At 46.7% G+C, this 144,179-nt stretch overlaps 2 protein-coding genes across 2 annotated transcripts; both read right to left on the reverse strand.

The window, feature by feature from the left end:
• Positions 1–22,265: 22,265 nt before the first annotated feature.
• Positions 22,266–51,859, reverse strand: LOC138659096 (gastrula zinc finger protein XlCGF57.1-like). The gene is made up of 7 exons (XM_069745881.1): positions 51,824–51,859; positions 34,897–35,002; positions 33,262–33,438; positions 33,055–33,178; positions 32,907–32,974; positions 30,553–30,850; positions 22,266–23,774 (listed from the first exon to the last, which is right to left on the reverse strand). Exons 2-7 carry the CDS (start codon positions 34,972–34,974, stop codon positions 22,579–22,581), a joined length of 1,941 nt encoding a protein of 646 aa, XP_069601982.1. The 5' UTR covers positions 34,975–35,002; positions 51,824–51,859; the 3' UTR covers positions 22,266–22,578.
• Positions 51,860–70,640: 18,781 nt separating this feature from the next.
• Positions 70,641–88,897, reverse strand: LOC138659080 (zinc finger protein 1 homolog). Its single transcript, XM_069745880.1, has 7 exons — positions 88,865–88,897; positions 75,908–76,060; positions 75,408–75,584; positions 75,201–75,324; positions 75,053–75,120; positions 74,693–74,834; positions 70,641–73,581 (listed from the first exon to the last, which is right to left on the reverse strand). Exons 2-7 carry the CDS (start codon positions 75,986–75,988, stop codon positions 72,746–72,748), a joined length of 1,428 nt encoding a protein of 475 aa, XP_069601981.1. The 5' UTR covers positions 75,989–76,060; positions 88,865–88,897; the 3' UTR covers positions 70,641–72,745.
• Between the last annotated feature and the right edge of the window lie 55,282 nt (positions 88,898–144,179).

A 144,179-nucleotide genomic window follows, 5' to 3' on the forward strand; every position in this document is an offset into this window, starting at 1 on the left:
GTGTGTGTAATGTGTGCGGAGCGGAGCCGTGTGTGTAATGTGTGCGGAGCCGCGTGTGTAATGTGTGCTGAGCGGAGCCGTGTGTGTAATGTGAGTGGAGCCGTGTGTGTAATGTGTGCGGAGCGGAGCCGTGTGTGTAATGTGCGCTGAGCCGTGTGTGTCATGTGAGTGGAGCCGTGTGTGGAATGTGTGCGGAGCGGAGCCGTGTGTGGAATGTGTGCGGAGCAATATGTGTAATGTGTGGACAGCAGAGCCGTGTGTGTAATGTGCGTTGAACGGAGCTGTGTGTGAGTGCGCGGAGCCGCTTGTGTAATGTGCGTGAAGCGGAGCCGTGTGTGTAATGTGCGCAGATCCGTGTGTGTATTGTGCGAGGAGCCGTGTGTGTTATGTGCCCAGAGCGGAGTTCCGTCATGCCCCGGCCCCTCCATGAACGGGATACCTTTGATAAGATGTTGCAAATACTGGAGATGCACGGAGACCCTACAGACGTTGGAGAATTGCGCATCCGTCTATTTAGTCGTGTACAGAGAGAGGGGGAGACCGTGACCCAGTACATGACTGCACTGCAGGAGATCCGTAGTGTAATTGTCAAGCGTGACGGTGTAGGCGTAGGGCCCTCTGATATTCTACTGCAAGATCAATTAGTAGCAGGCTTGAGAGGCGCGATGTTAATACAGGCCTTGCGAGAGTGCTTGCGGGTAAATCCTCACATGACCTCTTTGGAAGTTGAGGCTGAGGCGCACGCACGTGAGCAGGAGCAGGGGGTGACAGTCCCAGCAGGGAGGTATCTCTGGCACTAGCAGCTGTACCAAGTTGGGTGAGAGAGCTACTGATAGGACTGCAAGACATACGAGAAGAAATATCTGACTCCAGGAGAAAAGCTTCGTTACCACCACACACCCCCGAAGGAAGAACTGGCCCAGAGCCGCGATGGGAAGCGATACCCACTCGCAGACAAACACCACCCACCTGCTACAACTGTGGAGAACCTGGACACTTGGCCCAGGGATGTATCCGGCAAGAAGTCCCACAAGTTTAGTATCTTTGTGTCCTCTCGTATGGGCCGAAATAGATTGTCGGGCCATTCGGTGTTCATTTGACACAGGCTCACAAGTAACCACGATGCCGGAGTCATATTTCTGAAGACATTTCTCTGAGACAATGCGAACTGAATGGGGTCCAGTGATCAAGTTGACAGCTGCAAACCAGTTGCCCATCTCGGTTGCAGGGATGGTCTGGATGCACATCTCCGTGTGTGGTAAAAATGTGGGTCGAAAAGGAGTCGTGTTGACCACGGGGGACCCAGGCAATGGTCCTACTGTGTCTTTAGGGATGAACGTCCTAAAAGAACTTGGAACTCTTCTAGAAATCAATGAGACGTGTTCTTGAAGTAGTGGAGCCCTCTCACCCCCCAAAGGAGGGTGTTTCAACAGTTTATCCGGGTCTCGCAGGCCCAAGAGACTTCGTGCGACGGAAAAACCTTGAGAAAAGTGGCAGCTACAGCCGCAGCCAACCTTGTCACCAGGTCAAACGGTGCTCACTCAGCCCATCCAAGCCTGTACTCCCCTGGAAGTTCTAATAGAACCAGCTTTTATGGAGCAACTACCTCCAGGGCTCCTGGTTGCGCGGACGCTAGCCACTGTCCACGACGGTAATGTACTAGTACGGTGTGTCAATCTCAGAGAAGATAATCTCACACTTACACCTAAAAGCGAAGTAACGCAGATCTTGGGCATGCCTGAAAAGCTGATACCACCGAAGGCTGTCCAGTTGACAGTGAAGCAGGGAGATCTCTGGACAATGGCCGTAAAGGTGTCTTCTGAACCAGATCCCCAACACCTACAGGAAGGGCGCCGAATTCTAGAACTGATGCGGGCTGAACTAAAGGAGCTTTTGCCACAACAGGTGGAAGCTCTGCTTGGCCGATTCCAGGATGTTTTTGCCCTCCATGATGATGATTTTGTGTGTACCACGGCAATCACTCATGAAATCCCATCTGGGATTGCTGCACCTATCTGAGAACACTACTGTCAGATCCCACCACAAATGTATCAAGAAGTGAAGGTAATGTTAACACAAATGTTACAGAGTGGAGAGATTAGAGAAAGCCAAAGCCCATGGGCAGCCCCCATTGTGCTTGAGCGGAAAAAGGACGGGACTCTGCGGTTCTGCATAGATTATCGGAAATTGAATGCCTGTACTGTGCAAGATTTGTATCCCTTACCCAGAATTGAGGAATCATTGTCTGCTCTGGGAAATGCTAAATACTTCTCGTTGTTGGATCTGGCCAGCAGATATTGGCAAGTCCCCATGTCCGAGCAAGATCGAGCAAAGACAGCCTTCATACTGCCTATGAGGTTGTTTGAATTTAACCGGATGCCATTTGGCCTGGCTAATGCTCCCAGGACCTTCTAACGACTGATGGAAAGGTGTCTGGGAGATTTAAACTGCAGAGACTGGAACAAGTATTGAGTCGTCTACAGAAACATGGCCTGAAGGTGAAGTGTCTTCTTTTTCGCACCCAAATTGCGAAAAAGATGGTGGTGCAGACAACAAAGATTCAGATTCCTGGACCACGGTGTGAATTACCTGTATGACGGACTCCTCGCCAGAGACGGACTACACCTCAACAAACCTGGGAAACACACATTTGCCAGAAGACTCCTGGTGCATAGCAAATGTGGTGCCAATATTCAAAAAAGGCTCTGAAAGTGAACCTGGAAATGATAGGCCAGTAAGTCTAACCTCTATTGTTGGTAAAATATTTGAAGGGTTTCTGAGGGATGTTATTCTGGATTATCTCCATGAGAATAACTGTTTAACTCCATATCAGCATGGGTTTATGAGGAATCGCTCCTGTCAAACCAATCTAATCTGCTTTTATGAAGAGGTAAGCTATAGGCTGGACCACGGTGAGTCATTGGACATTGAATATCTTGATTTTTCTGAAGCGTTTGAAACCGTGCCACACAAGAGGTTGGTACACAAAATGAGATTGCTGGGTCTGGGGGAAAATGTGTGTAAATGGTTAAGGCTAGTTTCACATTTGCGTTGGGCAATGCTGCGTACTTCCTCCGTTAATCCCTGCCCACTGCCACACCTTTCATTCAGCTCCACCTACGTCTGCATGCATCCTGCGTACCTATCTTTAACATTGGGTACGAAGGCCATGCGGATGCATCCACATGCGTCGTTTTGACGCTGCGCCGACCGCAACAAAATGCAAGATGTTGAGTTTGGCGCAGCGTCAAAACGACGCATGCGGACACATCTGCATGCATCTGAATGGCCTGCTTACCCAATGTTAAAGATAGGTATGCAGGATGCATGCAGACGTAGATGGAGCTGAATGGAAGAGGTGTGGCAGTGGGTGGGGCTTAACGGAGGAAGTAGGCAGCTTTGCCCAACGCAAATGTGAAACCAGCCTAAGTAATTGGCTGTGATAGAAAGCAGAGGGTGGTTATAAATGGTATAGTCTCTAACTGGGTCGCTGTGACCAGTGGGGTACCGCAGGGGTCGGTATTGGGACCTGTTCTCTTCAACATATGCATTAATGATCCGGTAGAAGGTTTACACAGTAAAATATCGATATTTGCAGATGATACAAAACTATGTAAAGCAGTTAATACAAGAGAAGATAGTATTCTGCTACAGATGGATCTGGATAAGTTGGAAACTTGGGCTGAAAGGTGGCAGATGCGGTATAACAATGATAAATGTAAGGTTATACACATGGGAAGAAGGAATCAATATCACCATTACACACTGAACGGGAAACCACTGGGTAAATCTGACAGGGAGAAGGACTTGGGGATCCTAGTTAATGATAAACTTACCTGGAGCAGCCAGTGCTAGGCAGCGGCTGCCAAGGCAAACAGGATCATGGGGTGCATTAAAAGAGGTCTGGATACACATAATGAGAGCATTATACTGCCTCTGTACAAATCCCTAGTTAGACCGCACATGGAGTACTGTGTAGAGTTTTGGGCACCTGTGCTCAGGAAGGATATAATGGAACTAGAGTGAGTACAAAGGAGGGCAGCAAAATTAATAAAGGGGATGGGGGAACTACAATACCCATAGAGATTAGCAAAATTAGGATTATTTAGTCTAGAAAAAAGACGACTGAGGGGCGATCTAATAACCATGTATAAGTATATAAGGGGACAATACAAATATCTCGCTGAGGATCTGTTTATACCAAGGAAGGTGACGGGCACAAGGGGGCATTCTTTGCGTCTGGAGGAGAGAAGGTTTTTCCACCAACATAGAAGAGGATTCTTTACTGTTAGGGCGGTGAGAATCTGGAATTGCTTGCCTGAGGAAGTGGTGATGGCGAACTCAGTCGAGGGGTTCAAGAGAGGCCTGGATGTCTTCCTGGAGCGTAACAATATTGTGTTTTATAGTTATTAGGTTCTTTACAAAGATGTAGATCTAGGGATTTATTCTGACAGAATATAGGCTGAACTGGATGGACATATACCTTTTTTTCGGCCTTGCTAACTATGTTGCTATGTAAATTGAATACTTGGAACATGTAGTGTCTGCGGAAGGGGTGAGACCATCATGGGAAAAAAAATCGCAGCAGTACAGGATTAGCCTACTCCGAAGACTGTAAAGGATGTTCGTCTTCCTTAGGAGTCACAGGATACTACCGACGATTTGTGAAAAATTTCACTCGCATTGTCAATCCCCTACTGGAATTGCTGAAAGGAGTACCGTCGGGTGCAAAGAGCAGGGCCATTTCGCGGGGAGACCATCAGGAGGAGGCGTTTCGAGCTTTGAAGATGGCGTTAACTGAGGCACCTGTACTGGCATATGCAGATTTCTCCAAACCGTTTATTCTCCACACCGATGGAAGTCTACATAGGCTAGGAGCTGTGCTGTCCCAGATACAGGGAGGAAAAGAGCAAGTGATCGCCTACACAAGCCGGTCTCTCCACAACTCTGAACGAAACCCTGATCTGATAGTGATGTCCCATCTTGGGACAATGCGTAAAAATATATATTTTTAAAATATTGAAATAAAGAAAAAATATTTTTTCCCAATAAATACATTTCTGTACATAAAAATCAAACAATATAAGTACACATATTTGGTATTGCCGGGTCCGTAATGACCCGCTCTATAAAACTGTCCCACTAATTAACCCTTTCAGTGAACACCGTAAAAATAAACGAGACAAAAAAACAACGCTTTATTATCATACCGCCACAAAAAGTGAAATAAAACGCAATAAAAAAGACTGATGTAAATAAAAAAGGTACAGCCGAAAACGTCATCTTGTCCAGCAAAAAAACAGCTGCCATACTGCATCATCAGTAGAAAAATAAAAAAAAGTTATAGATCTCAGAATAAAGCAATGTAAAAATAAATATTTTTTCTATAAAATAGTTTTTATTGTGTAAAAGCGCAAAAACATAAAGATATAAATGAGGTATCGCTGTAATCGTACTGACCCGAAGAACAAATCTGTCTTACTAATTTTACCATACGTGGAACGGCATTAAAAAAAAAAAACAATTTCTGAATTGCCAGTTTTTGTTCATTCTGTCTCCCAAAAATCGGAATAGAAAGCGATCAAAAAATGTCATGTGCCCGAAAATGGTACCAATAAAAACGTCAGCTTGTCCTGCAAAAAAAACAAGACCTCACAGACTCTGTCGGACGAAATATGAAATTATAGCTCTCAAAATATATCGATGCAAAAACGAGTATTTGCAATAAATAGGTGGCACTAGAGTTCTAGTTCTCTTCCTCTCTGAAGAGACAATTCGCATAATTAGCATATTTCCCTGAGGAGCATTGCAGCTTTATGTCTCCTCATCTCGGCATGCTTAGCATGTCGATCTCCGCAAGGAGAAACGATACTTCTTGGATATCGGACGGACGCCTCTCACACAGCCAAACCAGATCTTCACTTTGCACTAACGAGGGGCAGTACCCTGAAACACAGTGTCTGCAAATTGAGATTCTGGTTTGGCTATTATCCTAAGTCAAGTGACAAGGCTCGGTAAAGGGTCAACATTGACTTGTAGGATTGCTAGCTTCCAATAGGTGGCACTAGAGTTCTAGTTCTCTTGCTCTCTGAAGAGACAATTCGCATAATTAGCATAGATCACAGATTCAATGAATCAATCGCATTGTATCTGACAGTACGCTATGTGACCAACGATTGCGTGAATTACCGTACATGCCAAATTTCGGAGCAGATGTTACCCTGAATCATTATTGAACAATTCTATTGAAACAAACCCGAACCCTAGAACAAGAACAATCGATAGGATCCCTTTCGTCCACTCGTATCATCCTTTTGCGTATATATTACGCAATACCATACGGCGTTATTGGCATCTACTAAGCGAGGCGCACACAGATATCCCTGAGTTTCGTCAACCTTTCTTACCTTGTTTTAAAAGGACACCGAATATCAGAGATAAACTTGTCAATGCGGATATTGGCAAAGAAACTCCATCATCTCGCCAGCTTTTCTTACATAATCCCAGAAGTGGCACCTTGCCATGTCTACACGTAATGTACAGAAGGGCTATAATATTTATCACCCACATTCAGGCAAGAAATTCAAAATAAAAGATTATTATACATGCGAGACCCCCTACGTGGTCTATCTCATAAAATGTCCTTGTGGCCTAGCATACGTGAGGGAAACAACCCAGCCAGTAAATGATCGCATCTAAAAATCCACCATTCAGTGTAAGAATCTCCTCTTACCGATCCCAAATCATTTTATTTCCCATAACCATAAGATTTCCCAGCTCAAATTTCAAGTAATTGAGCAAGTATCTACCCCTAGACGAGGTGAATACGGCACTAAAATATTAAAACAGCGAGAAGCTTATTGGATCCATACGTTGGGCACCCTTCATCCTCGGGGCTTTATTAGGGACTATGATTTACTGTAAGTATAACCTCGTCAATTTGGTTTGACAGTAACTACCTCTTTGGTACTTGATTTCACACAGGTTTATTTCTGGTTTGCAGAAAAAAATGTTTCTTGTTTACGGTATGAAAAAATATGATTTATAACATATGTAATTGTGTATTACTAGATCTTCATTTATGGCTCCACTATTGTGTATGACTAATATTAATATCCTCCTTTTTCAGAGCCCTTTATACTGATCCTTCCTGAATACTTCCCCTCTCTGGATCCTTACAGAAACCCCTAACTTCCTTCTTCACCACCATCACCTCACCTACAGCCGATCGCTACCAGCATAATCGCTAAATCTATTCATTGGAATTGACATCCACCGCGGAAAACCAAATATGGCGGCTGGAACGCATAATTGAATGCTGTGGAACGCATGGACGCACACGTCCGGTTACGTCACTTCCGCTCTCTGTCACACATCACACTGATTGGCCAAGAGCACGGCACTTAGTCACCGCCCACTGGGCATTTATACGCGATTAACCGCACGCCAGGACAGCTGACACGCCCGTACGTCACCTCTATTGGTAAGTTCCCTATCTTAGGAACACCCCTTTCCACTACTACAGACCTTCCAGTTTAACAACTTTTTTACGGTTATAGGTCTCCGCTATACCAGTTGGGACCCTATCCCCCAGTCCACATATTGCTGGTACGCATTCAATATTTATTTAATACCATTATGATCACTATTTTTGCCATTAGGCTCCTAACCATATGCATTCCACATTCTATATGGCCAGCGTGTTTAGCCTATTCACCCACGTTCACCACGTATTCAGCTTTTACTTTTTCAACCCGCTACGTTATCTTTTTTTTTTTACAAAAAGATTCACTGGATAGTTCTAGTATGTCTAAACAATTTACTTATACTATTGAATTTGTTATGTGTAATGTGTACTACCTCGCTATCATACCATATGTAACAATTTTTCCTTTGACCATATGAACATTGATTGTACAGTATATACTTTCTTTTTTGATATTTCTGTTTTTTATATTTCTTTTTATGGTCCATAGAAACCATTTATGTTTTGTTTTTTACGTAGTTACTGAAGAAGGCCGCGTGTGGCCGAAACGTTTTATTTGTTGGCTACATTGAAACCGCAAAAATCAGTATAATTATGGAAACAGGAACACATGGGCTACTTGCACAGTGAACAAGTCTGTATGATCATGTTCACACACCACCAAGAAACCTGAAGACACAAAAGAGAATAGTAAAACCAAAAACACTCAGTTTGAAAAAATGTTGCAGCAATCCGCAAGTGCTAGTAAAAGATGTAAAAAACAGGGTATTTGGTTGATACGTTTTTTGCAAAAAATGTATACTAAGCTGCTCTACCAATCTTCACGGTATACCCTTATCAGAGCAGTCCTAACTAATGTATGCAATCCCTATCTGATGTATTTAAAAACCTGATCATCTGTATATAACCTGTGTGAATAGGGTTCAGAGAGGAAAAATCCATGTGTGCATACAGGGTAGAACAGCTTTTGTGCAGATAGCCCAAGAGGAGTGGTGGAACTCCCCAGTCTTGTAGACACAAGAGAACAATTATGGAAACAGGAACACATGGGCTACTTGCACAGTGAACAAGTCTGTATGATCATGTTCACACACCACCAAGAAACCTGAAGACACAAAAGAGAATAGTAAAACCAAAAACACTCAGTTTGAAAAAATGTTGCAGTAATCCGCAAGTGCTAGTAAAAGATGTAAAAAACAGGGTATTTGGTTGATACGTTTTTTGCAAAAAATGTATACTAAGCTGCTCTACCAATCTTCACGGTATACCCTTATCAGAGCAGTCCTAACTAATGTATGCAATCCCTATCTGATGTATTTAAAAACCTGATCATCTGTATATAACCTGTGTGAACAGGGTTCAGAGAGGAAAAATCCATGTGTGCATACAGGGTAGAACAGCTTTTGTGCAGATAGCCCAAGAGGAGTGGTGGAACTCCCCAGTCTTGTAGACACAAGAGAACAATTATGGAAACAGGAACACATGGGCTACTTGCACAGTGAACAAGTCTGTATGATCATGTTCACACACCACCAAGAAACCTGAAGACACAAAAGAGAATAGTAAAACCAAAAACACTCAGTTTGAAAAAATATTGCAGTAATCCGCAAGTGCTAGTAAAAGATGTAAAAAACAGGGTATTTGGTTGATACGTTTTTTGCAAAAAATGTATACTAAGCTGCTCTACCAATCTTCACGGTATACCCTTATCAGAGCAGTCCTAACTAATGTATGCAATCCCTATCTGATGTATTTAAAAACCTGATCATCTGTATATAACCTGTGTGAACAGGGTTCAGAGAGGAAAAATCCATGTGTGCATACAGGGTAGAACAGCTTTTGTGCAGATAGCCCAAGAGGAGTGGTGGAACTCCCCAGTCTTGTAGACACAAGAGAACAATTATGGAAACACATGGATTTTTCCTCTCTGAACCCTGTTCACACAGGTTATATACAGATGATCAGGTTTTTAAATACATCAGATAGGGATGTATACCCTGTTTTTTACATCTTTTACTAGCACTTGCGGATTACTGCAACATTTTTTTCAAACTGAGTGTTTTTGGTTTTACTATTCTCTTTTGTGTCTTCAAAAATCAGTATAAGTTGAGTGCCTAGTTTATTATATTCTAATGGGTTGTGGCTAGTGATGAGCGAACAAGCTCGGGTAAGGTGTTATCATACTCGGGTGATAACTGAGGGTCTTCAGCGTGCTCAAGTAATTTGTTCGAGTCCCCGCGGCTGCATGTCTCGCGGCCTGTAGGGCCTGCCTAACAAACAGGTAATCCCTGCATGTGTTGCCCCTGTTGAACAGCCCGAGCCGCGGGTTGGCAAACATATTATTCGAGCACGCCGAAGACCCTCGGTTAGCACACGAGCATGATAACACCTTATCCGAGCATGTTCACTCATTAATACTTATGGCTAATCCAAAATAGGATAAACTTTTTCTGGATCCATGCGTAGACCTCCAGATTAGATTATGTAGCTGAGGAATTGCAGTTCATGATGCTTAGAGATATTTCTCCAACTTAGCATAAAGGGTGGTTTTATCACAGCATCTTCGAAATGGAGAGGACATGAAGACAGTGTGAGAAGATTAGGATGTCATCCAGCTAGACTAGAAACTACTGGTACATTGAGAAAGATCTCATTCGTAAAGTGCTGGAACACAGTCGGTGCGTTGCATAATCCGAAAACCATAACTAGGTATACATAGTGACCATTGCGGGTATTGAACGCTGTCTTCCAATTTTTTCTCCTTTTTAATGCAGACTAATTTGTAAGTTCCAAGCAGGTCTAGTTTACTGAAGATGGTAGAACCTTTAATCTTTTCAAATAAGTCAGAAATAAGAGACCATGGACTCCAGTCTTTCAGCTTGATCTTATTCAGACCCTAACGCATGGTCTTAGAGCCGCTGAGTAAGAAACCTGCAGCGGCTGAGGACAAAGATTTTTGGATCAATACCCTATCCATTTTCTCTTCAATGTAGAAGAATAAACAAGGAACATCCGACCATGAAAGCCCAGAATGAACACAAATAATAAAAGTATATATACTTAATTAAATAAATCCAGAAAGTAACAAAGGAATATACAAAGATGCAGGAGCGCACACCCAAGGTATATAAAAATCAATGCATTAAAAGGGAGTCAAAAGAAAAAAAAAAAGGGTTTGGTACCGTGGCGATGAAAACTAAATCTCCGAGCAGTCACAAATACTCAGAGACCACCCGAGCGTGCTGGGATAACCCGAGCAACGAATACACTCGCTCATCACTAAGGCTACGTTCACATTTGCGTTCTGCCGGGCTGCGTCGGGCGCAGCCACGGCGACGCATGCGCCATGCGCCCCTATATTTAACATGGGGCGCATGGACATGCGTTTGCATGTGTTTTGCGATGCATGCGTTTTTTTTGCCGCAAGCGTTAGGGCGCAGAGGACGCGGCAAGATGCTTTTTTTTTGTTTGCGTCCAAAATTCGGCAAAAAAGGACGCATGCGTCGCAAAACTATGCGTTTTAGCGTGCGTTTTTGTTTGCGTTGTGTCGCCGACGCAACATCGCACAACGCAAATGTAAACGTAGCCTAATTGCTATCCCACATGGTTTGTAGTATGGCAAATTTGAATATATCCAATATTTACCTATTACATTACCACATTCTTCTATGTACAGAGAAAAGCAAAATGGGTAATTTTTGAACTTTTGACTTTCATACTCCATATCTCACCATCCATTACTGCTTTGATCGTGAGACTACCATCATTTTATAGACAGTCAACTTGTATATCTCGTACATAAATGTGACTTGCAGCTATATAGCATGTGATTAGTTATGCAGATTCTCGTCATGTCACTGCAATTGTTTTGCTCATGGTGGAGGAAAAATATTTTTCTTCCTGAATACTACAAAATACAACCTGTTCTCACATTCCCTAATAACTCAGTGTGTTATTAGGTCGATTCCCAAGCGAAAGGTTACTCGTTTGAATCAAGTCATGAAGAAGATTTCCCAAGAAAAGAGAAACAGCATCATCCAGCTCATGAATAGTGGTCTCTTGGCCAAGAAAATTACCAAACTGCTTCATGTGAGCACCATGACAGCTGCAAGAATACGAGATGAAGTTCGTTCACCCATTCAATAGCCAAAAGATGGACATCCAGAAAAAATATCGGAGTCGACAAGTTGACTCATCCCAAGGTCTATCAGTTCTGGAGCAACAAACACGGCAGTGGAAGTGTCTTGTATGCTTCATAATAGTGAGATCACAGATGTCCATGTAAGCACCGTGTGACACACATTACATAAGTCTAGAATGGTGGCCTGAAAAAAAGATGAAGAAGCTTCAATATCGTCATAAGAAGCATTGGTTCGAGTTTGCAAGTACGTAAAATGGACAATTAAAAATTAGAAACGGGTGATTTGGAGCTATAACACAAAAGTCAATCGACAAGGCTCTGATTGGTGCAAATGAGTCTGAAAGAAACAAGGGAAAAAGGGGCTAATGAATTGAGAAATTGAAGGAAATGTCTAGTTCAGTGGCGGAAACCTGAATATATGGGGATAATTCACAGTCAAAGGCATTAGATACTGTGAAGAAACCAGATTGTATCTTAACTTCCAAGACGACTATGTTTTGCAAATCAAGAAGAACTGATTTTTTATCTGTATATTGGCTTGTGGATTTAAGTGTTTATGTCTGGTGGGTCAAGAAGACTGCGTTGCAAACTGATATACCATTTACTATACTGTGTATGTCTGTAATAGTAGCTTGTACATAGTGTGTTTATCTTTTCTTTATTAATGTGTGCCGATATGATAATTGTGCATTGTATTCTGGAAGCAGATTGTTGACTTCGAAAGCAAACAGGAAAAGAATAGTGCAAATAGATTGAATGGTCAAGTAGTGCTACTTGATCTCATCACCATTGTTTACCTTATCTTGATGTTGGACTGAAGGACACTGGGTAATTCTAAAAATAGCTTACATACCTCAGGTATAAAAAGACTCAGAGATCTCATCATTAGGTCTGAAGTAGCACAGAGCTGCCAGCCGGATATTCTGCAAACCACCCAATGGACGAGTGACAGGACTGCAGCCAATTCATCATGGCACCATCACGAGGGACACGAATCTGTGATTCTATAGGAAACAACCTAGGGATTTTCGGCTCCGGTTGGAAGGACACAGATCTGATCCAGTGACCATCTCTGAACCATGGATATGTTTGGAGAAAGCCAGGTTTGGGACCCGCTGGTCGCCTGGTTCCATTGAGATGGTCGGATAAGCCAGGTGGTGACTCTCGTGTCAACTGGCTTTGGGCCTTATATAGAGTGTTCTCTGTCATCTCCCTATGCTTGTTGTTACTTCTTCTCTGTGTGTGTATCACAGGTGGAATAGCGACCCTGGGAGCTCTGACATCGTGTCAAATGGCTTTGGACCTTGTACAGACTCTATGGACTGTTCTCGGTCATCTCTCTACGCTTGTCGATATCTCTTATCTGTGTGTATCACAGGTGGAATAGCAACCTTGGGAGCTCTGACATAACATCTACCATTATCTCGGTGAATCAGCGGAAGGGTGGGACCCTGTAATGTGCACCATCTTGGGGGTAATTGCTGGGATTGTTCTGTTTGCTATTGTGTGTTGTGGTTCAATAAAGTATTGCCACATTGTTTTACCCTAACCCTGTGTTGTATGAGTAGCGTTATGCCCACGTTTAACGGGAGAGCAGGCATTAGGCGGGACGATCCCTGGTCCATGCGGTTTCGACTAGCGGACTTGGGCGCCCGTCGATGCCCCATTTCCCCACAGATACTTGACCAGGATCGATGGTGGCTTCAATGCTGACCTATATGTGAGTATCCTACAAGATGAGTTACTTTGTACATTCGAGTACTATGGGTATGACCAGAATCATACGTCAAAATTGGCGAAGAAATGATTCAAAGACAATGAAGTAGAGGAGCTAGTTTGTCGACAAAGTCCCCAGACCTCGTCCCAATCCAACAATTGTGGGTAGAATTTAAGAAAAGGCTGTATATATGCCCAAGTGAGGCGACCAGTATGCACCAACATGGGGAACGTTTAGAAGAGACCTGGGATCAGATTTCGGTTGACACATGTTTCAATCTGATCGAGAGCAGCCCAGAAGAATTCGGGCAGTGTTGAAAACCAAAGAAGGATTAACAAAATAATAAAAATTAAAATTTAGATCTTTAGAGGTACCTTCACACATAACGATATTGTTAACGATATCGTTGCATTTTGTGACGTAGCAACGATATCGTTAATGAAATCGTTATGTGTGACAGCGACCAACGATCAGGCCCCTGCTGGGAGATCGTTGGTCGCTGAAGAAAGTCCAGAACTTTATTTCGTCGCTGGATCTCCCGCGGACATCGCTGGATCGGCGTGTGTGACACCGATCCAGCGATGTCTTCACTGGTAACCAGGGTAAACATCGGGTAACTAAGCGCAGGGCCGCGCTTAGTAACCCGATGTTTACCCTGGTTACCATCCTAAAAGTAAAAAAAACAAACAGTACATACTTACCTACCGCTGTCTGTCCCCGGCGCTGTGCTCTGCACTCCTCCTGCACTGGCTGTGAGCGTCGGTCAGCCGGAAAGCAGAGCGGTGACGTCCAGGTGTCCTGCCGAGAGTGAAAGAGAAAGTTCTCGGCCGGACACCTGGATTTAACCCCTGTAGGAGTGGCCGTAGGACCCCTCCCCTCTAGTGCCCACTGGCCGGCTGGGGGTCTTCCAATTAATGCATCACTAAGGGGGAGTGATGCTAGGGGGGATCTGGCACAGACCACCTTTTCGTGCTGCTCTCTATGTGCTCCCCAGTCAGAGACGCGCACCTTATTCAGTACCGCGTCTGCCAGACTGTGGAGACCTGGGTGTCGTAACCAGTGCCTTCCCCCCTCCCATCAATCCCATAATCAAACACACACAGTCCTAGGTGGGTTGAACAGGTCGGTCACAGTTTATTAATTAAATAATCGGAGAAAGGGCAATTACATATCGTAACAAGCGGCTCGCGCCGAGCTCCTGTCCGTGATCGACAGGGGAATTGGCCCAACGAGCGGTTACGACCTTTGCCCTCCTCCGCTTTTTCCACCACGGAGGATCCCGTGTATTATCTACGCGGGACTCCGACCCCACCCCTCGATGTTAGGGCCTGTTCAACCCCATCCTGTAAACCAGACAGAAAAATATCGAGGCCAATGTCCGTTAGGTGAACTCCGTCCGGTCTTAGTTGTGGCGTGTTATCCCCTTGTAACGGGAGGTGACGAATCACGATACCGCCTCTTCCTCTCACATATTTTCCAATCCGAGCATTGAATTTACCCCTTGTCCGTTCTATGGCTCTTTTATCTCTTGCTCTTCGCCAGACGGCCCGTGGTGTTATATCCGACCACACCAGTATCATGTTCCTGTAAAGACAGCTGAACCAATCCATATCCGTTGTCACCCATTTGTACAATTCGGCCACCTTTTGTTTGCCAAGGTCATTGCCACCCGTGTGTACCACCATTACCACAGGGCTTTCCGCCCTCCTTGCTATGCCAACCATCTCCTTGAACACCTGTTTCCACTGGAGGCCTCTGATACCCCTCCAGTTAACTTTTATGCCCGGGAGGTAAAGATTTGTTCCTCCTGGCCGCAGTTTGGCCCTCTCCTTGGCCCAGTAAACGTAGGAATTTCCTACAACCCAAACTTCAACCCCTGTAAGAGACAACACATGTTAATTAAGCAAGTCGGGTCTTATGTATCTGGCGGACTTCCAGCGACCCATTCTCTGCACCTCGGCCTCTGACACTCCTGCCTTAGCTGCCGCTGTGGCCGCCCCTATGCGGAACGAATGTGTTCCGTACTCCTTTGGATTAGCGCCGGTTTTTCCCAAGCATAGCTTGAACATCGCCTGGAATTGGTACTTGGTCAGAGGGGACATGTCTTTATGAGTGAAGAAAAAAATCTACCAGCGTGTCTTATCCCAGCGTATCTTCTAACCATTTTTAGCGGACAAGCTGGGCCATCTGTAGAGTTAACTAGGACCCATGTGCCCCTACCGGTGGGATCGCATTTGGACTTTCGAACCCTGATGCGCAGGGCGTCGCTGCATATATGCGCAGGGCGTCGCTGCATATAACTATGCCCTCATTAATTAGGCCTCCTTCCGACGCAGCAATCAGTTCCTGCAATAGTCTCAGTGAAATGGGGCGGCGACATTCCTGGTTTGGCTGAAGCCTTTTCCCACCTTTTATGGCTTGTCTTATGCAGAAGGACTTAGTTACGTCTACCCATCCCAATAGTTGAAAGAAAAATGCTAGCCCCGATAATTTCCGTTGTGCCGAGGTACCAGACGCCCAGCCTTCCCTCATCCGTAATAAAAATTCGCTTGTAACCACGCTTCGTGCTCCGTCGCATTCGTCGACTGGCCTACCAATAAATAAAGAAGAAATTTACTTTTACTGGGGATAGAACCCATGTTTCCCACTCTTCAGTGAAAGAGCTTAACCACTCAGCCATCAGCTGAACTGGCTGAATTAGTGTGCGCCACTCCTCCCAAGCCTTACCATACACCTGCTAGGCCCGGATTAAGGGCATCAATGATTGGCCACTGTATCCCACAGGGACAGTGGACACAGGATACCCAGGGGTTGCGCGTTGGGCTGCTGGATTCTGAAAGCCTGCCAATTGGAAAACAACAATGGGTTAATGATATTATCATCTACTTCCGCCACCACGGTGGCTCTACACCAGATATTGTTTTCAAGGCATATCATCGCTAGCCGGCGCAAGAGAGCGAGTATGGGCAAGGATGAAGAAGACATGTGATTTAAACTCTTCGCTGTTTTCGTATTTTTAGTTTGGAAACGAATGTTCATGTTTCTCAACTGATCGGCCTATATCTCCATCGCTGCTACTACCGCAAACAATTCCCGTAGGGCCGGGTCTTGCCCCCACTTTGTTGTCGTCCAATTCTCTGGCCAACCAGATTGGCACCCTTGTTTTTTATAGATTGTTGCAAAACCCTCTGTTTTGTTCCACCCTAATGTCAGCCCTAATTCTTTGCTTGTGATCTCTCTAACCATGACGCACGTGTGACCGTTGTACGATTGTAGGAACGTCTGCCATACTAGCAGATCTGCTTTTAGCGAACGAGTGAGCCTAATTCTATGGCCGTGCTGAGAAGCGCCTTTTGTTGCCATAGATAGTCTGCGTGAGAATGCTCTGCCGGCCGGCATTACGCGGCAGGCGAACGTCAGTAAACCCGATAACGCCTGCATTTGCTGTAGGGTTACCTTCTTAACTTCGCGGAAGCCTTTCGACATTTGTTGGTTTTTTTTTATTCTATCCTCTGGTAAGCGGAACACCATCCTGTTGGTATCTATTTCGATGCCCAAGAAGGGCAATACATTACATGGTCCCCCCGTTTTTTTTTGTTTGTTTTTTTTGGTGACAATGGCACGCCGAATTTGAGTGAGATAGATTTGAATTTTTCTTGTAAATCGGAGCAGAGATTAAAATCACTGGGGCCGACGAACAGGAAATCGTCGAGGTAGTGAATTAGGGATTTACTGCCCGTTTCGTACTGAACTACCCAATCTAGGAAGGTGCTGAACAGCTCGAAATAGTGACACGAGATGGAACATCCCATCGGGAGGCACATGTCGAAGTAATAGTGTTGGTCCACTTTGCAGCCCAGAAGGTGGAAACATTCGGGGTGCATGGGTAGCAAACGGAATGCCGATTCAATGTCATATTTGGCTAGCAGGGTGCCTGGTCCGGCTGCCCGGACTAGTTCTACCGCTGTATCAAAAGACACATACGAGACAGAAGCTTTTTCTGGGGAAATAGCATCGTTAACCGAATCGCCCTTTGGGTGAAAATGATGGATTAAACGGTATTTACCGGGTTCCTTTTTTGGTATGATGCCTAACGGAGAAATTTTAATGTTTTTGAAGGGGAGCGACTTAAAGGGGCCTGCTATTCTACCCAATTCTACCTCCTTCCCAATTTTTGTCTAAGAATTTTGGGAATTCGCGAGCCGATTTTAGGTTATCGGATAGGGTTGGCGTTCTTGTTAGCCTAAAGGGAATAAAGAACCCGTCGGAGAAGCCTGATTGCAGTTGCTGAGCCGCTTCCTTATTGGGGTAAAGCTTTAGCCAGGGGGCCACCCATAATACAGCCCAATACTATGAAGGCCTGGAGCCAATTATTCATGGTTAATCCGATTTTTGATCTCCCCCTATCGAAAACCCTATCGTTAGCTTTATCCACCGTTTGTTGGTCCGCTAACAGCGACCATATGTCAATATAATCGTTGCTCCTGATTTTCTGTCTAGTTTCCTGATCTATAGTTAAAGCTATTTTTGATCCAGATCTTTGTTCACCACTTATCCGTTTGGATGTGATAGTTGTAGGCGTAACTCCTTTACCGCTGAAGTTAGCTCCATTTCCTTTATGTTAACCCTGTAACGTAAGATTTCCTCGTTACCCTTGGCACACTCACCGCTGTGTGACTCTGGACGAGTGTGCTCCGATCCTGGAGGAACCCCCGCAGATGTTGACGGGGTGCTGTCGCAGGACGGGGAAACTCTGGCTCCCGCTACAGCGAGGGATTGGCCGATGTGCTGTCCGATGCACTGAATATTGTGCGTTGGAGCCCGATTACTACCACGTAGTGGCGGATTAATGGCTCTGTCTTCAGCGACTGCATTGCAGTTGTCGTGGCTGGAAGCCGCGGGGGATTGTTCTTCCCTGGCTGATTCGCTACCCTTGGAACACTCACCGCTGCGTGATTCTGGACGAGTGTACACCGATCCTGGAGGAACCCCCGCAGATGTTGACGGGGTGATGTCGCAGGACGGGGAAACTCTGGCTCCCGCTGCGTGGTGGTTGTTGTGGCTGGAAGCCGTGGGGGATTGTCCTCCCCGGCTGAAAGCCCTAGAGGGTGCCCGCGATTTAGAGTACTTGCCACGTGCACGATGACTCTTATCCGGACTTAGCGACACCTCGGACCCCTCGGATGTTGCTGATGACGGCCATCCTGTGGCCCGGGATCTGCGGCGGCTCCTATGGGAGCTGCGTCTGCGACGGTGACGGGAGGGGCGTTTAGAGGAGTAGCGGGAACGGCGATGGGAGTTATCAGAGGAAGATTAGGAGGACGTGCGGCGTCTACGCCTTTGTCCGCCGTTATTATGCGGTGCAATGGGGGGCATTCTATCAGTAGACAGAGGGGGATAATTGGCCGTAGCTGGTCCTGTAACGCTAATCGGAAGGGGGGGCGTCAGTAGGTAACCATATTCCTCCCCATTGCTGGGATTTGACGGGGCGGCGGTTACCGGATAATTTTTATTTAGGTTTTGGGCAGTGAGGGGAGGTGTGGATGTGTCTGTGCTTGGTGCGTTTACTGCGATGTCGCCGTGATTCCCGCTGCGCGGCTGTTGAGCGCCTTGCTCGGTCCCATGGGACCGAACAACGCGCTCTTCAGCCGCCCTGTGACCTCTCTGGCCTGACCCCTGATACCCCCGTACAGGCATCAGGGCTGCGTCTGCCGGGGGTAGGCTGGAGGTCAGACCAGGTGACAAATCAGCACGCTGATCGGTCGATTTCGACCGATCAGCGCACTGTGGGGAAAGTGAGGGGTTAAAACCAACCCCCAAGGTTACCCCCTGCGGGCGGCATATATGTGCCCGCAGGGAAGGCAACCGAGGACTGGCCAGCGCTGTGGTCAGCGCTGATCTGCCGCGACCGGAAGTGGGTGGGCGGGGACCGGAAGTGGCTGGGCGGAGCCTCCCAGCACTCCGAGCGGTGTCCGAGGCCTCCGGAAGACGCCTGCAGCTGCGAGGCGGCGAGGCCCTCCCCGACCTGGAGCCGCTCCGGGGCGAGGGGTAAGCGGGCGGATCGCCTGCCACCCGGCGCCACCACCGGCCTCTCCGGAGCGGCCGGGGAAGGGGGCGACACCGTCCGCCGCCGGGCGCCGCCGGATGTAGCCCCGCACAGCCGGGACGGAGCCACCGGCGCCGGCTGCCCATCGCCGCCCTCTGCCCCCACCGGAGTCCGGACCAGAGCCGGCGAGGAGATGCCGGCCACCTTCCGACGGGTGCGACGCCCGGCTCTACCCCGCCACCCTCGAGAGGCCCCCAGACCATCTACAGCCGAGGGGCCCGGCACCGACAGCGGCGCAGAGAGGGGCCCCTGCCCAACGATTGGGGTCGGGCCAAACGACGGACCACAGGGTGCTGGTGCTCCCGAAGGTATTGGAGGTGAGCTGGGCCCGATGGCGGAGGGGTAAGGGAGAACAGCCGGCAGCAGAGAGCCTTCGCACATGGCTCTGTACAGCTCCGACCTCCAACCCGTCGGGAGCCGGCGTGCTGGCACGCAGCGGGGGTGACCTAGGCCTAGGGGGGGGGGGACCCGGAGACGCAGGGGGGGAGGGAGGACAAATTTTCTGGACCGGATAAGGGAACAGTGAGCAGGGGGTCAGGAGAGGGCCCAGGGAGGTGAGCCCTGCTGCCTATGAAAACGGCCTGAAGCCAGAACTCACCTTCCTGCACCGCTCTCTTCAGCAGGGCCTCAACAAGAAGGGGGTCCGACATCACAGCAGGGACAGACAAAAGCTTCCAGGTGTCCTGCCGAGAGTGAAAGAGAAAGTTCTCGGCCGGACACCTGGATTTAACCCCTGTAGGAGTGGCCGTAGGACCCCTCCCCTCTAGTGCCCACTGGCCGGCTGGGGGTCTTCCAATTAATGCATCACTAAGGGGGAGTGATGCTAGGGGGGATCTGGCACAGACCACCTTTTCGTGCTGCTCTCTATGTGCTCCCCAGTCAGAGACGCGCACCTTATTCAGTACCGCGTCTGCCAAAACAGAACGGATTGCCAGAGTGCCACCTAATTTGCGAGGTCGTAACCTGCTGGAATTTGACACTGCACATGTTGGAGCATCTAAATGAGCAGCATAAAGCGGTGGTGGACTATATGATGCCGAAGTCAAACTGCAGTGTGGTTTACGTTGAGATCTGCCATTGATGCATTTTACCTACTGAAGCGTGGAAATAACAACGCCACCCTCTTATATTTCATCTGAAAAAACAGTAACAAGAATTCAAGACAAACGAGGACCATGTTACATGCATCAGGACTTGGAGGAGGATGAGCAGCAATAGGTGGACGTGAAGGAAGACAAAACTGGCACAGCAGGGTGATAAAAAATAAATGAACAAAGCCCCCAGTTGTGCTGGTCAGCTGAAATGCTTATTGATTGACAGGCATATTGTTACCATCCTGCAGAGAAGACTATTTGATAAAATTTGTTAACACACCTATTTTTGCTCCCTAAATAAAGGGATAATTTTTGGACGTCTTATGAATATGCATTTGCTTCCTAATGTAGTAAAAAAAAGTATCTTGAAACAGGGTTAATTTTTGCACCACCCCCTATGAAAACGTCACTGCTTCCTCAGTTTACTCTGCCTGTGTACAAACAGCAGCAAGGCAGGCATCTGCTCACAAAAAAAGGGATTATTTTTGGACAGTTTCAACAATAAAAGTAACTTAACAAGTCTGATACTGCAGTGTGTTATTAAATAACATGTTTTTTACTGCTGGTTACTATTCGTTTTCAGCTAACTAGATGGGTTATGTTCACTTGGACTTTTATAAGTCTGTGTTTGCATTAAAGAGATCAAAAGGAGTTAAATACAGTACTACGAGATCTCTGAGTTTTATACAATTATTTTCAGGAGAATTAGAAGTTTTGAGGTTTGCCGTAAATTGTATTTTAGGAAAAAATTGGAAAGGCTAGCAAATTCAAATTTCAAATGATTCGATCATCTATTAATAGTGACCATTTAAATCATCAACAGAGGAACACAATTTAAAATATTAATTATTACCTTCATTAGTGGATGCTTTCCTGAAACGGAAAGTACTTGCAAGCAGCATAATACAAAGAATAGCAGGTTTACCCAGAATCCTTTGCAGTAGGCAAAGAGATGATTTGCATAGCTCCGCCTACTGCAAAGGATTCTGGGTAAACCTGCTATTCTTTGTATTATGCTGCTTGCAAGTACTTTCCGTTTCAGGAAAGCATCCACTATGTATTTCCTTTAAGTAGAGGGCTTTTCGGTCTCTTTCGTCCCGCTACATTTAGCCCAACTTGGGTCTCTCCCTAAGGTGGCTAGCATATATGTACCTTCATTAGCTAACTTTATGTTCCACTTACTTAAAACCACTCTTGCTTAGGAGCAGGTAAGATACTTCTGTAATTCTTGGTGGAAGTACGTGAACAGTTTTTTAAGTGTTAAAACCACAAAACCCAACCCATACTCATAATCCACAACCACATATTGGTGTTGAATAGCAAACAGGGCTAACACTGTGTATCAATGCTGTCTCCGACCTAGAAGACTTTTTTTTTTTTTTTTTTACAAATGGTTGAGTTTCTATATCACAAAGTCATAGATGCCAAATGTGTATTAATTTTAGATATCAAATATTGTCCCGTCACAGTATTTTTCCCTTTTGACACCTTCATTAGGAGGTGGTAATATCTCCAATACCAGATAGCACCTGTAATATGCCTACTGATTTTTCTTGACACACTGGCAACATCATATTGCAACTTAAGATTCTTAAGCAAACTTAAGAGCAATTCTCAAAAATAGAAAATGAGCTAAAAAAAATTCACATAGTTGTATATTTATATATAATATGCCAACCATATCTGGCTCTACTCTCTGGGTTCTGAAGCAATATAGTACCATCAAAAGGATAACACATAGGCAAGCTCATAAATAAATATGTAAGTTTTAACGCAAGTATAATATTTTAAATACATGGTTAATATATAAATGTGTTATCTGGAATCTATTTGCTGATTGGATAAAGATTTTATTGGTGGATATGTTTTTTGGGTATGAGTTATTTGATGTGCAATTAGAAGTAATTTTTGCTTAAAACATTTTCCACATAAAGAACATGAATATGGCTTCTCCCCGGTGTGAATTCTCAGATGTCTAACAAAAGCAAATTTGTGAACAAAGTATCTACCACATTCTGAACATGAAAATGGCTTCTACCCGCTGTGAGTTTTTAGGTGTACATCAAGCTGTGATTTCTGATTAAAATATTTCCCACATTCTAAACATGAAAATGGATTCTCCCTTGTGTGAATGTTTAGATGTGCATCAAGCTGTGATTTCCAAGTAAAACATTTTGCACATTCTGAGCATGAATATGGCTTATCCCCTGTGTGAGTATTCTGATGTTTAAAAAGACCTGATTTATCGATAAAACATTTTCCACACTGTAGACATGAAAATGGCTTTCCTATGTGAATTCTCTGATGTACAATTAGAGATGATTTTTGGTTAAAACACTTTCCACATAGAGAACAAGAAAATGGCTTCTCCCCTGTGTGGATTATTTGATGTCTAAAAAGATCTGATTTCTGGGTAAAACATTTCTTACATTCTGAACATGAATATGGCTTCTCCCCTGTGTGAGTTTTTATATGTACAGCAAGCTGTGATTGCCGAGTAAAGCATTTTGCACATTCTGGGCATGGATGTGGCTTCTCCCCTGTGTGAGTTTTTATATGTGCAGCAAGCTGGGATTTCCGAGGAAAAATTTTTGCACATTCTGGGCATGGATATGGCTTCTCCCCTGTGTGAGTTCTTAGATGTTCAACAAGAGTTGATTTACTGCTGTAACATTTCCCACATTCTAAACATAAAATAGGCTGCGCCCCTGTGTGAGTTTTCAGATGTCTAACAAAAGAGAATTTATGAATAAAGCATTTTCCACATTCTGAACATGAAAATGGCTTCTCCCCTGTGTGCGTTTTTAAATGAACAGCAAGCTGTGATTTCCGATTAAAACATTGTGCACATTCTGAACACGAAAATGGCTTCTCCCCAGTGTGAGTTCTTAGATGTTCTGCAAGTTTTGATTTACTTTTAGAACATTTCCCACATACTAAACATAAATTAGGCTTCACCTCTATGTGACTTTTCAGATGGTCAACCAGATATGAATTATCAGTAAAACCTTTCTCACATTCTGAACACGAATATGGCTTCTCCAATGTGTGAGGTCTTTGATGCTGAATGTCACTTATGTAACTTTCATTTTGCTCAACTTTGTGTGGACAATCAGAAGATAGGACTTGTTTAAAGGCATCAGTTGACAGATCTTGGATGAGAAGGGATGAAAATAAATCTGGGATAATGTCATTATCTTCATATATATGCTGTATAATACCAGACTGATCTGTAAAAGAAAAAACAAAAAAAAAAAAAATCAGCGTAGGGAAATATTTATACATATACAGTGGGGCAAAAAAGTATTTAGTCAGTCAGCAATAGTGCAAGTTCCACCACTTAAAAAGATGAGAGGCGTCTGTAATTTACATCATAGGTAGACCTCAACTATGGGAGACAAACTGAGAAAAAAAAATCCAGAAAATCACATTGTCTGTTTTTTTAACAATTTATTTGCATATTATGGTGGAAAATAAGTATTTGGTCAGAAACAAACAATCAAGATTTCTGGCTCTCACAGACCTGTAACTTCTTCTTTAAGAGTCTCCTCTTTCCTCCACTCATTACCTGTAGTAATGGCACCTGTTTAAACTTGTTATCAGTATAAAAAGACACCTGTGCACACCCTCAAACAGTCTGACTCCAAACTCCACTATGGTGAAGACCAAAGAGCTGTCAAAGGACACCAGAAACAAAATTGTAGCCCTGCACCAGGCTGGGAAGACTGAATCTGCAATAGCCAACCAGCTTGGAGTGAAGAAATCAACAGTGGGAGCAATAATTAGAAAATGGAAGACATACAAGACCACTGATAATCTCCCTCGATCTGGGGCTCCACGCAAAATCCCACCCCGTGGGGTCAGAATGATCACAAGAACGGTGAGCAAAAATCCCAGAACCACGCGGGGGGACCTAGTGAATGAACTGCAGAGAGCTGGGACCAATGTAACAAGGCCTACCATAAGTAACACACTACGCCACCATGGACTCAGATCCTGCAGTGCCAGACGTGTCCCACTGCTTAAGCCAGTACATGTCCGGGCCCGTCTGAAGTTTGCTAGAGAGCATTTGGATGATCCAGAGGAGTTTTGGGAGAATGTCCTATGGTCTGATGAAACCAAACTGGAACTGTTTGGTAGAAACACAACTTGTCGTGTTTGGAGGAAAAAGAATACTGAGTTGCATCCATCAGACACCATACCTACTGTAAAGCATGGTGGTGGAAACATCATGCTTTGGGGCTGTTTCTCTGCAAAGGGGCCAGGACGACTGATCCGGGTACATGAAAGAATGAATGGGGCCATGTATCGTGAGATTTTGAGTGCAAACCTCCTTCCATCAGCAAGGGCATTGAAGATGAAACGTGGCTGGGTCTTTCAACATGACAATGATCCAAAGCACACCGCCAGGCCAACGAAGGAGTGGCTTCGTAAGAAGCATTTCAAGGTCCTGGAGTGGCCTAGCCAGTCTCCAGATCTCAACCCTATAGAAAAGCTTTGGCGGGAGTTGAAAGTCCGTGTTGCCAAGCGAAAAGCCAAAAACATCACGGCTCTAGAGGAGATCTGCATGGAGGAATGGGCCAACATACCAACAACAGTGTGTGGCAACCTTGTGAAGACTTCCAGAAAACGTTTGACCTCTGTCATTGCCAACAAAGGATATATTACAAAGTATTGAGATGAAATTTTGTTTCTGACCAAATACTTATTTTCCACCATAATATGCAAATAAAATGTTAAAAAAACAGACTGTGATTTTCTGGATTTTTTTTTTTCTCAGTTTGTCTCCCATAGTTGAGGTCTACCTATCATGTAAATTACAGACGCCTCTCATCTTTTTAAGTGGTGGAACTTGCACTATTGCTGACTGACTAAATACTTTTTTGCCCCACTGTATATGTATGACTAGCACTGCAGGTCTCACAGGGGTCACAGCATATGTTATCCTGAGAAGGCAGTCTCCTGTCTACAATCTCACCAGGGTTGGGCGGAACCAGATACGCACTTGGGAGCTGACCTGTAAATCAACCCCCATGCACGTTCATATGAAGGGAGGTGTAGTGAAATATGTATATGTATGACTAGCAGTAATTTAACATCTACCCTGAGACTGCAGGTCCCACAGGGGTCACAGCATATGTTATCCTGAGAAGGAAGTCTCCTGTTTCCAATCTCGCCAGGGGGCCTTGTTAAGAACCAGGAAGGGGAAACGTTTCACATCTTCTGGCTCTTTTGAAGAGAGATGCCAATTACAGCCTGACACTATCTATGAGAAATGTTATACAAAGAGTTTCAGAGGAAATAATATATTCATTGGTGGAGTGGCCATGGTCCAGTCACAAACCAGCAATTATAATATTAACCTGAGAGGCTGGTCTAGAAATTTGACCTCCAGGTTGACTCTATAAATTTGGCCTACACACAAAGAAAGATGTTCACATGTGGGGGCAGCCTGGAAAGCTGCAGTGATCCATTCCATATTTCTCCCTCCCTCAGGGGCAGAGAACCAGAATGCAAAGTTCCATATTTCTGTAAGTTTTATCCCTTTATTTTATCACTGTTTTTGCATACTTGTATGTCACTTTTTATTCCCATATTTTTATACCTTTTTATTGTAAGCACTGTACCTTTTCTATTAAAGCCTAAAACTTTAACAAGTCTGAACCTTGTATGCTCTAAAGAATCCATAGCCTTAGTGTGTGATCCTTATGATTGGCAGACAGTAGTAGTAGTATTTTCGAGACTCATCGCCAGTGTGTTCAGTGAGTGGTGGCAGCGTGTATGAGCGGGGTGTGTGGACTGTGTCGGTGTGTGATTTATGCTCTCATAACCCTTGCAGGCGCAACCCCAAGTCACGTGCTGAGAAGCGGGTATGTGACAATCAGATTTTGTAATTGTTTTAACATCTGGTTTTCACTGATAAGCTTGGGCCTAGATAAACTGAGATGACTCTTCTAAAATTCTAAAGTTAAATCACAAAGAAAATTAGTTGACAATATCTATTATATACATGATCTTAAACCAGTACCACAAGAACTGTATCCATGGTTGCTTTACATAAGTGGAATTATACTTTAATGATGCCATAAAACTGAGTGCCTAAAGCTGGACATTTGGAAGCTGTTAACTGAATCTCCCATGCACAGTAGCACTCGCTTGGCCGAGCGTTCCTGTGTTCTCTATGAGAAAGTTGCCATCTGCTTATCTACAGGGGAACCATGCAATCGGTAATCTAAAAATGGACATGCGTGATTGACATATTCTCTGACCATCAGTCGGCCAGTACAACCATACACTTTAGTCTAATTTGTATGGGGGCCTTATAGAATCTATAACAATGGCGAGTTAGCAACACAAATGTACAACGAAGTACATATATCCCACCTTTAAGATCCTTCGGACTTAAAAAATTTTTTTTTTCAAAAATCTGTTTCTGACCTGAAAACACGTTATGTTTTTTTTATTTTCAAAGCTCATATCCTGCACATTCCCTTGGTGAAATGGTATTAGCAGGACAATCCATCTAGAAACCTCTAACACCAATTTCTTACTTAAATTTCTGCGATCCAGTCATCTCGTTAGGACATAAATGGTCATTATTTAAGAGGTGACACTCGTCTTTTATGTAGCCATAAGGTTTCTTATGTGATAATGACAATCTACCATATCTGTCTCCTCCGAGTCCCTGGTGAGCAGCGTTACTGACACTCAGCGGTAATATCCTATCCTCTCCTGTTATTTGGTTTACGTCTCCACGTTCTGGATTCTGTCCCACACTGACATGAGATTAATAGGAGCTAATGGTTTCTTAGTCCCTAAATTTAGCAAATACCTTAACCTCATCAGTACGGACAGCAGATAATAGGAAACAGAACTCAGCTGTCACGGGTGTGTCAGAGGCTGCAGACCGTCGCTCTGCATCCGACTGCAGAAGGTCTCAGCAGTTTGCTTTGCAGACTTCTTCCTGGGCCTTCTGACTCTAGGACCCAGTGGCTACCTCCCCCGGCTCTGCTTGACGCATCTGGATCGGGGTGCTTATAACTTCCTGCTTGCTGCTGGAAGTGGCGGTTGATATTTCTATTTCAGCTTGGGGCTATAGCAGTCGGCTATCTTCCGCTTTGGTGTTTGGAGGGCGTCCGTGTTTCTCAAGCTAAGTGTTCCCCCGTGTTTGTTTATCCCATCTGTTTTTAGTGGTAGTTGGGATTGACTAGGGCGACCCTGTCCTTCCTGGTGCAGGGCTTATTGCCGGGATCAGGCAGGGATTAGGCATCCTGCTCGGTGATAGGTGCGGAACATATATAGGGACGATAGGGCAGACAGGGTGATGTTAGATCTGTCTAGGGGTCTTCACTCCCCCCTTCCCTAGTGTTTGGTTCCCTATCCCTTATCCCTTTGTGTTGCAGTTAGCCTTTCCTACACGTTGCATGACATTATCAAATAACTTACACATTTGAAAAAGAAAAAAAATCAAGAACTGACTTTTTGGTGTGTTTTTTTTCTGTGTATTTTTTTTTCTTTTTCAAGGTACAAGGATCCCATTTCTATGCTAGTAGAGCAGCTGCAGAGCCTGGCACTGGAGGTGACTGACCTTCGTTCTGAGGTTCAGCAGCGGTGACTGCAGTCCGTGGAAGAGTTTTTCAGGGCAATAGCCCTGATCTATGATGATCATGACCGTATTTCCTTGTCTCACTTTAAGCTGTGTCGCCTTCAGCTATGTAATCATTCAGTGTGGACTTATAGCTCCTCCAAATTCTGCAGGTGGTCAACTGCCACCAAGTGGAATGACCCGGCTCTCAGAAGCCAATTCCTTCAGGGCCTCACTGAAAGGTTAAAGGACGCATTAGCAGTGTATGAATCTCCTGTGTCTCTGGAGGCTGCCATGTCCTTGGTTACTCGGGTGGATAGACACCTGCGGGACATATGGGTAAGACAACCTGCTTTTGACCCCTCTTTCCGGGACAAGATCAGATGGAAGGGAGGTCAGGGGGTGAACCTATACTTGCGGAGGTAAAGGAACCCATGCAGTTGGGAGTAGCATTTATGTTGCATATTTTCCCCAACATTTGCAAGAAAAGGGGTGTTTTTTTTTGTGGGATGAAGGGACATTTTATTGGGGCATGTCTTGTAATTCCCAAGTAAAGAGACTCGATTAACTCTTGGGAGCCTTGAGCTTGATAATCAAGGGGTGTGTTCATCTTCAACCTGCAATTCTCGTTTTGTTCTGACAGCAGAGGTGGTGCTGAAAACATTTCTGTGCTTGTAGACAGTGGAGCTGGAGTCAGTATGGTGGATGTTTTGTCTGCTGTAACTTGGCTGAACCTATTCCTATTTGCGCTTAGCACCACTTGCACAGAGAATACTGATTGTTCATAACATACGACTGAAGGTGGGTCTTCGCATTATGAAGTAATCCCTTGTTATGTCCTGAAGGGTCTCCACATTCCAGTGGTTCTGGGTTTGCCCTGGTGGGTGAAGCATAATCCAACTGTGGTTTGGCAATCCAAAGAGATTGTGAAGTGGGGAGATTACTGCTATGGTAACTGCCTAAACATTTCCCCTTCTGCTGTATCTTAAAGACATTTTTGCAGAAGGGGTAGGCATCTCAGCCTTGTACACTGACCTGGAGGGTGAGGTGTTGGAGGCTCAGGCGGATGCCCCTGCCTCCTGCCCTTCGGGAAGGTTGTTTGTGCCATCTAAATTGTGCCGCAAAGTAACTAGAGAATATCATGACTCTACTTGCTGGCCACCCAGGTAGTAAGGTAACTATGGACCTCTTTTCTCGTAGTTTTTGATGGCCTGGGTTGCATCGGGAAGTGGTTGAAAAAATGTCTACCTGCAATGTTTGCGCACTTTCTAAAGTATCGCATACCCGTCCATCTGGTCCTGTTTCGACACTACCTGTTCCTAACAGGGTCAGAGGAGACAGATATAAACATATGACTGTCAGTAAACACGTGCCAGATCCGGACCTGAATGTGAATGACTGTGTGGTTGTCTATCAGGAATTTGAGGTTGAGGGCTCCTTCCCGGAGGTTGGAACCTAGATTTTTTGGTCCCTATAGGATAACTGCCGTCATTGGTCCAGCAGCGTTTCATCTTGAGCTACCTCAGGCTCTTAAGATCTATGTTTTCCAAAGGTCTTTTGGTTGATGGAAATCTAGAGTTTCAAATTTCGAGGATTGCAGATTCTCGCCTCCATGGTCGTTCCTTATAATACTTGTTGCAATGGAGGGGTTATGTTCCATAGGAAAGGATGTGGCTTTCTGCATCAGAGGTGAACGCCCCCAGGTTGGTTGGTTTGTTCTACTCATCTTATCCTGAGAAACCTGGTCCTGAGTGTCCGGAGGCCACTTGTAGAAGGGTGGGTATTGTCTCGTGTGTGTCAGAGGCTGCAGACCGCTGCTCTGCATCTGACTGCAGAAGTTCTCAGCAGTTTGCTTTGCAGACTTCTTCATGGGCCTTCTGACTTTAGGACCCAGTGGCAACCTCCCCCGGCTCAAGTTGACACACCTGGACCGGGGTGTATATAACTCTCAGCTTGCTGCTGGAAGGCGCTGTTGATATTTCTATTTCCAGTTCCCTGTTGCGGTTTGGAGCTATAGCAGTTGGCTATCTTCCTCTCTGGTGCTTGGAAGATGTCCGTGTTTCCCTCTAAATCTACTCAAGCTAAGTGTTCCCCCTTGTTTGTGTATTCCATCTGTTTTTAGTGGAAGTGGGATTTGACGAGCGCTCATCCTTTCCTTCCTGATGCAGCACTTATTGCTAAGGTCAGGCAGGGATTAGGTATCCTGCTCAGTGATAGGTGCGGAACCTATATAAAGGCGATAGGGCAGACAGGGTGACATTAGATCTGTCTAGGGGTCTCCACTCCCCCCTTACCTAGTGTTTGGTTCCCTTTCCCTAATCCCTTCAAGTTGCACTTACCCTTTCCTACACGCTGCGTGACATCAGCCTAAGTGTCTGAGAGAAATCTGTACCTTCTCTTCTTATTCCACGGTCACCACTCACCTGGGCAATTATCTGTAGGGGTCTCCTCTTTACACCGCTGATCGCCCCTCACATTAGTGGTCTCTTCTTTACACGGCTGATCGCCCCTTATATTAGGGGTCTCCTCTTTACACTGCTGATCGCCCCTTATATTAGGGGTCTCCTCTTTACACGGCTGATCGCCCCTTATATTAGGGGTCTCCTCTTTGCACTGCTGATCGCCTCTCACATTAGGGGTTTCCTCTTCACATCGCTGATCGCCCCTCACATTTCTCTCTGGAGCATTAATATTGTTCAGATCTTTATCCAGATCCAAAAGCTGCAAAACAAATATTGTAAAAGTCCCCGATAATCTGAGAAGTCCCGGAAATAATGGTGAGAAGATCCGGACATGTGCTGCCTGTCGTTAGCTGTGATCCTGCCATCTCCACCGCTCTCATTACACAAGTATAAAATATATAATCCAGTCCATTTCCCCTGCTGTCACCACTCACCTAACAAAAATATTCAACCTCTCTCTTCCGGTATCTTTCCCTCCTCATTTAAGCATGCCATCATACATCCATTACTTAAAAAACCATCCCTCGACCAAAACTGTGCCGCTAACTATAGACCTGTCTCTAATCTTCCCTTTCATCTCTAAACTAAACTCCTCGAACGCCTGGTCCACTCCCGTCTTATCCGCTATCTCTCAGATAACTCTCTTCTCGACCCTCTTCAATCCGGTTTCCGCTCTTTACTGAAATTGCCCTCACTAAAGTCTCTAATGATCTACTAACAGCTAAATCTAATGGTCACTACTCCATGCTAATTCTCCTAGATGTCTCTGCAGCTTTCGATACTGTGGATCATCAGTTCCTCCTCACTATGCTCAGCTCCTTTGGCCTCAAGGACACAGCCCTCTCCTGGTTCTCCTCCTATCTCTCTGACGGCTCCTTCACTGTATCTTTTGCTGGTTCCTCCTCCTCTCACCTTCCCCTTACTGTTGGGGTTCCTCAAGGATCAGTCCTAGGCCCCCTCCTCTTCTCTTTGTATACTGCCCCTATTGGACAAACAATCAGTAGATCTGGGTTCCAGTACCATCTCTATACTGACGACATCCAATTATACACTTCTTCTCTTGATATCACGCCTGCCTGTTTAGAAAACACAAGTGATTGACTTACCGCTGTCTCTAACATCATGTCCTCCCTCTATCTGAAACTGAACCAGTCAAAAACTGAACTCCTTGTGTTTCCTTCCTCTACTAACCTACCTTTGCCTGACATTGCCATCTCAGTGTGTGGTTCCACCATTACTCCTCAGCAACATGCCCGCTGCCTTGGGGTCATACTTGATTCTGAGCTTTCATTCACCCCCACATCCGATCACTGGCTCGCTCTTGTCATCTGCACCTCAAAAACATTTCTAGAATTCACCCTTTTCTTACATTTGACTCTCTTATCCATTCTCGTCTGGACTATTGTAACTCTCTACTAATCGGCCTCCCTCTTACCAAACTCTCCCCTCTCCAATCTGTCTTGAATGTAGCAGCCAGGATCATATTCCTCACCAGCCATTACACTGATGCCTCTACCTTGTGACAGTCATTACACTGGTTACCCTTCCACTCCAGAATCCAGTACAAAACTACTACCCTCATCCACAAAGCACTTCATGGCTCAGCACCACCCTACATCTCCTCTCTGGTCTCAGTCTACCATCCTATCCGCACCCTCCATTCTGCTAATGATGAGAGGTTCAATAATCAGAACCCCCTGATCCAGTCTCCAAGACTTTTCACGTGCTGCGCCAACTTTTTGGAATGCACTACCCAGGTTAATTCAATTAATCCCCAATCACCACAGTTTTAAACGTGCCCTAAAAATGCATTTCTTCAGACTGGCCTACCGCATCAACGCATTACCTTACTATCTCTGTATGGCCCATTCAAAATTTTTACCATAACCAGGTTCCTTGTATCGTGTTCTCATAAGCTTTATGCATTTAATAGCCCTCTGTGTCTGTACTGTTACACATTCTGGCTGATAACTGGTTCATGCAGCTTTAAATGAACACCAAATTTGTTACACTATGGCTGGTCCGAACATGAAAGCAATTGTTACCATCCACCTTTCGTGTCTCCCTATTTCCCCATAGATTGTAAGCTTGAGAGCAGGGCCCTCATTCCTCTTGGTATCTTTTGATTTATGTGTTTATTGTTATGCTGTAATATCTATTGTCTATACAAGTCCCCTCTAAAATATAAAGTGCTGCGGAATATGTCGGCGCTATATAAATATAATTATTATTATTATATGATACTGGAGGAGAAAGCAAGACTGAACACAAGGACGTCACAGCCGTCTACACATCATAGGGAGATCTCCATCTACCTGATGGTCCTGTGGAGGAGGAGGAGGAGCGGGACATCTCTCTGGGGTTGTCCTCTTACTGGAGAGAACTGAGGAGACACAGACAGGACTGACATCATTATTACATACAGAGAATTATAGGCCGTGTGTATTTAGTCCTGTCTATTACCTGGTGATGTGCGGGGCCGGTGCTCCTCCATCATCACCTCCTGGTACCGATCCTTGTGTCCTTCTAGATACTCCCACTCCTCCATGGAGAAATAGACGGTGACGTCCTGACACCTTATAGGAACCTGACACACACAATGATACCATCATCACCCAGAATCCTCCAGTGCTGTCCTGTATAATGTCCCAGCATTCCCAGCAGTGTCACCTCTCCAGTCAGCAGCTCAATCATCTTGTTGGCGAGTTCTATGATCTTCTGGTCATTGATGTCCTCATGTATCCGGGGGTGAGGTGGAGGCTCCAGGATTGGACTCAGGGTTCCTCCCCGTCCTTCAGACACAGGGGCCTGACAGCGATCACTAGAGATCTTCACTACTGCGTAATCCTGATTGTGGAGACATTAATAATATCACTACAGACATCTCCGGAGTCCATCACCTCTCCGGTCATATCCCCTGTTATTCCCATGGATAATGAGGTCATATGATGACATCAGAGCCTCTCACCTCTCCGGTCATATCCCCTGTTATTCCCATAATGACGTCATGTGATGACATCAGAGCCTCTCACCTCTCCGGTCATATCACCTGTTATTCCCATAGATAATGAGGTCATGTGATGACATCAGAGCCTCTCACCTCTCCGGTCATATCCCCTGTTATTCCCATAGATAATGAGGTCATGTGATGACATCAGAGCCTCTCACCTCTCCGGTCATATCCCATTATTCCCATAGATAATGAGGTCATGTGATGACATCAGAACCTCTCACCTCTCTGGTCATATCCCATTATTCCCATAGATAATGAGGTCATGTGTTGACATCAGAACCTCTCACCTCTCCGGTCATATCCCCTGTTATTCCCATAGATAATGACGTCATGTGATGACATCAGAGCCTCTCACCTCTCCGGTCATATCACCTGTTATTCCCATAGATAATGAGGTCATGTGATGACATCAGAACCTCTCCGGTCATATCCCATTATTCCCATAGATAATGAGGTCATGTGATGACATCAGAACCTCTCCAGTCATATCCTGTTATTCCCATAGATAATGACGTCATGTGATGACATCAGAGCCTATCACCTCTCTGGTCATGTCCCCCGTTATTCCCATAGATAATGACGTCATGTGATGACATCAGAGCCTCTCACCTCTCTGGTCATATCCAGTTATTCCCATAGATAATTACATCAGAGCCTCTCACCTCTCTGGTCATATCTTGTTATTCCCATAGATAATGACATCAGAGCCTCTCACCTCTCCGGTCATATCCCGTTATTCCCATAGATAATGAGGTCATGTGATGACATCAGAGCTTCTCACCTCTCCGGTCATATCCCGTTATTCCCATAGATCATGAGGTCATGTGATGACATCAGAGCCTCTCACCTCTCTGGTCATATCCCCCGTTATTCCCATAGATAATGACATCATGTGATGACATCAGAGCCTCTCACCTCTCTGGTCATATCCCGTTATTCCCATAGATAATGACATCAGAGCCTCTCACCTCTCTGGTCATATCCCCGTTATTCCCATAGATAATGAGGTCATGTGATGACATTAGAGCCTCTCACCTCTCTGGTCATATCCCGTTATTCCCATAGATAATGAGGTCATGTGATGACATCAGAGCCTCTCACCTCTCTGGTCATATCCCCCGTTATTCCCATAGATAATGAGGTCATGTGATGACATCAGAGCCTCTCACCTCTCCGGTCATATCCCCTGTTATTCCCATAGATAATGACATCAGAGCCTCTCACCTCTCTGGTCATATCCCCCGGTATTCCCATAGATAATGAGGTCATGTGATGACATCAGAGCCTCTCACCTCTCCGGTTAGATGGAAGATTATCTCTAGGGTGAGATTTAATATCTTTTCTGCCATCTTGTCTCTGTTCTTAGTCATTCTTGATGGGTCGATCAGGTAACTTCTTCTATTTCGAAAAATCAAACAGAAAATTCCTTATTGTAAAGAGGATAAAATGAAGGCAACAAAGTTTTTTTTTTAATTAATAAAGTAAAGAGGGGTATTATGTGCAGATATTGCATTCTCTCTGCTTGGATTGATGATATGATTAAGGCAACTCCTCCATGATTGAGGTCAGACGATATCTCACGTTCATATGTCAGCTGCAGCCAATCAGTGGCCGCAATGGTCACATGACATCCATACTGGCATTGCCGCCACCAATGTTGTCCAAACAGTTTATGTAAACTGGGACTAAATAGGATCACAGGAACATCAGTGCGGGACAGACGGGGAATTTACCACGAGGCGGTTGCCTATGGATGTTTTAATGAAGGCGCTTTTTAACATGTTTGTGAGTATACTCAATAAATCACTTAATACTTCGATTGATTGGTAGTTTTATACTACATACTCTTTAAACCATACAGATTGCACACCACATCGAACCAAGTGGCAGGATAATGAAGACCTTGCATCCAAAGGTTGAGACAGGTGACACCATATAGAAGCGTTAAGGTTGACTATGCTAAACCTAGTTCACTTTGAGGTTTTGTGGCTTACTCGAATTATTTATACTAGCTCCATTTGGGAAATCCGACTCATGCGACACCCTAAGGCTACTTTCACACTAGCGTTAATTGCAATCCGTCACAATGCGTCGTTTTGCAGAAAAAAACGCATCCTGCAAAAGTGCTTGCAGGATGCGTTTTTTCCCCATAGACTTGTATTGACGACGCATTTGCGACGGATTGCCACACGTCGCATCCGTCGTGCGACGGATGCGTCGTGCTTTGGCGGACCGTCGGGAGCAAAAAACGCTACATGTAACGTTTTTTGCTCTTGACGGACTGCTTTTTCCGACCGCGCATGCGCGGCCGGAACTCCGCCCCCACCTCCCCGCACCTCACAATGGGGCAGCGGATGCGCTGGAGAAATGCATCCGCTGCCTCCGTTGTGCAGTGCGTTAAACGCTAACGTTGGAATCTCGGAGATTCCGACGCTATTGTGAAAGTAGCCTTATTATGTCGAATATTAAAGAGGACCTGGGTTGTGAATTCTGCTCTTGGGCTCCCTCCGGTGGTTGTAAGTGGCACTTTTGTGAGTTCTGCTCTTGGGCTCCCTCCGGTAGTTTTAAGTGGAATGGCTGCTCCTTGGATTTAGCAATCTGCAGCTGCTTCCACTGAGTGTCTTTCTGCTCGGCTATTTATGCCTGGCTCTTTCCTTCAGCCAGTGCCACTTGTCAATGGTTCCTGGTTGGATTCACATCTCTGCTTGAATTTCCCTGATATCCTGACCAGTTCAGCAAAGATAAGTCCTTGCTTTGCTCTTTTCTGTCCACATGTAGTGGACTTAATTGTTCTGTACATTCTATGTTTTTTTGTCCAGCTTGTCAGTATGGATTTATTCAGTTAAGCTGGAAGCTCTGGGAAGCAGATTTACCCTCCACACCTTTAGTCAGGTGTGGAGATTTTTGTAAACTCTGTGTGGATTTTTCTAGTTTTTTAATACTGACCGCACAGTATTCTGTCCTGTTCTATCTATCTAGCTAGACTGGCCTCCTTTGCTACATCCTGGTTTCATTCTACGTATGTCATTTCCCTCTCCACTCACAGTCATTATTTGTGGGGGGCTGTCTATCCTTTGGGGATTTTCTCTGAAGCAAGATAGCTTTCCTGTTTCTATCTTTAGGGGTAGGTAGTTCTCCGGCTGTGACGAGGTGTCTAGGGAGTGACAGGAACATCCCACAGCTACTGCTATTGTTGTGTTAAGCTTAGCTACTGCGGTCAGTATAGGTACCACCTCCTTCAGAGCTCGTCGCATGTTGCTCCTAAACCACCAGTTCTTAACAGTACAAGTGGCAAAAAATGAATTAAATGCATCTCAAAAGAAGGAAAAAAAAATTGTGAGCCATTTTTTTTTCTGCACTCTGTTTTGTCTTTTTTTCCCTCTTAATCTCTGGGTGGTTCAGGATTTTGGCGCTGGCATGGATGTTCAGGGTTTGTTTTTGCGTGGATCAACTTGCTGCAAGAGTACAGAGTATCCAAGATTATGTTGTCCAGACTCCGGCTTTAGAGCCTAAAATTCCTACTCCGAATTTGTTTTTTGGGGACAGATCCAAGTTTTTGAACTTTTAAAATAACTGCAAATTGTTTTTTGCTTTGAAACCCCGTTCCTCTGGTAATCCTATTCAGCAGGTTAAAATTGTCATCTCTCTGCTGCATGGTGACCCCCAGGACTGGGCATTCTCCATTGAATCAGGGGATCCGGCATTGCTGAATGTAGACGCATTTTTTCAAGTGCTCGGATTATTGTATGACGAACCTAATTCTGTGGATCATGCAGAAAAAACCCTGTTGGCCCTGTGTCAAGGTCAGGAAGCGGCAGAATTATACTGCCAGAAATTTAGAAAATGGCCTGTGCTCACAAAATGGAATGAGGATGCTCTGGCTGCAATTTTCAGAAAAGGTCTTTCTGAAGCCCTTAAAGATGTTATGGTGGACTTCCCTACGCCTGCTGGTTTGAGCGAATCTATGTCTCTAGCCATTCAGATTGATCGGCGTCTGCGCGAGCGCAAAGCTGTGCACCATATGGCAGTGTCCTCTGAGCAGAGTCCTGAGCCTATGCAATGTGATAGGATTTTGACTAGAGCAGGACGGCAGGAATTCAGACGTCAGAATAGGTTGTGTTTTTACTGTGGTGATTCTGCTCATGTTATTTCTGATTGCCCTATACGTACTAAGAGGGTCGCTAGGTCTGTTACCATCAGTACGGTACAGCCTAAATTTCTCTTATCTGTGACCCTGATTTGCTCATTATCGTCCTTTTCTGTCATGGCATTTGTGGATTCAGGCGCTGCCCTGAACTTAATGGACTTGGAATTCGCCAGGCGCTGTGGTTTTTCCTTGCAGCCTTTGCAGAGCCCTATTCCTTTGAGGGGCATTGATGCTACACCTTTGGCCAAGGATAAACCTCAGTACTGGACGCAGCTGACCATGTACATGGCTCCTGCACATCAGGAAGATTGCCGTTTTCTGGTGTTGCATAACCTGCATGATGTTGTTGTACTGGGTTTTCCATGGTTACAGGAACATAATCCGGTGCTGGATTGGAAAACTATGTCTGTGACTAGTTGGGATTGTCAAGGGGTACATAGTGACGTTCCTTTGATGTCAATTTCCTCTTCCCCCTCTTCTGAGGTCCCTGAATTTTTGTCGGATTTCCAGGATGTATTTGATGAGCCCAAGTCCAGTTCCCTTCCTCCACATAGGGACTGTGATTGTGCTATTAACTTGATTCCTGGCTGCAAGTTCCCTAAGGGCCGACTTTTCAATCCGTCTGTGCCATAGCATGCCGCCATGCGGAGTTATGTTAAGGAGTCTTTGGAGAAGGGGCATATTCAGCCGTCTTCGTCACCATTGGGAGCGGGTTTCTTTTTTGTTGCAAAGAAGGATGGCTCCTTGAGACCCTGTATAGATTATCGTCTTCTTAATAAGATCACGGTCAAATTCCAATACCCCTTGCCTGTGCTTTCTGATTTGTTTGCTCGGATTAAGGGGGCTAGTTGGTTTACTAAGATTGACCTTCGAGGGGCATATAATCTTGTTCGTATTAAACAGGGTGACGAAAGGAAGACTGCATTTAATACGCCCGAAGTCCATTTTGAATATCTTGTGATGCCATTTGGGCTTTCTAATGCTCCTTCTGTATTTCAGTCCTTCATGCATGATATTTTCCGCAATTACCTTGATAAATTCTTGATTGTGTATTTGGATGATATTTTTATTTTTTCCGATGATTGGGAGTCTCATGTGAAGCAGGTCAGGATGGTATTCCAGATCCTTCATGATAATTCTTTATTTGTGAAGGGGTCTAAGTGCCTATTCGGAGTTCAGAATGTCTCTTTTTTGTGTTTTATTTTTTCTCCCTCGTCTATGGAAATGGATCCTGTTAAGGTCCAAGCTATTCATGACTGGATTCAACCCACATCTGTGAAGAGCCTTCAGAAATTTTTGGGCTTTGCTAATTTCTATCGCCGTTTCATTGCCAACTTTTCCAGTGTGGTTAAGCCCCTTACTGATTTGACGAAGAAAGGCGCTGATGTGACGAATTGGTCCTCTGCGGCTGTTGAGGCCTTTCAGGAGCTTAAACGCCGATTTACTTCTGCCCCTGTGTTGCGTCAGCCGGATGTTTCTCTTCCTTTTCAGGTTGAGGTTGACGCTTCTGAGATTGGGGCAGGGGCCGTTTTGTCTCAGAGGAATTCTGATGGTTCTTTGATGAAACTGTGTGCTTTTTTTTCCAGAAAGTTTTCACCTGCGGAGCGCAATTATGACGTCGGCAATCGTGAGTTGTTGGCTATGAAGTGGGCATTTGAGGAGTGGCGACATTGGCTTGAGGGAGCCAAGCACCGCGTTGTGGTCTTGACTGATCATAAGAATCTGATTTACCTCGAGTCGGCCAAGCGGCTGAACCCTAGACAGGATCGATGGTGCCTGTTTTTCTCCCGTTTTGATTTTGTGGTCTCGTATCTTCCGGGATCTAAGAATGTTAAGGCTGATGCCCTCTCTGGGACTTTTTTGCCTGAATCTCCTGGAGTCCTTGAGCCGGTTGGCATTCTTAAGGAAGGGGTGATTCTTTCTGCTATCTCCCCTGATTTGCGGCGGGTGCTTCAGGAATTTCAGGCTGATACACCTGACCGCTGTCCAGTGGGGAAGCTGTTTGTTCCTGATAGATGGACAAGTAAGGTAATTTCTGAGGTTCATTGTTCAGTGTTGGCTGGTCATCCTGGGATTTTTGGTACCAGAGATTTGGTTGCTAGGTCCTTTTGGTGGCCTTCCTTGTCGCGGGATGTGCGTGCTTTTGTGCTGTCCTGTGGGACTTGCGCCCGGGCCAAGCCTTGCTGTTCCCGTGCTAGTGGGTTGCTTTTGCCTTTGCCGGTCCCTGAGAGGCCCTGGACGCATATTTCCATGGATTTTATTTAGGATCTTCCTGTTTCCCAGAAGATGTCTGTTATCTGGGTGGTTTGAGACCGGTTCTCTAAAATGGTCCATCTGGTACCTTTGCCTAAGTTGCCTTCCTCCTCAGATTTGGTTCCGTTGTTTTTTCAGCATGTGGTTCGTTTGCATGGCATTCCGGAGAATATTGTGTCTGACAGAGGTTCCCAGTTTGTTTCTAGGTTTTGGCGGGCCTTTTGTGCTAGGATGGGCATTGATTTGTCTTTTTCTTCGGCGTTTCATCCTCAGACAAATGGCCAAACTGAGCGAACTAATCAGACCTTGGAAACCTATTTGAGATGCTTTGTGTCTGCTGATCAGAATGATTGAGTGGCTTTCTTGCCATTGGCTGAGTTTGCCCTTAATAATAGGGCTAGTTCGGCTACTTTGGTTTCACCTTTCTTTTGTAATTTTGGTTTTATCCTCGTTTTTCTTCGGGGCAGGTTGAGCCTTCTGATTGTCCTGGTGTGGATTCTGTGGTGGACAGGTTACAGCAGATTTGGACTCATGTGGTAGACAATTTGACGTTGTGTCAGGAAAAGGCTCAACGTTTTGCTAACCGCCGTCGGTGTGTTGGTCCCCGGCTTCGTGTGGGGGATTTGGTTTGGTTGTCTTCTCGTCAAGTTCCTATGAAGCTTTCTTCCCCTAAGTTTAAGCCTCGGTTTATTGGTCCTTATAAGATTTCTGAAATTATCAATCCGGTGTCTTTTCGTTTGGCCCTTCCTGCCTCTTTTGCCATTCATAATGTTTTCCATAGATCTTTGTTACGGAGATATGTGGTGCCCGTTGTTCCCTCGGTTGATCCTCCTGCCCCGGTGTTGGTTGAGGGAGAGTTGGAATATGAGGTTGAGAAAATTTTGGATTCTCGTTTTTCGAGGCGGAGGCTTCAGTATCTTGTCAAGTGGAAGGGTTATGGCCAGGAGGATAATTCTTGGGTTGTTGCCTCCGATGTCCATGCCACCGATTTGGTTCGTGCTTTTCACTTGGCTCGTCCTGATCGGCCTGGGGGCTCTGGTGAGGGTTCGGTGACCCCTCCTCAAGGGGGGTACTGTTGTGAATTCCGCTCTTGGGCTCCCTCCGGTGGTTGTAAGTGGCACTTTTGTGAGTTCTGCTCTTGGGCTCCCTCCGGTGGTTTTAAGTGGAATGGCTGCTCCTTGGATTTAGCAGTCTGCAGCTGCTTCCACTGATTGTCTTTCTGCTCGGCTATTTATGCCTGGCTCTTTCCTTCAGCCAGTGCCACTTGTCAATGGTTCCTGGTTGGATTCACATCTCTGCTTGAATTTCCCTGATATCCTGACCAGTTCAGCAAAGATAAGTCCTTGCTTTGCTCTTTTCTGTCCACATGTAGTGGACTTAATTGTTCTGTACATTCTATGTTTTTTTTGTCCAGCTTGTCAGTATGGATTTATTCAGTTAAGCTGGAAGCTCTGGGAAGCAGATTTACCCTCCACACCTTTAGTCAGGTGTGGAGATTTTTGTAAACTCTGTGTGGATTTTTCTAGTTTTTTAATACTGACCGCACAGTATTCTGTCCTGTTCTATCTATCTAGCTAGACTGGCCTCCTTTGCTACATCCTGGTTTCATTCTACGTATGACATTTCCCTCTCCACTCAGTCATTATTTGTGGGGGGCTGTCTATCCTTTGGGGATTTTATCTGAGGCAAGATAGCTTTCCTGTTTCTATCTTTAGGGGTAGTTAGTTCTCCGGCTGTGACGAGGTGTCTAGGGAGTGACAGGAACATCCCACAGCTACTGCTAGTGTTGTGTTAAGCTTAGGAACTGCGGTCAGTACAGGTACCACCTCCTTCAGAGTTCGTCCCATGTTGCTCCTAAACCACCAGTTCATAACAGACCTGTCACTTTGCTCAACTAAAATGAATCAAATACTTTATAAAAATCACTGAACTCTCCCGTTTCTGCCGCTTTTTTCCGTTTTGTGCTGCTTCATTCCATTGCTGAGATATTCACATTTATTACTTTTGGAGAGTAATATGTGAAATCTCTGCTTGAAGACAACCAGGCATTTCTTTAGAATCTTCTCCAGGGGTGAGCATTTTAACCCCTTCCTGCCAAATGCTGCCAATCAAAGCTCAGTAGTGTCTGAGACTGCTAGAGCAGCTGCAGAGCTGTGAATGACAGTGTCTGAGAAGTAGGGATAAAAGTGCAAGTGAAGAAACACCCAGTTGATCTGCAAGCAGAGATTTCACATACTGCACTCTCAAAAAAAAAGAAAAATAAATTTGAATATCACTGCAATGGAGGAACGCAGCACAAAACGAAAAATTATTGGAGGAGCTCTTGGATTTTTGCCGGGTACTTACCTTAATTTTTGAGCAAGTGACAGATCCTCATAAATAAGTGTGTTCACATAGGTGGGAACTGACAGATTTGAAGGCCAAAAGACAAGACCTGAAGATGGGCACTTTACCATCCTTCTCTACCCCTGCCTCAATGTTTAGTAAAGGGTCTGTTACGCTCACAGAAGAGTGATGATTGGATACTGATCATCAACGCATTTCAAATGTTGTATGCATTCTTAACCATGATGAAAAATTTGATGATTTTTCATTGTTTAATCCCTTCGCCCTGAAGTCTGGTTTCTCCTTTCTGACCAGGTCAATTGTTTAAAACCTGACTAGTGTCATTTTATGAGGTAAAAACTCGGGAACGCTTCAATGGATCCCAGTGATGCGGAGATTTTTTTTCGTGACATATTGTACTTCATGATACTGGTAGATATAGGCTGATATGATTTACCTTAACTTATGAAAATATCAAATATTTGTCAAAATTTGAACATTTTCACAATTTTCGTTTTTTTATTTTATGCCCTTAAACCAAATATAGTTAGTTATATAACATACAATAGTTATTATTATTTATTTATATAGCACCATTGATTCCACGGTGCTGTACATGAGAATGGGTTACATACAAGTTACCGATATCACTTACAGTAAACAATCTAACAATGAAAGACTGATACAGAGGGGCGAGGACCCTGCCCTTGCGGGCTTACATTCTACAGGATTATGGGGGAGGAGACAGTAACATAGTAACATAGTAACATAGTTAGTAAGGCCGAAAAAAGACATTTGTCCATCCAGTTCAGCCTATATTCCATCATAATAAATCCCCAGATCTACGTCCTTCTACAGAACCTAATAATTGTATGATACAATATTGTTCTGCTCCAGGAAGACATCCAGGCCTCTCTTGAACCCCTCGACTGAGTTCGCCATCACCACCTCCTCAGGCAAGCAATTCCAGATTCTCACTGCCCTAACAGTAAAGAATCCTCTTCTATGTTGGTGGAAAAACCTTCTCTCCTCCAGACGCAAAGAATGCCCCCTTGTGCCCGTCACCTTCCTTGGTATAAACAGATCCTCAGCGAGATATTTGTATTGTCCCCTTATATACTTATACATGGTTATTAGATCGCCCCTCAGTCGTCTTTTTTCTAGACTAAATAATCCTAATTTCGCTAATCTATCTGGGTATTGTAGTTCTCCCATCCCCTTTATTAATTTTGTTGCCCTCCTTTGTACTCTCTCTAGTTCCATTATATCCTTCCTGAGCACCGGTGCCCAGTAGGTTGAGGGTTGCAGGAGCTCCAGTGTTGGTGAGGGGGTAGCGGGGTCATTGCAGGCTGTAGGTTTCCCTGAAGAGGTGGGTTTTCAGGTTCCGTCTGAAGGATCCGAATGTGGTTGATAGTCGGACGTGTTGGGGCACAGAATTCCAGAGGATGGGGGGTATTCGGGAGAAGTCTTGGAGGCGATTGGATCAGGAGCGAATAAGTGTGGAGGAGGTCTTGGGAGGACCGGAGATTATGTGAGGGAAGATATCGAAAGATTAGTTCAGAGATATATGGAGTAGACAGGTTATGGATGGCTTTGTAGGTTATTATTATTAATTTGAACTGGATACGCTGAAGGAATGGGAACCAGTGAAGATATTTGCAGAGGGGGGAAGCTGAGGAGTAGGCAGGAGAGAGATGAATTAGTCGGGCAGCAGAGTTAAGGATGGACTGGAGAGGTGCAAGGGTGTTAGCAGGGAGGCCACAGAAAAGGATGTTGCAGTAGTCAAGGCAGGAGATGATGAGGGCATGCACAAGCATTTTAGAAGATTGACGGTTGAGGAAAGGACGGGTTCTGGAGATACTTTTGAGCTGGAGGTGACAGGAGGTGGAAAGAGCTTGGATGTGCGGTTTGAAGGACAGGGCAGAGTCGAAGGTTTCTCCGAGGCAGTGGACTTCCGGTACGGGGGAAAGCATGATGTCATTGATTGCGATAGATAGGTCAGGAAAAGAAGATCTATGGGATGGAGGAAAGATGATGAGTTCAGATTTGTCCACATTGAGTTTGAGGAAGCGAGAGGAAAAGAAGGAGGATATGGCTGATAGACACTCTGGGATTCTGGACAGAAGAGCGGTGATGTCTGGGCCAGAGAGGTAGATCTGAGTGTCATCAGCATAGAGGTGGTACTGGAATCCATGGGACTTTATGAGTTGTCCCAAGCCAAGTGTATAGATTGAGAAGAGTAGGGGTCCTAGAACAGAGCCTTGGGGGACTCCAACAGAGAGAGGGTGGGATGAGGAGGTGGTGTGGGAGTGGGAGACGCTGAATGTGCGATTGGAAAGGTACGAGGAGATCGAGGATAGGGCGAGGTCTTTGATGCCAAAGGAGGAGAGGATCTGTAGTAGGAGGCAGTGGTCAACTGTGTCGAAAGCAGAGGACAGGTCTAGAAGGAGGAGTACAGAGTATTGTCCATTAGCTTTGGCGGTAAGTAGGTCATTAGTGATTTTGGTCAGGGCTTTCTCAGTTGAGTGATGGGGTCGGAAACCAGATTGTAGATTGTCAAAGAGCAAGTTAGATGAGAGGTGGGAGGAAAGTTCAGCATGGACGTGCTGCTCCAGGAGTTTGTAAGCGAATGGGAGCAGCGATATTGGGCGATAGCTGGACATAGCAGTTGGATCGAGGGTTGGCTTTTTAAGGATAGGCGTGATTGTGGCATGTTTGAAAGCAGAAGGGAAGGTGCCAGAAGTTAGTGATAGGTTGAAGAGGTGAGTTAGGGATGGGATAAGTGTGGTGGTGAGGTTGGGGAGGAGGTGGGATGGGGTCGAGCGCACAGGTGGTGAGGTGCGGTTTGGAGAGGAGACAATTAAGCCCCCCTTCAGTTATGTTAGATAGGGAGGTTATGGGGTTTGGGCATTGGTCTGGTATACAAAGGGGTTGTAGTGGTTGAACAATGAAGACTTGCCTTGTCTGGTCGATCTTATTTTTAAAGTGTGTGGCAAAATCCTCAGCAGAGATGAGGGAGGTTGGAGGGGGCAGTGGGGGGCGGAGGAGGGAGTTAAAGGTTTTGAATAACTGTTTGGGGTTGTAGGATAGGGAAGATACGATGGTTGTGAAGTAGGCCTGTTTAGCAGAGGTGAGAGCAGATTTAAAAGCAAGTGTTGCTTGTTTGAATACAGTGAAGTTATCTTGCGAGTGTGTTTTCTTCCAACGCCACTCCGCAACCCTGGACACTCGCGGGAGCTTTTTAGTGGTGTTATTGTGCCAAGGTTGTCTATTGATACGTCGCACTCTGCCATGTCAATAGCTAATGCGAGAGTGGCATTGTTCGAAGCAGTGGCAGTGTCTGTGTCGTGGAGTGAGGATATGGATGCCTTTGGTAGGATGGAGTCAGAGAATGTGTGGATGTCTATGTGTGCAAGGTTTCTGTGGGGGTGCGCATGTTGCTGGACATGGAGGACCGGTGAGGAGGACAGGGAAAGATTGCGAGAGAGAAAAAGGTTGTGAATCACGTGAAGCTTATTGCAGATTGAACGGGCATTTCAGAGTGCTCAAGAGAGAGGGAGCAGAGGGGTGGGAGTCACAGGCACGGGTTTTATGTTGTGGTAGTTCATATTAGATAGGGAGCAATAGGAGGGGTTAGTAATGGGAGGTATGAGCTGTGGGGGTCCAGGGTTGGGAGATATGTCTCCAGCAGTGAGGAGAAGCAGAGAAAGGGAAAGCAGGTGGGAGAAAGAGAGTGGCCGGCTTGTTTTATGTTTTCTTAGGACAGATTTGAGGTTGAGGAGCAGGTCAGCAGAGGAGGACAGGTGGGGAGGTAAGAGGGAAGGGGAGATGATTATTAGGTTAGAGAGTGCTGGGGTTTGTGATAGCGAAGGAGAGAGAGGATTAGTGGAGAAAACACTGCAAGGGCATATGTAAACATGGTGAACGAGTAAGATGGGTTAATAGAAAAGCTAGATCCAAGTAATCAGAAGTGCTCACTCTGCAGACATACCCAATAGTTAATAAATAACGTTTATATCTCATAGTCTTATAGCTCATATAGTTTATAACTCATATATCTCATCATCTTATAGCTCATATTCAAGAAGTTTATTAACCCTTTAGGTGCTTCAAAGAAATTAAAGTTGCGTTAAAGGAAAAAAAAATTAAATTAAGATTTTTCCCACAAAAATGTTGCAATAGCCCAAATTGTAGCAGGAGAAATTGGACAACAAAATTTGTTGTGCAGTTTTGGCTGAGTATGTTGATAACCCATATGTGGTGGAAAACAATAGTTTGGTCATACTGCCAAGATCCGAAAGGAAGGAGCAACGTTTTTGAGTGTAGACTTTGATGGAATGGTCTGCGGGCGCTGTGTCGCATTTGCAGAGCCCCGGATGTGGACAGTGAAAGCTCCCCACAAGTGAACCATTTTGGAAATTACACCATTCAAGGAATTTATCTAGATGTGTGGAGGGCAACTTAAACCAACAGTGCTTCACAGAATTTTTACAACACTGAACCATGAGAATGAGAAAATTATATTTTTCCTAAAAAATGTTTGAAAATGTCACGCCGCTGCAATGCAGGTAAATGCAAGCTCCACCAAATGGCAATAGAGTAGAGTGAGCACTGCACACAGCAAGGCCAAACCTGCAATGCAACGGTGAGGCCACCACCAGGTGGCAACAGAATAGTCAAACAAGCCTGGTCGATATAACACTGTAGCGCAGTACAAAAGGAATAAGCAAATACAGAGTCAATAACAAGCCAAATGGGTCAGTACCGGTCAGGAGCAGATATACCAAAGACAAGAGACAAAACAACACGTAGGGTCCAAGCCAAGTCAAAACCAGGGAGTCAATACACGAAAGGAGAACACTGAGTCGGGAAGGGAAGAGGGGTTAAACAGACAAGGGTTAAGTAAGCAAGCAGCAGGACAAATCAGAGCAAACTGGGTCAGCTACACATGCCGTAGGCAGAAACTATAACTGACATGGTCTGTAGGACACAGCGGAGATAAATAGCAAACCTTAGACGAGACTGAGGCTGAGAACGTTAACCCCTGGCATGACCAGACCGGAAAAAGGGGAAGACAGGACTCAAAACCCGGTCTGGATCATAATAGAAAACTACTGTTTGGGCACACGGCAGGGCTCAGACAGGAAGGAGCAGCATTTGACTTTTAGAGTGCAACATTTATGCCATGTCGTGTTTGCAGAGCCCCTTATGTGCCTAAACAGTGGAAACCCTCCACACATGACCCCATTTTAGAAACTACACCCCTCCCCGGAAAATTGTCTAGAGATGTGGTGAACACCTTAAAGCCACAGGTGTTTCACAGAATTTGATAATGTTGAGCCGTGAAAATAATAAAGATTTTTCCTCAAAAAAATGGTGCTTTAGCTCAAAAAATTTCATTTTCGCAAGGGTAAAAGGAGAAAATGGACAACCTAATTTGTTGAGCAATTTCTCCTGAGTACACAGATACCCCATGTATGGTGAGAAACTACTGTTTGGACACACTGTCGAGCACCTAAAAAAAGGATCGATGTTTTGTAGTGCAGACTTTGATGCAATGATATGTGAGCATCATGTCACACGGGCAGTAAGCACCACCCTACTCATTGTGGTCAACGCTCTGCTCCTCCCAGTCTCGGGTCATCTCAATGAGCTGCCTCTTGCAGCATTTCAAACTCTTCTGCATCCTATTGCTACTGGTGAGTCTCCTCCATCTGGTTGTAGGGAGTTGGGGCCAGACTTTGCAGGAACTTGACCACTTGTGTCCTGCACAATTTAGCTTCCTCAACCTATCGAGAGGCAGCAGGAAGTTTATTAAGAAGCTGCTCCCAGCACTCCTTGCCTGAAGGTAGGTTCTTAGTTGCGTGTCTCTACATCCTGTTAATGCATGTTCTTTCAGTTTTTCCTGCTATTGACGCGTCTCGTTTACCATGTTTCCTCATGTCTCCGCTGCGACCTCGACTACTTACATTGACCCTGTGCTGCCTGTTCTGACCTCAGATTGTCTGACCACGTATTTGCCTTCATCCATCTGTACCTCATACATATTCCTCTGGCACAGTAGATCCACACTCACCCACGTTACATGGTGTCTGCAGAGCCCTGGATTTGACTTAACGGTGTAAACCCTCACAGCATGTGACCCCATTTTGGAAACTACACCCCTAGTGGAATAGTTTCAATAATATTTTTGGTTTTACTCGTGAGCAAATTAATAAGGTGGTGATATGTATAAGTTACGTGGAGTACATCAGGCAATAAAAGGGTGTTGTGTTAACAGGGTAAAACCAAATTTAATCAATTCATGGACGTGTGGTAAGCAATCCTTAAAGCAAAGGCAAGGGTTCTAAGGGCACGATTCACATTGGTAAATTGTGTAGTTTCTGTATTCCTCTTTTGGAGCATACTCTGCGCCCATTCTGTTTTCCTCCCTTCCTTATATTCTGGGGAACCTCACTGGAAAAATATTGCCCTGGTTCAATACAGGCACTATCAATTTCACAATTACTGGGACCCTTGAAGGGTGGGATGCAGGTGTAAAGGTTATCTACGCTGAGGTGACAATCCTTATCCAGCAGTGAGTGCCGTAATTCCCACTCAATTTTCCTACTCAGCTAGGTTTTCTTGGATATATTCCGACATGGCACGTTCCCAGTACAGGGGTGCATTCAGAGGGGGTGAATCTGGGTGTCCTTTCCTTCGTAGACCCTAAATCTGTGGGTGTACCCCGGAGGTACTCTTCCACAGTTTGTACAGCTTAATTCCGTACCTGACGTCTTACATGCAAGTATTGTCAGAATTTTAGGGGGTGGTGGTCTCAGAACATTTTCTATTTATATAGATGATCAAAGTTCGGGTCATCTCAGGAAGGGGACTGCGTATTATCACGATAATGCAAATATTATTAGATCGCTTCAAATTGTGCCCTTGTCATGGCCATAAGAAATACCAGCATGCAGTAGAGTATATAGTGTGTTGTAGAGCATATAGTGTGCTGTAGAATATATAGTGTCCTGTAGAGCGTATAGTGTGCTGGAGCGTATATAGTGTGCTGTAGAGTATATAGTGTGTTGTAGAGTATATAGTGTGTTGTAGAGCATATAGTGTGCTGTAGAGCGTATAGTGTTGTATAGTGTGTTGTAGAGCGTATAGTGTGTTGTAGAGCGTATAGTGTGTTGTATAGTGTGTTGTAGAGCATATAGTGTGTTGTAGAGCATATAGTGTGTTGTAGAGCGTATAGTGTGCTGTAGAGTATATAGTGTGTTGTAGAGTATATAGTGTGTTGTAGAGTATATAGTGTGTTGTAGAGCGTATAGTGTGTTGTAGAGCGTATAGTGTGTTGTAGAGCATATAGTGTGCTGTAGAATATATAGTGTCCTGTAAAGCGTATAGTGTGCTGTAGCGTATATAGTGTGCTGTAGAGTATATAGTGTGTTGTAGAGTATATAGTGTGTTGTAGAGTATATAGTGTGTTGTAGAGTATATAGTGTGTTGTAGAGCATATAGTGTGTTGTAGAGCATATAGTGTGCTGTAGTGTATATAGTGTGCTGTAGAGTATATAGTGTGTTGTAGAGTATATAGTGTGTTGTAGAGCATATAGTGTGTTGTAGAGCGTATAGTGTGTTGTAGAGCGTATAGTGTGTTGTATAGTGTGTTGTAGAGTATATAGTGTGTTGTATAGTGTGTTGTAGAGTATATAGTGTGTTGTAGTGCGTATAGTGTGCTGTAGAGTATATAGTGTGTTGTAGAGTATATAGTGTGTTGTAGAGCGTATAGTGTGTTGTAGAGCATAGTGTTGTAGAGCGTATAGTGTGCTGTAGAGTATATAGTGTGTTGTAGAGTATATAGTGTGCTGTAGAGTATATAGTGTGCTGTAGAGTATATAGTGTGTTGTAGAGCATATAGTGTGCTGTAGAATATATAGTGTCCTGTAGAGCGTATAGTGTGCTGTAGCGTATATAGTGTGCTGTAGAGCATATAGTGTGCTGTAGAGCATATAGTGTGCTGTAGAGTATATAGTGTGTTGTGTAGTACAGGGTCTGTCACTCTCTCTCCTCCATGTGTAGTGCGGGGTCTGTCACTCTCTCTCCTCCATGTGTAGTGTGGGGTCTGTCACTCTCTCTCCTCCATGTGTAGTGCGGGGTCTGTCACTCTCTCTCCTCCATGTGTAGTGCAGGGTCTGTCACTCTCTCTCCTCCATGTGTAGTGTGGGGTCTGTCACTCTCTCCCCTCCATGTGTAGTGCAGGGTCTGTCACTCTCTCTCCCCCATGTGTAGTGCGGGGTCTGTCACTCTCTCTCCTCCATGTGTAGTGCGGGGTCTGTCACTCTCTCCCCTCCATGTGTAGTGCAGGGTCTGTCACTCTCTCTCCCCCATGTGTAGTGCGGGGTCTGTCACTCTCTCTCCTCCATGTGTAGTGCGGGGTCTGTCACTCTCTCTCCTCCATGTGTAGTGTGGGGTCTGTCACTCTCTCTCCTCCATGTGTAGTGCGGGGTCTGTCACTCTCTCTCCTCCATGTGTAGTGCGGGGTCTGTCACTCTCTCTCCTCCATGTGTAGTGCGGGGTCTGTCACTCTCTCTCCTCCATGTGTAGTGCGGGGTCTGTCACTCTCTCTCCCCCATGTGTAGTGCGGGGTCTGTCACTCTCTCTCCTCCATGTGTAGTGCAGGGTCGGTCACTCACTCTCCTCCATGTGTAGTGCGGGGTCTGTCACTCTCTCCCTCATGTGTAGTGCGGGGTCTGTCACTCTCTCTCCTCCATGTGTAGTGCGGGGTCGGTCACTCACTCTCCTCCATGTGTAGTGCGGGGTCTGTCACTCTCTCCCTCATGTGTAGTGCGGGGTCTGTCACTCTCTCTCCTCCATGTGTAGTGCGGGGTCTGTCACTCTCTCCCTCATGTGTAGTGCGGGGTCTGTCACTCTCTCTCCTCCATGTGTAGTGCGGGGTCTGTCACTCTCTCTCCTCCATGTGTAGTGTGGGGTCTGTCACTCTCTCTCCTCCATGTGTAGTGCGGGGTCTGTCACTCTCTCTCCTCCATGTGTAGTGCAGGGTCTGTCACTCTCTCTCCTCCATGTGTAGTGCGGGGTCTGTCACTCTCTCTCCTCCATGTGTAGTGCGGGGTCTGTCACTCTCTCTCCTCCATGTGTAGTGCGGGGTCTGTCACTCTCTCTCCTCCATGTGTAGTGTGGGGTCTGTCACTCTCTCTCCTCCATGTGTAGTGCGGGGTCTGTCACTCTCTCTCCTCCATGTGTAGTGCAGGGTCTGTCACTCTCTCTCCTCCATGTGTAGTGCGGGGTCTGTCACTCTCTCTCCTCCATGTGTAGTGCAGGGTCTGTCACTCTCTCTCCTCCATGTGTAGTGCAGGGTCTGTCACTCTCTCTCCTCCATGTGTAGTGCGGGGTCAGTCACTCTCTCTCCCCCATATACAGCGCAGGGTGACGGTGGCTATAAATAGGGCGACTCCCTGTAGATCGGGGTGAGGAGACACAGCACCTACCTCCACCTGCAGAGCGGCACCGCTGTGTGCCTGTGTGCGGACAGGACCTGTGTGATGTCACAGTCATGTGATCAGTCACATGGCGGAGGTGTCATATGATCAGGGGCTGCTGTTGTTATGGGCTTTCTGCTGCCATTGCTCACATATTTCACCATCACACAGAAACATGTTGGTTGTATTAGTTCAGACCGTTATACGAGCGATAATTATTATTATTTGTTATTATAGCGCCATTTATTCCATGTGAGTTGGGGTATACATAATAAAAACAGGTACAATAATCTTAAACGATACAAGAACTCTCGCCCGTGGAATGGTGAGTAAGAGGAGAGGGGGGAGTGTAAGGAGGAGGAGCGGACCGTGGGTACCTGCTCTGCGTCGGGTCCGGAACTGTCGAGGCTGTCACCTCTGTTGTCCGGGGGAAAGCTTAGGTGACTGGACCTAGACTTGCATCTGGGAGCAGGGGGTGTGGTACTGGCTAAGCAAAAAAAAAGCCATAACGAGCGCGGAAGAGATCAGACTTCGCGGGAAAAGACAGAGCGCAGCAGGGAAACATGAGTGCTACGTCCCTCGAGCACGGCCACAACGCAGGCCCACGCCCGAGCATCCCCACTGCCCCCCTCAGAGACTGTGCACAGAGACCTGCAGTGTGCCCACTGACCCTGACTGAGCAACGCGCCGAACACTTCTGGCCCGTGAGTACTGCGTGTGGGTCGCCTGAGACACTGGGTGTGTGACCATTATCTGCGCCCTGATCCCCGGTCCATGTTAGGCTCAAACACTGCTGTGGCCCGTACCCTCTCTACCGCATCAGTATATGGACTAGGACTTCAGCGCAGAGTAACAGACTAACCGCTGCCGCCAGAAGACGGATTATCATTATCTCCAGGACTTCACAGGACCAACCCTGCTCCTTCCGTTGTTGACGCCACCACCTGCCTTGCAACCCCCACAGCCTGAAAACTGACTGACTGGATAAGTTAACCCTATCAGAACAAATACTCATACTATATCCGGTTGTTCCTTTAACCAGTATATCCTTTTACATTTGAACTGCTTATTTTTTCCCCATTTAACTGTTTACCTCCCTGCGTGGAGTATCCCTGTGTTCAGTAAAAATTTTAACCCTTGTTCTGTCTCTTGTCCGTCACTGCATCCTGCAACCTGCTCACACTTGGCGTAGTCGGTAGGATGCTGTTTACAGGCACCGTGGAGACAGACGAAGCGGATGGGGGTGCCCCAAGGGCCAGCATCTCACTGGGGGGGTTATGTTGAGTAACCTCCCAAAATTTACAGGGAGCAACACTCTGCTAGGGGACTGGACTGAACAGGTCATGGGTATGTTGAAGATGCCCCCCATGACCCCCGTAATGGAGGCAGAGATTGCCATAATGGCCCTGGACGGAGAGGTGAGAAGCTCTGTCATGTTCCAGCCCCCCCATCAGCGAGATACCTTCAACAGTGTTACAAATCTTAGAGGGAATGCACAGAGACGTCGGAGAATTGCTCTTGCACTTGTTTAGCCGCGTCCAAAGGGAGGAGGAATCTGTGACACATTACATGAATGCGCTGCAGGAGATCCATGCTGCGATTGCTAAACGAGACAGCGTAGGTGTAAGACCCCCTGATAAAGTTCTGCAAGATCAGCTAATGGTAGGCTTCTGGGTATGTCCTTTTTGGAAGCTTGGGCCGAAGCACGCACACGTGAGCAAGATCAGGGGGTGGCAGGCCCAGCAGGGAAGGTCCGGAGTGGGGAGGTATCCTTTTCACTGGCCACCGAACCAAGTTGGGTGAGAGAACTCCGGAAAGAGATCCAGGACAAGCAAGAGGAATGGTCTGATTGAGGATGAAATCTTCAGCACCTCTGAACCCCTCCGAAAGCAGAACTGACCCCGAGCCTCGCCAGGAAACGAGAACACCTCGCATCGAAGAGCAGCTGACTTGTTATAACTTGTTATAACTGTGGGGGCACTGGACATTTTTCTCAGGGATGTGCACGACGGGGAAGACCCCTCCTCCGCCATATGTTAAACTAGGAGGCTCCGTGGCTGGGGGACACCGCTCAGAGCCTGAGCAGTCAAGAAGGAGAGCAAGAAGTCCCACAAATTTAGTTACCCTGAGTCCTCTTGTTTGGGCCGAAATGGATGATCGGGCCGTCCACTGTCTAGTTAATACCAGTTCTCAAGTAACCACGATGCCTGAGACCTACTTCAGATGCCATTTCCCTTCGACGATGCGACCTGAATGAGGCCCCGTGATCAAGTTGACAGATGCTATTCAGTTGCCCATCCCGATCGCAGGGGTAGTCTGGATGCAAATCACTGTGTGTGGCAAAAATGTACTGTAGGTCGGAAAGGAGTCATGTTGATCGCTGGGGACTTTAGGAATGAAAGTACTGAAAGAACTCGGAATCATCCTGGTCAACGAGTCAGTCGATGTGTTTCTGAATCGATGGAGCCCCCGTACCCACCAGAGGAAAATGTTCCAGCAGTTGATCTGGGTGGCGCAGGCCCAAGAGACCTTGAGTGAAGGAAAAACATTGGGTAATGTGATCGCCCCAGCCGCCGCCAACCTTGTCTTACCACCAGGTCAAACTGTGATCACTGTGCCTATCGGGGCCTGTACCTCTCTCGGAGTCTAAATCGAAATAGGGACAGCTTTTATTGAGCAGTTAGGCTATATGCACACATAGCAGATTTGACTGTGGAATTTTCTGTGCAGATTCTGCATTTCTTGACAGAAAACGCAGGTCAGAATCTGCACCTTTTTTGGATTGTGCACACGTTGCAGATTTGTGCAGATTTCTTCCTTTTTTACCCCTGCAGATTTCTATTATAGAATGGATGCAGAAATGCAGCAGATCTGCACAAAGAATTGACATGTTCCTTTTTTTAATCTGCTGTGTTTTCCGTGCAGATTTTTCTGCACCATTAGCACAGCACTTTTTTTTTTGCCAATGATTTACATTGTACTGTAAATCACTTGCAGATCAGCAGCGTTTCTGAGCGGAAAAAAACGCTGCAGGTCTGCAGGAAATCTGCAACGTGTGCACATACCCTAACCTCCAGGGCTACTCGTTGCGTGGACGTTTGCTACTGTTCACGACGGTAATGTACTAGTGTGATGTGTCAACCTCGGGGAGGGCAATCTCACGCTTCCGCCCAAGAGTGAAATAGCATGGGTCATGGGCATGCCAGAAGAGCTGATACCACCTCAAGCGATGCAGCTGACAGTGAAACAGGGAGATCCCTAGACAGTGGCCATAACAGTGTCCTCTGAACCAGAATCTAACCACTTAAAAAAAGGATGCCGAATCCTGGAGCAGCGATGGGTGGCCCTCATGGCTAAGTTCCAATATAAGATCGCCTATCATAGAGGAGCAGAGAACATACACGCCGCTTTGTCCAGAGTGACGCACGAGCGACCTGGACCTAATTGAGATGAAGAACTGGAGGCTGAAGAGATCCCTGAATTTCGTAATTCCACCAGGACAGTGCTGGTCATGCAGGCACAGATCGAGGATGTGCCCAGAGGATGCACCCTGGGACGATCCCATGACGACTGCATACGACTTCAGCAGGAAGATGGAGAACTCGCTCTGAAGAGGCAATGGGTGGCTTTAAAACAATTTCCCAACCAAAGAGAGAAAGACGCCCTGTCTCCGGGAACTCTGCAGATCCTTTGGCAGTGGGAAAGGCTATTGTATTGTATTGTATTGTATGAGAAAATCCAGTTGACCCGAGAATTGGGAGTTACCTGGCAAGTGATGCTCCTCGAAACACTGCTTCTCAAGGTGGCCACAGAGGCTCACGAAAGAGGGGCCCACTTTGGCCCGGAGAAGACGTTCCAGTGGCTGCAGAAGTTAGACTATCATCCTCGGCTGAAAGCTGCAGTAGATGAAGCTTGTTGACAGTGCAGAAGCTGTGAGCTAGCAAAACCTTCGGAACTGAGGGTCCCTACGCAGATTATCATGACTTCTGCTCCCCTAGAGGTGTTGATGATTGATTACTTGACTATAGGCCCGGCTCACCTTGGATATGAACACTGTCTGGTGATGACCGATTACTTCACTAAACTTGCTGTGGTGACTCCGACCCGGCATCAGACTGCTGAGTCAGTGGTGCAGGCCATTTGCAGAGATTTCATTCAAGTATACGGCTGTCCATATACCAGGGCGCCTGTTTTCAGGGACGACTGATGGAAGAACTGTATCGCCTGTATCAGATTGAGAAATTCCAGATGATGCCTTACCATCCCCAAAGAAATGGGGCCTGTGAACGTTGCAATCGAACATTGATTTCGATACTGAGGACGTTAGAGGAAGACAGGAAAGTTCGATGGCCTGAGTTAGTGGCTGAATTTGTTTGGTTGTACAATAACCATGTACATCGCACCACTGGATATACCCCATACATCCTGCTGTTTGGCCGACAGGGGCGACAGATCCAGAGTATCCAGATTAGATCCAGAGGAGGACTACCCACAGACGGGGGTGTCCTACTGGGTCCCTGAACATCGACACCGGTTGCAGACTCTACATCGCCTAGTGCAGACCAAGTTCTGGGAGTTCGAACATCCTGAGATAGCTCCCCTATGAGGGACAGCTCTTAAGGCCGGGGACCGCGTGTTGGTCCGTGACAAACATCCTCGAGGCAAGTTGGAATATCGGTGGGAAAAGACCTCATACTGGGTGAAACGCCGGATTAGAACCAAAAGTCCTGTTTACGAGATCCAACTTGAAGGGGAAGAAGGTGCTCCCACTTGAGTAGTTCATCGAAACATGCTGCGTCCTTGCTTGTCACGGGACCCCGACCAACCAGAGAGAATACAAATTGCTCCTCAGCCACTTCCCCCTGCAACTATGAAGAGGAAGAATTCTTTGACTCGCCACCCATTGACCCAGAAGAGGAACAGGACCCTGATTCTCCTGAAATGGCTGCTACATTGAACTTGGGCGCATCCCCTCCCATACAACCTGACTCCACTACTCAACCTGATTCCACTACCCAACCTGACTCAACTACTCAATCTGGCTTACACCACACCCAACGGACAACAGCTGGAATACTACCCAATCGATACGAACAAGACCAATTTATTTGGCAATGAATTATCCAAGAGATGGAGGAGTGTCAACATTTGCTACAAGAACTCTCACCCATGGAATGGCGAGTAAAAGGAGGGGGGGGGGGTGTAAAAAGAAGGACCGGGCCATGGGTACCTGCTCTGCGTCGGGTCCGGAACTGTTGGGGCTGTCGCCTCTGTTGTTGGGGGAAAGCTTAGGCGACTGGACCTAGACTTGCATCTGGGAGCAGGGTGTGTGGCTAAGCTAAAAAAGCCACAGCACGTGCGGAAGAGATCAGACTTGGTGGGAACAGACAGCGCACAGCAGGGAGAAGTGAGTACTCCGTCCCTCAAGCACTGCCACAATGCAGACCCACGCCCGAGCATTCCTGCTGCCCCACGCAGAGACTGCACAGAGACCTGCAGTGTGCCCACTGACCCTGACTGAGCAAAGCACCGAACACTTTGGGCCCGTGATTACTGGGCGTGGGCCGCCTGAGAGATACCGGATGCATGACCATTATCTGCGCCCTGATCCCCGAAGTATATTTGTTGGTGAGCCACGTTAGGCTCAAACACTGCTGTGGCCCGTACCCTCTCTACCGCATCAGTATATGGACTAGGAGTTCAGCGCAGAGTAACAGACTAACCGCTGCCGCCAGAAGACGGATCATCGTTATCTCCAGGACTTCACAGGACCAACCCTGCTCCTTCTGTTGTTGACGTCACAACCTGCCTTGCAACTCCCACAGCCTGAAAACCGACTGACTGGATAAGTTAATCCTATCAGAACTAATACTCCTATAGAGTGTAAGGCCGCCATGAATCAGTTTGTCATTGTTAGTTTGTTTACTGTGATATCTGTAATTTGTTTGCAACCCCTTCTCATGTAGAGCACCATGGAATCAATGGTGGTATATAAATAATAATAATACTCCTACTATATTCGTTGTTCAACCAGTATATCCTTTTTACACCTGAATTGCTTATTTTTTCCCCATTTTACTGTTTACCTCCCTGCTTGGAGTATCCCTGTGTTCAGTAAAATTGTTAACCCTTTCTCTGTCTCTTGTCCGTCACTGCATCCCGCAACCTGCTCACACTGTGGTTTAGTCAACCGGTGGTTACTGCAGGTTGTAGGCTTGTCGGCAATCGTAGCGATGGACAATATTGAAGTTGTTTGAAGCTTGTTTCTCGATTTCTTTACACAAAATGAGGAATGACGGACACAGAACGATCACAAGTAGATCACTCTGTCCCATTACAGTATCATGTTATCAGCAGCAGATCTGTAGTGCACAAGAACAATGATTTCTGCCTCGACATAAACAATCCAATCACCCAATGAATAGGTAGCAATGTTTATGCTACATACACAATGCATGATACATTCACATATATGTATGTTGAGAACAGGGCCGGTTTTAGACAAAGTGGGGTCCTGGGCAAAAGTTTAAAGTGGGGCCCCCAATGCTCACATATCGCACCATCACACAGAAACATTTGTTTTATTTCCTTGCGCTAAGTTCAGGCCGGTAAACGAGCGATCAACAATATTGAAGTTGTTTGACGCTTGTTTCTCGGCCTCCTTACAGTATGTGCACACGTTCAGTAATTGGCAGCGTTTTGGACACAGCACATGTCCGCTGCCGGCTATTAAACGCAGGTGAATCCACATGTGTTCATTGAACCATGTGGAATCATCGCACCCAATACATTGTGTTGGAATTCAGAGATACAGTTAGGTCCATATATATTTGGACAGAGACAACATTTTTCTAATTTTGGTTATAGACATTACCACAATGAATTTTAAACAAAACAATTCCGGTGCAGTTGAAGTTCAGACTTTCAGCTTTCATTTGAGGGTATCCACATTAAAATTGGATGAAGGGTTTAGGAGTTTCAGCTCCTTAACATGTGCCACCCTGTTTTTAACAGGACCAAAAGTAATTGGACAGATTCAATAATTTTTAAATAAAATGTTCATTTTTAGTACTTGGTTGAAAACCCTTTGTTGGCAATGACTGCCTGAAGTCTTGAACTCATGGTCATCACCAGACACTGTGTTTCCTCCTTTTTGATGCTCTGCCAGGCCTTCACTGCGGTGGTTTTCAGCTGCAGTTTGTTTGTGGCCTTTCTGTCTGAAGTTTAGTCTTTAACAAGTGAAATGCTGCTCAATTGGGTTGAGATCAGGGGACTGACTTGGCCATTCAAAAATATTCCACTTCTTTGCTATAATAAACTCCTGGGTTGCTTTGGCTTTATGTTTTGGGTCATTGTCCATCTGTAGTATGAAACGACGACCAATCCGTTTTGCTGCATTTGGCTGGATCTGAGCACACAGTATGGCGGCTCTGAAGACCTCAGAATTCATTCGGCTGCTTCTGTCCTGTGTCACATCATCAATAAACACTAGTGACCCAGTGCCACTGGCAGCCATGCATGCCCAAGCCATCACACTGCCTCCGCCGTGTCTTACAGATGATGTGGTGTGCGTTGGATCATGAGCTGTACCACACCTTCGCCATACTTTTCTCTTTCCATCATTCTGGTAGAAGTTGATCTTGGTTTCATCTGTCCAAAGAATGTTCTTCCAGAACTGTGCTGGCTTTTTTAGATGTTTTTTAGCAAAGTCCAGTCTAGCCTTTTTATTCTTGATGCTTATGAGTGGCTGCACCGTGCAGTGAACCCTCTGTATTTACTTTCATGCAGTCTTCTCTTTATGGTAGATTTGGATATGGATACGCCGACCTCCTGGAGAGTGTTGGTCACTTGGTCGGCTGTTGTGAAGGGGTTTCTCTTCACCATGGAGATTATTCTGCCATCATCCACCACTGTTGTCTTCCGTGGGTGCCCAGGTCTTTTTGCATTGATGAGTTCACCAGTGCTTTCTTTCTTTCTCAGGATGTACCAAACTGTAGATTTTGCCACTCCTAATATTGTAGCAATTTCTCGGATGGTTTTTTTCTGTTTTCACAGTTTAAGGATGGCTTGTTTCACCTACATGGAGAGCTCCTTTGACCGCATGTTTACTTCACAGCAAAACCTTCCAAATGCAAGCACCACATCTCAAATCAACTCCAGGCCTTTTATCTGCTTAATTGAAAATGACATAGCGAAGGGATTGCCCACACCTGTCCATGAAATAGCCTTGGAGTCAATTGTCCAATTACTTTTGGTCCCTTTAAAAACAGGGTGGCACATGTTAAGGAGCTGAAATTCCTAAACCCTTCATCCAATTTTAATGTGGATACCCTCAAATGAAAGCTGAAAGTCTGATCTTCAACTGCATCTGAATTGTTTTGTTTAAAATTCATTGTGGTAATGTCTATAACCAAAATTAGAAAAATGTTGTCTCTGTCCAAATATATATGGACCTAACTGTATATAGACCATATGCTCACCGAGGGCCGGAGTCGGCACCCGGCGCACCCGGGCAAGTGCCGGGGACCTGGCGAGACGGGGGAGCCCATTCACGGTATGGTCGCAGGGCCGCGTTAGGGGCAGGCAGCTGCCTAGGGCCCCAGCTCCCCCAGGGGCCCTCAACTTTTTTGAATTTACCAAATGGCTGCAATGAAACAAAGTTAAAAATGTAGAGGTCTGAGACTATCTCCAATCAGCTACACTCCTACATTTGGACTCCATCTTCTTCAAATTATCAAGAACACCTTGCCACACTGATATATTAGATGAAGAAAACCATTCCTCTTGAAGAATGATTCCTATTGAGGAAGCATAATTGAGGATAAAATCTGTATGCCCCGAAGAACGGGACTTGCCAGTAGACTCATGACAATGGTTATTCACAGCAAATTCAGCTAGTGGTAAATAAGAAACCCAATCCTCCTTATTCTCAGACACAAAACACCTAAGATATGTCTCAGGATTCTGGTTCACACGTTCAGTTTGCCCATTAGACTGCGGAAGAAAATGAAAGATCATCCCAAATTTCCAAAATTATGAAATAAATTGCACCCCTTGGTGGGAAACAATATTAGAATGAATCCCATGTAACTTTATGATTTCTTTGATAAAAATTTGTGACAAGGTCTTGGCATTAAATTAAGCGGGTAGCGCAATGAAATCAGACATATTGCTCAATCTGTCCTCAACAACCAATATAATAGCATTACCTGCCAACAATAGTAGATCAGTGATGAAATCTACTGACAAATGTGTCCACGGACAGCAGGGAATCGCCAAATGTTGAAGAGCCCCAGACGGACAAGTATAAGAAGGTCTTAAAACGCACATAAATAGTGCAGGCAGCTACATACTCCTGAATATACTGGTGCACCCCAGAGCAGCAAAAACAACAAATAAGATCTGTGGTGGCTTTACTACCAAGATGTCCAGCCAAAACCAAAACATGATGAACACTTAAAATTTTAAGACAAGAGATTCACAGGAACAAACAGTCTACTATATTGCCAAGAGTTCCCTATTACCAATGTCATAGTTTTTTTGAGCTGACGACAGTTTTTTTGAAAAGTATGCACATGGACGTCTTTTACTTAGAGATTCTCCCTGCGACAATACAGCCCCATCAGATGTGTCAACCTCTAAAATGAATGACTGAGTGACGTCAGGCTCTGTAAGAATCGGCACAGAAGCAAAACATTTCTATAAGGAATCAAATGCCTCATTGGCTAGACTGGACCATTTGGAAAAGTCCGTCCCTTTCCTGGTCATATCGATCAGTGGTTTGGCTACTGCCGAAAAGTTCTTGATGAATTTATGGTATTAACTGGCGAAGCCTAAAAACCTTTGCAAAGCCTTTAAGTCCTCAGGACAATTCCAATCCAGTACCATGTGGACTTTCGCTGGATCCATGCGAAATCCGGAGGATGATAAGTAATAACCCAGGAAAGGGATCTCCTGAACCAAGAATATAGAACTCTCTGGTTTATTGTCTCTGAGTATCTGTAAGACCTGCCTGACATGTACCTGATGTTACTCAAGGTCAGGTGAATAAATCAATATATCATCAAGGTAGACTACCACAAATCTACCTACCAGACGACAAAAACTGTAATTCACAAAGTGATGAAAGAAGTTGCGAGCATTAGTCAACCCAAATGGCATCACAAGGTTTTCATTGTGTTCCTCAGATGTATTAAAGGCTGTCTTCCACTCATCCTCCTCCTTCATTCGGATGAGATTCTGGTTAAAGAGGTCCGGAATGGGAATGAGAGGATATGGATCCCGGACCGTGATCTGAATTTTTGCAGCTTTTTCTTCTGCAAATAATAAGTTTACAGCAGTTTACAACACAAGCAAAAACTGCGTCTCTCCAGACCCCAGCATGTCAATTTATCTTGCGCAGACGCGAGTCTCCGCAAGAGAAATCTCACCCCTGCAGGATGCAGGGATTCCACACGGTTCAATGAACACACGCGGAATCACCTATGTTCAAAAGATGGCAGCACTTTGGACGCAGCACATGTCCGCTGCATCCAAAGGGCTGCCATTTCCAGATCCTGTGCACATACCCTAAAAAATGGGTGTTTTGAAAGCAGTGTTTTTACTGCCAAAGAGAGCAGGCTTTGGCTGCAAAAAAAAAAAAAAGCACCACAAACGCTGATTCCTATGCACACCTGTACTATATATGTGTATGTTTGGTTTATCCTTATTATTTCACGTGGGAATTCATTTATTTCTATATAATAAATGCCCTGATTCAGCAGACAATATTCCTGTCTTGTGTCATCCAGACAGTAGTGACAGGACATCGCCCTATCAGATTACAAGCAATGATTTAGTGACTGGTCAGAGCCCATGCTGATCCCTGCTGCATGTGACTGTGAAACCTGATCCTACAGCAATCAGCACAGAGCCCAGGGACCAAATGAGTAAATCACAGCACTGAGGGGGTCTCAAGGGGGGTTTGGGAGACACGTTCTGGGACTGCTGCTTCACTGCTGTACACCCTCTGGGCACTTCATACAGGGGCTGCAGAGGCAGGGGGCCCCCTTTCTAGGTGGGGGTCCCAGGCGACTGCCTGGTCTGCCTGTGCCAAATGCTCGCCCTGGCACCACAACAAGCCTTTGAAGGATCCTACCACTTTGAGGTTTGAAGGACTCCAGAGGCGCCAGCAGCTTCAAATAACTGCTGCTTTGTAATGGTATTTTGGCAGCTGCTCTCTTAATCCAATTAATTTCTCTGGCAGAAATCTTCCTCATTATGCCTTTATCTGCATGAACTCTGCGCTGTTTCAGTCACAAATCTCTTCACAGTATGATGATCACTCTTAAGTTTTCGTGAAATATCTAATGTTTTCATCCCTTGACCAAGGCATTGCACTGTTTAACACTTTTCAGCAGCAGAGAGATCCTTTTTATTTCCCATATTGCTTGAAACCTGTAGCCTGCTTAATAATGTGGAACATCATTTTTAAGTAGTTTTCCTTTAATTAGGATCACCTGGAAAACTAATTATCACACGTGTTTAAGATTGATTTCAGTGAACCATTGAGCCCTGAGACATAATACCATCCACGAGTTTATTTGAAAAACAAAACAATTAAATCTTGATGACACTTAAATCCAATTTGCATAATAATTTGGAACATGGTGTAGACCTTTATGGCGTGCCTCTCTAGAACAGAAATATTATATAATAGCCCCATTGAATATTAGATAATGGCCCCACCAATAAGATTAATAGCGCAATCATAAGGACTATGAGGAAGGAGGTCTTGACACCCCTGTTCTGAAAACACATCCCCGAAGTCAGACAGGTATTCTGGCAGAGACCGGGTATCCACCCTGGCTAACCGGGTGCCCAACCAGTGTCCTTGACAATACTCGCTCCGCTTTACCACCTCCCGAGTCTGTCAGTCCACTACAGCATTGTTCAGCGTACGCCAAGGTAGTTCAAATGCCACAGGAGAGGGCAAACTATCTAGCACATAACACTTGATTAATTCTGAGTGCATTTCTCCTATCGGCAGATGTATCATTCAAATGACTTGAATAAAATACCCCCCAGGCTCAAGGGTACAGAGTCAATGGCAATTGTGGGCATAGATCTAGACAGTTTATGTGTCTTGAGACCCTGGTCCTGGACGAACCTGGCATTAATCTGATAAAACACTGACCAACTGTCTAGAAAGGCTTAAATAACCACCTTACTTTTGCCATTATGGATCTTGGCTGAAAAAAAAATTGTGACCTTACCACAGAGGAAATATATACACCTGGGTTGTTAACTTCCCCACAACCCGGGCTCCTTACTTTTCTCGTCGCTGTTTGCGGTTATGTATGGAAGGACAAGTACCCACAAAACGATCCTTCTCACACAAAAAACACACTACCCCTGTTTGCCAAACTGCAGGGGGACAAATAAACAAGCCATTCCCGCCAAATGCATGGGTTCTTTGGTTGAGTAAGCCCTAGGTTCCTTTGACCCCGGATCCCTCGAAAATTGGGGTGTCTGTTTATGTCTCTGCTGAAGACGGCAGTCCACCTGGATAGCCAGAGACATGGCCGCCTCCATCCTTTACCCTCACAGAAAGCCCTTGACAGAACTGGACCACCTACGAGACTCGGAGCAATACACCCCACACTGTCCGGTCTCCCTGCTGAAGCTCACATAGTTTAGATGCGGCCAGAGAAACAAGGTCTGGGTCATCGTATATATGAACAGCTTTTCAACACTTTTCAACACTTTTTTTCAATCACTTTTCAACACTTTCAATTCTCTACTCCGTCCCCCCGCACCTCCTCCCTCCCCCCTCATTTCTGCTGAGGACTTCGCCTCTTTCTTTAAACAGAAGATCGATACGATCAGAGAAAGCTTTGGCCCACAGCGCCCACTGCCCCTCTTAGCTGCTCAACCCTGCTCCTCCAAAACCAGCTTCTCCACCATGACAGAAGATCAGCTCTCCACCCTCCTGTCAAGATCACACCTCACCACCTGCACGCTTGACCCGCTCCCATCCCACCTCATCCCTAACCTTTCCACGGTCTTCATCCCAACCCTAACACACCTCTTCAACCTCTCACTCACAACAGGTGTCTTTCCCTCATCCTTCAAGCATGCCAAGATCACACCCATCCTCAAAAAGCCCTCCCTCGACCCATCCTCTGTGTCTAGCTATCGCCCAATATCTCTTCTCCCTTATGCCTCCAAATTGCTGGAGCAACACGTCCATCTTGAACTGTCCTCCCACTTCTCCTCCTGCTCCCTCTTTGATCGGTTACAATCAGGCTTCCGTTCCCATCACTCAACTGAAACTGCCCTAACTAAAGTCACCAATGACCTACTAACTGCCAGGAGCAAGCGACACTACTCTGTCCTCCTTCTCCTGGACTTGTCTTCTGCCTTTGACACTGTAGACCACTCCCTTTTGCTACAAATCCTCTCATCCCTTGGCATCACAGACTTGGCCCTTTCCTGGATCTCGTCATATCTGACAGACCGAACATTCAGTGTCTCCCTCCCCCACACCACCTCCTCACTTCGCCCCTTGTCAGTCGGTGTTCCTCAAGGCTCTGTTCTAGGACCCCTACTCTTCTCCATCTACACTTTCGGCCTGGGACAGCTCATAGAATCCCACGGTATGCAGTACCATCTCTACGCTGACGACACGCAGATCTACCTCTCCGGACCTGACCTCTCCTCCTTGCTTACCAAAATCCCGCACTGTCTGTCTGCCATTTCAGCCTTCTTTTCTGCTCGCTTTCTACAACTGAACATGGACAAAACAGAATTCATCATCTTTCCCCCATCTCACTCTACCCCTCCACCAGACCTATCCATCAATGTCAATGGCTGCTCACTATCCCCAGTCCCACACGCCCGGTGCCTCGGGGTGATCCTCGACTCTGCCCTCTCTTTCAAGCCACATATCCAAGCCCTTGCCTCCTCCTGTCGTCTCAAACTCAAAAATTTTTCCCGGATCCGTGCTTTCCTTGACCGCAACACTGCAAAAACGCTAGTGCATGCCCTTATCATCTCCCGCCTCGACTACTGCAACCTCCTACTCTCTGGACTCCCCTCTAGCACTCTGGCACCACTTCAATCCATCCTACACTCTGCTGCCCGACTAATCCACCTGTCCCCCCGCTATTCCCCAGCCTCTCCCCTGTGTCAAGCCCTTCACTGGCTTCCTATCGCCCAGAGACTCCAGTTCAAAACCCTCACACTGACATACAAAGCCATCCACAACCTGTCTCCTCCATACATCTGTGACATGGTCTCCCGGTACCTACCTACACGCGACCTCCGATCCTCCCAAGACCTCCTTCTCTACTCCCCTCTCATCTCTTCTTCCCATAACCGCATCCAAGACTTCTCCCGTGCTTCCCCCATACTCTGGAACTCTCTACCCCAACACATCAGACTTGCGCCTACCATAGAAACCTTCAAAAAGAACCTGAAGACTCATCTCTTCCGACAAGCCTACAGCCTGCAGTGATCCTCAACCTACTGAACAGCCGTACAGCCAGCTCTTCCCTCTCCTAGTGTATCCTCACCCACCCCCTGCAGACTGTGAGCCCTCGCGGGCAGGGTCCTCCCTCCTTATGTACTCGTGTGCCTTGTTATCTGCTAATGTATTTGTCTATATTTGCCCCGTATTCACATGTAAAGCGCCATGGAATAAATGGCGCTATAAAAATGTATAATAATAATAATAATAATATGACCCAGAGCCTGAAAAAAAATCCTCAACCGTCTGAAGAGACAGAGTCACACGGAATACAAAATGCCCAGGCGATCCCCACCCATTGCTCCTCGGTACCTGAGTAGTGATTATGTAATATAAAATAAAGTTTATAGGTTTCCCTGAAAACAAACATCCCAACTCCTAGAGAACCTATCTGTTGTGAATTCCGCTCTTGGGCTCCCTCCGGTGGTTGTAAGTGGCACTTTTGTGAGTTCTGCTCTTGGGCTCCCTCTTGTGGTTTCAAGTGGTATGGCTGCTCCTTGGAGTTAGCTGTCTTCAGCTGCCTCCACTTATCGTCTCTTCTGCTCGGCTATTTAGGCCTGGCTGTTCCTTCAGCCAGTGCCACTTGTAAATGGTTCCTGGTTGGATTCACATCTCTTTGGATTTCCCTGTTATCCTGACCAGTTCAGCAAAGCTAAGTTTTTGCTTGCGCTTTTCTGTTCACAGATTGTGGACTTATCCGTTCAGTGCTTTCTATGTTTGTCCAGCGTTATCAGTATGAATTAATTCTGTCTTGCTGGAAGCTCTGGGAAGCAGATTTACCCTCCACACCTTTAGTCAGGTGTGGAGATTTTTTTTGTAAACTCTGCGTGGATTTTTGTAGTGTTTTATACTGACCGCACAGTATTCCATCCTGTCCTATCTATCAAGCTAGACTGGCCTCCTATGCTCATCCTGGTTTCATTCTGTGTATGTCTTTTTCCTCTCCACTCACAGTCATTATTTGTGGGGGGCTAATCTATCCTTTGGGGATTTTCTCTGAGGCAAGATAGTTTTCCTGCTTCTGTCTTTAGGGGTAGTTAGCTCTTAGGCTGTGACGAGATGCCTAGGGAGAGTTAGGAGCATTCCACGGCTACTTTTAGTGTTGTGTTGAGCTTAGGGACTGCAGTCAGTACAGTTACCACTTCCTTCAGAGCTCGTTCCATGTTGCTCCTAGACCACCGCATCATAACACCTATCTGGCAATGTGATCTTGGGCTCAACTAAGGGTTGCCCGAGATCCCTAAGCCTGAAGTGTTGGGGGTTGCCAAACAACTGGGCGCAAGTCTGCCAAGCTGTGTGGCTGTACGTAACCTCTCAGAGCAGCCACCAGATCCATGATGGATCAAAAAAGGTATGGGCCAGTGTTAATGTCACGCAATACCTTGCGACTGTGGGCGTTAACCAGGTACCTAAAAATAGGGGAACCCTAGACTATCCCTGTTTCCTTGGATTACTTTTGAAGATGGAGACACCAGGTTCACGCGCTTTGCTGTGCTCCTATATCAACCCTTATCTGTTCCCTCCCCCACCCAGGAAGGTGAGAAGCCAAAGTGTATAGGAGAACACTAACCAGACAAACGAGGGAAGACGGACAGAGATAAATGAAAATAAGAATCTTATAAAATACTCTCATCAAACAACAGAGTGGAACACAGGGGAGTAAAAGGAAGGAGAAACCAAGTAGGAGAGGATGATGATGCACACACAAAAAAAACTGAGCAACAATCTCTTGAACAAATCTCCAAACAAGAACTACACCTCCAACTGCAAACCAAGCAGTGAGAGCTAGCACTGACAATTCCAAAGGTGATCATGTATAGTAGAGGGGAGTGGCAAACAATGAACAGCTGACAGATTGACCCTTGCACTGCCAGCAAGGAAAAAACCTGCACCGTTTAATAAGATGGTGAAGTACAGTCATGGCCAAAAGTTTTGAGAATGACACCAAAATTATATTTTCACATGATCTGCTGCCCTCTGGTTTTTATTAGTGTTTGTCTGATGTTTATATCACATACAGAAATATAATTGCAATCATATTATGAGAACCAATAGGTTATATTGACAGTTAGAATGAGTTAATGCAGCAAGTCAATATTTGCAGTGTTGACCCTTCTTCTTCAAGACCTCTGCCATTCTCCCTGGCATGCTCTCAATCAACTTCTGGACCAAATCCTGACTGATAGCAGTCCATTCTTGCATAATCAATGCTTGCATTTTGCCAGAATTTGTTGGTTTTTGTTTGTCCACCCGTCTCTTGATGATTGACCACAAGTTCTCAATGGGATTAAGATCTGGGGAGTTTCCAGGCCATGGACCCAAAATCTCTATGTTTTGTTCCATGAGCCATTTAGTTATCACCTTTGCTTTATGGCAAGGTGCTCCATCATGCTGGAAAAGGCATTGTTGGGCGCCAAACTGCTCTTGGACGGTTGGGAAAAGTTGCTCTTGGAGGACATTCTGGTACCATTCTTTATTCATGGCTGTGTTTTTAGGCAAGACTGTGAGTGAGCCGATTCCCTTGGCTGAGAAGCAACCCGACACATGAATGGTTTCAAGATGCTTTACAGTTGGCATGAGACAAGACTGGTGGTAGCGCTCACTTCTTCTTCTCCGAATAAGCTGTTTTCCAGATGTCCCAAACAATCGAAAAGGGGATTCATCAGAGAAAATATCTTTACCCCAGTCCTCAGCAGTCCAATCCCTGTACCTTTTGCAGAATATCAGTCGGTCCCTGATGTTTTTTCTGGAGAGAAGTGGCTTCTTTGCTGCTCTCCTTGAAACCAGGCCTTGCTCAAAGAGTCTCCGCCTCACAGTGTGTGCAGAAGCACTCACACCAGCCTGCTGCCATTCCTGAGCAAGCTCGGCCCTGCTGGTAGTCCGATCCCGCAGCTGAAACAGTTTTAAGATACGGTCCTGGCGCTTGCTGGTCTTTCTTGGGCGCCCTGGAGCCTTTTTGACAACAATGGAAGCTCTCTCCTTGAAGTTCTTGATGATGCGATAGATTGTTGACTGAGGTGCAATCTTTGTAGCTGCGATACTCTTCCCTGTTAGGCCATTTTTGTGCAGTGCAATGATGGCTGCACGTGTTTCTTTAGAGATAACCATGGTTAACTGAAGAGAAACAACGATACCAAGCACCAGCCTCCTTTAAAAGTGTCCAGTGATGTCATTCTTACTTAATCATGACTAATTGATCGCCAGCCCTGTCCTCATCAACACCCACACCTGTGTTAATGGATCAATCACTAAAACGATGTTAGCTGCTCCTTTTAAGGCAGGACTGCAATGATGTTGAAATGTGTTTTGGGGTTAAAGTTCATTTTCTGGGCAAATATTGACTTTGCAAGTACAGTAATTGCTGTTAAGCTGATCACTCTGACATTCAGGAGTATATGCAAATTGCCATTAGAAAAAATGAAGCAGTAGACTTTGGAAAAATTAATATTTGTCTCATTCTCTAAATTTTTGCACATGACTGTACTTCTAGCACCAGTAGAGGGTGAAACGTACGTCTTTATAGGATCTAGACTACTACAAAGGCCCATACAGGGCTCATAGATTATATTTTTGTGGATATACAGTATGGATATACAGTATGTACTGGACTTATCATACCTGGACTTGGCTACAGGACACACATTACAATGTATGGCACTGTATATGACACATAATCAGTGTCTGGACCACCAAGAACCATCTCCAGAACCCCACTTTTCAACTACGTGCAAATGTGACATTATCCTTAATCACAAATTTGTATAACAATTAACTGGGTAAATTGTTCAATTAATAAGATGCTGCCTGTGTCCATACATAATGATTCAATTATAAAGTGTCAAGTGCTGCTTATATAAGAGGGTGGTGACCCATTCGTGCACGTGGGCCCACCGAAGGAGCCAGTCCAAGCCTCCATATAATTTATGATGTCCTATAGGAGCTGTTGGTGCAGGATTCTGTACACTGTTGTCTCTCTATAGCTTACTTTGAGTTATTGCTGCAGCTTGAACTTTCCTGCAGATCACGTGACTCTGGAGATGATACCTCTCACTGACCGCACGACCTGATCTACATGGAAGTTAAAGCTGGTGAAATAAATCTCACCGTGTCTCAGATTTAAATTACAGTGCCAGCAGCTATTTTCTAAAGCAGCAGACTGCTGGGTGTGCTGAAACTGCCAAGGGGGAGGGCACTTGTCCCTCTGTCCCACCAGCCCAAGGATTTGAATCCCCACGCACTGGAAATTTGAAAGCCCGCCCGCTCTTCGGAATGGAAACTCTAGGTTCAGCTAGTCTAAAGTTTAAAAGAACTTGCGAGTTGGGAGTTCAAAAGACATGCACAGTTTAATAAAGTTTAAGCATCTTTGTCTCTCTTAAAAAACATGGTTGTATCCTATAAATAAGCAAAAGCTGGTACTAATTAGAGAATACATGAAGAAACATATGAGATGGCTGATCCTCACCCGATACCCTTCTACAGATATATAGTAGTAATAAACATTTTTTTAAATAAAAAAAAGCTGAACAGGAAGAAAGAAAGAAATGGCTCGTACATGATTTGGTGTTTTTTGTGTTAATATACAGATGCGAAACCTGGACGATAAAGAAACAAGACAGAAGAAGAATCAACGCCTTTGAAATATGGTGCTGGAGAAGGATGTTATCAATACCATGGATGCAAGAAGAACAAACACTTTTTGGAACACATCAAGGCAGACATGCCACTCGAAGCAAGGATCACCAAGCTACGAGTTGCCTACTTTGGACACATCATACCATGAGAGAAATCACTGGAGAAGGACATCATGGTTGGAAGAATAGAAGGAACAAGATGACGAGGAAGACCAGCAATCCAATGGCTTGATACAATCAAGATAACGGCGGAAAAGACCCTGGTGGACCTCTCTTAAGCTTGCAAAAGATTGATCTTCCTACATTCATCCATCAAATCGCCATGGCTCGAGATTGAGCCAAAGGCAGTTAAACAATTAAATAAAATATTTAAAATTTTAGCTTTAGGTCCAGAACTGATGTACAAATTTCAAGATTTGAAAAGAGGATCTAATCCCCACCTCTACCCTTCCCATCTTCCCCCACTCCTACCTATTACCTTATACCTGTACTTACTATGCTTAATGTAGGATACAATTTCAGCTTATCCCTTTTAATTTCATTGAAGGACAGCTTTGGACTAATAGGGTCAATCTATTGCTGACGTAAGACACTCTCATGGACTAATTTCTGTCTCTCTTTATGATTTTCTTGATTTACTGCCATTAAAAAGTGTTTTTTTGATTACTTTCATTCATCAAGACTATGCTCAATTAGTCATTTTCATATTTTGTTGTTTTGTGTTTAATTATTTTGAAAAGTCAGAAAATTGATTGTAAATTATTGGATTAGAGAGGAGCCCCCATCCAGCTGGGAATTTATTGCCCCCAAAAAAGCGGATATTACTACAATATTGTAAAACGTGTATTACATAGTAACATAGTTAGTAAGGCCGAAAAAAGACATTTGTCCATCCAGTTCAGCCTATATTCCATCATAATAAATACCCAGATCTACGTCCTTCTACAGAACCTAATAATTGTATGATACAATATTGTTCTGCTCCAGGAAGACATCCAGGCCTCTCTTGAACCCCTCGACTGAGTTTGCCATCACCACCTCCTCAGGCAAGCAATTCCAGATTCTCACTGCCCTAACAGTAAAGAATCCTCTTCTATGTTGGTGGAAAAACCTTCTCTCCTCCAGACGCAAAGAATGCCCCCTTGTGCCCGTCACCTTCCTTGGTATAAACAGGTCCTCAGCGAGATATTTGTATTGTCCCCTTATATACTTATACATGGTTATTAGATCGCCCCTCAGTCGTCTTTTTTCTAGACTAAATAATCCTAATTTCGCTAATCTATCTGGGTATTGTAGTTCTCCCATCTCCTTTATTAATTTTGTTGCCCTCCTTTGTACTCTCTCTAGTTCCATTATATCCTTCCTGAGCACCAGTGCCCAAAACTGGACACAGTACTCCATGTGCGGTCTAACTAGGGATTTGTACAGAGGCAGTATAATGCTCTCATCATGTGTATCCAGACCTCTTTTAATGCACCCCATGATCCTGTTTGCCTTGGCAGCTGCTGCCTGGCACTGGCTGCTCCAGGTAAGTTTATCATTAACTAGGATCCCCAAGTCCTTCTCCCTGTCAGATTTACCCAGTGGTTTCCCGTTCAGTGTGTAATGGTGATATTGATTCCCTCTTCCCATGTGTATAACCTTACATTTATCATTGTTAAACCTCATCTGTATTGTTATGTAATATCTGCTCTAAGTTTTGTTTTGTTCAATAAAAATGTATCTGATTAAGAAAAAAATCATTTTGAAAAGTCAATACATATAAAAACAAGTTTAAAAAATAAGTGCCTTCTACCTAATATGACCCATCTGATGTTCGAAAAGACTTGTTTTCCTTGTGAAGCATTTCCCACATTCTGAACATAAAAATGCCTTCTCGCCAGTGTGACTCTTCTTATGTTCAGCAAGAGTTGTTTTCCTTGAGAAACACTTCCCGCATTCTGAACATGAAAATAATTTCTCCCCTGTATGAGTTTTGTGATGTGTAATAAGTGTTGATTTCTGAGTAAAACACTTTCCACATTCTTGGCATGAGAATGGCTTCTCCCCTGTGTGAGTTCTTTGATGTTCAATAAGAGATGATTGAGCAGTAAAACGTTTCCCACATTCTGAACAAGAAAACAGCCTCTCTCCTGTGTGAGTTATCTGATGTTTGACAAGATGTGCTTTTTGAGCAAAACATTTACCGCATTCTAAACATATAAATGGCTTCACTCCTGCGTGAGTGTTTTGATGTTGAACAAGAATTGATTTCCGAGTATAACATTTCCCACACTCTGGACATGAATATGGCTTCTCCCCTGTGTGAATTCTCAGATGACTAACAAGAAGTGATTTCTGACTGAAGCATTTTTGACATTCTGTGCATAAGTACGTCTTCTCCACTGTGTGAGCTTTATGATGTTCAACATCTCTTCTGTGATCTTTATTTTGCATATCACTCTTTGATGAATCGTACGATAAGATGTGTTGCAAAGTTTCAGATGGACTTTTCCTGTAAAGCGCTGAGCGCACTTCTAGTAAAGTTGCATTCCCTTCATATGTGTGCTTATCCTGTGGAACACCATGATCATCTGCTTTAATATCTGAAGTTGGTAGATGTCCACCTGCGCTCTCGGTACAGCCATCTGTCGAGAATAAAAACCAATTTGATAATTGATATTTATAAAATTCCTGTATGAAAGATTTGATACAATTTTCTAAGGATATAATAGATTTCACAGGTGGCATTTATACTGTAGTAATACTAAGTGAAGAACCTGATAGAGTTATTAGGTGGCATCTAGCTCACACATTCCTTAACAGTGAAGGATAAAGTCATCCAGTCTTGACAAAATTGGTGGAATCTGCCGACAATCTACTGTGTATTTGTGGGCCATCTGACTCTCCCATAGCAGACGATGTCTGGGGACAAAAGGATTTATGATGGCCGATCTTTTTGTTTATTGGGAAATAAGTCACTACCAGAGGAGTCACTCCCTCATAGAGAACACAGGGCAGAGTTGAGCACTTCGGTGTATGGTGAGTTCGGGAGAAGAAGCTGTCGACCAGATGATCATTTATCCGACAGCTATGAAGCTTTACAATGCATGGAGGAAGAGCGGAATTGTAATGTACAAAGAACAAATGGCTTTTCTTATCTAAAATTGACATCGTATTCGCTGGTCTTAATAAAACTCATGCTGGAATAAAATGCAAAAAAGGAGCATACAAATTTACAACAATGTACTCGGCAAGTTGTGACTGCCTTTCTCGGTACATTATCTACCTTACCCTACATTAAAAGAATATTCCACATAGAAAATGTTTGGCCATTTCCACAGAAAGATTTGGTTACTGTAAGTCTTTCATGTGTAGGAGGCCCCACTAACGCTCATTAGAGCAGTCTATACTTCAAAATTTATTCACTATCGTTTGGACAACTTTTCTCAAGAGCTTTCAGATTTTAGGAAAAGAGGCGTTCTTGAAAAATGTGCAACTGTTTCCATAGTTTTTTCACCCTTACATACAGTTCTAATTTCTCTTTCAATCCCAGATAAATGCTGCTATAAAACAACAGCAGACATTAAACACAGTTCTTGTATCTTTCACATCCACATTCTGGCTGTATTTTGCAACCATATTTAATTTGTATTTTGTCTGAATATATAACTAAAAATTAACAGAACACAAACACTAAAGAGCTGGCGACGGAGAAGAATATCCGACTTCTCTTTTTATCCCGTGGTCACCACTCACCTGGGCAGTGATCTGTAGGGGTCTTCTCTTTACACCGCTGATCGCCCCTCACATTAGTGGTCTCCTCTTTACACCACTGATCGCCCCTCAGATTTCTCTCTGGACCATTAATATTGTTCAGATCTTTTTTGGGATCTAAAATCTGCAAAACAAATATTGTAAAAGTCCCCGATGATGGGAGAAGTCCCCGGGAATAATGGTGAGCAGATCCGGACATGTGAGGTCTGTGGTCAGCTGTGATCCTGCCGTCTCCACCGCTCTCATTACACAAGTATAAAACATATAATACTGGAGGAGAAAACAAGACTGAACACAAGGACGTCACAGCCGTCTACACATCATAGGGAGATCTCCATCTACCTGATGGTCCTGTGGAGGAGGAGGAGGAGTGGGACATCTCTCTGGGGTTGTCCTCTTACTGGAGAGACCTGAGGAGACACAGACAGGACTGACATCATTATTACATACAGAGAATTATAGGCCATGTGTATTTAGTCCTGTCTATTACCTGGTGATGTGCGGGGCCGGTGCTCCTCCATCATCACCTCCTGGTACCAATCCTTGTGTCCTTCTAGATACTCCCACTCCTCCATGGAGAAATAGACGGTGACGTCCTGACACCTAATAGGAACCTGACACACACAATGATACCGTCATCACCCAGAATCCTCCAGTGCTGTCCTGTATAATGTCCCAGCACTCCCAGCAGCGTCACCTCTCCAGTCAGCAGCTCAATCATCTTGTTGGTGAGTTCTAGGATCTTCTGGTCATTGATGTCCTCGTGTGTCTGGGGGTGAGGTGGAGGCCCCGGGATTGGGCTCAGGGTTCCTCCCCGTCCTTCAGACACAGGGGCCTCACAGCGATCACTAGAGATCTTCACTACTGTGTAATCCTGAGTGTGGAAACATTAATAATATCACTACAGACATCTCCAGAGTCCATCACCTCTCCGGTCATATCCCGTTATTCCCATAGATCATGAGGTCATGTGATGACATCAGAGCCTCTCACCTCTCCGGTCATATCCCCTGTTATTCCCGTAGATAATGAGGTCATGTGATGACATCAGAGCCTCTCACCTCTCTGGTCATATCCCCTGTTATTCCCGTAGATAATGATGTCATGTGATGACATCAGAGCCTCTCACCTCTCCGATCATATCCCCTGTTATTCCCATAGATAATGAAGTCATGTGATGACATCAGAGCCTCTCACCTCTCCAGTAAGATGGAAGATTATCTCCAGGGTGAGGTTTATTATCCTCTCTGCCATCTTCTTCTTCTTCTCTCTATCCATCCTTGGTGGGTGAACCAGTAAAATTATTTCACATAGAAAGAACTAATGGACAGGATTATTCATTGCAAGACCCTGAGTAGAAAAAAAGTAGAACCAATATAAAAACATACAGAAAATCTTATGGAAAAATTACAATTACTGGAGATAATCCGATGCTGAAGTTGGTTTCTTATTCGGCAATTTCTTTTTTTTTTTTTTTACTGGTTTAATGAAAAAAATAACAATAATAAAATACAATGCAGTTAGGTGCCCTGATGTGAATACGCATAAAACAGCTACAAAGGTTATAAAACTGTAACAAAAACGGGCACCAAAGTGGGCACTGAAGGGGCGTTATTGAAAGGGTTAAATGACTTTGGGCCACTGATCTCACACTATAGTGATGGCCCGCATCATATTCTGGGGTCTGGGCATGAGCCCATTTGGGCCAAGCTGGAGTCACCTGAATTATATGCTGGACCTCATGGACCACTATATGAATTGCTCCTGGAGTAAAATCTTTGTTGGTCGTCCATTACTGTTGTTGGTCCTCCATTTGTATGCAACCATTCTGTCTGTGGATTGGTGGAGTCCAAACCCTTTAGAGGTGATTTTGTAAACATTTCTAGCTTTATGAACATATCTTCTTTGGAGTTCATCATAAATCTCCTTTGTTCTTCCCATGTTACACTTCAACAAATATGGTTTGAGGACATCAGATTTTGATAGATCCCTATTCTTCAATGGCGTAGGAAGGGGGGGGCGGTCCGCCCCGGGCGGCACAATGCTGGGGGCGGCCGGCGCTGCAGGAGAAGAAGATTAAAAAAAAAAAAAAAAAAAAAAAAAAGACGCCCCTTTAAATCTTCGGGCGGCGCCGTCCGCCGCCACGACCAGGGCCAGCTCCCCCCACCCCCGGGTCCCGCCCCCGCCCCCGCCCCCCGCTCTATACTCACCTCTCCTGGTTCCTGCGGCGCCGGCAGCTGCAGCGTCCTCTGACTCTGCGACGTCTCAGGGCAGAGGGCGCGATGACGTCACTACTGTGCGCGCCGCTCTGCCTCTCTGTCCTGAGCGTCGCAGAGCCGGAGAGACGCTGACTGCACCGGACCTGCGCTGGGAACGGGAGAGGTGAGGATTTTACTTTTTTTTTTTTTTTCTTTATGTCTGACTGTGTGGGGCTGGGGCAATGCTGGACACACTGGGGCAATACTGGAGACCATGGGGCAGATTGCTGGACACACTGGGGCAGTACTGGAGACCATGGGGCAGAATGCTGGACACACTGGGGCAATACAGGAGACCATGGGGCAGATTGCTGGACACACTGGGGCAATACAGGAGACCATGGGGCAGATTGCTGGACACACTGGGGCAATACAGGAGACCATGGGGCAGATTGCTGGACACACTGGGGCAATACAGGAGACTATGGGGCAGATTGCTGGTCACACTGGGGCAATACTGGAGACCATGGGGCAGAATGCTGGACACACTGGGGCAATACAGGAGACCATGGGGCAGATTGCTGGACACACTGGGGCAATACAGGAGACCATGGGGCAGATTGCTGGACACACTGGGGCAATACAGGAGACTATGGGGCAGATTGCTGGTCACACTGGGGCAATACTGGAGACCATGGGGCAGAATGCTGGACACACTGGGGCAATACTGGAGACCATGGGGCAGAATGCTGGACACACTGGGGCAATACTGGAGACCATGGGGCAGAATGCTGGACATACTGGGGCAATACTGGAGACCATGGGGCAGATTGCTGGACACACCGGGGCAATACTGGAGACCATGGGGCAGAATGCTGGACACACTGGGGCAATACAGGAGACCATGGGGCAGATTGCTGGACACACTGGGGCAATACTGGAGACCATGGGGCAGAATGCTGGACACACTGGGGCAGTACAGGAGACTATGGGGCAGAATGCTGGACACACTGAATACTGGAGACCATGGGGCAGATTTCAGGACACATTGAAGCAATGCTGGAGACCCTGGGGCAGACTTCTGGACATACTGGGGCAATACTGGAGACCATGGGGCAGATTGCTGGACACACCGGGGCAATACTGGAGACCATGGGGCAGAATGCTGGACACACTGGGGCAATACAGGAGACCATGGGGCAGATTGCTGGACACACTGGGGCAATACTGGAGACCCTGGGGCAGATTGCTGGACACACTGGGGCAATACTGGAGACCCTGGGGCAGATTTCTGGACATACTGGGGCAATACTGGATACCATGGGGCAGATTGCTGGACACACCGGGGCAATACTGGAGACCATGGGGCAGAATGCTGGACACACTGGGGCAATACAGGAGACCATGGGGCAGATTGCTGGACACACTGGGGCAATACTGGAGACCCTGGGGCAGATTGCTGGACACACTGGGGCAATACTGGAGACCCTGGGGCAGATTTCTGGACACATTGAGGCAATGCTGGAGACCCTGGGGCAGACTTCTGGACACACTGGGGCAATGCTGGACACTGGGGCAGATTGCTGGACACACTGGGGGTAATATACTGGACACACTGGGGCAATGCTGGACACTGGGGGTAATATGCTGGACACACTGGGGCAGACTGCTGGACACACTGGGGAAAGGCTGGACACTGGGGCAGATTGCTGGACACACTGAGGGCAGATTGCTGGACACACTGGGGGTAATATGCTGGACATACTGGGGCAGATTGCTGGACACACTGGGGGTAATATGCTGGACACACTGGGGCAGATTGCTGGACAACATGGGGGTAATATGCTGGACACACTGGGGCAGATTGCTGGACAACATGGGGGTAATATGCTGGACACACTGGGGGCAGGACTTGAGGCATGGGCAGAATGTAGATACGGGGCATGATTGGAGACACGGGGCAGGATTGAATCATGGGGCAGGACGGATACGATGGAGGCTGGTGGGGCAGGATGGGGAGATCATATGGGGTAGAATGGATACTCATGAGGGCAGGATACGACAACATATGGCTGGAGCCAGGAATGAGATAAACGGGGCCAGGGTGGGGAATATTATTACCATAGGGGATAATTAAGGGATATTATTACTGCAGTGATGTATTTATTTTATTTTTTGAGTATACTGTTTTAAATGGGGGGGCGGTCCTGTTACTGTGCAGAGTGACACTATATCACCTTTTTTTCTTCATGTGGTGTAATGTAGAAGTTGTGAAAAATTAAGTAATGTGTTCTGCAAGCGGAGCTCGAGATAACTGTGTTATTTCCTGCAGAAACGAGTCCTGGCTGGAAGGAATGATGGCGGTCTGTGCTGGATGAAAGATGAAGGACTTCACCTAGAGACGTCACTGGTGAGTCAGTGTTACCTATACACTGACACTATACACTGTATACTATATAGAGGTCCTGTGTATAATGTCACCAGTGATCTCTGTATTACCTCTACACAGACACTGCATACTAAGTACAGATCTCCTGTGAATACTGGCACTTATGGTGATAGTATTGTGTTTTTTTTGTTATTACTGATCAGTATTGTAGTATTCAGTCACTATGTGGTGGTAATATGTGGTCTGGAAATGGTGCGGTGGTATTTGTCCCTTGTATGTAGTATTATTCGGTCACTATGTGGCCTGGTCATGGTGTGGTGGTATTAAGTCACAGGTGTGGCATGTGGGGGTGACACCATTAGGCCCAGTTTAAGTTCTACAAAACAGGAAAACCATTTTTGGTAACCTTTGTGTGTATTGAGCTGGGGGGGGGGTGGGGATGGGGGGGGGAGGGGGCCAAACTCGGGATCAGCCCCGGGCGGCAAAAGCTCTAGCTACGCCTCTGCTATTCTTTGAATAAAACAGGTTGCCCACTCTCACCCAATTGTCATCTCATTGATTGAGCAAAGTACTGCAGTGCGCAGGCGCCGGGAAAGGTCAGAGAGGCCCAGCACCTGCGCACTGTCGTACTTTGCTCAGGGCACACAAAGTACGCCTGCCCTGGAGCCGCAGCGTGAAGACAAGAAGAGGATGTCATCGTAAGAAGATGGGAGACCCCGGACCGGACCGCCCGCCCAGGTGAGTATAATCTAACCTCGTTTTCTCATCTTTCAGGTTACATCGGGGGCTTATCTACAGCATTCCAGAGTGCTGTCGATAAGCCCCTGATGTCGGTGGGCATAGCTCCCCTTTGATTTTGGGAGTGACGGGTTCCCTTTAACCTCAGACCTCTCCTACCAAAATATAATATAAGGCGATCGCTCTCCTTCATCCACCTGCTTTCCCTTTCTTTGCTCATTCTCACTGCTGGCGACATATCCTACCCCCAATCCTACCCCCCCCCCCTGCCTCATACATCCCATTAATCCTCACCCCTATCCTTCTCACACTAAGGGCTCATACTCACATGCGAAAAACTCGGATGAGTCTCGCACGTCAATACCCGGCACTCAAGAGCGGAGCGTGGGACTGCATGTATTGCACTGCCGGGTATTGACTTGCGAGACTCATCCGAGTTTCTCGCATGTGAGTATGAGCCCTAAGAGAAACTACCGCAACCCTTCACACTTAAAATCTGTGCCACTGACCCCCACCCCCCTGCTTCCTCTCTCTGGGGCACTTTGGAATGCCCGCTCCGTCTGCAACAAGCTCCACGTGATCCACGATCTCTTTACTTCCCGCAACCTTTCCTTCCTGGCCCTCACTGAGACCTGGCTGCCGCCCCCTGACACGGCCTCCCCTTCTGCACTGATTTACGGTGGCCTCCAATTTACCCACACTCCTCGCTCTGGCAACAGACATGGCGGAGAAGTGGGTTTCCTTCTTTCTAAAAACTGCTACTTCAACCTATCCAACCCCCACCCTTCCTTATCCTTCCTTCTCTCGCGGTTCACTCTGTCCGTTTCTACTCTCCCTCTAATCTACAAATGGCGGTCATATACCGACCACCGGGTTCAGCCACTGCCTTCATTGACCAATTCTCCACCTGGCTTCTCCACTTTCTCTCTGCCGACATCCCCACCATCATAATGGGTGACTTTAATATCCCTACTGACACCCGCCAGCCACCAGCCTCCAAGCTCCTGGCTCTTACTTCATCCTTTGGACTTACTCAGTGGTCCTCCACAGCCACCCACACAGACGGTCATACACTAGACCTCATCTTCACCCACCTCTGTTCCTTATCTAATCTCACAACCTCTCCCTTCCCCTATCTGACCACTATCTACTCACCTTCTCATCCTTGTCCTCCTCACCCACCCCCAATGTCCAGCCACTACTACATCGTCGCAGAAACCTTGCACACCTAGACATTCACAGACTCTCAGACTCTCTTCTACCGCTGTCCTCCATATCTTCACTCCACGACATGGACAGCGCCACCGCTTTCTATAACTCCACCCTCACATAAGCCATGGACTCAGTCGCCCCTCTCATGCATGGCAAAGTGCGACAAATCAATAGGCAACCCTGGCATAACAATCTCACCAAAAAACTCCGACAAGCATCCAGGGTCGTGGAGCGGCGTTGGAAGAAATCACGCCTGCCAGACTACTTCACTGCTTTCAAACAAGCTACACTTGCCTTCAAACTAACCCTCACTTCTGCTAAACAGACCTATTTCACTAACCTTGTATCTTCACTATCCTACAACCCCAAACAGCTGTTCAGCACATTTAACTCTCTCCTCCGCCCACCACTGCCACCTCCAACTCCCCTCATCTCTTCCGAGGACTTTGCCACCTACTTCAAAAACAAGATCGACCAAACAAGGCAAACCTTTACTGTTCCACCACCCCAACCACTCCATATACCAGATCTCTGCCCTTCCCTAATAACCTCCCTCTCCAACATCACTGAAGGAGAACTTACCTCCTTTCCAAATCACACCTCACCACCTGTGCACTTGACCCCATCCCTTCCCACCTGCTCCCCAACCTCACTAACATGCTCATTCCAGCCCTAACCCATCCCTTCAACCTATGGCTATCTTCTGGTCCCTTTCCCTCTGCTTTCAAACATGCCACCATCACACCCATCCTCAAAAAAACTAACCTTGACCCAACTGCTATGCCCACCTATCGCCCCATATCACTGCTCCCATTTGCTTCCAAACTCCTTGAGCAGCATGTCCATGCCCAATTTTCCTCTCACCTCTCATCTAACTCTCTCCTTGACAACCTCCAATCTGGCTTCCGCTCCCACCACTCCACCGATACTGCTCTAACCAAAATTACTAATGACTTACAGCCAAAGCTAACAGACAGTTCTCCATCCTCCTCCTTCTTGACCTGTCCTCTGCTTTCGACACAGTTGATCACTGCCTACTGCTACAGATTCTTTCTTCCCTTGGCATCAAAGACCTTGCCCTGTCCTGGATTGCCTCACACCTTTCCGACTGCTCATTAAGCGTTTCCCACTCCCACACCACCTCCTCATCCCGCCCTCTTTCTGTTGGAGTCCCTCAAGGCTCTGTCCTAGGGCCTCTACTATTTTCCATCTATACCCTTGGCCTAGGACAATTCATAAAGTCCCATGGCTTCCAGTACCACCTGTATGCGGACGACACTCAGATCTACCTCTCTGGCCCAGATGTCACCTCTATGCTGTCCAGAATCCCGCAGTGTCTATCAGCCATATCCTCCTTCAACGATCGCTTCCTAAAACTCAATGTAGATAAAACTGAACTCATCTTTCCCCCATCTCGCGTATCCCCCATACCTGATCTGTCTATTATGGTAAACGGTATCACGCTCTCTCCCGCACCTGAAATCTGATTCCTCGGGGTAACTCTCGACTCTGCCCTGTCCTTCAAACCGCACGTCCAAACTCTTGCCACCTCCTGTCGCCTCCAACTCAAAAAAATTGCCAGAATCCGTTCCTTCCTCAGCCCACAATCTACTAAAACTCTTGTGCATGCCCTCATCATCTCCCGTCTCGACTACTGCAACACCCTCCTCTGTGGCCTCCCCGCTAACTCTCTTGCACCACTCCAGTCTGTCCTCAACTCTGCTGCCCGACTAATCCACCTCTCTCCTCGCTACTCCTCTGCTTCTCCTCTCTGCAAATCCCTCCACTGGCTCCCAATGCCCCAACGAATCCAGTTCAAACTACTAACACTGATATACAAAGCCATCCACAACCTGTCCCCTCCCTATATCTCTGAACTAATCTCCCACTATCTTCCCTCACGTAATCTCCGGTCCTCCCAAGACCTCCTACTCTCCTCCACACTTATTCGTTCCTCACACAACCGCCTCCAAGAATTCTCCCGAATATTCCCCATCCTCTGGAATTCCACGCCTCAAAACGTCCGATTATCCACCACCCTCGGATGCTTCAGACGGAACCTGAAAACCCATCTCTTCAAGAAATCCTACAGCCTGCAATAACCATTCTGACGCCTCACCAACCGCCCAAGCTGCCGCCTCACCACCACCAGAGCTGCCGCCTCACCACCACCTGAGCTGCCGCCCCACCAACCACCCGAGCTGCTGCCGCCTCACCACCACCAGAGCTGCCGCATCAGCACCACCAGTGCTGCAGCACATCAAACTCCTGTCTCTTCCCCATTATCCTGATAGAATGTAAGTCCGCCAGGACAGGGTCCTCTCCCCTCTGTACCGGTCTGTCATTGTAAATTTGTTTACTGTAAACATTATCTATAACTCTATATGTAACCCTTTTCTCCTGTACAGCACCATGGAATTAATGGTGCTATATAAACAAATGATAATAATATATACCAGGATGAGGGACATATATACCAGGATGGGGGGCATTACTACAAAAAGAAAGGGGATGCGAACACATTAGTCAATTTAGAACGCTACAAGAGCCCATACATCTGACTAACATGCAGGGAGGCCCAGGTCCAAATTTTTCTCCGGGGCCCATCGGACTCTAGTTATGCCACTGGTACTCACACTGTACGGTACCTCAGTCTTCTCATTGTGAGCATTACTGAGCTATAACACAGTTTTCACAGTCTCTGGCCATATTATCACTTCTATAAAGCCACTTTCCCAGTGTTAGAATGGATCATTACTGAGCTACAGTCATGGCCAAAATTTTGGAGAATAACAGCAAAATTATATTTTCACATGATCTGCTGCCCTCTGGTTTTTATTAGTGTTTGTCTGATGTTTATATCACATACAGAAATATAATTGCAATCATATTATGAGAACCAATAGGTTATATTGACAGTTAGAATGAGTTAATGCAGCAAGTCAATATTTGCAGTGTTGACCCTTCTTCTTCAAGACCTCTGCAATTCTCCCTGGCATGCTCTCAATCAACTTCTGGACCAAATCCTGACTTATAGCAGTCCATTCTTGCATAATCAATGCTTGCATTTTGCCAGAATTTGTTGGTTTTTGTTTGTCCACCCGTCTCTTGATGATTGACCACAAGTTCTCAATGGGATTAAGATCTGGGGAGTTTCCAGGCCATGGACCCAAAATCTCTATGTTTTGATCCATGAGCCATTTAGTTATCACCTTTGCTTTATGGCAAGGTGCTCCATCATGCTGGAAAAGGCATTGTTGGGCGCCAAACTGCTCTTGGACGGTTGGGAGAAGTTGCTCTTGGAGGACATTCTGGTACCATTCTTTATTCATGGCTGTGTTTTTAGGCAAGACTGTGAGTGAGCCGATTCCCTTGGCTGAGAAGTAACCCCACACATGAATGGTTTCAGGATGCTTTACATTTGGCATGAGACAAGACTGGTGGGAGCGCTCACCTCCTCTTCTCCGAATAAGCTGTTTTCCAGATGTCCCAAACAATCGAAAAGGGGATTCATCAGAGAAAATGACTTTGCCCCAGTCCTCAGCAGTCCACTCCCTGTACCTTTTGCAGAATATCAGTCGGTCCCTGATGTTTTTTCTGGAGAGAAGTGGCTTCTTTGCTGCCCTCCTTGAAACCAGGCCTTGCTCAAAGAGTCTCCGCCTCACAGTGCATGCAGAAGCACTCACACCAGCCTGCTGCCATTCCTGAGCAAGCTCGGCACTGCTGGTAGTCCGATCCCGCAGCTGAAACAGTTTTAGGATACGGTCCTGGCGCTTGCTGGTCTTTCTTGGTATCCCTGGAGCCTTTTTGACAACAATGGAAGCTCTCTCCTTGAAGTTCTTGATGATGCGATAGATTGTTGACTGAGGTGCAATCTTTGTAGCTGCGATACTCTTCCCTGTTAGGCCATTTTTGTGCAGAGCAATGATGGCTGCACGTGTTTCTTTAGGGTATGTGTCCACGTGCAGGAAACGCTGCGTGTCTGACGCTGCATAGAGCTGCAGCGTCAGACACGCAGCGTCCAGATGTTACAGCATAGTGGAGGGGATTTAATGAAATCCCGTCTCCACTATGCGTGGTAACACGCACGCGGCGGCCCTGCGACTCCGGACATGCTGCGCGTCTTTTCAGATCGCAGCATGTCCGTATATCTTGCGGCGACGCAGCGTCACATAGCACAGGGCCCTATGGTGGGGAGCGATGATCCCGGATGTGTGCTGTGAACACATTCGGCATCATCGCGTCCCAGAAAGGGGGCGGGGCTTACCGCAGAGCGGCTAAGCCACTCCGACGATACCGCCGGCCATCCTGAAAGTGGACACATACCCTTAGAGATAACCATGGTTAACTGAAGAGAAACAATGATACCAAGCACCAGCCTCCTTTTAAAGTGTCCAGTGATGTCATTCTTACTTAATCATGACTGATTGATCGCCAGCCCTGTCCTCAACACCCACACCTGTGTTAATGGATCAATCACTAAAACGATGTTAGCTGCTCCTTTTAAGGCAGGACTGCAATGATGTTGAAATGTGTTTTGGGGGTTAAAGTTCATTTTCTGGGCAAATATTGACTTTGCAAGTACAGTAATTGCTGTTAAGCTGATCACTCTGACATTCAGGATTATATGCAAATTGCCATTAGAAAAAATGAAGCAGTAGACTTTGGAAAAATTAATATTGGTCTCATTCTCAAAATTTTTGTCCATGACTGTACAGTTCCACTTCCTATCACTTAGCAGCAATATGTGAAGCTATAATCAGTGCTGTAACAAAGCTTTACCAGTGGCAGCAGGATTCGCCGGATGTATCATCACTAAGCTGTAACAAAGCTTTCACAGTGGCAGCAGGATTCGCCGGATGTATCATCACTAAGCTGTAACAAAGCTTTCCCAGTGGCAGCAGGATTCACCGCATGCATCATCACTAAGCTGTAACAAAGCTTTCACAGTGGCAGCAGGATTCACCGGATGCATCATCACTAAGCTGTAACAAAGCTTTCCCAGTGGCAGCAGGATTCACCGGATGTATCATCACTAAGCTGTAACAAAGCTTTCACAGTGGCAGCAGGATTCGCCGGATGTATCATCACTAAGCTGTAACAAAGCTTTACCAGTGGCAGCAGGATTCACCGGATGTATCATCACTAAGCTGTAACAAAGCTTTCACAGTGGCAGCAGGATTCGCCGGATGTATCATCACTAAGCTGTAACAAAGCTTTCCCAGTGGCAGCAGGATTCACCGCATGCATCATCACTAAGCTGTAACAAAGCTTTCCCAGTGGCAGCAGGATTCGCCGGATGCATCATCACTAAGCTGTAAGAAAGCTTTCCCAGTGGCAGCAGGATTCACCGCATGCATCATCACTAAGCTGTAACAAAGCTTTCCCAGTGGCAGCAGGATTCACCGCATGCATCATCACTAAGCTGTAACAAAGCTTTCCCAGTGGCAGCAGGATTCGCTGGATGTATCATCACTAAGCTGTAACAAAGCTTTCCCAGTGGCAGCAGGATTCGCTGGATGCATCATCACTAAGCTGTAACAAAGCTTTCCCAGTGGCAGCAGGATTCGCCGGATGTATCATCACTAAGCTGTAACAAAGCTTTCCCAGTGGCAGCAGGATTCACCGGATATATCATCACTAAGCTGTAACAAAGCTTTACCAGTGGCAGCAGGATTCACCGGATGTATCATCACTAAGCTGTAACAAAGCTTTCACAGTGGCAGCAGGATTCGCCGGATGTATCATCATCACTAAGCTGTAACAAAGCTTTCCCAGTGGCAGCAGGATTCACCGCATGCATCATCACTAAGCTGTAACAAAGCTTTCACAGTGGCAGCAGGATTCACCGGATGCATCATCACTAAGCTGTAACAAAGCTTTACCAGTGGCAGCAGGATTCACCGGATGTATCATCACTAAGCTGTAACAAAGCTTTCACAGTGGCAGCAGGATTCGCCGGATGTATCATCACTAAGCTGTAACAAAGCTTTACCAGTGGCAGCAGGATTCACCGGATGTATCATCACTAAGCTGTAACAAAGCTTTCACAGTGGCAGCAGGATTCGCCGGATGTATCATCACTAAGCTGTAACAAAGCTTTCCCAGTGGCAGCAGGATTCACCGCATGCATCATCACTAAGCTGTAACAAAGCTTTCCCAGTGGCAGCAGGATTCGCCGGATGCATCATCACTAAGCTGTAACAAAGCTTTCCCAGTGGCAGCAGGATTCACCGCATGCATCATCACTAAGCTGTAAGAAAGCTTTCCCAGTGGCAGCAGGATTCACCGCATGCATCATCACTAAGCTGTAACAAAGCTTTCCCAGTGGCAGCAGGATTCGCCGGATGTATCATCACTAAGCTGTAACAAAGCTTTCCCAGTGGCAGCAGGATTCGCCGGATGTATCATCACTAAGCTGTAACAAAGCTTTCCCAGTGGCAGCAGGATTCGCCGGATGTATCATCACTAAGCTGTAACAAAGCTTTACCAGTGGCAGCAGGATTCGCCGGATGTATCATCACTAAGCTGTAACAAAGCTTTCACAGTGGCAGCAGGATTCACCGCATGCATCATCACTAAGCTGTAACAAAGCTTTCCCAGTGGCAGCAGGATTCGCCGGATGTATCATCACTAAGCTGTAACAAAACTTTACCAGTGGCAGCAGGATTCACCGGATGTATCATCACTAAGCTGTAACAAAGCTTTCACAGTGGCAGCAGGATTCGCCGGATGTATCATCACTAAGCTGTAACAAAGCTTTCCCAGTGGCAGCAGGATTCGCCGGATGCATCATCACTAAGCTGTAACAAAGCTTTCCCAGTGGCAGCAGGATTCGCCGGATGTATCATCACTAAGCTGTAACAAAGCTTTCCCAGTGGCAGCAGGATTCGCCGGATGCATCATCACTAAGCTGTAACAAAGCTTTCCCAGTGGCAGCAGGATTCGCAGGATGTATCATCACTAAGCTGTAACAAAGCTTTCCCAGTGGCAGCAGGATTCGCCGGATGTATCATCACTAAGCTGTAACCCAGCTTTCCCAGTGTCAGCAGGATTCACCGGATATATCATTACTAAGCTGTAACAAAGCTTTCCCAGTGTCAGCAGGATTCACCGCATGCATCATCACTAAGCTGTAACCCAGCTTTCCCAGTGTCAGCAGGATTCACCGGATATATCATCACTAAGCTGTAACAAAGCTTTCCCAGTGGCAGCAGGATTCACCAGATGCATCATCACTAAGCTGTAACCCAGCTTTCCCAGTGTCAGCAGGATTCACCGGATATATCATCACTAAGATGTACCCCAGCTTTCCCAGTGGCAGCAGCAGACTATGGAATCACACTGTGCTGTAGCCCCTCTCACCCATTGTGAGCTGCAGCCTTAAACATATCATTCATAGCACAGCTTTTCCAGTCTCAGGATGGATTATTACTGAGCTATAACCCAACTTTCCAATGCTCTGCTACCATCTCAGACTGTATAATCAGTAAACTGTAACCCAGCTTTCCCAGTGTCCGCGGCAGCCACAGAATGAGCCATAAGGCTATGTGAACACGATGCGCAGAATTAGCTGCGGTGTAATGTGAACAGGGACGGAGACAGGGAGACACTCACCGTGTGCTGAGGAGGAGGAGGAGAAGGACCTGCGGTGACGTCATCACTGAGAGCAGTCAGTGCGGGAGGAGCCAGGAGCTCTGCATACACCCGGCTCTGCACTGCACACAGCTCTGCTCTATAGACACACCCGGCTCTGCTCTCCACACCCGGCTCTGCACTGCACACACACGGCTCTGCTCTACACACACACGGCTCTGCACTGCACACACGGCTCTGCACTGCACACACACACACGGCTCTGCTCTACACACAGCTCTGCTCTATAGACACACCCGGCTCTGCTCTCCACACCCGACTCTGCTCTGCACTCCCGGCTCTGCTCTGTAGACACACCCGGCTCTGCTCTGCACACCCGGCTCTGCTCTATAGACACACCCGGCTCTGCTCTGCACACCCGGCTCTGCTCTATAGACACACCCGGCTCTGCTCTGTAGACACACCCGGCTCTGCACACCCGGCTCTGCTCTATAGACACACCCGACTCTGCTCTGCACTCCCGGCTCTGCTCTACACACCCGGCTCTGCTCTATAGACACACCCGGCTCTGCACACCCGGCTCTGCTCTATAGACACACCCGACTCTGCTCTGCACTCCCGGCTCTGCTCTACACACCCGGCTCTGCTCTATAGACACACCCGGCTCTGCACACCCGGCTCTGCTCTGTAGACACACCCGGCTCTGCTCTACACACCCGGCTCTGCTCTATAGACACACCCGACTCTGCTCTGCACTCCCGGCTCTGCTCTACACACCCGGCTCTGCTCTATAGACACACCCGGCTCTGCACACCCAGCTCTGCTCTATAGACACACCCGACTCTGCTCTGCACTCCCGGCTCTGCTCTACACACCCGGCTCTGCTCTATAGACACACCCGGCTCTGCACACCCGGCTCTGCTCTGTAGACACACCCGGCTCTGCTCTGCACACCCGGCTCTGCTCTGCACTCCCGGCTCTGCTCTGTACACCTGGCTCTGCTCTATAGACACACCCGGCTCTGCTCTGCACTCCCGGCTCTGCTCTATAGACACACCCGGCTCTGCTCTGCACTCCCGGCTCTGCTCTGCACACCCGGCTCTGCTCTGCACTCCCGGCTCTGCTCTATAGACACACCCGGCTCTGCTCTGCACACCCGGCTCTGCTCTGCACTCCCGGCTCTGCTCTATAGACACACCCAGCTCTGCTCTACACACCCGGCTCTGCTCTGCACACCCGGCTCTGCTCTATAGACACACCCGGCTCTGCTCTATAGACACACCTGGCTCTGCTCTGCACACCTGGCTCTGCTCTATAGACACACCCGGCTCTGCTCTGCACACCCGGCTCTGCTCTATAGCCACACCCGGCTCTGCTCTACACACCCGGCTCTGCTCTATAGACACACCCGGCTCTGCACACCCGGCTCTGCTCTATAGACACACCCGACTCTGCTCTGCACTCCCGGCTCTGCTCTGCACTCCCGGCTCTGCTCTGTAGACACACCCGGCTCTGCTCTGCACACCCGGCTCTGCTCTACACACCCGGCTCTGCTCTATAGACACACCCAGCTCTGCTCTACACACCCGGCTCTGCTCTGCACTCCCGGCTCTGCTCTATAGACACACCCGACTCTGCTCTGCACACCCGGCTCTGCTCTGCACTCCCGGCTCTGCTCTGTAGACACACCCGGCTCTGCTCTATACACCCGGCTCTGCTCTGCACACCCGGCTCTGCTCTGCACTCCCGGCTCTGCTCTGCACACCCGGCTCTGCTCTGTACACCTGGCTCTGCTCTATAGACACACCCGGCTCTGCTCTGCACTCCCGGCTCTGCTCTATAGACACACCTGGCTCTGCTCTGCACTCCCGGCTCTGCTCTGCACACCCGGCTCTGCTCTGCACTCCCGGCTCTGCTCTATAGACACACCCGGCTCTGCTCTGCACACCCGGCTCTGCTCTGCACTCCCGGCTCTGCTCTATAGACACACCCAGCTCTGCTCTACACACCCAGCTCTGCTCTGCACACCCGGCTCTGCTCTGCACACCCGGCTCTGCTCTATAGACACACCTGGCTCTGCTCTGCACACCTGGCTCTGCTCTATAGACACACCTGGCTCTGCTCTGCACACCTGGCTCTGCTCTATAGACACACCCGGCTCTGCTCTGCACACCCGGCTCTGCTCTATAGCCACACCCGGCTCTGCTCTACACACCCGGCTCTGCTCTGCACACCTGGCTCTGCTCTATAGACACACCCGGCTCTGCTCTGCACACCCGGCTCTGCTCTGTAGACACACCTGGCTCTGCTCTGCACACCCAGCTCTGCTCTACACACCTGGCTCTGCTCTATACACCCGGCTCTGCTCTGCACTCCCGGCTCTGCTCTATAGACACACCCGGCTCTGCTCTATAGACACACCCGGCTCTGCTCTATAGACACACCCGGCTCTGCTCTGCACACCCGGCTCTGCTCTGCACACCCGGCTCTGCTCTGCACACCCGGCTCTGCTCTATAGACACACCCGGCTCTGCTCTGCACTCCCGGCTCTGCTCTGTAGACACACCCTGGAGTCAGTGCTTTACCACTGGGTTCTATAATGCAGCTTTCCCAGTCTCGCACTATATCGTCATTTATCTCTAGCCCGACGTTCTCATTGTATCCAGAATTCTCAGCTTCTCCGGTGTCTTCAGAAGTCCCAGAATGTATCAGCCCGGAATCCTCAGCTGTTTCTGGTGTCGGCGCTGTCTGACAGCCATCAGCACTTGGCTATAATCCTACTTTTTCATTTTCTAACATCGGTCTGAGATCTATAACCCAGCTTTTCTAACACCCAGAGTCCTCTCCTAACTGCAGAGATTCTTGTAGTTTTCTTGTGGTTCTTTCTTGGTTACAGAGGAACCTCTTTTTTCAAACATCAAAAATTGCTTTGAACAGTAGTCTAGGTATGTGGTGGTCTTAGCAAAAATTACCAGTATACATAGTATAGTGATGAAACTGAACACCTAATAATAATGATTTTTATTTCTATAGTGCCCACATATTCCGCAGCACTGTACAGAAGCGACAATAAAGTCCAATCCGTATAAAGAGGAGTGAGGACCCTGCTCGCAGGCTTACAGTCAATGAGGACATGTGGAAGGTTCGGATTATAGAGTGGGTTAGTTTTAGTTGATTAGCAAAATGAAGAGGACATGTGTGATGGTAGGCAGAACCGTGAGTGATGCAGAACCGTGAAGAGGACGAGTAGAGTGGTAGACAGAGCTGAGGGAGAAGATGTAGAGCAGTGCAGCACTGTAGAGGACGGGTGGTGTAATAGACAGGTGTGGAGGAGATGTAGAGCACTGCAGCACTGTAGTGAGGACAGGTTGGGTGGTAGACAGATGAGTTGGAGATGTAGGGTGCTGCAGCACTGTAGAGAGGACGGGTAGTGCGATAGACAGAGGTGTGGAGCAGATGTAGTGCGGTGTAGCACTGGAGAGGATGGGTAGGTTGTAGACTGAGATGAGGAGCAGATGTAGGGCAGTGCAGCACTGTGGAAAGGGTAGGTGTTGTGATTAGGTAATTCAGCACCACAATGGACATAGAAGTCAGAGTACATACAGTGACCTGACAATAACCCAAAAACATAGAAAGAGCTCTGAGACGTGGGAACTCTGCTGACCGCAATCCCTAATCCTCTCCAACCACACTAAAGGCAGCTGTGGATTGCGCCTAACGCTGCCTATGCAACTCGGCACAGCCTGAGAAACTAGCTAGCCTGAAGATAGAAAATAAGCCTACCTTGCCTCAGAGAAATACCCCAAAGGAAAAGGCAGCCCCCACATATAATGACTGTGAGTTAAGATGAAAAGACAAACGTAGAGATGAAATAGATTTAACAAAGTGAGGCCCGACTTTCTGAACAGAGCGAGGATAGGAAAGGTAACTTTGCGGTCAACACAAAACCCTACAAACAACCACGCAAAGGGGGCAAAAAGACCCTCCGTACCGACTAACGGCACGGAGGTACACCCTCTGCATCCCAGAGCTTCCAGCAAGCAAGAAAAACCAAATAAGCAAACTGGACAGAAAAAACAGAAAACAAAAATAACACAAGCGAAACTTAGCTATGCAGAGCAGCAGGCCACAGGAACGATCCAGGAGGAAGCAAGTCCCATACTAGAACATTGACTGGAGGCCAGGATCAAAGCACCAGGTGGAGTTAAATAGAGCAGCACCTAACGACTTCACCACATCACCTGAGGAAGGAAACTCAGAAGCCGCAGTACCACTCTCCTCCACCAACGGAAGCTCACAGACAGAATCAGCCGAAGTACCACTTGTGACCACAGGAGGGAGCTCTGCCACAGAATTCACAACAGTACCCCTCCCCCCCTTGAGGAGGGGTCACCGAACCCTCACCAGAGCCCCCAGGACGACCAGGATGAGCCATATGAAAGGCACAAACAAGATCGGGAGGATGGACATCAGAGGCAAAGACCCAGGAATTATCTTCCTGAGCATAGCCCTTCCACTTAACCAGATACTGGAGTTTCCGTCTCGAAACACGAGAATCCAAAATCTTCTCCACAATATACTCCAACTCCCCCTCCACCAAAACCGGGGCAGGAGGATCAACAGATGGAGCCATAGGTGCCACGTATCTCCGCAACAATGACCTATGGAATACGTTATGGATGGAAAAAGAATCTGGAAGGGTCAAACGAAAAGACACAGGATTAAGAACCTCAGAAATCCTATATGGACCAATGAAACGAGGCTTAAATTTAGGAGAGGAAACCTCTCCTAAATAAGCAGCGGCCAAGGCAAACAGGATCATGGGGTGCATTAAAAGAGGTCTGGATACACATGATGAGAGCATTATACTGCCTCTGTACAAATCCCTAGTTAGACCGCACATGGAGTACTGTGTCCAGTTTTGGGCACCGGTGCTCAGGAAGGATATAATGGAACTAGAGAGAGTACAAAGGAGGGCAACAAAATTAATAAAGGGGATGGGAGAACTACAATACCCAGATAGATTAGCGAAATTAGGATTATTTAGTCTAGAAAAAAGACGACTGAGGGGCGATCTAATAACCATGTATAAGTATATAAGGGGACAATACAAATATCTCGCTGAGCATCTGTTTATACCAAGGAAGGTGACGGGCACAAGGGGGCATTCTTTGCGTCTGGAGGAGAGAAGGTTTTTCCACCAACATAGAAGAGGATTCTTTACTGTTAGGGCAGTGAGAATCTGGAATTGCTTGCCTGAGGAGGTGGTGATGGCGAACTCAGTCGAGGGGTTCAGGAGAGGCCTGGATGTCTTCCTGGAGCAGAACAATATTGTATCATACAATTATTAGGTTCTGTAGAAGGACGTAGATTTGGGGATTTATTATGATGGAATATAGGCTGAACTGGATGGACAAATGTCTTTTTTCGGCCTTAATATGTTACTATGTTCATAGGAATATGACAAGATGACAACCAAACCAAATCCCCAACACGAAGTCGGGGACCCACACAGCGTCTGCGATTAGCAAAACGTTGAGCCTTCTCCTGGGACAAGGTCAAATTGTCCACTACATGAGTCCAGATCTGCTGCAACCTGTCCACCACAGTATCCACACCAGGACAGTACGAAGACTCAACCTGCCCTGAAGAGAAACGAGGATGGAACCCAGAGTTGCAGAAAAACGGCGAAACCAAGGTAGCCGAGCTGGCCCGATTATTAAGGGCGAACTCAGCCAAAGGCAAAAAGGACACCCAGTCATCCTGATCAGCAGAAACAAAGCATCTCAGATATGTTTCCAAGGTCTGATTGGTTCGTTCGGTCTGGCCATTAGTCTGAGGATGGAAAGCCGAGGAAAAAGACAAGTCAATGCCCATCCTAGCACAAAAGGCCCGCCAAAACCTCGAAACAAACTGGGAACCTCTATCAGAAACGATATTCTCTGGAATGCCATGTAAACCACATGCTGGAAGAACAATGGCACCAAATCAGAGGAGGAAGGTAATTTAGACAAGGGTACCAAATGGACCATCTTAGAGAAGCGATCACAAACCACCCAAATGACTGACATTTTTTGAGAGACGGGAAGATCTGAAATAAAATCCATAGAGATATGTGTCCAAAGCCTCTTCGGGACCGGCAAGGGCAAAAGCAACCCACTGGCACGAGAACAGCAGGGCTTAGCCCGAGCACAAATCCCACAGGACTGTACAAAAGAACGCACATCCCGTGACAGAGATGGCCACCAAAAGGATCTAGCCACTAACTCTCTGGTACCAAAGATTCCAGGATGACCAGCCAACACCGAACAATGAATCTCAGAGATAACTCTATTCGTCCACCTATCAGGGACAAACAGTTTCTCCGCTGGGCAACGATCAGGTTTATTAGCCTGAAATTTTTGCAGCACCCGCCGCAAATCAGGGGAGATGGCAGACACAATTACTCCCTCTTTGAGAATACCCGCCGGCTCAGATAAACCCGGAGAGTTGGGCACAAAACTCCTAGACAGGGCATCCGCCTTCACATTTTTAGAGCCCGGAAGGTACGAAACCACAAAGTCAAAACAGGAGAAAAACAGCGACCAGCGAGCCTGTCTAGGGTTCAACCGCTTGGCGGACTCGAGATAAGTCAAGTTCTTATGATCAGTCAAGACCACCACGTGATGCTTAGCTCCTTCAAGCCAATGACGCCACTCCTCGAATGCCCACTTCATGGCCAGCAACTCTCGATTGCCAACATCATAATTTCGCTCAGCAGGCGAAAACTTCCTGGAAAAGAAGGCGCATGGTTTCATCACCGAGCAATCAGAACTTCTCTGCGACAAAACAGCCCCCGCTCCAATTTCAGAAGCATCAACCTCGACCTGGAACGGAAGCGAAACATCTGGCTGACACAACACAGGGGCAGAAGAAAAACGACGCTTCAACTCTTGAAAAGCTTCCACAGCAGCAGAAGACCAATTGACCACATCAGCACCCTTCTTGGTCAAATCGGTCAATGGTTTAGCAATACTAGAAAAATTGCAAATGAAGCGATGATAAAAATTAGCAAAGCCCAGGAACTTTTGCAAACTCTTCAGAGATGTCGGCTGAGTCCAATCATGGATGGCCTGGACCTTAACAGGATCCATCTCGATAGTAGAAGGGGAAAAAATGAACCCCAAAAATGAAACCTTCTGAACACCAAAGAGACACTTTGATCCCTTCACAAACAAAGAATTAGCACGCAGGACCTGGAACACCATTCTGACCTGCTTCACATGAGACTCCCAATCATCCGAGAAGACCAAAATATCATCCAAGTATACAATCAGGAATTTATCCAGGTACTCTCGGAAGATGTCATGCATAAAGGACTGAAACACTGATGGAGCATTGGCTAGTCCGAATGGCATAACTAGGTATTCATAATGGCCCTCGGGCGTATTAAATGCAGTTTTCCATTCATCGCCTCGCTTAATACGCACAAGATTATACGCACCACGGAGATCTATCTTGGTGAACCAACTAGCCCCCTTAATCCGAGCAAACAAATCAGATAACAGCGGCAAGCGGTACTGAAATTTAACCGTGATCTTATTTAGAAGGCGGTAATCTATACAAGGTCTCAGCGAACCATCCTTCTTGGCCACAAAAAAGAACCACGCTCCCAATGGCGACGATGACGGGCGAATATGCCCCTTCTCCAAGGACTCCTTCACGTAACTCCGCATAGCAGCGTGCTCAGGTACAGATAAATTAAACAGTCGACCTTTTGGAAATTTACTACCAGGAATCAAATCGATAGCACAATCACAATCCCTATGCGGAGGTAGGGCATCGGACTTGGGCTCATCAAATACATCCCGGTAATCAGACAAGAACTCTGGGACCTCAGAAGGGGTGGATGATGAAATAGACAGGAATGGGACATCACCATGTACCCCCTGACAACCCCAGCTGGACACAGACATGGATTTCCAATCTAATACTGGATTATGGACCTGTAGCCATGGCAACCCCAACACGACCACATCATGCAGATTATGCAACACCAGAAAGCGAATATCCTCCTGATGTGCAGGAGCCATGCACATGGTCAGCTGGGTCCAGTACTGAGGCTTATTCTTGGCCAAAGGCGTAGCATCAATTCCTTTCAATGGAATAGGACACTGCAAGGGCTCCAAGAAAAACCCACAACGCCTGGCATACTCCAAGTCCATCAAATTCAGAGCAGCGCCTGAATCCACAAATGCCATGACACAATAAGATGACAAAGAGCAGATCAAGGTAACGGACAAAAGAAATTTTGACTGTACTGTACCAATGGTGGCAGACCTAGCGAACCGCTTAGTGCGCTTAGGACAATCAGAGATAGCATGAGTGGAATCACCACAGTAGAAACACAGACCATTCTGACGTCTGTGTTCTTGCCATTCAACTCTGGTCAAAGTCCTATCACACTGCAAAGGCTCAGGTTTATGCTCAGATAATACCGCCAAATGGTGCACAGATTTACGCTCACGCAAGCGTCGACCGATCTGAATGGCCAAAGACATAGACTCATTCAGACCAGCAGGCATAGGAAATCCCACCATGACATCCTTAAGGGCTTCAGAGAGACCCTTTCTGAAAATAGCTGCGAGCGCACCTTCATTCCATTGAGTGAGCACGGACCACCTTCTAAATTTCTGACAGTAAATCTCAATCTCATCCTGACCCTGAACACAGAGCCAGCAAATTTTTCTCTGCCTGATCCACTGAATTAGGTTCATTGTACAGCAATCCGAGCGCCAGGAAAAACGCATCAATATTACTTAATGCAGGATCTCCTGGCGTAAGGGAAAATGCCCAGTCTTGAGGGTCGCCACGTAATAAAGAAATAATAATCCTAACTTGTTGAACTGGGTCACCAGAGGAGCGAGGTTTCAAGGCCAGAAACAGTTTGCAATTATTTTTGAAATTCACAAACTTGGCTCTATCACCATAAAACAAATCAGGAATAGGAATTCTTGGTTCTAACATAGGATTCTGTACCACCAAATCTTGAATCTTTTGTACATTTATAGCGAGATTATCCATCGAAGAGCACAGGCCCTGAATGTCCATGTCCACACCTGTGTCCTGAACCACCCAAATGTCTAGGGGAAAAAAAAGGCATAACACAGTGCAAAGAAAAAAAAATGGTCTCAGAACTTCTTTTTTCCCCTCTATTGAGAATCATTAGTACTTTGGGCCTCCAGTACTGTTGTGATTAGGTAATTCAGTACCACAATGGACAGAGAAGTCAGAGTACATACAGTGACCTGACAATAACCCAAAAACATAGAACGAGCTCTGAGACGTGGGAACTCTGCTGACCGCAATTCCTAATCCTCTCCAACCACACTAAAGGCAGCCGTGGATTGCGCCTAACGCTCCCTATGCAACTCGGCACAGCCTGAGAAACTAGCTAGCCTGAAGATAGAAAATAAGCCTACCTTGCCTCAGAGAAATACCCCAAAGGAAAAGGCAGCCCCCACATATAATGACTGTGAGTTAAGATGAAAAGACAAACGTAGAGATGAAATAGATTTAGCAAAGTGAGGCCCGACTTTCTGAACAGAGCGAGGATAGGAAAGGTACACCCTCTGCGTCCCAGAGCTTCCAGCAAGCAAGAAAAACCAAATAAGCAAGCTGGACAGAAAAAACAGAAAACAAAAATAACACAAGCGAAACTTAGCTATGCAGAGCAGCAGGCCACAGGAACGATCCAGGAGGAAGCAAGTCCCATACTAGAACATTGACTAGAGGCCAGGATCAAAGCACCAGGTGGAGTTAAATAGAGCAGCACCTAACGACTTCACCACATCACCTGAGGAAGGAAACTCAGAACCCGCAGTACCACTCTCCTCCACCAACGGAAGCTCACAGACAGAATCAGCCGAAGTACCACTTGTGACCACAGGAGGGAGCTCTGCCACAGAATTCACAACAGGTAGGTAGGTGGTAGAGAGATGAGGAGATGTAGAGCGGTGCAGTACTGTGGAGAGGATGGGTATTGTGATAGACAGATGTGTGGAGGAGGTGTAGTGCGGTGCAGCACTGTGGACAGAACAGGTTGGGTGGTATACAGAGATGAGTTGGAGATGTAGGGAGGTGCAGCACTGTAGAGATGATGGGTAGGTGGTATACCGAGATTAGGAGCAGATGTAGAGCAGTGCAGCACTGTGGAGAGTACGGGTAGTGCGATAGACAGAGGAGTGGAGGAGATGTAGAGCAGTGCAGCACTGTGGATAGGATGGGTAGGTGCTAGCCCGAGATGAGCAGATGTAGGGTGGTGCAGCACTGTGGAGAGGATGGGTAGTGTGATAGAGGTGTGGTTGAGATGTAGAGCGGTGCAGCACTGTGGAGAGGACGGGTAGTGTGATAGACAGAGGTGTGGTTGAGATGTAGAGTGGTGCAGCACTGTGGAGAGGATGGGTAGCGTGATAGACAGAGATGAGGAGGAGATCTTGGGTGGTGCAGCAGTGTGGAGAGGACGGGTAATGCGATAGACAGAGGTGTGGAGGAGATGTAGAGCGGTGCAGCACTGTGGAGAGGATGGGTAGGTGCTAGCCCGAGATGAGCAGATGTAGAGCAGTGCAGCACGGTGGAGAGGATGGGTAGGTGCTAGCCCGAGATGAGCAGATGTAGGGTGGTGCAGCACTGTGGAGAGGATGGGTAGTGTGATAGAGGTGTGGTTGAGATGTAGAGCGGTGCAGCACTGTGGAGAGGACGAGTAGTGTGATAGACAGAGGTGTGGTTGAGATGTAGAGTGGTGCAGCACTGTGGAGAGGATGGGTAGCGTGATAGACAGAGATGAGGAGGAGATCTTGGGTGGTGCAGCAGTGTGGAGAGGACGGGTAATGCGATAGACAGAGGTGTGGAGGAGATGTAGAGCGGTGCAGCACTGTGGAGAGGCCGGGTAGTGCGATAGAGGTGTGGTTGAGATGTAGAGCGGTGCAGCACTGTGGAGAGGATGGGTAGTGTGATAGACAGAGGTGTGGTTGAGATGTAGAGTGGTGCAGCACTGTGGAGAGGATGGGTAGCGTGATAGACAGAGATGAGGAGGAGATCTTGGGCAGTGCAGCACTGTAGAGAGGACAGGTAATGCGATAGACAGAGGTGTGGAGGAGATGTAGGGTGTTGCAGCACTGTGGAGAGGACGGGTAGTGTGATAGACAGAGGTGTGGTTGAGATGTAGAGTGGTGCAGCACTGTGGAGAGGATGAGTAGTGTGATAGACAGAGGTGTGGTTGAGATGTAGAGTGGTGCAGCACTGTGGAGAGGATGGGTAGGTGGTAGACTGAGATGAGGAGGAGATCTTGGGCGGTGCAGCACTGTGGAGAGGATGAGTAATGTGATAGACAGAGGTGTGGAGGAGATGTAGAGCCGTGCAGCACTGTGGAGAGGATGGGTAGTGTGATAGACAGAGGTGTGGAGGAGATGTAGAGCCGTGCAGCACTGTGGAGAGGACGGGAAGGGTGGTAGACAGATGGAGGAGATGTAGGGTGGTTGGCAGCCCTCGCCCCAAGTCCAGGTGATGACTTCTACATCCGGAAGGCGGTAACGCGAACCATGCAAAAGATGATCCCAGGTGATGATGTTAAGATATTTGTGACTGTGTTTGAAGGGGTAGCAGAGCAGAAAAGCTGCCGCCAGAGCAGTGTCCCGAGGTGCTGGCCCTCTATCTGACTGGACAACCCCGAAAGGCTTACTATGCCGTGGCCTTACAGGACGCACAAAAATATGTCAAGTTAAGAATGGAAATATTGGCACGCTCAGGAGAGACTATGTCTGTCCGAGCTAAAGGTTCCACAACGGCGTATTGTGGTGACAATCCCCCTCGCTCCTATCGACCTGTTACATCTGGTACAGAAGTGGTTGCAGTCGGGGTCCTCCACCTCCGGCTTGTTATCGACAGATCCATCCACTCTGTTACGATCGCTGCGCATACTTACCCGGCTTCTCCCATCCCTCGGCGCACTCGCGATCCTGTCCAGCGCCGCTCTGCTTCCTCCTTCGCCGGCTCACGGCGTCCGGTCTCTCTGCGCATGCGCGGTCGCGTCTCCTCCGTCGCAGAGCCTTCTGGGAGGTCGCGACCCGGTGGCTCCGCCCCAACATGGCGGCGCCCATCGGGTATTTCTTCCCGGCGTCTCCCTAGGTAAGACGCCTTTGCTTTGTAGGTGCACTGTCTGCCGTCAGTTTCCCTATGTCCTAGGCTCCCTTACTCCAGTCTCGTTTCCCTGCTCAGTCTTCGCTTTGTTTCAGTGCTGTGTCCTGCCAAGTTCCCTGTTCCTGTTGTGTCCTGCCAAGTTCCGTGTACCTGCTGTGTCCTGCCAAGTTCCCTGTTCCTGTTGTGTCCTGCCAAGTTCCGTGTACCTGCTGTGTCCTGCCAAGTTCCGTGTTCCTGCTGTGTCCTACCAAGTCCCGTGTTCCTGCTGTCTCCTGCCAAGTTCCGTGTTCCTGCTGTGTCCTTCCAAGTTCCGTGTTCCTGCCGTCTACTGCCAAGTTCCGTGTTCCTGCCGTCTCCTGCCAAGTCCTGTGGTCCTGCCTTGTCCTACATCGTCTGTGTTCCTGTCATTATCAGTTAAGTCCTGTTTTCCTATTGTTCCCCGCCACTCTAATAGCTCTGTAGTCTCCATCTTATCTTGGGTCGTCCCTTTGGCTCTAGCTGTTGTGTCTCCATTCCCCCGAGGTCCTGCTCCTAACACTCCCTGTATAGGGGGTGATTCCATCTGGTCCGCTCGACCCCGGGGGCTCTAGAGTCACGACCCAGAGGGTCCACTCTCAGATTTCAGTCCGAATCCCTACAGTAAGCAAAGGCCATGGACCCCGCTGGGGCCTCTGCTGCGCAAAAAGAGCTACTCTTTTTGCGGGAGAATCAGTCCCGTATAATGTCCTTTTTGAAAGCTATGGATTCTCGCTTGTCTTCGCTCCTGCCCTCTGATCCTGGCAACGCCGCTCTACTCATTGGCTTACAGCAAGAGTTAGCTCAGCAGCGTGACACCCAGGCCCATATACTTAGTTATATGTCTTCAATAGACGATCGGCTGCTTTCTATCCAGACAGCCGCTTCTACATCCGCTCCTGCTTCCCACCCTCCACCCCGCTTGGCTAAACCGCTTCGGTACAATGGGGATCCTAAATCCTGCCGAGGATTTTTAAACCAATGCCGTCTTCACTTTGAGCTTCTGCCCCAGCATTACCCAACGGATCGGTCCAAGGTTGCTTTTCTCATTTCCCATCTGGAGGGTGACGCCTTGGCATGGGTTAATCCACTCTGGGAGCGAGACGATCCCCTAGTCTCCCGGTTGTCTGAATTTTTGGAGACTTTCCGTCTTGTCTTTGACGAACCTGGACGTCTGGCCTCTACTACTGAAGCTCTATTTTCTCTCCATCAGGGATCGCTATCCGTAGGCCAGTACGCTATTCAGTTCCGCACCCTTTCCTCTGACTTGGGCTGGAACAATGAGGCGTTAGTGGGTGCTTTCTGGCGGGGTCTCTCTGGGCGCATAAAAGATGAGTTAGCTGGTCGGGACACCCCTACAGTTTTGGAGGAATTAATTTCCTTAGCTACCCGTATTGACCTTCGGTTCCAAGAACGCACCCGCGAGCGGAGATCTCTTCGTCCTTCTCCTGCCACCCGTAAGCCACTCAGCCCACAGCCTAGAACTTCCTCTCAGGCGTCCGCACCGGAACCTATGCAAGTGGACCGTCTTAAGATGTCCGAACAACGTCGTAAAGAGAGGCGCACTCAGGGGTTATGTTTTTACTGCGGGAGTGCTGCTCATTTATTGCGCTCTTGCCCTGAACGTCCGGAAAACTCCTCTGCCTAGGTCAGGTAAGAGAGGCCTCCCTAGGTGTGTGTGATCCCTCTCAACCCCTTACTTTGTCCGTTCTTTTGCATATTGCGGAAAAGGGCATTTCTCTGGATGCGTATGTGGATTCGGGCGCAGCAGGGAATTTTATCAGGTTGGAAGAGATTTTGAAATTCTCCGTTCCAGTCAAAACCTTAGAGGCTCCTGTGATTCTTGCATCTGTGGATGGTAAACCTTTACGGGAGACCATTACTCAAGTGACACTTGAGGTGGAACTTCAGGTTGGGGCTCTGCACAAGGAGAGAATTGCATTTTATGTTTTAGCGGGTCTGTCTCATCCTATGCTCTTAGGTCTTCCTTGGTTACGGAACCACGAGCCCATTTTAGATTGGCGCAATGGTAATATCTTGCGCTGGGGTGAGCTTTGTCGGGAACGTTGTCTGCTGCCGGTGCGTCCTGTGGGATCTTCCTCTAATTCTTCTCCTTCCTCTTCTTTTCCCGCCTTACCCTGTGTCTACAACGCTTTTTCTGATGTCTTCAACAAGAAGGAGGCTGAGGAGCTTCCGCCTCACCGTCTCTATGATTGTCCCATAGATCTCGTGCCTGGAACTAACCCGCCCAGGGGCAGAATCTATCCTCTCTCTCCTGCTGAGACTCAAGCTATGTCTGATTACATTCAAGAAAATCTTGCTAAAGGATTCATTCGCAAGTCTTCTTCTCCGGCCGGAGCAGGGTTTTTTTTCGTGAAGAAGAAAGACGGTTCTCTCCGTCCCTGCATTGATTATCGAGGCCTAAACAACATCACGGTGAAGAACAAATATCCTCTGCCACTCATTCCGGAACTCTTCGACCGTCTTCGGGGTGCGCAAATTTTTACCAAATTAGATCTACGTGGCGCATACAATCTGGTTCGTATTCGTGCAGGCGATGAGTGGAAGACTGCCTTCAATACTCGTGACGGTCACTACGAATACTTGGTTATGCCGTTTGGTCTCTGCAACGCCCCCGCGGTTTTCCAGGAATTTGTGAACGATGTATTTCGGGATCTTCTCTACTCCTCAGTCGTAGTTTACCTTGACAACATTCTCATCTTTTCTCCGGATCTCTCCACTCATAGGCGAGATGTCCGGCGTGTTCTGCAAAGGCTAAGAGAGAATCATCTGTTCGCTAAGATTGAGAAGTGCGTCTTTGAACAATCTTCTCTTCCGTTCCTTGGATATATTGTCTCAAGATCTGGCTTAGAGGTGGATCCAGAGAAGGTTTCTGCTGTCCTGAATTGGCCTCGTCCTCTTGGAACAAAAGCAATCCAACGTTTTCTTGGCTTTGCCAACTACTATAGACAATTTATTCCTCATTTTTCTTCCATGACCAAGCCTATCTCTGCTCTAGTTCGCAAGGGAGTCAACTCCAGTCTTTGGACCCCTGAGGCTGAAGAGTCCTTTCTGTCTCTTAAACAAAGTTTCGCTACGGCCCCTGTGCTTCATCGTCCTGATGCTAATAGACCGTTTGTCCTTGAGGTCGACGCATCCTCTATTGGAGCTGGAGCTGTACTTCTGCAAAGATCCTCGTCCGGACGTTTGGTGACCTGTGTTTTTTTTTTCTAAAACCTTTTCCGCTCCTGAGCGTAACTACTCTATAGGAGATAAAGAACTATTGGCTATCAAGCTAGCCTTGGAAGAATGGCGTTATCTTCTTGAGGGGTCCCTTCATCCATTCACCATTTACACAGACCACAAGAATCTGGCCTATATTCAGTCTGCCCAAAGACTAAATCCACGACAAGCCAGATGGTCTTTATTCTTCGGACGATTTGAATTTGAACTTCATTTCCGACCCGGAAATAAGAATGTCAAAGCAGATGCTCTTTCAAGATCCTTTCAGCCTCAGGACATTGAGGATTCTCCGGCTCACATCATTGATCCTGCGAAGATCGTCACTCTTGCTCCTCTAAAGGTACCGTCACACTTAGCGACGCTGCAGCGATACCGACAACGATCCGGATCGCTGCAGCGTCGCTGTTTGGTCGCTGGAGAGCTGTCACACAGACCGCTCTCCAGCGACCAACGATCCCGAGGTCCCCGGTAACCAGGGTAAACATCGGGTAACTAAGCGCAGGGCCGCGCTTAGTAACCCGATGTTTACCCTGATTACCAGCGTAAAAAAACAAACACTACATACTTACATTCAGCTGTCTGTCCCTTGCCGTCTGCTTCCTGCACTGACTGCTGGCCGTAAAGTAAAAGCAGAGCACAGCCACAGCGGTGAGTCACCGCTGTGTGACTCACCGCTGTGCTGTGCTTTCACTTTCACTTTACGGCCAGCAGTCAGTGCAGGAAGCAGACGGCAAGGGACAGACAGCTGAATGTAAGTATGTACTGTTTGTTTTTTTACGCTGGTAACCAGGGTAAACATCGGGTTACTAAGCGCGGCCCTGCGCTTGGTTACCCGATGTTTACCCTGGTTACCAGTGAAGACATCGCTGAATCGGTGTCACACACGCCGATTCAGCGATGTCTGCGGGGAGTCCAGCGACCAAATAAAGTTCTGGACTTTCTTCCCCGACCAGCGACAGCACAGCAGGGGCCTGATCGCTGCTGCCTGTCACACTGGACGATATCGCTAGCCAGGACGCTGCAACGTCACGGATCGCTAGCGATATCATCTAGTGTGACGGTACCTTAAGAGTGATTTCAACTCCTCCTGGCAAGACTCTTGTGGCTAATCAAGACAAGGAGAGAGTTTTACGTTGGGGTCACTCCTCCAAAATTGCAGGACATGTAGGAGTCAAGAAGACACTTTCTCTTATCTCTCGGCACTACTGGTTGCCATCTCTCCGACAAGACGTCACCAAATTCATCGCTTCTTGTCCTTCTTGTGCAAAAAATAAAGTCCCTAGGCAGCTTCCTTCCGGTCTCCTGCATCCTCTGCCTGTGCCTTCCGTTCCTTGGAGTCATATAGCACTGATCTACCTTGTTCCTCGAATTGCTCTGTCATCTTGGTTGTTGTAGATCGGTTCTCTAAGATGGCTCACTTCATCGCTTTGTCTGGTCTGCCTTCCGCTCCTGAGTTGTCATAGATCTTTTTACACCAAGTCTTCCGTCTTCATGGTTTTCCACATCATATTGTCTCAGACCGTGGAGTACAATTTACCTCACGTTTTTGGAGAGCTCTCTGCAGTCTATTAAAGGTTAACTTGGACTTTTCTTCCGCCTATCACCCTCAGTCCAACGGACAAGTGGAGCGAGTTAATCAAGTTCTGACTACATATCTGCGACACTTCACCAATGCACACCAAGATGACTGGGTCTCTCTTCTCCCCTGGGCCGAATTCTCATATAACAATCTTCCCAGCGAGTCTTCCTCCAAAACTCCCTTTTTTGTAGTCTATGGTCAACATCCGAACGTTCCTCTTCCTGTTTCTCTTTCCTCGGGGGTACCGGCAGCGGATTTCTTGTCCCGGGAATTCTCTACGATTTGGAATGAGACTAAAGTGGCTCTTGAGAGAGCTAGCCTTAATATGAAAAAGTTTGCTGACAAGAGGCGTTTGGATGCTCCGCCATATTCTCCGGGTGATAAAGTTTGGCTTTCCTCTCGCTATATCAAGCTTAAAATTCCCTCTTGCAAACTGGGTCCTCGCTATATTGGTCCTTTTCCCATCTTGAGTCGCATTAATGATGTCTCTTATAAGTTGAAGCTACCTGCCTCTTTGCGCATTCCCAATGCCTTCCATGTGTCTCTTCTCAAACCTAGTCTTTAATCGTTTTCACTCCGCTACCTCTTCCTCTCCTCAGCTCTGTACTTCTGATGGAATCTTTAATGTTAAAGGGAAGGTGCCGCGTTTTAATATTGTAAAAAATATTGTAAAAAAAAAAAAAACCTCTTTAATTCCTTATTTTTATAAGTTATTTTCAAGTGCATAGTATTTATTGTTTTTTTTTTATTCATTTTTTTTTCTGCCACTGGGCGCCGCCATTTTGATTTGCAGGACTGTAAGTGTAGCTGCACGACACTTACAGTCTTCACATACGGCTGCCCTGGACATAGAGATCAGTAGTCGGGAGGCGACCCCATAGCTAGCATTGTCTGCTCTCTGCTCTGATGTGGCCACGCCCCCTGGGCGGTCTCCACATCACAGCAGAGGCAGGAGATCGGCGCCATCTTGCTTCAGCCTACAGTGGAGTGTACCTGACTGTGAGCTCCACTGTGACTGAGCTGTGCTGTTGGAGGGGCAGCTCCATCTGTCTCCCCTCACACTCAGCGGCCATTCCCTGTCCTCTGCTGCCTGTAATCTCTAGAATCGCTAGAGAGTCTGAAGTGCTGGGGTCTGATGTCCTCTTATCAGGAGCTGCAGAGAGGTAACAGAGGGGGATGGGGGAGACTCTCTGTGCTGCTCCGACCTCACTGCAGCTCCTCACAGGACATCAGACCCTGCATCTATCACTATACTGTGCTGAGCCATGTATCTAATCCTCTCCTGTGTGATAGTGTCTGCTGGCCCCTGTATCTAATCCTATCCTGTGCTGACCTGTGTATCTAATCCTGTGGAATACTGACTGCTGAGCCGTGTATCTAATCCTCTCCTGTGTGATACTGTCTGGTGAGCCGTGTATCTAATCCTCTCCTGTGTGATAGTGTCTGCTGAGCCGTGTATCTAATCCTCTCCTGTGTGATACTGTCTGGTGAGCCGTGTATCTAATCCTCTCCTGTGTGATACTGTCTGGTGAGCCGTGTATCTAATCCTCTCCTGTGTGATAGTGTCTGCTGAGCCGTGTATCTAATCCTCTCCTGTGTGATACTGTCTGCTGAGCCGTGTATCTAATCCTCTCCTGTGTGATACTGTCTGGTGAGCCGTGTATCTAATCCTCTCCTGTGTGATAGTGTCTGCTGAGCCGTGTATCTAATCCTCTCCTGTGTGATACTGTCTCCTGAGCCGTGTATCTAATCCTCTCCTGTGTGATACTGTCTGGTGAGCCGTGTATCTAATCCTCTCTTGTGTGATACTGTCTGGTGAGCCGTGTATCTAATCCTCTCCTGTGTGATAGTGTCTGCTGAGCCGTGTATCTAATCCTCTCCTGTGTGATACTGTTTGCTGAGCCGTGTATCTAATCCTCTCCTGTGTGATACTGTCTGGTGAGCCGTGTATCTAATCCTCTCCTGTGTGATACTGTCTGCTGAGCCGTGTATCTAATCCTCTCCTGTGTGATAGTGTCTGCTGAGCCGTGTATCTAATCCTCTCCTGTGTGATACTGTCTGCTGAGCCGTGTATCTAATCCTCTCCTGTGTGATACTGTCTGGTGAGCCGTGTATCTAATCCTCTCTTGTGTGATACTGTCTGGTGAGCCGTGTATCTAATCCTCTCCTGTGTGATACTGACTGCTGAGCTGTGTATCTAATCCTCTCTTGTGTGATACTGTCTGGTGAGCCGTGTATCTAATCCTCTCCTGTGTGATAGTGTCTGCTGAGCCGTGTATCTAATCCTCTCCTGTGTGATATACGTACGCTACTCACCTGGTAGCAGTGTTTTTTCAGGAGCCATGCCAGCACAACGAGAGAGGGGATCCGCCCTTCAGGGACAGGAAACCTCAGACATAAAAAGGGCGGCACCTCACTCCCCCGCCAGTTGGTTTACAGAGTATGAAAGGACCTTCTAGGTTAGTAGCACATAGACAATATTAATATATGGTACAATTCACCCAGTGACTAAACTTAGGAATTAACTAAAGGAAGTGTTGAACCCATAAACAAAGAGGGTAGGGAATATAAGGGTGCTGTCATGGCTCCTGAAAAAACACTGCTACCAGGTGAGTAGCGTACGTATTTATTCAGTCGCCATGACAGCACAACGAGAGACTTTCAGAGAAGTGAAAAAAGTGACTAGGGAGGGATAACCGCCTCCAGCACCCTTCTCCCAAACGTGAGGTCGGAGGAGCCACCTAGATCTAACCTATAGTGTCTAAGAAAGGTGGATGGAGAAGACCATGTGGCCGCCTTACAGATGTCTTCAATCGACACTTCTGCCCTCTCAGCCCAAGATGTGGCTACCGCACGAGTGGAGTGTGCCTTTATGCCTTCTGGAATTTCCACGCCACCTGCGGTATAAGCAAGAAATATGGCCTCCCTAATCCATCTGGCTAGCGTATTCTTTGATACCCTAAGCCCCTTCCTAACTCCCTGGTAGGATAAAAATAAGGAATGATCTTTTTTCCAGGCGTCTGTTACTGCAATATATCTGAGAAGGCATCTACGCACGTCCAAACAATGAAATCTCTGTTCTTTATTGTTAGAGGGATTAGGACAAAATGAAGGCAAGATTACCTCCTGGGACCTATGAAATTTTGACGCGACCTTTGGAAGATAAAGAGGGTCAGGCCTCATCACCACTCTATCTTCCGTAATTTGCATATACGGACGCTGCCTGGACAATGCTTGCAGATCACTAACCCTTCTTGCCGATGTGAGGGCAACTAAGAGGGCTGTTTTGACAGACAGGATCTTGATCGGGACAGAGTCAATGGGCTCGAACGGAGCTTGTGTTAGAGCCGAGAGCACAAGATTTAGGTCCCATGGAACTATTCTCTGTTTAATAACCGGCCTGGATCTGGTGACCGCTTTGAAAAACCTTGTTATCCAGTGATTACTAGCTATGTTGGAATTATATAGTGCCCCTAGAGCCGAAACCTGAACTCTAAGGGTGCTGGTGGCTAAGCCTAAATCTAGGCCCTTCTGTAGAAATTCTAGGATCTGAGCAATATCAGGTTTCTGATCGATCTGTGCTCCTGAGCTTGATAGGAACTTCCTCCATATCCTAACATAAATGCTAGTCGTGGAGGCTTTCCTACTCTTAAGCAGCGTATTTACAAGGTTCTGAGAGAATCCCTTCTTTTTCAGAAGTGACCTCTCAAGTTCCACGCTGTCAGATGTAAGTTGGCTACTCGTGGATGCAAAACTGGACCCTGGGAGAGGAGGTCTGGAATTTCTGGGAGAATCCATGGTTGGGAAATGGACATGCTTCTTAACCATGGGAACCAAGACCTTCTGGGCCAGAATGGAGCTATTAATATAACTCGGGCTTTGTCTTCCCGAATCTTCCTCAGAACTAAAGGAATTAGATTCAGAGGGGGAAACGCATAGGCGAGACTGAAGTTCCAGGAGATCAGAAGAGCGTCGATTGCGTACGGGTTGTCTCTTGGGTCTAGGGAACAGAATTGATGGAGCTTCTTGTTTCCTCGACTGGCAAACAGATCTATTTCTGGACATCCCCACAACCGTACGATCTGATTGAAGACAGCCGGTTTTAGAGACCAATCCCCTTGTTTGAGCTCGTTGCGGCTTAAGTAATCGGCCATGGTATTTAGTTTCCCCTTTATATGAAGGGCCGTAAGGGATTAGCAAGAATTCATTCAGGCCTCTCAGATTAATAATGGTACGGTATGACCCATCTGGCTTCTTTACCAAGAATAACGGGGAATAGAACCCCCTACCTCGCTCTTCCGTGGGTACCCGAATAAGAACCCCCTTTTGTCTGAGATCCTGAACTTCTGACTCCAACGCCAACTGTTCTGCAGGAGAAGAACGGATAGGAGTTAGTTTAAATTTGTCCTGAGGGATCTGATGAAACTGGAACTTTAATCCCTCTTTAATGATACTGAGTATCCATGGACTGTTGGTGATCCTCAACCAGGCTGGGTAGAAAGCTAAAAGCCTACCGCCCACCTGGACCGCTAGTCATTGAGTTTTCTTTGAGTCCCGAGGGGTGTTAAACATATACCCCCTACCTCTTCTTCTGCTGCTGCTGTAATATTTGGATGAATCTCTATTTGGTTCTCTATCAGATCTGCGGCGATAAGACCATCCCCTGCTGTAGTCACGCCTATAAAAAGGTTTTCTTAATAGAGGGAACCGCTTCTTAGAGTCGCCCGCCTTCTCAAGCAGCTCATCAAGTACCGGACCGAACAGATGAACTCCTTCACAGGGGATGCCGCATAGCCTTGACCTAGCTTGTAAATCACCTGGCCAACATTTAATCCAAAGTGCTCTGCGGGCTGCGTTGGATAAGGCTGAAGATCTTGCGGCCAGCCTGACCGAATCCGCTGATGCATCCGAAAGGAAGGCTGCAGCATCTTGGATCATGGGCATAGATGATAGGATTTCACTTCTAGGAACTTTATCCTTAAGTTGATCTTCCAGGTGGCCTAGCCACACCATCAAGGACCGAGCTGTGCAAGTAGCCGCCACTGCCGGTCTCAGGGATCCCGCAGAAGTCTCCCAAGCTCCTTTAAGGAACACATCAGCCTTTCTATCGAGCGGGTCCTTTAAGTTACCTAAATCTTCAAATGGAAGAGAAGAGTTTTTGCATGCTTTGGCCACTGCTGCGTCTAACTTCGGGACTTTGTCCCAAGAAGCTGAAGCTTCTTCCTCGAACGGGTATCTTCTCTTAAATGCTGGCGGAAGTGACCCCTTTCTTTCGGGCTTCTTCCACTCCTTCATAATCAGAGACTTGATTTTCTCCACTACAGGAAAAACCCTTCGGGATTTACGGTCTATGCCCCTGAACATAATGTCCTGAATGGAGCATTCTGGCTGAGTCTCTTCAATCCCCATGGTGTTGTTGACAGCTTTCACCAGATGATTAATCCTATCTAATGATAGACATGTTCGGCTAGACTCTACGTCCTCTGAAGATGAAGATGATGGATGAGAATCCGAGCTCACACTATCGGAATCCATCTCTGATACAGGGGATGAACCTAGTATTCTCTTCTTGGATTGTTTCTTATGAGAACTGGATTTTAAGGAGTCCCTGATCTCCTGTCTGACCATGTCCCTAAGGGTAGACGTCAGGTCAGGGGCCTCCTCTTCGATTAAGTGCTGTATGCAGGATCTGCACAGCTTCTTTTTATGCCCATCTGGGAGAGGCTCTGTACAAACGGCACACTCCCTATGTTTAGCTTTGGAAGCACATTTTTTCCCCTAAATAAGGAGAGAGGGAATTCAAGGAGGGACACCAATCAGAAAGCGTACTTTCACGTAGCTCACTTACCCATCCTTGAAGTAAACGGTACCGTGATCGGGGGGTCCTCTTTGGCCGGAGAATTCCTACGGCCCGAGGATTTGGTGGACCTCTGAGCAGCTTTAGCTCCACCAGCACGACTACTGCCACTGGAACGCCGCTGGGAGCTTCTCTGAGACTTTCCTGTTTGTGGCTGCTCCAAAGGCTGCTGCTGTTCACCGCACAGCTGCGGAGTTCCCTCCGGTGACTCCATTAGGAAATGGACAGGAACCAGGATGGGCATCTGTGCGGCTCTTAAATACATCCCCCTGGGTACCACCCCCGGATGGGGGTCAGCAGGGCTTCCTCCAGGTGTCAACGATCGGTATTAACTACCGATAGGCTCTGGCCACTGCACGCCGTGCCCCACGCTGAGCGCCGAACTCCCTGCGGCCAGTATCCTCCCCCTGCCCCTGGGCGCCGCCATTAGCCGGCGAAAGAACGCTACCGCGCATGCGCGGCCGCGCCACCGCCCGGCGCCGCTCGCTGCGTCATCCGGACACGCCCCTTCCGGTCACAGCTGCGGCGCCGAGGGCAGACGCGCCGAACAGAGGACGGCAGCGTCCTCCGGCCAAGACGGACCACCAAGGCAGGAGTGGACAGACCCCAGAGGCCACGTAGACACGGCGGCGTATACTCACAAGGTAATGTGACACCTAGAAGCTAACCCCTTGGGGTTGCTTCCTCCTGCTCTCACCGACACTAACAGTCCCCCTGCCGTGTGGTGCTACCGGCCTCCTGACTAGGCCGAGGCAGGGGACCCCCGCTACCTGATCCGGCCTGTCAGGAGTGGGAAGACTTCTTTCTTCAACCTTCTTCAAAAAAGGTCTGCCTGAAGAGGTTCCACTGTCAGGGACAGGAAACCAACTGGCGGGGGAGTGAGGTGCCGCCCTTTTTATGTCTGAGGTTTCCTGTCCCTGAAGGGCGGATCCCCTCTCTCGTTGTGCTGTCATGGCGACTGAATAAACTGTCTGCTGAGCCGTGTATCTAATCCTCTCCTGTGTGATAGTGTCTGCTGAGCCGTGTATCTAATCCTCTCCTGTGTGATACTGTCTGCTGAGCCGTGTATCTAATCCTCTCCTGTGTGATACTGTCTGGTGAGCCGTGTATCTAATCCTCTCTTGTGTGATACTGTCTGGTGAGCCGTGTATCTAATCCTCTCCTGTGTGATACTGACTGCTGAGCTGTGTATCTAATCCTATCCTGTGTGATACTGTCTGCTGAGCCGTGTATCTAATCCTCTCCTGTGTGATACTGTCTGCTGAGCCGTGTATCTAATCCTCTCCTGTGTGATACTGTCTGCTGAGCCGTGTATCTAATCCTCCCCTGTGTGATACTGTCTGCTGAGCCGTGTATCTAATCCTCCCCTGTGTGATACTGTCTGGTGAGCCGTGTATCTAATCCTCTCTTGTGTGATACTGTCTGGTGAGCCGTGTATCTAATCCTCTCTTGTGTGATACTGTCTGGTGAGCCGTGTATCTAATCCTCTCCTGTGTGATACTGACTGCTGAGCTGTGTATCTAATCCTATCCTGTGTGATACTGTCTGCTGAGCCGTGTATCTAATCCTCCCCTGTGTGATACTGACTGCTGAGCCGTGTATCTAATCCTCCCGTGTGATACTGTCTGCTGAGCCGTGTATCTAATCCTCCCCTGTGTGATACTGACTGCTGAGCCGTGTATCTAATCCTCCCCTGTGTGATACTGTCTGCTGAGCCGTGTATCTAATCCTCCCCTGTGTGATACTGACTGCTGAGCCGTGTATTTAATCCTCCCCTGTGTGATACTGTCTGCTGAGCCGTGTATCTAATCCTACCCTGTGTGATACTGACTGCTGAGCCGTGTATCTAATCCTCCCCTGTGTGATACTGACTGCTGAGCCGTGTATCTAATCCTCTCCTGTGTGATACTGTCTGCTGAGCCGTGTATCTAATCCTCTCCTGTGTGATACTGACTGCTGAGCCGTGTATCTAATCCTCTCCTGTGTGATACTGTCTGCTGAGCCGTGTATCTAATCCTACCCTGTGTGATACTGACTGCTGAGCCGTGTATCTAATCCTCCCCTGTGTGATACTGTCTGCTGAGCCGTGTATCTAATCCTACCCTGTGTGATACTGTCTGCTGAGCCGTGTATCTAATCCTACCCTGTGTGATACTGACTGCTGAGCCGTGTATCTAATCCTCCCCTGTGTGATACTGACTGCTGAGCCGTGTATCTAATCCTCTCCTGTGTGATACTGACTGCTGAGCCGTGTATCTAATCCTCTCCTGTGTGATACTGTCTGCTGAGCCGTGTATCTAATCCTACCCTGTGTGATACTGACTGCTGAGCCGTGTATCTAATCCTCCCCTGTGTGATACTGTCTGCTGAGCCGTGTATCTAATCCTACCCTGTGTGATACTGACTGCTGAGCCGTGTATCTAATCCTATCCTGTGTGATACTGACTGCTGAGCCGTGTATCTAATCCTCTCCTGTGTGATACTGACTGCTGAGCCGTGTATCTAATCCTCTCCTGTGTGATACTGACTGCTGAGCCGTGTATCTAATCCTCCCCTGTGTGATACTGACTGCTGAGCAGTGTATCTAATCCTCCCCTGTGTGATACTGTCTGCTGAGCCGTGTATCTAATCCTACCCTGTGTGATACTGACTGCTGAGCCGTGTATCTAATCCTATCCTGTGTGATACTGACTGCTGAGCCGTGTATCTAATCCTCTCCTGTGTGATACTGACTGCTGAGCCGTGTATCTAATCCTCTCCTGTGTGATACTGACTGCTGAGCCGTGTATCTAATCCTCCCCTGTGTGATACTGACTGCTGAGCAGTGTATCTAATCCTCCCCTGTGTGATACTGACTGCTGAGCAGTGTATCTAATCCTATCCTGTGTGATACTGACTGCTGAGCCGTGTATCTAATCCTATCCTGTGTGATACTGACTGCTGAGCAGTGTATCTAATCCTATCCTGTGTGATACTGACTGCTGAGCCGTGTATCTAATCCTCTCCTGTGTGATACTGACTGCTGAGCCGTGTATCTAATCCTCCCCTGTGTGATACTGACTGCTGAGCAGTGTATCTAATCCTCCCCTGTGTGATACTGACTGCTGAGCAGTGTATCTAATCCTCTCCTGTGTGATACTGACTGCTGAGCCGTGTATCTAATCCTACCCTGTGTGATACTGACTGCTGAGCCGTGTATCTAATCCTCCCCTGTGTGATACTGACTGCTGAGCCGTGTATCTAATCCTCTCCTGTGTGATACTGACTGCTGAGCCGTGTATCTAATCCTCTCCTGTGTGATACTGTCTGCTGAGCCGTGTATCTAATCCTACCCTGTGTGATACTGACTGCTGAGCCGTGTATCTAATCCTACCCTGTGTGATACTGACTGCTGAGCCGTGTATCTAATCCTATCCTGTGTGATACTGACTGCTGAGCCGTGTATCTAATCCTCTCCTGTGTGATACTGACTGCTGAGCCGTGTATCTAATCCTCTCCTGTGTGATACTGACTGCTGAGCCGTGTATCTAATCCTCCCCTGTGTGATACTGACTGCTGAGCAGTGTATCTAATCCTCCCCTGTGTGATACTGACTGCTGAGCAGTGTATCTAATCCTATCCTGTGTGATACTGACTGCTGAGCCGTGTATCTAATCCTATCCTGTGTGATACTGACTGCTGAGCAGTGTATCTAATCCTATCCTGTGTGATACTGACTGCTGAGCCGTGTATCTAATCCTCTCCTGTGTGATACTGACTGCTGAGCCGTGTATCTAATCCTCCCCTGTGTGATACTGACTGCTGAGCCGTGTATCTAATCCTCCCCTGTGTGATACTGACTGCTGAGCAGTGTATCTAATCCTATCCTGTGTGATACTGACTGCTGAGCCGTGTATCTAATCCTATCCTGTGCTGACCTGTGTATCTAAGGCTATGTGCACACGTCTGGATTTTTAGCTTTTTTTTTTGCGGAATTTCGCCATAAAAACGCTATAAATCCGCTGAAAAAACGCTAACATTATGCATCCTATCATTTAGAATGCATTCCGCATTTTTTGTGCAGATGTTAACGTTTTTTTCCGCAAAAAAAAGGCATACCGCAAAAAATCCGGACATGCTCTATGTTTTTGCGGATTTCCTATCAAAAAGGACATTCCGAAAAAAAAAAAAAAACTCAAAATCCGCGCAAAAAACGCGCAAATTCCGCGAGAAAAAAGCACGCGGATTTCTGGCAGAATTCTCAGGATTATGTCAGGAAAAAATCCTGACGTGTGCACATAGCCTAATCCTGTGTGATACTGACTGCTGAGCCATGTATCTAATCCTCTCCTGTGTGATATTATGCTGAGCCGTGTATCTAATCCTCTCTTGTGTGATACTGTCTGGTGAACCGTGTATCTAATCCTCTTCTATGCACTCCTCTCCCCCCTGCATATCTTTCCCCATTGCACACACAACTCAATGCGTGCGATAACAGGAGCTGCGGGCGTCATGCTGTATTATGGCATTATGTGAGATCTATATGACGGGATTATGTGATCTGTATGGTGGTATTATGCTTGATCAGTATTGTGAGAATTATATGGTGGTATTGTGTGTGATCTATATGGCGGTATTATGTGAGAACACTGGCAGCATTATGTGTGATCTATATGGCGGTATTATGTGAGAACACTATGGCAGTATTATGTGTGATCTATATGGCGGTATTATGTGAGAACACTATGGCAGTATTATGTGTGATCTATATGGCGGTATGTGAGAACACTGGCAGTATTATGTGTGATCTATATGGTGGTATGTGAGAACACTGGCGGTATTATGTGTGATCTATATGGCTGTATTATGTGAGAACACTATGGCAGTATTATGTGTGATCTATATGGCGGTATGTTGGAACACTGGCGGTATTATGTGTGATCTATATGGCGGTATGTTGGAACACTGGCGGTATTATGTGTGATCTATATGGCGGTATGTTGGAACACTGGCGGTATTATGTGTGATCTATATGGCGGTATGTGAGAACACTGGCGGTATTATGTGTGATCTATATGGCGGTATGTGAGAACACTGGCAGTATTATGTGTGATCTATATGGTGGTATGTGAGAACACTGGCGGTATTATGTGTGATCTATATGGCGGTATTATGTGTGATCTATATGGCGGTATGTGAGAACACTGGCAGTATTATGTGTGATCTATATGGTGGTATGTGAGAACACTGGCGGTATTATGTGTGATCTATATGGCGGTATGTGAGAACACTGGCGGTATTATGTGTGATCTATATGGTGGTATTATGTGAGAACACTATGGCAGTATTATGTGTGATCTATATGGCGGTATGTGAGAACACTGGCAGTATTATGTGTGATCTATATGGTGGTATGTGAGAACACTGGCGGTATTATGTGTGATCTATATGGCTGTATTATGTGAGAACACTATGGCAGTATTATGTGTGATCTATATGGCGGTATGTTGGAACACTGGCGGTATTATGTGTGATCTATATGGCGGTATTATGTGTGATCTATATGGCGGTATGTGAGAACACTGGCAGTATTATGTGTGATCTATATGGTGGTATGTGAGAACACTGGCGGTATTATGTGTGATCTATATGGCGGTATTATGTGTGATCTATATGGCGGTATGTGAGAACACTGGCAGTATTATGTGTGATCTATATGGTGGTATGTGAGAACACTGGCGGTATTATGTGTGATCTATATGGCGGTATGTGAGAACACTGGCGGTATTATGTGTGATCTATATGGCGGTATGTGAGAACACTGGCGGTATTATGTGTGATCTATATGGCGGTATTATGTGAGAACACTGGCGGTATTATGTGTTATCTATATGGTGGTATGTGAGAACACTATGGCATTATTATGTGTGATCTATATGGCACTATGTGAGAACACTGGCGGTATTATGTGTGATCTATATGGCGGTATGTGAGAACACTGGCGGTATTATGTGTGATCTATATGGTGGTATTATGTGAGAACTGTATGACAGTATTGTGTGATCTATTTGATAGTATTGTGTGTGATCTATATGGCGGTACTATGTGAGAACACTATGGCAGTATTATCTTCAGAAAGCGGACCCATTCTATGGTGGTTCTGGCTGAGCACCTGCACGCGGGTCTGGGGTAATAGAGGGTAAAGCATGACCTCCAGTTAGGTGTAGTCAGGGGAAGGCTGGTGAGGTAGCTGAAGAGAGGGGTCTCATTTTTATTGTTACTATATGGCTACATTTCCTTCCCAGCGTCACCCCGGACTGCGCCTGTCACCTCGCTTTCACATATTGCCAGGACAGGATGGAGAAGACAGGATCTGAGGAGGGGAATGGGGTCTGTATGCAAAGTCTGGATCAGACCAGGCCATCAATCCGCAGAAATGTTTCCTGGATTTCTGTGAAGCAGACGGTCCATCCATGTGTATAAAAGACAGCGCTCTATGTACAATCCCTGGCTGCTCCGCGCACCAAACAGGGGGCCCCTATAGACCAGCACACTGTTCTCCTGAAATACTCTGTGCTGCTGTCACCCTGCTCCCTCCACCACATATCTCCCAGAATCCTTGCTGCCTGCCATCCTCGGTGACCGTCTACTTGTCAGTATAAGGCTGCTTTCACACTAGTGTCGGTACGGGCCCGTCGCAGTGCGTCGTACCGACGCATGCTGTGAAAGAAATGTCCGATGTGGGCAGCAGAAGCAGTCTTACGACGCTTCCGCTGCCCCATTGTAAGGTCTGGGCATGAGGGGGCGGAGTTTCTGCCGTGCATGCGCGGTCAAAGATGGTGGACTCGATGCACAAACGTTACATGTAACTTTTTTTGTGGCGGCAGTCCACCAAAACATGACGCAACCGTCGCACGTGTGGCAATACGTCGCAATGCGTCGGTAATGTTAGTCTATGGGGAAAAAACGCATCCTGCAGACAACTTTGCAGGATGCGTTTTTTCTCCTGAATGACGCATTGCAACGTACAGCCAACAACGCTAGTGTGAAAGTAGCCTAAGGCTGCCGTCCACTATCAGTATTTGGTCAGTATTTTACATCAGTATTTCTCAGCCAAAACCAGGAGTGGGTGATAAATACAGAAGTGGTGACATGTTTCTATTATACTTTTCCTCTAATTGTTCCACTCCTGGTTTTGGCTACAAATACTGATGTAAAATACTGACCAAATACTGACAGTGTGATGGCAGCCATACTCTGCAGTCACCAACAAAATGGCTGCTCACTGGGTCCCTGAATCTCATCCTCTCTAATCCCTTAGCAAACACCCAGGAGGGGAGGAGAGGAGACATCACACGTCAGCAGACTCCGCCCATAATTACTGCAGTGCAGTAATGTGAGCTATTTCTACACTAGGTTTTTCTGAAATTTCAGCAGCTGCTCCCCCTAGTGTTGAAAAGTGGAAATTCCAAAACTTTTCAAATTATTTTTCAAATTTTACTAAATTATAAACAAATTATAATATTTTTAAAGAAAATGTAATCATTAATTCTTTACATTTTTACAATTTCTGAAAAAAAATTTTTTTTGATGGCACCTTCCCTTTAAGGCCGGCGTCACACTTGCGAGTTTTACGGACGTAAGAGCGCAGAATCTACGTCCGTAAAACTCGCAAAAAATACGGCACAATTATTCTCTATGCCCCTGCTCCTATTTGCCGTATTTTACTGATCAGTATTATACGGCTTTCTACGGCCGTACAAAATCGCAGCATGCTGCGTTTGTCACCGTACTGCGCAAGAAATACGCCAATGAAAGTCTATGGAAGCGTGAAAAATACGGATTACACACGGACAAGCAGTGTGACTTGCGAGAAATACGCAGCGCTGTTAGAGAGAAAAGCCGGCAATTCAGTGCGGTGTACAGTAAAATCACACTGACAGCTTACAGTCCAATAGGTAGAATAAATGTGTACACATAGAATAGGTATATATATATATATGTCAGTGAGACACATATATGTATATATATTAATATTTATTCCAGCGCTATACAGCTTGAAAGCCGGTAATTCAATTACCGGCTTTTTCTTTCTCCTTCCTAAAACCCGACATGATTTGAGACATGGTTTACATACAGTAAACCATGTCTTCTCTCCATTTTTTTTGCAGATTCCACACTACTAATGTCAGTAGAGTGTATCTGCAAAATTTGGCCGTTCTAGCTCTTAAAATAAAGGGTTAAATGGCGGAAAAAATTGGCGTGGGCTCCCGCGCAATTTTCTCCGCCAGAGTAGTAAAGCCAGTGACTGAGGGCAGATATTAATAGCCTGGAGAGGGTCCACGGTTATTGGCCCCCCCCCTGGCTAAAAATATCTGCCCCCAGCCACCCCAGAAAAGGCACATCTGGAAGATGCGCCTATTCTGGCACTTGGCCACTCTCTTCCCATTCCCGTGTAGCTCCCTGGCTTTCTAGGTAATTTCCCACGATCTAGGAACAGCCAGCAGAGGGCGCCTCACCGCAAATGAAGCTAAATATAGATCATTGATCTATTTTTAGCCTCATTCCCTGGGGTTTTGCAGCGAGGAGCAGCCTGCATTAGCACAGCTCCTTGCTGCAAAATGTTTTAACCCCTTCAGAAGGATTTACATCGTTGGACGTTACAGATCTGCGGAGCGTAAGTATATTGTTGGTTTATTATGTTTTTTTACTCACAGAACGAGGGTCTTCAGTGACTGGATTGGGCGTTGAATAAAATACTGCAACAACCATTGTTTTTATTTCATTAAAATAATTTTAAATAATGTGTTTGTGTTTTATTTAACCCTTTACTAGTATTGGATTAATAATGGATAGGTGTCATAATTGACGCCTCTCCATTATTAATTAGGCTTAATGTCACCTTACAATAGCAAGGTGGCATTAACCCTTCATTACCCCATATCCCACCGCTACACGGGAATGGGAAGAGAGTGGCCAAGTGCCAGAATAGGCGCATCTTCCAGATGTGCCTTTTCTGGGGTGGCTGGGGGCAGATATTTTTAGCCAGGGGGGGGCCAATAACCGTGGACCCTCTCCAGGCTATTAATATCTGCCCTCAGTCACTGGCTTTACTACTCTGGCGGAGAAAATTGCGCGGGAGCCCACGCCAATTTTTTCCGCCATTTAACCCTTTATTTTAAGAGCTAGAACGGCCAAATTTTGCAGATACACACTACTGACATTAGTAGTGTGGAATCTGCAAAAAAAATGGAGAGAAGACATGGTTTACTGTATGTAAACCATGTCTCAAATCATGTCGGGTTTTAGGAAGGAGAAAGAAAAAGCCGGTAATTGAATTACCGGCTTTCAAGCTGTCTAGCGCTGGAATAAATATTAATATATATACATATATGTGTCTCACTGACATATATATATATATATATATACCTATTCTATGTGTACACATTTATTCTACCTATTCTACTGTAAGCTGTCAGTGTGATTTTACTGTACACCGCACTGAATTACCGGCTTTTCTCTCTAATATATGTGTCTACTGATATATATATATATATATATATATATATATATATAGACAGTATATATATATTTTCTTTTCTTTTTGGGACACATGGATCACTTCTATAGCGGTATGTTGGTTTTGCTAGCCTGCGAGAAAACCACGCAGTACGGATGCCATACGGATTACATACGGAGGATGCCATGCGCAAAAACCGCTGACACACCCTGCCTACGGAGGAGCTACGGACCACTTTTTTCGGGACTTTTCAGCGTATTACGGCCGTAATATACGGACCGTATTGTTTTACGCTGTGTGTGACGCCGGCCTAACCCCTTCCCGACCTGTGACAGCGTATGCGTCATGAAAGTCGGTGCCAATCCGACCTGTGACGCATATGCTGTGTCACAGAAAGATCGCGTCCCTGCAGATCGGGTGAAAGGGTTAACTCCCATTTCACCCGATCTGCAGGGACAGGGGGAGTGGTAGTTTAGCCCAGGGGGGGTGGCTTCACCCCCCCGTGGCTACGATCGCTCTGATTGGCTGTTGAAAGTGAAACTGCCAATCAGAGCGATTTGTAATATTTCACCTAAAAAACTGGTGAAATATTACAATCCAGCCATGGCCGATGCTGCAATATCATCGGCCATGGCTGGAAACACTAATGTGCCCCCACCCCACCGATCGCCCTCCCAGCCCTCCGATCTGTGCAGCGCTCCCCTCCGTCCTGTGCTCCGCTCCCCCGTCCTCCTGGCCGCTCCCCCCGTGCTCCAATCACACCCCCTGTGCTCCAGTCAACCCCCCCGCACTCCGATCACCCCCCCGCACAGCAATTTCCCCCCCCCGTGCTCCGATCCACCCCCCTGCACAGCGATCCCCCACCCCGTGCTCACCGATCCTCATCCGTGCTCCGACGCCCCTCCCCCGTGCTCCGACGTCCCCCCCCCGTGCTCCGACGTCCCCCCCCCGTGCTCCGACGTCCCCCCCCCGTGCCCTGATCTCCCCCCCCTTATACTTACCGATCCTGCCGGTGTCCGTCTTCTTTCCTGGGCGCCGCCATCTTCCAAAATGGCGGGCGCATGTCCAGTGCGCCCGCCGAATCTGCCGGCCGGCAGATTCGTTCCAGAGTGAATTTTGATCACTGAGATATAACCTATCTCAGTGATCAAAATAAAAAAATAGTAAATGACCCCCCCCATTGTCACCCCCATAGGTAGGGACAATAAAAAAAAATATATATTTTAGGTAGGGTTAGGGGTAGGGGTAGGGGTAGGGTTAGGGGTAGGGATAGGGGTAGGGTTAGGAGTAGGGTTAGGGGTAGGGTTAGGGGTAGGGTTAGGGTTCAGGATGTGCACACGTATTCTGGTCCTCTGCGGATTTTTCCGCAGAGGATTTGATAAATCCGCAGTGCTAAACCGCTGTGGATTTACCGCGGTTTTTCTGCACATTTCCCTGCGGTTTTACAACTGCGATTTTCTATTGGAGCAGTTGTAAAACCGCTGCGGAATCCGCAGAAAGAAGCGACATGCTGCGGAATGTAAACCGCTGCGTTTCCGTGCTGTTTTTCTGCAGCATGTGTACAGCGATTTTTGTTTCCCGTAGGTTTACATTGAACTGTAAGCTCATGGGAAACTGCTGCGGATCCGCAGCGTTTTCTGCAGCTTGTGCACATACCTTTAGAATTAGGCTATGTGCACATGGTGCGGATTGGCCGCTGCGGATTCGCAGCAGTGTTCCATCAGGTTTACAGTACCATGTAAACCTATGGAAAACCAAATCCGCTGTGCCCATGGTGCGGAAAATACCGCGCGGAAACGCTGTGTTGTATTTTCCGCAGCATGTCAATTCTTTGTGCGGATTCCGCAGCGTTTTACACCTGTTCCTCAATAGGAATCCGCAGGTGAAATCCGCACAAAAAACACTGGAAATCCACGGTAAATCCGCAGGTAAAACGCAGTGCCTCTTACCCGCGGATTTTTCAAAAATGATGCTGAAAAATCTCATACGAATCCGCAACGTGGGCACATAGCCTTAGGGTTGTGGTTAGGGGTGTGTTGGGGTTATGGCTACAGTTGGGATTAGGGTTAGGGGTGTGTTGGGGTTAGTGTTGGAGGTAGAATTGAGGGGTTTCCACTATTTAGGCACATCAGGGGTCTCCAAACGCAACATGGCGCCACCATTGATTCCAGCCAATCTTGTATTCAAAAAGTCAAATGGTGCTCCCTCACTTCCGAGCCCCGACGTGTGCCCAAACAGTGGTTTACCCCCACATATGGGGTACCAGCATACTCAGGACAAACTGCGCAACAATTACTGGGGTCCAATTTCTCCTGTTACCCTTGAGAAAATTAAAAAATGCTTGCTAAAACATCATTTTTGAGGAAAGAAAAATGATTTTTTATTTTCACGGCTCTGCGTTGTAAACGTCTGTGAAGCACTTGGGGGTTCAAAGTGCTCAGCACATATCTAGATAAGTTCCTTGGGGGGTCTAGTTTCCAAAATTGGGTCACTTGTGGGGGGTTTCTACTGTTTAGGCACACCAGGGGCTCTGCAAACGCAACGTGACGTCCGCAGACCATTCCATCAAAGTCTGCATTTCAAAAGTCACTACTTCCCTTCTGAGCCCCGACGTGCGCCCAAACAGTGGTTTACCCCCACACATGGGGTATCAGCGTACTCAGGAGAAACTGGACAACAACTTTTGGGGTCCAATTTCTCCTGTAACCCTTGGGAAAATAAAAAATTCTGGGCTAAAATATTATTTTTGAGGAAAGAAAACGTATTTATTATTTTCACGGCTCTGCGTTATAAGCTTCTGTAAAGCACTTGGGGGTTGAAAGTGCTCACCACATATCTAGGTAAGTTCCTTTGGGGGTCTAGTTTCCAAAATGGGGTCACTTGTGGGGGGTTTCTACTGTTTAGACACACCAGGGGCTCTGCAAACGCAACGTGACGCCCGCAGACCATTCCATCAAAGTCTGTATTTCAAAAGTCACTACTTCCCTTCTGAGCCCCGACGTGCGCCCAAACAGTGGTTTACCCCCACACATGGGGTATCGGGGTACTCAGGAGAAACTGGTCCAATTTCTCCTGTAACCCTTGGGAAAATAAAAAATTCTGGGCTAAAAAATTATTTTTGAGGAAAGAAAACGTATTTATTATTTTCACGGCTCTGCGTTATAAACTTCTGTGAAGCACTTGGGGGTTGAAAGTGCTCACCACATATCTAGAGAATTTCATTTCGGGGTCTAGTTTCCGAAATGGGGTGACTTGTGGGGGATTTCTACTGTTTAGTCACATCAGGGGCTCTGCAAACGCAACGTGACGCCCGTAGAGCATTCCATCAAAGTCTGTATTTCAAAACGTTACTACTTCACTTCCGAGCCCCGGCAAGTGCCCAAATAGTAGTTTACCCCCACATATGGGGTATCAGCGTACTCAGGAGAAACTGGACAACTATTGGGGTCAAATTTCTCCTGTTACCCTTGGGAAAATTAAAAAATTCTGGGCTAAAAATTATTTTTGAGGAAAGAAAACGTATTTATTATTTTCACTGCTCTGTGTTATGAACTTCTGTGAAGCACTTGAGGGTTCAAAGTCCTCACCACACATCTAGATTAGTTCCTTTGGGGGTCTAGTTTCCAAAATGGGGTCATTTGTGGGGGATCTCCAATGTTTAGGCACACAGGGGCTCTCCAAACGCGACATGGTGTCCGCTAATGATTGGAGCTAATTTTCCATTTAAAAAGCCAAATGGCGTGCCTTCCCTTCTGAGCCCTGCCGGGCACCCAAACAGTGGTTTACCCCACATATGGGGTATCTGCGTACTCAGGACAAACTGGACAACAACATTTGTGGTCCAATTTCTCCTATTACCATTGGCAAAATATGAAATTCCAGGCTAAAAATTCATTTTTGAGAAAAGAAAAATAATTTTTTATTTTCATGGCTCTGCATTATAAACTTCTGTGAAGCACCTGGGGGTTTAAAGTGCTCAGTATGCATCTATATAAGTTCCTTGGGGGGTCTAGTTTCCAAAATGGGGTCACTTGTGGGGGAGCTCCAATGTTTAGGCATACAGGGGCTCTCCAAATGCGACATGGTGTCCGCTAACAATTGGAGCTAATTTTCCATTCAAAAAGTCAAAAGGCGCGCCTTCCCTTCCGAGCCCTGCCGTGTGCCCAAACAGTGGTTTACCCCCACATATGAGGTATCGGCGTACTCGGGAGAAATTGCTCAACAAATTTTAGGATCCATTTTATCCTATTGCCCATGTGAAAATGAAAAAATTGAGGCCAAAAAAAATTTTTTGTGAAAAAAAGTACTTTTTCATTTTTACGGATCAATTTGTGAAGCACCTGAGGGTTTAAAGTGCTCACTAGGCATCTAGATAAGTTCCTTGGGGGGTCCAGTTTCCAAAATGGGGTCACTTGTGGGGGAGCTCCAATGTTTAGGCACACAGGGTCTCTCCAAACGCGACATGGTGTCCGCTAACGATGGAGATAATTTTTCATTCAAAAAGTCAAATGGCGCTCCTTCCCTTCCGAGCCCTGCCGAGTGCCCAAACAGTGGTTTACCTCCACATGTGAGGTATCGGTGTACTCAGGAGAAATTGCCAAACAAATTTTAGGATCCATTTTATCCTGTTGTCCATGTGAAAATGAAAAAATTGAGGCGAAAATAATTTTTTTGTGAAAAAAAAGTACTTTTTCATTTTTACAGATCAATTTGTGAAGCACCTGGGGGTTTAAAGGGCTCAATATGCATCTAGATAAGTTCCTTGGGGCGTCTAGTTTCCAAAATGGGGTCACTTGTGGGGGAGCTCCAATTTTTAGGCACACGGGGGCTCTCCAAATGTGACATGGTGTCCGCTAAAGAGTGCAGCCAATTTTTCATTCAAAAAGTCAAATGGCGCTCCTTCCCTTCCAAGCCCTGCCGTGCGCCCAAACAGTGGTTTACCCCCACATATGAGGTATCAGCGTACTCAGGACAAATTGGACAACAACTTTTGTTGTTCAGTTTCTCCTTTTACCATTGGGAAAATAAAAAAATTGTTGCTGAAAAATCATTTTTGTGACTAAAAAGTTAAATGTTCATTTTTTCCTTCCATGTTGCTTCTGCTGCTGTGAAGCACCTGAAGGGTTAATAAACTTCTTGAATGTGGTTTTGAGTACCTTGAGGGGTGCAGTTTTTAGAATGGTGTCACTTTTGGGTATTTTCAGCCATATAGACCCCTCAAACTGACTTCAAATGTGAGGTGGTCCCTAAAAAAAATGGTTTTGTAAATTTCGTTGTAAAAATGAGAAATTGCTGGTCAAATTTTAACCCTTATAACTTCCTAGCAAAAAAAAATTTTGTTTCCAAAATTGTGCTGCTGTACAGTAGACGTGTGGGAAATGTTATTTATTAACTATTTTGTGTCACATAACTCTCTGGTTTAACAGAATAAAATTTCAAAATGTGAAAATTGCGAAATTTTCTAAATTTTCGCCAAATTTCCGTTTTTATCACAATTAAACACAAAATTTATTGACCTAAATTTACCATTAACATGAAGCCCAATATGTCACGAGAAAACAATCTCAGAATCGCTAGGATCCATTGAAGCGTTCCTGAGTTATTACCTCATAAAGGAACACTGGTCAGAATTGCAAAAAACGGCAAGGTCTTTAAGGTCAAAATAGGCTGGGTCATGAAGTGGTTAAAGATATTCTTGCCAAAAAGGTAGTTAGGGGTAAAACCTACTTTTTGATTGATTGGGAGGGATTTGTGTTATGTTTGCTAATGACAGGTGTTATGAAGGAAATCCAGAGACACAGTGTGCTTAGCGATCAGAGCGCACACAGTGATCTGACAAATACCCAAAAACACAAGAACGAGCTCTGAGACGTGGAAACTCTGTAGACTGCACACCTGATCCTATCCTAAACACAACTAAAAGCGGCTGTGGATTGCGCCTAACAACTACCTAGGCAACTCGGCACAGCCTAAGAAACTAGCTAGCCTGAAGATAGAAAAATAGGCCTGACTTGCCCCCAGAGAAATACCCCAAAGGAAAAGGCAGCCCCCCACATATAATGACTGTGAGTAAGATGAAAAGACAAAACGTAGGGATGAAATAGATTCAGCAAAGTGGGGCCCGATATTCTAGGACAGAGCGAGGACAGTAAAGTGAACTTTGCAGTCTACCAAAAACCCTAAAGCAAAAAACCACGCAAAGGGGGCAAAAAAGACCCACCGTGCCGAACTAACGGCACGGCGGTACACCCTTTGCGTCTCAGAGCTTCCAGCAAAACAAAAGACAAGCTGGACAGAAAAAAAGCAACAAAATAGCAAAAAGCACTTAGCTATACAGAGCAGCAGGTCACAGGAACAATCAGGAGAAGCTCAGATCCAACACTGAAACATTGACAAGGAGCAAGGATAGCAGCATCAGGCGGAGTTAAGTAATGAAGCAGTTAACGAGCTCACCAGAACACCTGAGGGAGGAAGCTCAGAAGCTGCAGTACCACTTGTGACCACAGGAGTGAATTCAGCCACAGAATTCACAACAGTACCCCCCCCTTGAGGAGGGGTCACCGAACCCTCACCAGAGCCCCCAGGCCGACCAGGATGAGCCGCATGAAAGGCACGAACAAGATCGGAAGCATGAACATCAGAGGCAAAAACCCAGGAATTATCTTCCTGAGCATAACCCTTCCATTTAACCAGATACTGGAGTTTCCGTCTAGAAACACGAGAATCCAAAATCTTCTCCACAATATACTCCAATTCCCCCTCCAGCAAAACCGGGGCAGGAGGCTCAACAGATGGAACCATAGGTGCCACGTATCTCCGCAACAACGACCTATGGAATACATTATGTATGGAAAAGGAGTCTGGGAGGGTCAAACGAAAAGACACAGGATTGAGAACCTCAGAAATCCTATACGGACCAATAAAACGAGGTTTAAATTTAGGAGAGGAAACCTTCATAGGAATATGACGAGAAGATAACCAAACCAGATCCCCAACACGAAGTCGGGGACCCACACGGCGTCTGCGATTAGCGAAAAGTTGAGCTTCTCCTGGGACAAGGTCAAATTGTCCACTACCTGAGTCCAGATCTGCTGCAACCTGTCCACCACAGAATCCACACCAGGACAGTCCGAAGGCTCAACCTGTCCTGAAGAGAAACGAGGATGGAACCCAGAATTGCAAAAAAATGGAGAAACCAAGGTAGCCGAGCTGGCCCGATTATTAAGGGCGAACTCAGCCAACGGCAAAAAGGACACCCAATCATCCTGGTCTGCAGAAACAAAACATCTCAGATATGTTTCCAAGGTCTGATTGGTTCGTTCGGTCTGGCCATTAGTCTGAGGATGGAAAGCTGAGGAAAAGGATAGGTCAATGCCCATCCTACCACAAAAGGCTCGCCAAAATTTTTAAACAAACTGGGAAGGAACCTCTGTCAGAAACAATATTCTCAGGAATGCCATGCAACCGAACCACATGCTGAAAGAACAAAGGTACCAAATCAGAGGAGGAAGGCAATTTAGCCAAGGGCACCAGATGGACCATTTTAGAAAAGCGATCACAGACCACCCAAATGACTGACATCTTTTGAGAAACGGGAAGGTCAGAAATGAAATCCATCGAAATATGTGTCCAAGGCCTCTTTGGGACCGGCAAGGGCAAAAGCAACCCACTGGCACGAGAACAGCAGGGCTTAGCCCTAGCACAAATCCCACAGGACTGCACAAAAGTACGTACATCCCGTGACAGAGATGGCCACCAGAAGGATCTAGCCACTAACTCTCTGGTACCAAAGATTCCAGGATGACCAGCCAACACCGAACAATGAAGTTCAGAGATAAGTTTATTAGTCCACCTATCAGGGACGAACAGTTTCTCCGCTGGACAACGATCAGGTTTATTCGCCTGAAATTTTTGCAGCACCCGCCGCAAATCAGGGGAGATGGCAGACACAATGACTCCTTCCTTGAGGATACCCGCTGGCTCAGATAAACCCGGAGAGTCGGGCACAAAACTCCTAGACAGAGCATCCGCCTTCACATTTTTAGAGCCCGGAAGGTACGAAATCACAAAGTCGAAGTGGGCAAAAAATAACGACCAACGGGCCTGTCTAGGATTCAAGCGCTTGGCAGACTCGAGATAAGTCAAGTTCTTATGATCAGTCAATACCACCACGCGATGCTTAGCTCCTTCAAGCCAATGACGCCACTCCTCGAATGCCCACTTCATGGCCAGCAACTCTCGATTGCCCACATCATAATTACGCTCAGCGGGCGAAAACTTCCTGGAAAAGAAAGCACATGGTTTCATCACTGAGCAATCAGAACCTCTCTGTGACAAAACCGCCCCTGCTCCAATCTCAGAAGCATCAACCTCGACCTGGAACGGAAGAGAAACATCTGGCTGACACAACACAGGGGCAGAACAAAAACGACGCTTCAACTCCTGAAAAGCTTCCACAGCAGCAGAAGACCAATTAACCAAATCAGCACCCTTCTTGGTCAAATCGGTCAATGGTTTGGCAATGCTAGAAAAATTACAGATGAAGCGACGATAAAAATTAGCAAAGCCCAGGAACTTTTGCAGACTTTTCAGAGATGTCGGCTGAATCCAATCCTGGATGGCTTGGACCTTAACTGGATCCATCTCGATAGTAGAAGGGGTAAAGATGAACCCCAAAAATGAAACTTTCTGCACACCGAAGAGACACTTTGATCCCTTCACAAACAAAGAATTAGCACGCAGGACCTGAAAAACCATTCTGACCTGCTTCACATGAGACTCCCAATCATCTGAGAAGATCAAAATGTCATCCAAGTAAACAATCAGGAATTTATCCAGATACTCACGGAAGATGTCATGCATAAAAGACTGAAACACAGATGGAGCATTGGCAAGTCCGAACGGCATCACTAGATACTCAAAATGACCCTCGGGCGTATTGAATGCAGTTTTCCATTCATCTCCTTGCCTGATTCTCACCAGATTATACGCACCACGAAGATCTATCTTAGTGAACCAACTAGCCCCCTTAATCCGAGCAAACAAGTCAGATAACAATGGCAAGGGATACTGAAATTTAACAGTGATCTTATTAAGAAGGCGGTAATCAATACACGGTCTCAGCGAACCATCCTTCTTGGCTACAAAGAAGAACCCTGCTCCCAGTGGTGATGACGATGGGCGAATATGTCCCTTCTCCAGGGATTCCTTCACATAACTGCGCATAGCGGCGTGTTCGGGCACGGATAAATTAAATAATCGACCTTTAGGGAATTTACTACCAGGAATCAAATTGATAGCACAATCACAATCCCTATGCGGAGGTAGGGCATCGGACTTGGGCTCTCCAAATACATCCTGATAATCAGATAAGAACTCTGGGACCTCAGAAGGGGTGGATGACGAAATCGACAAAAATGGAACATCACCATGTACCCCCTGACAACCCCAGCTGGATACCGACATGGAATTCCAATCCAATACTGGATTATGGGTTTGTAGCCATGGCAACCCCAACACGACCACATCATGCAGATTATGCAACACCAGAAAGCGAATAACTTCCTGATGTGCAGGAGCCATGCACATGGTCAGCTGGGCCCAGTACTGAGGTTTATTCTTGGCCAAAGGTGTAGCATCAATTCCTCTCAATGGAATAGGACACCGCAAAGGCTCCAAGAAAAACCCACAACGTTTAGCATAATCCAAATCCATCAGATTCAGGGCAGTGCCCGAATCCACAAACGCCATGACAGAAAACGACGACAAAGAGCATATCAAGGTAATGGACAGAAGGAATTTGGACTGTACAGTACCAATGACGGCAGACCTAGCGGACCGCTTAGTGCGCTTAGGACAATCAGAAATAGCATGAGTGGAATCACCACAGTAGAAACACAGACCATTCAGACGTCTGTATTCCTGCCGTTCAACTCTGGTCATAGTCCTATCGCACTGCATAGGCTCAGGTTTAACCTCAGGCAATACCGCCAAATGGTGCACAGATTTACGCTCGCGCAAGCGTCGACCGATCTGAATGGCCAAAGACAAAGACTCATTCAAACCAGCAGGCATAGGAAATCCCACCATGACATCCTTAAGAGCCTCAGAGAGACCCTTTCTGAACAAAGCTGCCAGCGCAGATTCATTCCACTGAGTGAGTACTGACCATTTCCTAAATTTCTGACAATATACTTCTATATCATCCTGACCCTGGCACAAAGCCAGCAAATTTTTCTCAGCCTGATCCACTGAATTAGGCTCATCGTACAGCAATCCGAGCGCCAGGAAAAACGCATCGACACTACTCAATGCAGGGTCTCCTGGCGCAAGAGAAAATGCCCAGTCTTGAGGGTCGCCGCGCAAAAAAGAAATAATAATCAAAACCGGTTGAATAGGATTACCAGAAGAATGAGGTTTCAAGGCCAGAAATAGCTTACAATTATTTTTGAAACTTAGAAACTTAGTTCTATCTCCAAAAAACAAATCAGGAATAGGAATTCTTGGTTCTAACATAGATTTCTGATCAATAGTATCTTGAATTTTTTGTACATTTATAACGAGATTATCCATTGAAGAGCACAGACCCTGAATATCCATGTCCACACCTGTGTCCAGAATCACCCAAATGTCTAGGGGAAAAAAAAAAGTGAACACAGAGCAGAAAAAAAAAATGATGTCAGAACTTTTTCTTTCCCTCTATTGAGAATCATTAGTTTGGCTCCTTGTACTGTTATGTTTGCTAATGACAGGTGTTATGAAGGCAATCCAGAGACACAGTGTGCCTAGCGATCAGAGCGCACACAGTGATCTGACAAATACCCAAAAACACAAGAACGAGCTCTGAGACGTGGAAACTCTGTAGACTGCACACCTGATCCTATCCTAAACACAACTAAAAGCGGCTGTGGATTGCGCCTAACAACTACCTAGGCAACTCGGCACAGCCTAAGAAACTAGCTAGCCTGAAGATAGAAAAATAGGCCTGACTTGCCCCCAGAGAAATTCCCCAAAGGAAAAGGCAGCCCCCCACATATAATGACTGTGAGTAAGATGAAAAGACAAAACGTAGGGATGAAATAGATTCAGCAAAGTGGGGCCCGATATTCTAGGACAGAGCGAGGACAGTAAAGCGAACTTTGCAGTCTACAAAAAACCCTAAAGCAAAAAACCACGCAAAGGGGGCAAAAAAGACCCACCGTGCCGAACTAACGGCACGGCGGTACACCCTTTGCGTCTCAGAGCTTCCAGCAAAACAAAAGACAAGCTGGACAGAAAAAAAGCAACAAAATAGCAAAAAGCACTTAGCTATACAGAGCAGCAGGTCACAGGAACAATCAGGAGAAGCTCAGATCCAACACTGAAACATTGACAAGGAGCCAGGATAGCAGCATCAGGTGGAGTTAAGTAATGAAGCAGTTAACGAGCTCACCAGAACACCTGAGGGAGGAAGCTCAGAAGCTGCAGTACCACTTGTGACCACAGGAGTGAATTCAGCCACAGAATTCACAACAGATTTGGTCCTGAGGAGAGGTCCTGGGAGCCCCGAAAGAACATCAATGCTCCTCTTATCATGAAAAGATTCCTTTCTAGCCTTAAAAAGAGGGGGACTAAGGAGGGGGGTACTGTTACGATCGCTGCGCATACTTACCCGGCTTCTCCCATCCCTCGGCGCACTCGCGATCCTGTCCAGCGCCGCTCTGCTTCCTCCTTCGCCGGCTCACGGCGTCCGGTCTCTCTGCGCATGCGCGGTCGCGTCTGCTCCGTCGCAGAGCCTTCTGGGAGGTCGCGACCCGGTGGCTCCGCCCCAACATGGCGGCGCCCATCGGGTATTTCTTCCCGGCGTCTCCCTAGGTAAGACGCCTTTGCTTTCTAGGTGCACTGTCTGCCGTCAGTGTCCCTATGTCCTAGGCTCCCTTACTCCAGTCTCGTTTCCCTGCTCAGTCTTCGCTTTGTTTCAGTGCTGTGTCCTGCCAAGTTCCGTGTACCTGCTGTGTCCTACCAAGTTCCGTGTACCTGCTGTGTCCTACCAAGTTCCGTGTTCCTGCTGTGTCCTACCAAGTTCCGTGTTCCTGCTGTGTCCTGCCTAGTTCCGTGTTCCTGCTGTGTCCTGCCAAGTTCCGTGTTCCTGCTGTGTCCTACCAAGTTCCGTGTTCCTGCTGTGTCCTGCCAAGTTCCGTGTTCCTGCTGTGTCCTGCCAAGTTCCGTGTTCCTGCTGTGTCCTGCCAAGTTCCGTGTACCTGCTGTGTCCTGCCAAGTTCCGTGTTCCTGCTGTGTCCTGCCAAGTTCCGTGTTCCTGCTGTGTCCTACCAAGTCCCGTGTTCCTGCTGTCTCCTGCCAAGTTCCGTGTTCCTGCTGTGTCCTTCCAAGTTCCGTGTTCCTGCCGTCTACTGCCAAGTTCCGTGTTCCTGCCGTCTCCTTCCAAGTCCTGTGGTCCTGCCTTGTCCTACATCGTCTGTGTTCCTGTCATTATCAGTTAAGTCCTGTATTCCTATTATTCCCCGCCACTCTAATAGCTCTGTAGTCTCCATCTTATCTTGGGTCGCCCCTTTGGCTCTAGCTGTTGTGTCTCCATTCCCCCGAGGTCCTGCTCCTAACACTCCCTGTATAGGGGGTGATTCCATCTGGTCCGCTCGACCCCGGGGGCTCTAGAGTCACGACCCAGAGGGTCCACTCTCAGATTTCAGTCCGAATCCCTACACACTCCTTTCCTAGGCCAGTGCAGGCCAGGAAGACATGCAGAATGCAGACATCCTGGTTTGCCTAGTGCAGGGGTGGGGAACCTTTTTCCACCCGGGGGCCATTTAGAAATTTCTACCATCATCCGGGGGCCACATAAAAATGATCACCTTGAAAATTACCCCGGTATAGTTAGTCAAACAATTAATTACGGTAACTCACCCTTAATGTGAAGGCTGGAGCTGATTCTCTTTGGTGCCGCTGTGATGTTAGGTGATACTGATCATGTCGCTTCTCACAGCTGCTTTTTCAGGGGTGGTATGAAGATCACAGGGGGGCACAGAAATCACAGGGGGGCCACAAAGATCAAAGGAGGGCACATAGCTGGAGGAGACAGAGATCACAGACGGGCACATAACTGGGGGGCACAGAGATCACAGACGGGCACATAACTGGGGGGCACAGAGATCACAGACGAGCACATTACTTGGGCCACATAGCTGGAGGGGACAGAGATCACAGACGGGCAGATAACTGGGGGGCACATAGCTGGAGGGGACAGAGATCATGGATGGGCACATAACTGGGGGGCACAGAGATCACAGACGGGCAGATAACTGGGGGGCACATAGCTGGAGGGGACAGAGATCACGGATGGGCACATAACTGGGGGGCACAGAGATCACAGACGGGCACATAACTGGGGGGCACATAGCTGGAGGGGACAGATCACGGAGGGGCACATAGGTGGAGGGGACAGAGATCATGGCGGGGACAGAGATCACAGGGGGCACAGATCACATGGGAGCACAAATATCACAGGAGGGCACAAAGCTGGGAGCCACAGAACTCACAGGGATGCACATAGCTGGAGGGCACAAAAATCACAAGGGGGGGCATATAGCTGGAGGGCACAGAAATCACAGGGGAGCACAAAGATCAAAGGAAGGCACATAGCTGGGGGAACAAAGATCACGGAGGGGCACATAGCTGGAGGGGACAGAAATAACGGGGTACAGATCACATGAAAGCACAAATTTAGCAGGGGGGCACAGGGGGCAAATAGATCACATGGGGCACAAAGCTGAGGGCACAGATCACAGAGGGGCACATAGCTGGGGGGCACAGATCAAAGGGAGCATATAGCTGGAGGACACAGAAATCATGTAGCATATAGCTGCGGGGGCAGAGAGATCACAGGGAACAGAGATCACGGGGGCACAGAAATCATAGGGAGTACAAAGTTAAGTGGCACAGGAGGGGCACAGAGATGACATGGGGGCACACAGTTGGGAGGCACAGAGATCACAGGGTGCTTATAGTTGGGGGAGCAAAGAGATGATATTGGGGTACACAGGGGGGGGGGGCACAGAGATCACAGTGGGCACATAGCTGAAGGACATAGATCACCTCCAGACACAGAGCTGCCAGCACAGAGATTGCTCTGGACTCTCTGGCAGGCAGCAGCTCCTCCTGCGGGACTGGAGGACTGGAGAGCATACCCGGGAGAGCTAACCCCGCCCAACCCGTCGCTAACCCCAACCCTTCGCTAACCCTGCCCACCCTGATGATATCATGTGCAGGGCAGGCAGTGTTTTGTGATGAATGTTGCTTGCCGTGCACTTGGAGTTGAAGGGCTGACAGGATACGGCTGTCGCCTGGACATTAAGGACTCCGGGGACCTTCCATCAGGCTGCATGAAAAGCCACCGCGGGCCACATGCGGTCCTTGGGCCGGAGGTTCCCCACCCCTGGCCTAGTGGAAAGGTGGTTGAGAAGTCCTTAAGGAAAGGTGTTATTGCATCCCTGCACTGGGGTACCCAGAAGGTGTTTGACTCTCAGAAGAAGGGTAAAAGAGGCACAACTAGGGGGAGACCTAGGTCCTAAGGGATCGCTGAGGGGTTGCCAAAGGCTGCTGCTAAGGACTTCATTTGTTGGAGATGTCATTGTCCGGGCACAGAGCCGCCCATTGTCCTATGTCCGCTAAAGTGATGGATTGCAGCGTAGGGAGGCGCTGTGTGTATTACATACCTCCCAACTTTTTAAGAAGGCAAAGAGGGACAAAGGTTGCAGCGTGCACAGCGGCAAGTTTTAGGCCATGCCCCTGACCACACCCATTTTCACAACTAGTCACACCCATATCCACGCCCCAACCACATCCATTTAACACTGCTGATCACACTGTTTCATAAAAAATAATTATAAGCAGAAAAAAATATGGCCACACAGTGCTCCATACTGTATAATGGCCACACATGATGGTCCATACTGTATAATGGCCATACATGATGGTCCATACTGTATAATGGCCATACATGATGGTCCATACTGTATAATGTCCATACATGATGCTCCATACTGTATAATGGCCACACATGATGCTCCATACTGTATAATGGCCACACATGATGCTCCATACTGTATAATGGCCACACATGATGCTCCATACTGTATAATGGCCACACATGATGCTCCATATTGTATAATGGCCACACATGATGCTCCATACTGTATAATGCCCACACATGATGCTCCATACAGTATAATGGCCACACATGATGCTCCATATTGTATAATGGCCACACATGATGCTCCATACTGTATAATGGCCACACATGATGCTCCATACTGTGTAATGGCCACACATGATGCTCCATACTGTGTAATGGCCACACATGATGCTCCATACTGTATAATGGCCACACATGATGCTCCATACTGTATAATGGCCACACATGATGCTCCATACAGTATAATGGACACACATGATGCTCCATACAGTATAGTGGCCACACATGATGCTCCATACAGTATAATGGACACACATGATGCTCCATATTGTATAATGGCCACACATGATGCTCCATACTGTATAATGGCCACACATGATGCTCCATACTGTGTAATGGCCACACATGATGCTCCATACTGTGTAATGGCCACACATGATGCTCCATACTGTATAATGGCCACACATGATGCTCCATACAGTATAATGGACACACATGATGCTCCATACAGTATAATAGACACACATGATGCTCCATACTGTTTAATGGCCACACATGATGCTCAATACTGTATAATGGACACACATGATATTCCATACTGTATAATGGCCACACATGATGCTCCATACTGTATAATGGCCACACATAATGCTCCATACTGTATAATGGCCACACATGATGCTCCATACTGTATAATGGCCACACATGATGCTCCATATTGCATGATGGCCACACATGATGCTCAATAATGTATAATGGCCACACATGATGGTCCATCTATATATATAATTGTCTAAGGGGTACTTCCATCTGTTTGTCTGTCTGTATGTAACTAACCTTGGTAAGGGAAATCCGGCGTCGCTGATTGGTTGCGGCCAGCCGGGCGCGACCAATCAGCGACAGGCTTAGGTTACTTTCACACTAGCATCGCCATGTGTCGGCCCGACGTACCGACGCAAACTGTGAAAATAATGAACAACGGGGGCAGCAGATGCAGTTTTATAACGCATCCGCTGCCCCATTGTAAGGTCCGGGGAGGAGGGGGCGGACTCGATGCCCCCAAAAAGTTACATGTAACGTTTTTTTGTGCCGACGGTGCGCCAAAACACGACGCATCTGTCGCACGACAGATGCGACGTGTGGCCATACGTCGCTAATGCTAGTCTATGGAGAAAAAACACATCCTGCAAGCACATTTGCAGGATGCGTCTTTTCTCCAAAACGACGCATTGCGACGTACAGCAAACAACGATAGTGTGAAAGTAGCCTTAGTCCGGCCGCGAATTGGCCCCTCCCTACTTCCCTCCAGTCAGTGCCCCATCCCGGACCAACTTTTTACTATTGATGCTGCATCAATAGTAAAAAGATATAATGTTAAAAATAATTTAAAAAAATAAAAAATTGTGCTATTCTCGCCTTCCGCGTCCACCGATGCGCGCGATGCTGCCGCCAGCTTCCGTTCCCAGTGATGCATTGCAAAATTACCCAGATGACTTAGCGGTCTCGCTCATGGAAGTCACACAAAATATTAAATATGACTGTAATAGCACCACAACTTCATTCGCGAATGTTATGCAACATATAGTTGTATTTTAAGTTAATTTGTTGTTTGAATATCACATTACTTTCTGTGGGCGACAAAACTTTTGCCTTGCCAAAATCTGACCATTCTGTGTCCATTAACTGATCAATATTTCTGCATTGATGCCAATTTATTTTCTTAATCTAAACCACATTTCGGTGGGTTTCAGCTTTCAAAATAATAATTTATACAACCAATGGATGAATTTAACATCAGGTTATTTACATAACATGGATAAGCGACATAACATAACTAAAGGGCCAATGTACTGTATATACATCACACGGATACGACACGGCCGACGTATATACACATCACACGGGATTTGACGGGGCCCATGTATATGCATCACATGGGATATGCCGGGGCCGACGTATATACATCACATGGGATATGCCGGGGCCGACGTATATACATCACATGGGATATGCCGGGGCCGACGTAAATACATCACACGGGTTACACCGGGGCCGACGTATGTACATCACACAGGATACACAGAGGACAAAGTATACACATCACATAGGCTACACCGGGGCTGACGTATATACATCACACAGGATACGTCGGGGCCGATGCACATACATTACAAGGTATATGTCGGGGCTGATGTATACACATCACACGAGATACGCCGGGGCCGATGTATGTACATTACATGGGATACTCCAGGCTGACGCATACACATTACACAGAATATGCTAGAGCCGATGTATACAGATGCACGCTCATACGCACAGGAAAAATACAGATGCACGCTCATAGGCACAAAAAAATACACATGTACGCTGATACGCACAGGAAAAATACAGATGCATGCTCATACGCACAGGAAAAATACAGATGCACGCTCATACGCACAAGAAAAATACAGATGCACGCTCATACGCACAAGAAAAATACAGGTGCACGCTCATACGCACAAGAAAAATACAGATGCACGCTCATACACACAGGAAAAATACAGATGCACGCTCATATGCACAAGAAAAATACAGATGCACGCTCATACGCACAAGAAAAATACAGATGCACGCTCATACACACAGGAAAAATACAGATGCACGCTCATAGGCACAAAAAAATACACATGTACGCTCATACGCACAGTAAAAATACAGATGCACGCTCATACGCACAGGAAAAATACAGATGCACGCTCATACGCACAAGAAAAATACAGATGCACGCTCATACGCACAAGAAAAATACAGATGCACGCTCATACGCACAAGAAAAATACAGATGCACACTCATAGGCACAAGAAAAATACAGATGCACACTCATAGGCACAAAAAAATACACATGTACGCTCATACGCACAGGAAAAATACAGATGCACGCTCATACGCACAGGAAAAATACAGATGCACGCTCATACGCACAAGAAAAATACAGATGCACGCTCATACACACAGGAAAAATACAGATGCACACTCATAGGCACAAAACAATAGACATGTACGCTCATACGCACAAGAAAAATACAGATATACGCACAGGAAAAATACAGATGCACGCTCATACACACAAGAAAAATACAGATGCACGCTCATACGCACAGGAAAAATACAGATGCACGCTCATACGCACAATAAAAATACAGATGCACGCTCATACGCACAAGAAAATACACATGTACGCTCATACGCACAGGAAAAATACAGATGCACGCTCATACGCACAATAAAAATACAGATGCACGCTCATACGCACAATAAAAATACAGATGCACGCTCATACGCACAAGAAAATACACATGTACGCTCATACGCACAGGAAAAATACAGATGCACGCTCATACGCACAATAAAAATACAGATGCACGCTCATACGCGCAATAAAAATACAGATGCACGCTCATACGCACAAGAAAATACACATGTACGCTCATACGCACAGGAAAAATACAGATGCACGCTCATACGCACAATAAAAATACAGATGCACGCTCATACGCACAGGAAAAATACAGATGCACGCTCACGCACAAGAAAATACACATGTACGCTCATACGCACAGGAAAAATACAGATGCACGTTCATACGCACAATAAAAATACAGATGCACTCTCATACGCACAGGAAAAATACAGATGCACGCTCATATGCACAAAAAAATACACATGCACGCTCATATGCACAAAAAATACACATGCTCGCTAATACGCACAGGAAAATACACATGCATGCTCATAAGTATAGAAAAATGTACAGAAAAATACACACATGCATACATACACACACATAAATGCACACACTCTAACCTGCCATGTTTAACCCTTAATGACAATTACAGATTTATCCGTCATTGGACGCCTCCCCCACCTTTTCCACCACATGTCATCTATTTTGAACAGCTGACATGTTGCGTTGGCATGACAAACAGAGGTCTCCTGGAGACCTCTATGGTTGCCACTGTCGGTTTGTTATGAGCGCTACCCGATGATCGGCGCTCATGGCAAGTCAACAATTGTGCTACATAGAGGTGATCTGATCATCGCCTGTATGTAGCAGAGCCGATCGGGTTGTGGCAGCTTCTAGTCTTCCATGGAGACTATTGAAGCATGCCAAAAGTAAAAAAAAAGTGTTTAAATATATAAAAAAATAAAAAAAATATATAAAAGTTGAAATCACCCCCCTTTTGTCCCATTCCAAATAAAACAAAAAAAATCAAACATACACATGTTTGATATCGCAGCGTTCAGAATCACCGGATCAATCAATAAAAAAAGTATTAACCTGATCGCTAAACGGCGTAGCGAGAAAAAAGTCAAAATGCCAGACATTGACATTGTATTAAAATGCAATAACGGGCGATTAAAAGATCATATCGGCACCAAAATGGTATCATTAAAAACGTCATCTTGGTGCGCAAAAAATATTACCTCACCCAATCCGAGATCACGAAAAATGGAGAGGCAGCATGTATCGAAAAATGGCTCTTTTTTTTTTTTTTTAACAAAGTTTGACATTTTTTCTGACCACTTAGATAAAAAAGAACCTAGTCATGTTTGGTGTCTATGAACTCGTAATGACCTGGAGAATCATAATGGCAGGTCAGTTTTAGCATTTAGTGAACCTAGCAAAAAAGCCAAACAAAAAACAAGTGTGGGATTGCACTTTTTTTTTTGCAATTTTACCGCACCACAGAGAGGAGGATGGTGAGTGAGATCATGTAAGTAACACACCCTCTTCTCTCTTTTTTTTAAGTGGTGTGTCAGGCAGCAGAGAGCTACCATCTCTCCCCACAGCACATAGCTAAAGCTGGCAACGGCTCCAACCACATGTGCACCACTGCGTGTATGTGCTCCCCCCCATGATGGTGCACCACCTGGTGCCCGAGAAATAAAAGGGAGCGGCACCTGGCTAAACTGGCAGGTGACCGCCCCAAGTAGTGCCCCACCGTGCAAATGCCCAAAAGGGCAGATTAGCAGTTCGGGCCTCCTTCTAAGGTGCTACTGGCCTAGTTGTCACCGAGACATTGTTAATTATTGCCGGTCAGATAACTACTCGTGTCTCCCACTTCCACAGTCCTCTAGTGCCGTTACTCATTATAGTGCTCCCACTTGACCAGATTGCCATGGACCTTGTCAGACCCCTAGTTAAGTCCGCTAGAGGACACCAATATATCCTGGTGGCCATGGAATAAGCAACATGGTACCCAAAAATGACACCACTGAGAATCTCCTCCACCAGGAGTATAGCCCGAGAACCAGTCCGTATTTTCTCCCGCATAAGATTCTGAGGGACCAAGGAACACTGTTTATTTCCCAAGCAATGAGAGTCATGTAAGGTTCTCAAGATTATGTCACTCAGGATGACGGAGTACCATCTGTAGAAAGACAGGCTGGTGCAGAGGTTCAACAAAACCCTGAAGCCCATGCTCAAGAAGGTGGTGGAGAAAGATTGCAGAGACCGGGATTGCTTCCTCCCGTGCTTACTGTTCTCTATTAGGGAAGTTCCACAGGCCTCTATGGGGTTCTCACCATTATATGGATGGCACCCTCGGGGACTTCTGAAAATTGCAAAGGAGACCTGGGAAGCAGGAGTTACACCTCACTGGAGCATCATCGAGCATGTAGCCCAGATGCAGGATCGTGAGGGTGATGACTATTTTTTGACAGAGAGCGTCCTTTAGGCACAAGAAGCCAGGCAAGGGTCTACAATCAGTCGGCTAGGCTGAGACAGTTTAGCCCTGGAGACCAGGTGTTGGTATTGATCCCCATGGTCGAAAGTAAATTTCTGGAAAAGTGGCAGGCGCAATACTAGGTGGTTGAAAAGCGGAGTGACGTCAACTACAAGGTACACCAGCCAGGGAGAAGAAAACCCTACCAGGGGTACCATGTCAACCTTTCTAAGCCGTGGGAAACGGTGGAAGCTACGTGCTTGTAGGCCACTTCCAAAGCCAAGGTTGAGGATGTCATGATGGTAGAGACACTATCACCAGCTCAGAAGCAACAGTGCTGCTGAGAACTGCTTCAGCGGAACTGAGACCGGTTGTCAAATTTGCTAGGATGTACACAGGTTGTTGAGTATGAAATCCTGACGGAACTGCATGTGCGGGTGAACCAAAAGCCATATTAAATTCCTGAGGCCCGCTGCCAGGTGATTTTGAACGAGGTGAGAAGAATGTTGAGCCTAGGCTTCATCAAGGAGTCAAAGAGTGGCTGGTTCAGCCCCATTGTCCTGGTGCCCGATGGAGCCCAATGGCATTTTTGTAACAATTGCATGAAGCTAAATGAGGTGTCCAAATTAAACACATATCTGATGCCCCGGGTCGATGAACTCATTGAGGGACTAGATTCAGCCACATACATCACCACCCATGACCTAACGAAAGGATACTAGCAAATCCTCCTTTCCCAAAGTGCCAAAAAGAATGCGGTTCGGTCTGCAAGTAGCCCCAGCTACCTTCCAGAGGGCCATGGACCAGATCCTAGCCCCTAACAAAAAGTATGCCGCATCTCTTACCTTGACGATATTGTGATTTCAACCTGGATTAGGGAAGTCATCTGCAGAAAATGAACTTGGAAAAATGCTCCAGCACACTAAGTGCTGAGAGGGGTTAATTGGCCATGCTAGTGGCTGGGTTTTTATGAACAGCCGAACAGTGGGTGAGAGGCTGTTCACCATATCTCCACCCCAGAGTGTGATCCAGAAGCTAAATGTGGAGCCTTTGGAGCCATTCAGGGTCTGGTGTCTCTGGAGATGAGACCTCCAGAGCTGTGCTCATGTTAAACAGGGCATTAAAGTACGGTAAGTGTTTTTTCCCTGAGTGGGCAAACCCCACAGCCACACAGACTGGACTGTACCCTATTTTGATTTTACCTTTATGCCAGAAGGGCCGTGTATGTTTATTTAATTTTGAACTGGTTTATGCAGCAACGATTTTTAATATACAGCTCTGGCAAAAAAGAGACCGCTGCAAAATGTTCAGTTTGTCTGATTTTTATAGGTATATTTTTTTAGTAAAATTTAATTTGTTCTTTTATTCTATAAACTACTGACAACATGGCTCCGAAGTTCCAAGCAATACATTCTGTATTTATTTTCTGAAAATGAGAAATGGTCAAAATAACAAAAAAATGCATTGCTTGCAGACCTAAAATAATGCAAAAAAACTAAACAAAACAAAAACACAAGTTCATAATCATTTAGAAACAACAATACTAACGTTTTATCTCAGGAAGAGTTCACAAATCAATATTTTGTGGAATAACCATGATTTTTAATCCCAGCTTTCATGCGTCTTGGCATGCTTTCCGCCAGTCTTTCACTCTGCTCCTGGTACAATAATGTCAGCAGTTCTTCTTTGTTCGGTGGCTTGTGACTATCCATTATCCTCCTGATTACATTCCAGAGGTTTTCAATGGGGTTCAGGTCTGGAGATTGGGCGGCCATGACAGGGTTTTGATGTGGTGGTCCTTCATCCACACCTTGGTCGACCTAGCTGTGTGGCATGGCGCATTGTCCTGCTGGAAAGACCAGTCCTCAGAGTTGGGGAACATTGCCTGAGCAGAAGGATTCCAAACCAGGGATTCAAGCTTCAGGAGGCTAATTTGCATATTCCAGGTGCCTTCTGGGAAAAGCGAAGTCTCCCTAAGCTAGAAGATCGTTGGGTACAGCCGGGACCAGCTGCTTGGAAAGCATCACCAAACCAGGAATTCAAGCTTCAGGAGGCTAATTTGCATAT

The sequence above is a fragment of the Ranitomeya imitator genome, chromosome 1 (assembly GCF_032444005.1).
Source record: "Ranitomeya imitator isolate aRanImi1 chromosome 1, aRanImi1.pri, whole genome shotgun sequence".
NCBI lineage: Eukaryota > Metazoa > Chordata > Amphibia > Anura > Dendrobatidae > Ranitomeya > Ranitomeya imitator.

Excerpts from the sequence above, each read along its gene's own strand:
- LOC138659096 (XM_069745881.1), bottom strand. The coding sequence starts at position 34,974 with ATGACTAAGAACAGAGACAAGATGGCAGAAAAGATATTAAATCTCACC. Across the intron at positions 33,439-34,896 it reads TCTTCCATCTAACCGGAGAG|GATTACGCAGTAGTGAAGAT; the intron begins GTGAGAGGCTCT and ends CTCCACAATCAG. Across the intron at positions 33,179-33,261 it reads TTGAGCTGCTGACTGGAGAG|GTTCCTATAAGGTGTCAGGA; the intron begins GTGACACTGCTG and ends TGTGTGTGTCAG.
- LOC138659080 (XM_069745880.1), bottom strand. The coding sequence starts at position 75,988 with ATGGATAGAGAGAAGAAGAAGAAGATGGCAGAGAGGATAATAAACCTC. Across the intron at positions 75,585-75,907 it reads TCTTCCATCTTACTGGAGAG|GATTACACAGTAGTGAAGAT; the intron begins GTGAGAGGCTCT and ends TTCCACACTCAG. Across the intron at positions 75,121-75,200 it reads CCGGCCCCGCACATCACCAG|GTCTCTCCAGTAAGAGGACA; the intron begins GTAATAGACAGG and ends GTGTCTCCTCAG.